At 39.0% G+C, this 142,081-nt stretch overlaps 1 protein-coding gene across 5 annotated transcripts; it reads right to left on the reverse strand.

Moving 5' to 3' along the window:
• Positions 1-28,414: 28,414 nt before the first annotated feature.
• gabra1 (gamma-aminobutyric acid type A receptor subunit alpha1) lies at positions 28,415-70,299 on the reverse strand. 5 transcript variants are annotated; one of them, XM_008113121.3, is made up of 10 exons: positions 70,246-70,299; positions 67,351-67,439; positions 62,943-63,055; positions 52,878-52,945; positions 48,856-49,076; positions 46,340-46,422; positions 41,913-42,056; positions 38,579-38,731; positions 34,814-35,016; positions 28,415-30,795 (listed from the first exon to the last, which is right to left on the reverse strand). In XM_008113121.3, the coding sequence occupies exons 2-10, from the start codon at positions 67,422-67,424 to the stop codon at positions 30,481-30,483; spliced, it is 1,374 nt and encodes a 457-aa protein (XP_008111328.1). In that variant the 5' UTR covers positions 67,425-67,439; positions 70,246-70,299; the 3' UTR covers positions 28,415-30,480. The 5 variants fall into 5 exon arrangements, with proteins under 5 accessions (XP_008111328.1, XP_008111311.1, XP_003215172.1 ...); XM_008113104.3 differs by lacking the exon at positions 70,246-70,299 and adding an exon at positions 69,811-69,998; XM_003215124.4 differs by lacking the exon at positions 70,246-70,299 and adding an exon at positions 69,569-69,726.
• Positions 70,300-142,081: the final 71,782 nt, after the last annotated feature.

Raw genomic sequence — 142,081 nt, forward strand, 5'->3', positions numbered from 1 at the left:
CTTTATGTATTTAAAATAAAATCAGTCCAATTAACAGGTGACATCCTTTGTTCAAAATGTGCAGCACCAAAATAATGTGACACTCTTCTATCAGATAAACAGTTAATTGTGATATAAAAGTTATCAGTAGATATAAGGTTAACCTCTGTCTTGCAATTCTCAGGAGAAAAAAATAAAGCACTATTAAAAACATACTCTTTTACATAAACACGGGAAATATTTCTTAATTAGTCATTTCTTTGACCTACAGTGCAAGAAACCTGCCCATGAGTCACGGCAAACTTCTCAACAGATAATCAGCTTGGGGAATAATTGTAAAGTTATGAATTTTGCAGTTTAAACCCACAGATCCCTCACATGCACGTACTAAAATGTCAGAGACGCAGGATTAATCTCTTTTAGGTCACTGGCTGTATAATGATCCATCTGTTTGGTTGCATAATGCCATCCAACATGTAGTGAGGATATTTTGCTTTATTAGGATTTCTAGTTAATCAGTTGTAATCGTTGTTTGTGTCCTGATGTTTCTTTCTTTATGCATTTTCATGTTGGAGGTGGCTTCTCAAGCTAATGAGTGTCAAAATATGGGAACAATGACCCTTCTATTTTTCCAAAGGCCACACACATTTGACTAGCTATGTAAAACATAACAGATCTATCACACATTATTTCCTTCTTAATCCTGACCTTTTTGTTTCTGTCATGGCTAGAGGGCAAAGTCTCCCACAGCCAGCATGCAGGTCTATCCTTTCAGAGCTCAATGGATGATAAATTTAGAAAACTGAGACTCTCCTAACCCCACACTCACCATTTCCCTGCCTCATATGGATTTTTTGAAAGATTATAGTGCAATGGTAAGATGCTTAGTGGAGGATACAGCCTTGTCTTGGGCACATTTTTAATGAAACAGAAAACTCTGCAGGTATAAAAAGCTTAGAAAAATTACAGTTCCAGTCCTCAAGCAGTATAACCAGAGAGCATATTATCTGGGGGTTCTGGGAACTACTTTCCTCAATAGTATGCTTTGGAAATGAGTCAAAACATTTCGTGAAAAACATTTCCTGAACAAAGACAAAAAATCGGGATAAACCTTCTTTGATTCCAAGATAAATAAGGCAATAGTTTTGGAGTGTAGTTATTATAAAGAACATGTGTGGATTCAATATTTGACTATGGACTGCATAGGGGTGGGGTGAGCAGGTAGAGTCATCTTCTTATTGTTTCTCTTCACTTTACAGGCAGAGTCCCACAGAGTCGATTAAATGATGTAGAATTGCTTCCAGTGAATTTCATCTTTAAAGTGAAGAGAAAAAGAGCCATATGAAACTGGGGAACAAGTGACCTCACTGCTTTCACTTTGGGCTGAAAACAAGTATCCAAAGGTGGGATGGGAACTGTTGCTTTTTAATGTGGGATGGAACTGCTGTATTTTAAGGTGGGGTGGGAACTATGGATAAATTATCTGTTTCCTTTGGAAACGGAAGATCACTGAATGCCACACTTAGGACCTCATCACATTAACTTCTTGCTCTGTCCTAGGATACTTCCAGGATGGAGCCAGGACAGAGCCGGACAGAGCCCTTCATACAATGCAGGGCTACTTCCAGTGGGCTCCATCCTGGAAGCATCAGAGGATGGAGCCCAGAGAACATGAAGGCTTCCCATGGAGGAGGAAGTGGTAGGGGATTGAGGAGGAAGAATATCTACATTTGTTGTAATTATTACATCTATATCTTCAACTCAAGTACTATACACATCATCTAAAGTTTCAAAAGTTCCAAATGTCCTTTATAACAAAGCAGAACATCCTCTTGTCATCCAATGTCAAGACTAGTAGTCATAACTCTTGAAGTTTCCCATGAGTAAAGAAATAGCCAGGTGTTGATGTAAAAACAGAGGTAACAAATGTCTTTCTGATTAAATGAAATATGTCAAACAGGATAGAATTATACATCTATCTACACAAACACAAATAAGCACACACACAAGCTCACACAGAAACACGAAGAAATACACACATACGCACACGCACACACAACTCCTACTTTGTTCAAGGGTGGTGTTTCCCCAGGCAGCCTTTCTTCCACTTTCTTAAAAGATGTATAAATGATACTAATAAAAAGGGACCCTATACATTATGGGTTGTCTTAGTTATAGCAACCCAATTGTGGAAACCCTCCCCTTGGAAGCCCAACTGAGACTGACTTTATTTTTACAATGTGACGCCCATATCTGCACAACCAGTATACATCATTTCACTTATTCCCATAGAGTCTCCTGTACAAGCTACAGTTTTTCTCAGAACCTCTGGCATTCATCTCATTAAAAATAACAAGGTTCACATACCCACATAAAGTCTACAAATTCATACTGTATTTCCTAAATTAAAAATCTAACTGTTCATCCAATCAAGAGATCCTCAAACTTTTTAAACAGAGGGTCAGTTCACAGTCACTCAGACAGTTCAGGGCCAGACTATTGTTTGAAACAAACATTAACAAATTCCTATACACATTGCACATATCTTATTTGTAGTGCAAAAAAAAAGATGAAGAACAATTTTAACAAACTTAAACTTACCAGTATTTCAATGGGAAGTTGAGATAGTCAAGTCAATTAAGGTTGTTATTCTGTGCCTTCATGCCATTTCAGACTTAGGGTGACCCTAAGTCTAAAGTTTAGGATAGGTAAGTGACCTTGGGGGGGGGGGGTTGTGGACCCCGAATCTAATCATTCAGCACCTAAGAAGATTAGCTTTGTTTCTAGTGCTACAGTTTGCTAGCTTTTATATTGTTTGAACAATTACATTACTTTGAAATATTTAGAGGTTTTAAAAGTGTTGAAATACTTTTGAATTGTTTTAATTTCTTTAAGTTGATTTATCAGGTTTTTCCAGCCCTACAAACTATTGAGATATTACAGTTAATACATTGATAAAATAAATAATGAATCTTATACAAGGGATTCAAATGACTCCCATCTACAGAGCTGTCCAGTGGGTTGAGCCATGCCTGCCATCCACATGCTCAGTATGTACATTGATCTCATTCTATAATATCATGAGGCATTTTAAATGGAGCCTATAGTTGTATTCATGAAGACTCTCCATAAAAATCAAAATCCTCATTGTGTAAGGTAGAGAACTATGCCAATAATATTGTACCTGTAAAACCTCTTGATTCAACCACCAGCAGAACATACTAGAGATAACATATGGACTGTTAGGGAAATGTCTTCCTTCTCCATCATTTCAAGTTTAGAACCTCTCTCTTTAAGTCCATAAGCTGGCATTAGCGTCTACAATGTGCTTCCAAGTATAGAAATGTAATTCCATTTGTCCTGTTCAAGCTCTAGATGTGTGCACAGAGGGAGCCATTTTCATGCCTTAGGACTAAACTAATGAATCTTCTGAAAAGAAAGGATGTAAAATGAAAATGAGGGCAAGGAAAATGTATTTTCAAAATACTCAAAAACCAACCACAGCAAAGTGAGTGTTCCTTGACTCTACTAAGTATATTCAAAAACGGTTTCAAATCATTTCTAGAAGAATCATTGATAAAGTGTGTCCTGCCAATTCATGACATGTTCCTCATCAGGGCTGGAGCACTTGTGTTGTCATAGGATCATTTACATTACAGCCATCTCAAGCCTGAGCTCACTTTTTTGAAATGGCTGCTTCTCCCAAATCCCAAATGGGGTCATTTCAAACATGGCATCACCTAAGGAGCTTTTCAGCATATACGGCTTGATGAATAGAAAAAAACAGTGTGGTGGAAAGAGATGCAAGAAACTGCAGTAAACCATTTACTCTGACAATCTGCTGGGTGGGATAAGTACACAGTTATGTGATTCACTGGCAACCCACTGGTATAGATGTATTTTTTGCATGGATAACATAAGATTTAAGCCTGAACATAAAACGTAAGATTCCAGGCCAAAAATAAAGCCAATTTAAACAACTCAACCATTTTTAAAAAAGAAACTACATCATTTTAATGATGATCACAATTTCCCTCATGCTGAAATAATTAAGTGCCTGGATGGCATTTGCTATCCATAAACCTATTTCCCCCACTTTAGGATTCGGAATAGAAAACTGGGTCATGTGGGCAATGAGCGAAAATATAGTCAACTGAAAGTAGATAATATAACCCATTTTTCTTAGAACTGTAAGCTAGGTTTTAATTATGGAAAATAAATGCCTTATTTACTAATCCTCCCAGTCTCCTCTAATTTGTTACTTTATCACTCTAAGAATAATTAAGTTCTGTCAAAACATCCGATCAGTTAATCCTTCAACAAACTGAATTCATCAAATATATATGTGCTAGAAATATATGCCTTTTTGTGTTCCGGGAACTTGCTTCTGCTAAAATAAGCAGAACTCTGTTTGTGTTAGCTGTACAGAAACATTTCCACTTTCTTTTCCCAAAGACATTTTGAGTATTGATGCAATGATTAATAAAACTATGAATCATCCAAGAGAATCAAGCATTGCCCTTTTACAAGAATGTGCCATATCTCTGACCTAGTTCTCCCTGCTGTGGTGGTGAAATTGGCTCCCTTCCTTACCATCTCAGATGCATGGATTTGGGTTGGTCACACAACTGACTACTCCTCCAAACATGAAGGTCACCCTCTCAGACAGGAAAATGCCAGAGGATATGTCACCACTACAGAGGAACATTGCAGGGGAGAACTGTATGGTCATCAGCCCCGCATCAATTGGCGTGTGAAAACAGACAAGGCTGAAACCATAAATTTGGAGCTATCCAAGGTACTAAATATTATCAGCAAAATAGGTCTACAGCATGTATAGTTATCTAAAACTCAAAATGGACATTGTCCCACTCAAGTGTCCTACACTGTGGAGAACAACCCTGGCTTTGCAAGCTATCCTGCTGCCCTTTGTTAACTTCTCAGTGTCTTGTCATGCCAAGGTCATTTGATTCAAATGAATACTAAATGCCACTATTGTCTCCCCTTAATGTATATTTAAGATAGCAATATTCCTTCATCTTATAATGTAACTAGTTGCTTTTTCTATTCAGAACTTACTGGAAAATCGATGGGAATAGCAGGGAAAGACAGAACAGGAGAGAGAGAAAAAGTCACAATGGTAAATATTAGCACATCCCAGAACTCTTAGTATCCTACATTCAGAACTTTAAAAAATGTTACTGAAAGACTCCAACTCATAAAATACCCCAGCAGCATGACTACGTTGACTGAGGGATTCTGAGAGCTGTAGACGTCAAAAATACAGTACATTTTCCATGGTCTACTTTACCTCTCAGAAAAATATTCATTTTTTCAATTAAAAGTTACTGAATTTCTAATAAAACTATATTTAACTATTTTTTCTTCCATCTGGGAAATAACGAATATTATATAATGTGCCTGTTTCATCCTTTTCTTCTCCACCTGCTACATAACAGGTACTTTATCTTTTGGCTAGATAGCCACATCACATAGCAATTCCAAAATACTCCTTAGGGCATCTCTGCTTTTTATTTTATATAAAAATGTAATCATGGCTGACATTTTAGAAGTTAACAATATACTTGATGGCAAAGCTCTGCTTCCTGAGGCATTTTTTCAAGAACTGGCTCTGTTAAAGGATTGATAGTTTAAGGCCAAATGGCCATTTAATGACTTGTATATACTTTTTTAGAAAAGTATAAAAATGGGTGCCACTAGGTGGCACTGTGAAAGATCAGTGGAGATGAGAGAAATATGCTGTTCATATAAGTCAGATCTAGTTCCCGGTTTGAGTATAATTTTTTTTGAATGTTTATGATGATAAAGATTATTACATGACTATTGTATGCAGTTATGGCCTATTTCTCTAAACCCATTTACTGGCCTCAAAAAGTAGCTGGAGTAGGTGATGATTTTTCATACATGCAGAGCTAATAAAAACAGTACCGTAAGTTACATTATATGAAAGAACAAAGCTATAATTTTTGATCAAGGGATTCACACATACAAAGAGGCTAAAATTGTCTTTTATAAAAGTTCTGAAATGAGTCCTGGAAAGAATCCAAGGGGGGGGGGAGGAAACAGTAGTGAATCATGCTGCTAACTCTATAGTCACTATGCTTTGTGAATGTTCCCATAAATCTCAAGTAAATCAGATTCTGAAATGGGGTATTTATTCTTGTTGATTATAGTCTTGATAAATCTTGATGCACTACCCACACAGTACCGTTCCCATGCACATACCCATGGGGAATTACAGAGCAGCACATTCTCCCATAAACTTGATTGCAATTGACACAGTAGTTTAACTCGATTTCTGTAGGATATGTCTGACATGGTTCTATGCTACCTTCAAGGTGACAAGAGGAAAGGGAAAAGAAGATAATTTATGATTCAAGGATACCTGTTTGCCTAAGCAGGATGGGGAAAGCATAAGAGATTTAAAGATAGCTTCTAAGGCCATCCCTGAGTCCCTGCAATGCCTCAGGGAAGATATTCATAGGGAAGAGCAAATAAACAATTTTGGATTAACATCTTTTAAAAAAATAAATCTGACAAAACCTCTGACATTTGATCTTGAAGACACAATGGGGACAGGGAGAGACTGAACAATTTACAGGATTATTTATCAGTCCCTTGCAATGGGAGACCATGAATGTAGGGAAAGATAAATAGCTTCCAGAAATAGAAATAAGAAGTAAAATCTCATCTGGATATAACTTCAATTTATTATCACTTAAGTGTTACAATTGTGGTTTAATGTTTGCTGGCTAAGGTTGGAACAATAGCAAAGCTTTGTGGACCCTTTCATTAATCTCGTCATCATGAAAAGTTTATCTGCTAGAGCAAAGCAACAAGTGTGTGTGGATCACTTCAATCTATTTATAGAAAGCACTCAAGCATTTTCATTATCGAGGGATTCAGGTTGCACATAAGGCACATTTTAAAACATGAAAAGTCTTTATAGAGAAAGATTGATTTTACAGTTTTGGGGGAGAGGGGGGGACCATTCTGTCTTTGCAAACTGTTCAAAAAGTCTAAGAACTTCTCCAGCCATATATGTAACTCCCTAAAGAGCAGTACATAGCTTGCCCTGAGTGAAGCACATTATCACCATGATTGTCACTTTCAGTGTGCCTCATGCCTTTTCCTGTTATGAAACTCAAATGGCATTAAATGTAAAAACTTGCAAGAACTTTAAGCTTCTTACACACTTTATCACATGAGGCCAGCAAACTGTTATTGCAACTGGACTATCATGATGCCATGTACATCCTGGTACCATTTGCCTTCCTCTCCCTGTGATTCAGTCCCTAGCTATTGCCAGGTAGAATCTGTCAATAGCTTCCCATCCTGCCTTTATTCACCGGTGAGGGTGAAGTGATTCAAGCTATGTTTCCATCCATCAAAGGTCAGTTGATAAAGAATGGCAACAACCACAGTGATAAAAAGCGAGTTACACAGTTGTAAGTAAGACAGCAACTTTGTAAGCCACCAACCTGCCCATGTTTTATGAGCTATGGGAAGAAGTACTTTCTTTCATCTGTTCCAAATCTCCTGCCATTCAGCTTTGTTGGAAGAACCTTGCATTTAGTATGAGAGATGGAAATTACTTTTCCTGGTCTATCTGTTGCTGTTTCAGAGCTGTTGGCTTTCACTAATTTGCTGACTGGGTGTTGCCAAGCTTGCATTTAAGTAGGTGCATCAAAAGGTTTTGGTAGGCATCTCTAGATTTATTTTTTGGTCTATCCATTAGAAAATGAGATCCTATTATTCTCTGTCTAACATATTCATAAATGGTAGCTGTCAGTATGGCTGGGGTGTTGAGGAAAGGAAATATTCAATTACCCAAGAAGGAACAATATGCCATTTAATTATGATTCATAATGCACATACTATTCTAAATTACTCTCTTGTGAGTAAAAAGCATTTGCTATCTAATGCTGATTATGTTATTTTCTCGATTACTTGTCCCAAGCCAAATCTTACTGAGACAGTTTTCTTTCATTATGTTTTACTTCGATCTTCAGGTTGCTATAGAAGCAATACTTCATTTACTTTCTAATTCTCTATATGTCTTTTTTCAAAAAAAGTAAAAATTAAAAGAGCAGTTCCTTTGGTAGTATTACTGCAATACCGAACAGGTAATTGAGGGTGAAATTAAAGGGAAAAATCCTTTACCTAGCGCATCATCAAAGATTGCTCTTGTTTCATTGCTTGCTATTTCTTCTCTCACCTCTCTGTGTTTCAGCTCTATCATTTTAGAACATGGCATACAAGTGCAGTACAATGGTTTAAATCATATATCCTATTCTACCCATCCAAAGACAATCTCCTCAGTTCATTTGTATGTATGGTGTTTGCAGTGATTTCAGATGCTTTTTACTGTAAGTGAAATTCTCCCTATCAAATCAGTTTATTATCCCTTGACCCAAAGCACAGTTGCTGGGGATGAGGGAGAGGGCTTTCTCGGTGGTGCCCCCATAGCTCTGGAACTCCCTCCCCAGAGAGATTAGATTAGCACCCATCCTGTCAACATTCCGTAAAATCCTGAAAACTTGGTTGCTCCAATGTGCCTTTGATTAATCAGTTCAACAACTGACTTGGTCCTTCTTGCCCTAACCAAATATCTGGCTCTTGCAACTTACCTCCAGTCCCGCCCTTGCAGTATATTTCACAAGCCCTTGCCCCGCCCCCTCAGTTCTGAACATGCCCACTGTGCTCAGCTACTGGCTGTTGTTGTTGATGGTTTATGTTTTTATGTTTTATACATTTTTTAAAATTATTGTAATGCAATGTATTTTATGGTGTTATTTTTTAATTTCGTTTTACTGGGTTTGGTCTCCATGTAAGCCACCCGAGCCCTTTCGGGGAGATGGGGTGGGATATAAGAATAAAGTTGTTGTTGTTGTTGACACAAAGACAGAGTATGACACAGCAAATGAGATATATATGCTGGATTTCGTATCACAAAATCACAAGCTGAACACTTCCCAAGCATTTAGGACTGTGTGATTTAGGACTGTATTTTTTGATGATGTGTGCAAATCCCAGTAAGGTGTCCTTTTGCAGTTGACAGATCATAATTTTGTCAATGTTTATTGTTTTTAAATGCCTACGGAGATCTTTTGGCAAAAAGACATCTTTTGATAAAATTGGCCAATTACCACTGGGGCCACCTGTACAGGTTTATGCCAGAGCCTTTGCAGTTCGATTTTGAGGTCTTGATAACAGTTGAATTTTTCTTGTTTTTTTATGTCAATTCGACTGTCACCTGATATGGCAACATCAATAATCCAAACCTTTTTCTTTTCCACAACCTTGAGGTCTAGTGTATTGTGTTCCAGAACTTTGTCAGTCTGGATTCGAAAGTCCCACCGTATTTTTGCATGTTCAGTATCCACTACCTTTGCAGGTTTGTGATCCCACCATTTCTTTACTACTGGCAGATGGTACTGTGACATAAAAATAAATTTTGTCAAGGAACTGTCCATGCAATGCTTTGTTGTGCCATCTGTCAGCTCTAGTTTGTAGTGCAGTCTTCTTGTACTGGTTCTTTGTCTGCTGTGCTTTGAGAAGTTTCTGATTTTTGACCTCAATCAAAGCAGGTTCTTCCTTTTCCTTTACATATTCTGCCAGTGCATGTTTTTCTTCTTTGACTTCTTGTTTTACTTGTAAAAGTCCTCTGCCACCAGACCTTCTAGGCCGATAAAGACCGTCAACATCACTGCGAGGATGCAGTGAATAATGAATGGTCATGAGTTTTCTTGTTTTTCTATCCAAATTGTCCAGTTCCACCTGCATCCAGTTTATGATGTCAGCAGTATATCTTATGACAGATAAGGCCCAGGTGTTTATGTCCTTGATGGTATTGCCTCCATTGAGTTTGTTTTTGAGAATTTTTCTGACCCTTTGAGTGCTGATGACAGATTTTAAATGTTCATGTTTGATGTTGTCCAGCTGTGGTATGCCTAGATATTTATAGCCTTCTGGCTGGTGACACTTTATTGCTTGGCCATTAGACATATTTATGTCCTCACTTTCAAAGATTTTTCCTTCTTCAGTGCCACTGTCGAATATTTGTTCAAACCAATCTCCATGCTGATATCAGCACTACAAATTCAGACAGTGTTAGTCAGAGACTGGATTTCAGTTTCAGGCAGGATATAAGAATAAAGTTCTTGTTATTGTTGTATTATTATTATTTTATTGTATGACACAGCAAACAAGATAGATATGCTGGATTTCGTATCACAAAATCACAAGTCGAACACTTCCCAAGTGTCTAGGACTGTGTGATGTATTTTCGGATGATGCGTGCAGATCCCAGCAGGGTAGCCTTTTGCAGTTGGCAGATCATGATTTTGTCAATGTCTATTGTTTCCAAATGCCAGCTGAGATCTTTTGGCACAGCACCCAGTGTGCCCATCACCACCGGGACCACCTGCACTGGTTTCTGCCATAGTCTTTGAAGTTCAATCTTGAGGTCCTGATAGCGGCTGAGTTTTTCCTGTTGTTTTTCATCAATGCGACTGTCACCTGGGATGGCGACATCAATGATCCAAACCTTTTTCTTTTCCACAATTGTGATGTCTGGTGTGTTGTGTTCCAGAACTTTGTCAGTCTGGATTCAGAAGTCCCACAGTATCTTTGCGTGCTCATTTTCCAATACTTTTGCAGGTTTGTGATCCCACCAGTTCTTTACTGCTGGGAGGTGGTACTTGAGGCATAAGTTCCAATGAATCATTTGGGCCACATAGTTGTGCCTCTGTTTGTAGTCTGTCTGTGTGATTTTCTTACAGCAGCTGAGGATATGATCAATGGTTTCGTCAGTTTCCTTGCACAGTCTGCATTTTGGGTCATCAGCTGATTTTTCAATCTTGGCCTTAATTGCATTTGTTCTGATGGCTTGCTCCTGGGCTGCAAGGATCAGGCCTTCTGTCTTATTATTATTATTATTATTATTATTATTATTATTATTATTATTATTATTCCATAGGTGACTAAGGGTGCATCTATACTGCAGCTTTAATGCACTTTAAATTTGATGGCTTGATGCTATGTCATTATGGGAATTGTAGTTTCACAAGGTGTTTACCCTTCTTTATCAAGAGTGTTGGTTCCTCACCAAATTACAAATCCCAAGATTTTATAACATTGAACAGTAAAAGTGGAGTCAAACATCATTATTTCTACAGTGTAAATACACCTTGAGACTTTACAGTTTCACAGAGATTTTCCATCAGTACAAAAAAGAATGGATGGTTTAAAGACACAAGATAAAGTTAGTTTGTGCAATTTCAGATCTGGAAAATGTCTGGATGAAAAACTGTCTGCAGTCTCTATTACCTGGATAAGTCACATTTTTGAATGACAGCTCCGTGAATCTCTCAGTCAGTGGTTAAACTGGATGGGGGAATTGAGGGGCTTCTAGCACAAAGGAGCAACTTTTTAGATGCTTGTGCCATGGTCTATTACTTTCTATCACTCTATGTCTTTTTCAGATTGAGTTTTTCTAACTAAGAGCATCTTTGGGTGAGGAATGGAACAAAAATGGAATCAATCAAGTATTGCACAAATAAATAAGTACAATCTTATTTAATATTAACTGGAACACAACTTTATTTTACAAGCAAACAATAATGGGGTGATTGCTAAACCTGGCAACTCGGTTTTGCCTTTCCATCCCTTTCCACGTAATATGCTATTAAGAAATCCCAATGCATAATGTGCCATCATTGTGTTGAACATCACTCCCACGCTCTAATCCATTTCGCAGCAGCAAGTCATACAAACATGCAGCACGTTCTTTTCATAGAGCACATATTTTTTGTTATGAAGGACAGGTTTTCAGTGTACTTGCATTCAGTATTTGTTAGAGAAGGTGGGTGAGAGTACCAACCAGTCCCACACCACCACCACTCATACACATAGTAGGGAATAAAAGTAGGCTTAGGAAACAACTACACTGACTAGTTGGAGCTAGCTTGAAAATACAGTGCCGAAATCTTTATGGACTTTAAACTAACACAAGCAAAGTTGGGGAATAGTTCAAAATAGATCCATTAATTCTCATCATCACAATCATCACAATTGTATTGGCTCTACAGAATACAAATTGCTGAGAGACACCCACAGTGATTTAAAATGATCTAGCTGTGGATATTGGAACCAGTTTGAATTCTAGGATTTCCAGTCCTATCATCCACTCACCCCTTTCTTCTATGCCAGTTTGAAATTGACCTAAGTGGTCAGTATAGATGTGCCCTTAGTTTTCTTTGGTAAAAAGTTGGTAGCATAAGCTCTCATAGACTTGAGTCTACTTCATACCTATAATACTGATAGACTGAATGAGGTAGCTTCAGGTATTAGTAATTCAAGATCACTCACTGAATTTCAAAATCCAGTGTGGACTTGAACCTGGATTCCAGATCAAGTCCCAGTCAAATGCCCTGAACTACTACCCTAATCTCATTATATCTTAAAATAATCTAATGGTGATAAATAACTTGCAGCAGAACATTACATTGTCTGAGGATTTACAAAAATGAAGCAGCTGAACATCTTTTTATTTGGTTTAGCTTTTATTTTATTTTGCTTTTTGTGTGTGTGATTAATATTTTGTGAAAGCCACAGTAACAGAGAGTGGAGGAAAACAGCTGTCTGAGGGTAAAGCGACAGACGAGATTTGTCTATTTATTTTCATGCTTCTCATCAGTTCTTTTTTATAGATCAGCTGTGGCCAAATATTTGTTGGCATTTAGGTCTACACAGTCTTTACAAGCCAAAGCTCTTGGGCACAGCTGTCCCAGGACTGTGGCTTCCTCCTCCTGACACAAGATGCCTCAGGCCAGTCGCTCTTTGCCCAAACCCATTGCAGTTTTCGGTCTTCCAGTTCCTTATGTCACAAAACAATCTGTCATTTCAGCTTTGTCCCTTGCCTCTCTCCTGACTAGCAAAAATACTAGTATTTATGCCATTGTGACATAATGCAGAGAGATGCAGATGCACAATATTCAGAAATATCTTGGGAAAGAGGAGATGGATTATAGGATGGTGTTGTCCTTTCTTCACCTATTCCTCTTATGCTTCCATCCCAAGGCCAAATCCTCAAGCAATGATGTCATTGGAGCTGCATTCCAATGGTGAAAAGGGTCAGAAACAAACATTAACAATGTTGCACCCCAGACAGAGTTCACATTGTCCCTAGCACCAACCAGGAATCCAAAAGTAGCAGTAAAATAGTTTGTTGAAGAAAGTACATATAAAAAGGGAAAAATCACCAAAAGGAATAAGAAAGGCAAAATTCAACAGGTAATCAGAAAGTGTTGTCAATATATAAAACCCCGAACAGGCTGGTAAAGGGTGAAAACACTTCAAAGGCAATAATCCAAATAATCCAAATAGTACAGGAATCATAACATGAACATAATATAAGGAAAACAAGAATCAAAACATGAACATGAATACAGAAAAACCAAGGCTCTAAGAATGTCTTAAACATGAATCAAAACTCCCAGGAAGTAAAACATGAACTGAATATCCTTACAATTCAGCAGTATTGCCTGGTCTAAAATCTCAATGAGACTCTCTGATTTAAGGGCTGCAAAACATGAAAGCATTTCTTTGACCTTGAGGTCCCTCTTTCTGCGCTTGTTTCTCACGAATTTGATTGGATTTCCTGCATCCAATATTTTCATCCCTCAGATGTAATTTGGTATCCCTGTCTAACCCAGCTGTTCCCTCAGATGAACTATCTTGGTCTGTCGGGTCTTTATCAGGTGTTGCTAAACTCCTTGTGGCTGAAAGGTCCGCTCCCTGTCTGCTGGACTCCAAAACAGTTCCACTTTCAAACTTCGCCTCACAGATGGAATTTGCTCTGAAATTTCCTTCTTTTCCTCATCTAAAGAATCATCTATCGCTCTCCCAGGCTCTGAAACCCCAATCCTTTCATCTTCATCTGGCCAAACCACAACAAACAACATTGTTTAGTATGAAGCTTTTTCTTTCATTAAGACTGAGGAGAGGCATTTTAACCATTTTAAATGTCTGATCTTATGATGCCTTTTAGAAGCATGGTGGGGGGGGGGGGAGAGAACCCAAAAACCTAAATGTTTTTTTTAAAAAAAAATGGAAGATGTATGGTGTGAAATTAACCTCTTTTTAATTTTTTTAAAATTCTATTAACGTTTATATTATTTATTGCAGTTTAAAAGCAAGAAAAGTTATTGATAGTTTGATAGCTAAATACTAGACTAAATCCAGTCATTTCATTATTGGAACTTCATTTTTTTAAAAAGAATTTTTATTAGTTTACAAGCCAAAAGAAGTGATAGAAAAATTTATTAAGTTAAAAAAGTGAGAAAAGGAAAAGGCAAAAAAAATCCCCAAATATTTAAAGAGTTAAAAGGTTGAATGAGATGGGGAAAAGTTTGGAAGGTCTATTGGGGTATCTAAAAATACGTAACTATAACTGCATAGGATCGATTTAGGATATGAAGAAAAGTAAAGAGAAAAGAGAAAAAGAAAAAAAATGACTTCCAATCTTGTTCTCTGGAGCATAAATTATTCAAACATAATTCCTTATTATTCTGCTGTCCCCTCCTTCTGCTCGAAGTACATTTATTCTTTTTGTCTTCACTTTGGTTGTATTATCAATTCCATTTTTTCTTGTATCTTATATTCTTTCACCAGTGTCCAGACAGTTGTTACTATATTTCCGGATGTACGTTGGGATAGTAGTTGGTTTAATTTCTCCATATTCATTATATCAATTATTTTTGACATCCAGTGTTCTATGATTGATATTTCTTTCGTTCTCCTTTTTTGCATAATTTATTCTAGCTGCAGTCACTAAATAGTTGAATAACCTGTCTTTATTTTTTCATAATTCAAAATCAGTAATTCCTAATAAGAAATATTCTGGTTTCAATTGTATGTTTATGGCTAATATTTTCTGAACTTTCACTTCAATTTTTTTCCAGTATTTTTTCTCTAATTTACAAGTCCACCACATGTGGAAAAAGGTTATTTTGCTAAATTTTGCAGTGTTAAATACCATTGGTACATCATTTTATACCAATTTTCTTTCAGGCCATACAAATAAGTATATTTTAATTTCTGCTCCATATTTTTCCCCAATCTTCTAATCTAATTGTATGAACTATATTTGTGGCCCATTTAACTATACAGTCCTTTACTTCTTCAGTTTCTGTTGTCAAGTCTAGTAATTTTTGATATATTTTCATTTTTAGCTTCTTCGTCATCATGATTTTGTCCCAGAAGGATCTTTTTCCATAAAACCTATAATTCTATCTTTATTAAAACTTTCTCTCATTTGTCTATACTGGAACCAGGAAATGTTTTTTAATAATATTTTTTATTACTTTTCAAGTGTTCTTTTATAGCTAAAGCGAGGAAAACAATTCCGTGGGGGATGAGGTTGGGTAAGGTGGGGAAAAGAGATGTAGGAAAAAAGGAGAGAAAAAGAGACCAAAACCAAAAAAAAAAAAAAAAGGGGGGCGGAAGGAAGGAAGACTTCCTTTTGTCCTCCTGAGGAGTTATATTTTCGTGATTTCCAACGTCTGTTTCAATGTCCAGTTGAACTTTTCATAGTTGTTATCTTTCATACCTCAGATAAGTCAATTGCAAATATGTTTCCATTCTTATGTATACAGTCTTTGAAGCTTGACCAATCTGTTTTTATCTTTGCATCTCTTAACTTCTGTGTTAAAATGTCCATTTGTATCAAATCTAGTAATTTCAAAATCCAATCATTTATGGGGGGTATTTTATTTTGTTTCCATACTTTAACAAGGACTATCCTAGCAGTAGTGCCCATTAGGAAAAACATTTTATCCTGATTTTTGTTCATTTCTCCGATTGTAATGCCTAATAAATACGTTTCGGGCTTTAATTCAAGGAGTTTTAATGGGAATTTTATTTGTAATATTTTTTGGGTCGTGTCTTGTATCTTGTTCCAATATTTTTAAACTTTTTTGCACTTCCACCATTGATAGAAAAAGGTCCCTATTTCTTTATCACATTTCCAACATTTGTTGGAAGCCTGTTTACAAAATTTAGCTATTTTATCTGGCGTTTAATACCACCTAAATAGCATTTTATACCAATTCTCTCTTATTTCAGAGGCTGTGGTAAATTTCAATTTTTTACATCTTATATCTTCCCACTGACTTAGGTTTATACTATGTCCTAAATCTCTGGCCAACTTCAATTGGCAGTTCTTAACCTGCTCTTCCTCCATTGCCCATTGCAGCAGTATTTGGTATAATGTCTTAATAACTTTTCCCCCCTTTGCATAATTAACCTACAGTTTGATCAAAACCTACTTTGGCATCTTCTTTATAGCACTGTAGTATTTGGTAGTATTGGAACCACGATGTCTTTGGGTGTTCCTGATTAATTTCTTCTTGTGTCTTTATAGTCATTTCATTTTGATCTGGCTTTTTTTGTTTTTTTTGAGAATTTGTTGATAGGTAAGCCAATTTTCCGTTCCCAATTCTCTTTTGTGCTTCGCTTCAATTGGTGATATCTAAAGTGGGGTTTTCTCAAAAAATCTATGTTTATGTTTTTCCCAGATCCTAATTAATGCTGCCCTAATGAAGTGGTTGCCGAAATTCTTTTCTGACTTTCTTTTATTATACCAGAGGTAATCGTGCCACCAGACTGTAAATCGAGTCCTTCTAATGTTAACAATTTAATATTTTTCAGAGTGGCCCACTACTTTACCCATGCCAAATTATATGCTTCATAATAAGCTTTGATATTTGGGAGCCCCAGTCCTCCTCTCTTCTTATCGTCCATTAATATTCTTAACTTTATCATTAATAGTGCAGGAGAGATGGGAACAAAAAAATGAATCAACTGATATTATCGATTTCAATTAATGTAGATTGATGTCAATTTCCCTATAGTGTTCCAAGTATTATTTCATTAGATTAAATTAAATTAAGTTGGTTTAAATCAATTAATTCTGATTGACTCTCCTCTGGTCCCCCCAATAATTTTGTAACTTGATTATCTGAGTTGCTTAATTAGTTTGAGCACAGTTTATATCTAAAGTCCCGATGAGTGGATCTAAACTCTTCACCACTCTCCTTGTTACCATGCCACTTATTCTTGTATTATACTTGGCCCTGTTTACCTCCTTTACTTTCTTTTATGTGACTCTGGAGCCTTTCCCTTTCCGTACCTCTATGGCTCCACAGTGACATCTTTACAGCATTCCATTTCCGCTTGTGTTCCTTTTTCCGTTCCTTTTTTTTTTTCCTTTTATGGGGGTCCGTTCTTTCTATCCGTTCCGTTCCTTCTTTCTTCACCACCACCGCCTTTCCTCCACTTGTCCTCTCCATTGCTCTCACCTAGTCTCCCTTTCGACCTCTCCCTGCTTCTCCTTCTTCTCCACCTCTCCCTTTATTTTCTACACTCTTGTTTCATTCCTCCAGCCCTCCACTCTCCATCACTTCCTGTCCTTGCTTGCCTCCACTCTCGCTGATATTTTTGTTTATGAAGAAGAAGGCTCGTAGACAAAACAAGAGAGCCTTCAAGGTCGCTATAATGGCAGTCCTATCTTATTTGCCGATTGTCAGCTTTACGAATGGCAGTCGGGCTCCTGAGTTTCAGGCTTTCTACATCTGCTGGCCTCCCTTCCTCTCCCTCACTTCCCCGCCTGCCTCTCCTTCCTTTCATCCATTTCTAAACCTCAAAGGGCCTCAATCTGAAGTATGTTTGTGTGGTTCTCACCATTCAGTTTGTTATCCAGCTTCTTCTCCTCTGAGGTACAATATTTTCTCTATTATATGTCTTCGTTCTGGTTGATTGCTCTCAAAAATAAAAATTGGTGGCAGATGGACTTTAGGGGAGCTTTCGCTGGAGCTGCCCCTCTGTGCACGCTGCTGCCTGGCGTCTTGGGGATGTCTCCTTGAGGGAGGCACCCGGGCTGACACCATTGGCTGGTCATGCTGTGAGGCTTGCACACCCACCCCCCGGCCTCGATCTGCCTCAGGGGGAGGAGGTCATCACCACCCTTACCTCAAAAACCTGGCTGTTCCTTCGGAGCCTCAAGGAGACATGTTGTCCACCATGCAGCCACCAACCAGTCATCAGAACCAGGAAATGTTTTTATCTATTTGACTGATCTCTTCTTATGCCTTTAATGTTATCTTTCCAATTTGCTTTTTTATTGTGTCCTTATAAGTGAGCCATTTCTCCTGCCCTGATTCTCTTCTATGAAGAGCTTCTACTGGGGAAATCCAGAGTGGTGTCTTTGGATAAATTCTTTTTAATATTTTCCCCATATTTTTATCAATGCATTTTCATTAAAGAGTACTTTAGAAATTTCACCATGTTTAAAATCTCACTATCAACATACAAAACCATGAAAAACATGGTTCCAAAGTTAAAGAATTGGATGGACGTTTTTCTGAGAATTTTGATCTGGTTGCACATTAATTTATTCTTTCTTAATCAATGTGGGAACTGGAATACAGTCATCTTTTTTATTTGTATTTCTATTTCTTTTTGGCTTGAACCAAAAAAAAAGTGTTCCTCAGCAAAAGAGATGTGCAAAAAGATTGCATTTACTTTGCTTTTTTATGGGGGAGGAGGGGAATTCACTGATATTTTTTAGCATGATGACAGAGATTATTTTCTGATTAACTATGAAATGGGTCCGGTAATAAATATTTGTATCATGACTGAACCAAAATTCTATTTTTTCAAGTGGAAGAATACTGTCAAAGTTTCTTGTGGCCTGCATAGATATTTATGTTTAAATACTCTGTTGCTTTGACCTAAATGTCTGTTCATTGAATAATATGCACTGCCCAGCACCAATTATGTTTTGAAACTAAATGAAAGATCATTTCTCATTTGGGTTGTGTCTGCCCTTCAAAGATAATAAATTCACTTTATCTAGCAAGCAAACTTTCTGGGCTGATAGAACAATGACAACAGTAAAATAAAGTAATAGTTGATAACAGCCTGTATGAGTTTGGAATACATAGGGATAATAGCTTCTCTGACATTCTTTAGAGCCAATATTTACCTTTATCACTACTTATGGTCTCCTGAGATCCATCTGTTGTATAATTTCCATTAAGAGTGGGTAGTAAAACAGTCTGTTGTCTTCCTAATTTTGCCATTAGGAACACTATAATAAATTAGTGGGTTTATGTGATGCAGAAATATTGCAGGGATCTTTTCACAGAGGGTCCTCAAGTCCACCTTTATATAGAAAACATTTGTATTGTTTTTAAAATGTATTTGTAATTTGTCCTTTTTGCCTCCTCCCCCCTTGCTGTTTTCTCCTTTTCTACTATATCACGTATCAGTGGGATCATTTCTGAATTTATGTGGCTTTTTCAAAATTGAAATGCACTCAAATAATTACACATAATTAGATTGAACAAAAGTACAAAATGTTAATAAACTACAATTTAGATTGTTTAGTGTTGTCGTTATTTTCTGTCTGGATTGAACCCCAAAGCTGCTTAGGTATGACACGGGGCAAAGTCCTTGGGTGACATGACTGCTGATTCTCTGTCTACAGCTGTAATTCTGGGGCAATGTGAGGACTATGGAATTCATCTCCACAAAATGTAGTGATGCCTTCCAACATGCATTTATGGCCGGCTGGTGGGCTTTCAGATTGGCATTTCTTTGAAGAGAAATGTAACTAAAGAAGTCTTTAATCAGACCTAGCATGCTCCTTTTAATGTCTGGCATGTAGTATTGCAGTTCAGGATTCATAACTCAGAGTTATAGGTCCATAACTGCTCTGTACTGTGAAACTATGGACCTCATCACATTGAGACTGGGTTTTGCCACACATCATGGTGAATCTGGCAAGGCCCAGCAGAGGGAAACCGTTACCTTGCACGCCGAATCTCGCCGATGGGAGAAGCGTTTGCCACCTGGCTTTCCCCCGTTGTTGTCTATGCAACATGGGAAGCTTCCTGTGTTGCCGCCATGGTAGCTTACAATGCTCCCTCTTCATTTGCATCATGGAGCTCTGCCGGAAGCAGATCTATGTCCTGGGATGGGAGCTGGCAGGCTCTGAGTCACACGTGAACAGTGGGTGTCATACGATAGGCAGTTTTCCCCATCTGATGAGGTAGTAAGTACCTTCCAGCCCAACTTAGTCAATGAAGGTCCATTGAGGTGACAATCGGAACAGAAGGAGGATAACATTTCTAGTCCCCCTCCCACTAGCAATGAGGCTGCAATAAGGATTTGCAACAGGTCCTATTTTTGATTTCTCCTGCCTCCTTCAAAGGTGTGAAGCAGTCTTCTTTTTTGTGCCCTGATTACCAGCTGAACAAAACCCTTCCTCCAGTTTAGCTGCTGGCTGTTAGGGTGGACTGAGTGGAGTGGCTCAATAGATATAATTATGTTATACATACAGCTAACATAGAATATCGGTTAATTTTCCTATGCCCAGAGAGAGGGAGAATTCTGAGCTTTTCTCTGTACAGAGAAAGGGAAAATGCCACCTGGGAAGAAGATCGTTCTGGATGATATTAGGCAAGGAAGATTTCATCCTTATGGTGTCATCCAGCATACTGGTTTAGTCCAGGGAAGGTGGTGTGGTCAGTAAAGCAAAGCCAAACATATTGATCTTTCCCTCTTACAAGGATCCTCTCTTTCAAGAAGCAGACCACTACAACCCTTACAGAAACTGCCAAATGCTTACATCACTTACCAAAACAACAAGAGCAGTGATAAATGTAACTATAATCAGGAGTATTGCTATGAGGAACACAAATATCCGTACTTAAACACCTCCACATATAAACACACATTGCCTAAGAATAGAGGAGCCTAAATTCCTTCCCAGCCTGTTCAACTGGAAAGCAACTTCCTAAATGCATTATTATCTAAGAGCAATTAGGTCAGACAAACTCCCACAATGTAGCCTTTCTTAATTTCGTTTGTAAGTATAGACAATCTTTATGTGTTTTTACGGCACTATTATGTGCTGTTCTATAAACCGCCCTGAGTCTTTTTTGGGAAATGGTGGCAGGATATAAATAAAGTTATCATTATTTGCATGCCTACAATTACTAATTACTAGTTTGCATGTTGTTTTCTTGAAGTTTAGGACAGTTTATTTATTTTCTCATCCATACTCTTTCTTTTCCAGAGTCATATAACTATGAGGTGCTGAAATTGATTTGAGTGGTATTCTCCCCAAGGGCTACACTTTCCCCATCCCAGTAGAAAAGCTGGCAGTGTAAAGATTTAGAGTTGCTCCCATCATGCAAAAGACATGCACAATGAACAGTTGGCAACAGTCATACTGCACCTATGCGAACTTCATAACTGCATTAGAACATAAACCTAGGACTCTCTGGATTAGTTTTGACCCTCAAGGAATTATACATTGCTGCTTTGTTACTTTGCTTTTGACATTTGTGTTTTCTTGAATTGACTGTGAAAGGTGTTGTTTTCATTGTAACACTTGCAAATGTATACAGTGGCCAATCATTTCCCCAATCCACATATCCTCATATGCAGTAATAGTTTGTGAATGCATTACTAGATCAGAGAAGGCTGATATGCTACACTCAATATGTTCAGAATAGAAATTGTTGATAATCCACAGAACTGTTAAGATTTTCTTTGTCAAGTCATTGGAGGAGCATTTTTGAATTGCTGTCACACTTTTTCCCCAGTATAAGGCATTTCAAAGTGTGCTGCTGTCATCACTTTCTTCCTTCACTTTCAGTTAAAAAGTTCAATCTCTTTATCTTAGATGTATTCTGCTCTGGACTTGCTATATGCTATATCTTTTATGAAAAACCACAAAATACTGGGGAAAAACCATCAACCAAATTAATTTCATTATTCAACTATAATAGTTACAACATTGACTTATATATTATGTAGAAGATCTGAGCTCCTGAACTTGACAAGCTTTTGCAAATAATGGAACAGAGGTCACAAAACTCCTCAGTCCATTGTCTTTTTTCTCTTAGGAGCAAAGTAAGCATGGGATGCCCTCCACCCTCACCAAGTATGTCCCATGCAGATGCATTGGCTCAGAAAACTTTTAGGTCCCTCTCCAGAGTAGCCAATCCCCAGAGGACCATAATGTCTGAGACAGGTTGTACAGGAGAAGGTGATAATGTAGTCAACCTGGACCCAATCTGTGTATGGTTTTAGAGGCAAAACCAACACTTAGTACTGTGCCCGGAAATTAATTGTCAACCAGTGGAGTGACTTTAGTATAGGGGTGATATGCTCACTCCTAGATGTTCTTGTAACTAGTCTAGCTGCCATTTTTTGAACTAATTGAAGTTTCCTAACTTGGTACAGAATTAGCCCAATGTAAAGCACATTACAGAAGTCCAACCTTGAGGTTATCCGTGTGTGTACTACCATCTTTAGGTTCTCTCATTCTAAGAAGGGGTGCAGCTGCCACTTCAGCCCAAACTGGTAGTAAGCACTCCTAACACTAGGACAGAGGGATCTAGGAGCACTCGCAAGTTATGAACCCAGTATTTCAGGGAGAATATATCCACATCCAGAACTGGTTGATACAACTCTAACACTAGGTTAGGACCCTTAATGGCAATCACTTCTGTTTTGTTTGTATTCAGTTTCAATTTGTTTTTCCTCATCCAGCCTAGACACACATTCACAGGAGACATGCTAAACTGCCTTTGAAGACATGGGGAAATATATTTGGCTGTAATTGGTATACTGATAACATCTTGCCCCATGCACCACCACTTGGAACTTGTCTGAGAGGTACAACCGGAACCATTGCAACACAGTGCCTCTAATTCCCAAACTCCACAGGCAATCCAGAAAGATACCATGGTTGATGGTATCAAAAGCCACTGGAAATTAAAGAAGCACCAACAGTGTCAGACACATCTTGTTAATGTTAAGACTGAGATCATCAACTAAAGCCAGTTCCACCAAAGCCTTTAATCTATGCCCAATCGGCTTTAAGAAACCTGATTGGCTGCAGATTAGAGTCCATACACCTCCCAACAAAACCCATGCTTTTTGGTAGGGGGAGTTCTAGATACCCTGCTGGACCTTCCAGACACAAAACAAAACCAAAAAGGACTAAAAAGTAAAAATTAATTACCCAGCCACCATTAAAGTGGTGTTGGAGGTCTCCTGGCTCATAGAAATGACACACCAGGAGATGGGGGTAGAATTAATGCACCCTCAGGCAATTGCTTCTTTCTGCTTAATAGTAGTGTCAATGTTGTGGTCTATTTACACTCTAACTACAAGGGTGGTTAGGATAAAAGTAACATAGACACATGCACACGTGCACGCGCGCGCGCACACACACACTGAGCTCTTGGATGAAAGAGAAAATAGAAAATCTGTTCAATACAGTTTAGTTGTAGTTCTGCTTGCATGATGTAGGTTCTGTTCTAAGCAGCAAATGAATGTTTGGAGGTTATGGACTAATTGTATTGGTCCCTACTCACAGAATCAATTGCTAAATGGTAAGCTAAAACAGCACATTGGTAAACATATTGATTCAATTGGTCTAGGCTTTCAGATTTATCCACTAAACGGAGTTTCAAATTTCTGTCTCCAGGTGCACAATACAAACAGGGATATAATGAGTGGGAGGGGATAGTGCTGCATAATCACATATTATCTTTTCTTTATGAAATAGGCAAAAGATTGTAGACTAAATCATGTTTTAGATTCTGTTGGAATTAATAGTAGTATTAGGGACCTCATCAGACATGAGCCTGGGAAGGATCCGAGGACACTTTGCTGCCAGTCCAACAATGGATGAGTATGCTGCGGAGGCCCTGTCCATAACTGGAGTGGAAGCATCATATGACTCGTCTCTCTCAACACGGGAGCCTGCCTGTGTTGTGCTGGCTCAGTGATGCTTCCCACATGTGATGAGGGAAATGTCACATTGAGGGAGTGGCAATGAATTTGCACTACAGTCCATTTCTTCGGTGAAGCCAGGCAAAGTAGGATGCTTCACCTGGCTCATGTGATAAGGTCATGGGATCATATAAATGTTTGTGCTTTGTGCTCTCAGCTCATGTCAGATATATTAAGCAATATTTTCAGTGAATTCACTTTAAAATTTGAAATTTAGATAGTAAAACTAAGGTAGGCCAGTTAAATTGTTCATTGCTATATAGTTCTTGGTTACTAACACATAACCTTAAGTTATGGAGCATTTGGCAAAAGAAACAAACTGCCACTGAGATTTGCAAGGTTTAGGATTAAAAATCCCCTTGACTTCAAATCATAAATCATACTCTGTTTTAATAGTATACAGTTAATATCACCTTTTTTGCTATTACTGAATAATTCTTTTTAAAGGGGGAGGGTGCAGCTGTTTCTTGAAATGTATACAAGACAGCTACATTTTGAGTGCAAAGTGTATACAGAACATTGAAATGCCCCCACCCTCACAGTTCAAGCAAATGGGTTTATCAGCATCAATGAAGCCACCCTGTCTTCTTTGATAGGCCTCTAGTGAGACAAAAAAGAAAAGAAAGGAAGAAAAACCTAAGTCTCTGCAAACTTGGCATTTAGAAGCTTTTACTTTTCCTGCTCCAACATCATCTGTAATCAGATGTAATGTGACAGCAACAGCTTGACAGGGTGATAATACACTTTGCTTGCATAACTCCCGTGTTGCCACTCAGCTGAGATGCATTTGTATTTAAGCCCTGCCATCTTGATATACAACAGGGGAATGTGTCTTTCCCCAGCAAATCTGCTACACAAAAATCTGAGGCAATCTTAAAAAGTATTTGCTGTTATTTCATCAGTTTGATGCTTTCCTACGAGAAATGTATAATTTTCCCCAATTCTACTCATATAGGCATGCAGTTGTTCTGATGCATGAGACAAGACAAAATGAAGACTCCTCCACTGGAATATCAGATTCCTAATGCAAATTAAGTCCGTTCTATTCAGAAAACCACATGTTTTAAGCAGAGCTCTGAAAATATTATTTGTAACAACTGCACATCCTACAATTTCCCATCCAGCATAGTCATTGGCCATGTTAGCTGGGGGTTTGTGTGTGTGTGGGAGGGGTGGGGGTGTGTGGTTGGATCTTGTAGTGTAAAAAAATATCTTTCCTTTCTTTGATTTGAAGTAAAGTTTTTTTGTTTTTGTTTTTGTCATAGCAACAATAATGAGGAGATCACGCAGTCCCTCTGTCATAGTGACTTTCAGGAATTAATGGCATCTGAAGGCCTGGAAGAAAAGAAAATAAGTCTCTCGAAGAAGGAGACAGATCTGTTATCCTTAGAACCTGGAATTACTGGTGGTAAAAGCTTGCAGCTTCTTTCAAAACTCTTTGAAACGCTGTATTGTAGTGTTCCTTTGAGGGATTTCCAATTTATGGAAACCCTAACACAAAGCTATTGTGGGATTATTATTTTTTTCAAAAGGGTTTGCCATTGCCTTTCTTTGGACTGAGCGGGGTCACCTTGTTGATTTCCATAGGTGAGCAGAGATGTGAAATCAGGTTTCAAAGGTCCTTTCTACACTGCCACATAATTCAGAATATCAAGGCAGATAATCCACATTATCTGCTTTGAACTGGATTATCTGTGTCTACACTGCCATATACTCCAGTTGAAAACAGATAAAATGGATTTTATACAGCTGTATAGAGGGGCCTCAGAGTCCTAGAAAAACATTGCACCATGGTTGCTCTCTTGTGTTTTAAAGTACCTATTTAATTTATATCTTCTGCATATAGTTTTTGCTAGTTAACTGACACATGCTGCTTCATTTAGATCAGGGGTGCCAAACTCATTTTCACCAAGAACCACATCTGCCTTCTAGTTGCCTTCAAAGGGCAGATCGTAAGACTGTATAAATGTAACTGTGTTGCCCTGACGTACCACTTCATAACACTGGAGCATATTGCCCCTTTGAAGCACTTTGGAAAAAGGGCACATTTACCTTCCAAGTATGGAAAGGTGAGTTTTGGGTAGCTCCAATGAGCTACCTGCATTTTTGCGCCCTTTCTGCCTTGTCCTGTTGTCCCCATCTGATGGGGAAAGGATGGAGTACTAGCGGGGCGCAACGAGACACCCTGCACAACTGCCAGCAAAATGGCCCCAGGGAACATGAGAAGAGGTCCATTGAAAACCTCATGGGCCAGATAAAATGACATTGTGCCTTACCTTGCATTTGACACATGTAATTTAGATAGTATTTAACTCTTCCTTCACCACTGCTTGGCACTGAATTACTGTCCCAGCAAGGTGTCTGGTCTTCCTTCCAAATATTACTGAAGGAAAAAATACTTAACATTTTTCCAATGGAAGTGATTATGCAAGCAACACTACAATTCCATGTTAGAAATATCTAACTGGCAACCAATATTATCCACAAAGACTACTGTAGTTCTAATGGACCTTGGCTGAAAATTGCTAAAATAAAAAAAACAATGGTTGCCTTAAGAGAAGTCCACAATTCAGTTTTCTCCAAATTAAGTGTTTTTGATATCATGGTGATATTATCTCGGCAGTGAACCTATTCAGGGGGATAGTCTAAGAGCAAATCAAGTTTGCAGACTGTTTAGAAGGGAGTGTGACTAAACCGAGGCTATCATACTTTGGAGACATCAATAGCCATTAGAAAATATTATAATGAATAGCAAAGTGGAAGACAGTAGAAAAAGATGAGGACAGCATTAATGGGTGCATTGACCCAATCAAAGAAGCCATAGCTTTGTTTATAACTAAGTTTTCTTGAGGTCTCTCATTCATAAGATTCCCATGAGTCAAAGCTGATTTGATGGTAAATAACAACACAACAAAACAAGTGGATATTCCAAATGGTACAAAACATGGGTCACCCTAAAACCATTTTCAAGAGGAAAAGAGGGTTTATTTTAGTATAATTATAATTTAAATATTAAAGATGTGAGCAATCCATGATAAATTATGAAATCATCCAAGTACAGTATCTATCCTTGTTTCCAATACATTTTTTCCACTCAGATGGGAAATAGGGAAAGCTTTTAGATCCCCCACCCCCCACCAAAAAAAAATTCCTTGTGTCTCAGGATGGGTATAGTAGGCTCTCTCTTGGGACATCTACTGTCTTCTGAGGTCACTATCCACCCTCCACTTCTTCTTTTCCCCACATAAGATTCACAGGGAATGCATACAAGTATGTGCAGAACAGAATTTATAAAACCTATAGAAGAAAAGGAAACCTGAAAGAACATTTTAAAACAAACAAATACCATTTAGGACTGCTGTGTCAGAGCATTTATCAGTCTCCTTGATCTAACAAAACAAATTGAATCATATCAGCAAATGTATTCCCAACAGTATCTGTTAATCTTTTGGTTTCAGACATCAATGAATTATGAACTCAATCCATTTCCAGAACTGTATTCATTCAGCCATTATTCAGAATAGTTTGCATTTGTAATAATATTCATTACACCTTTATCAGAATTATCCGGTATCTAATATAATATATGTTTCTTCAGTATTTTATTATTAAACTTTTGTATTGCTTTGCCTAATACTTAGGATTAAGTGTCAATGGGGAAGTTTCAATTAATTCATGGAATGCTGTATATTTTCATTGGGGATAATATTTTATTGGTTTTGCTCAGCATTTGATGGCTGTCTCAAAAGTCATAAGTCCGACTGTGTGAGCTGAAAATAAAAAGAAATACTGTATATAAAACAAGGGCATGTTTAAACATTAAATAATACTATACATTAAGAACCTCCTTCTACATATTTTGCCTTATCCCACTAATTTCTGTAACATGGCAAAAGGGTCTTTGGTCTGCTTTGTCATTTATCAAACAAGTCTTAAAATGAAGCCATGTTTAAAAAACCCAAAATCAACCAAGTAAAACATTCACTGGCATTATTCATATTTTTTTTACTTTATTTGTATAATAGAGTTACAGTTTGACATAAAATAATGAGCTTTTGCTAAACTCTGTAAAGCATTACATGCGTCTGCCATAAACAACCTCTATTATAGATTTAGGTCTTTATTGCCACATCACTGCACGAAGGTGCAATAAACATTCAATGTCATCTTTTTAAAAAATTATCCCAGGAGTAAACAGAAAATGTCCTCTATAAGAGTGTATCATTATTTTCAAGGAAGACTTACTATTATTACATGGTTTAGCAAAGCACTGTAAAAAAGCTACATAGAGAATACCTTGTTTTCAATAAACTGTGCAATCGGATTTATACAGTATACTATTCACATAGACTAACAAACTAAGAAGTGATATAATGCAATCATTGCATAGCAAAAAAAAAAGCAGACTAGTAATATTCACATCTAATGTGCAAAGTGCAGACCAAATGGTAGCAGAATGGATAATTAGGAAGGTAAAATGCCCTTAAGGAACATACTAGAGTAAACGCCAAAAATAACAAGATAAACAAATACCGAAGTTAAAGAGTCGTATTTTATTTTATTTTTCTATACATATATCTACACATAATACCAGAAGATAACACATCCTCTTTTAGTAAGCTCCAGTCAGATTAGCTCATCAAGTTTAGACAGGACTAAATGGTAGACAATGAAGCATTAGGTTTATTTAATAAATAAAAAAAAGAAAAGAAAAGATTTATTTTCTAAAGAAAAAAATTAACTATTTCATTTTGTAGATACTAGGTGAGCAGCAATCTTTTGATTTATTGAGAAAGAGTATATAAAACATTGCCTGTAACATGTATAGATATCAAACTGACTATCTTATTAGCTAATTCAATTGAAGGTCCATGTAGCATTTGTTTTCTTTTTTATATATATATTTATATGCATTCACTACCATGTGTTATGGATTCTGAACCACTGTTTTAATGCTTCCAAAAACCATCAGTGCCTCAAACTTGTTTTCTAATAACCATCTCTAAAATTTGTGGGTTTTTTCCCTTAAAATAAATTCTTGGCAGAAATGAGACTGGCTAGAATTATTTTGAAAGGAAAACTAATAACTTGCAAAATGGACATCTTGTATTTAAAGCCCTTACATATTGTTCCTACAAATATATTGCTACAGTAAAAATGAAATGTAATAAGTTTTAATCAATAAAATGTATTTTCCTGTACATTCTTTTGTGTATGTTGTTTTTTTCTGTATTTAATGCTACATATATTACATCACTTATCATTAACAGTTATGTATCAGCAAATATAGCAATAATATACAGATGACATTTGTCTTAAATATTTTACCATTTTCCTACCAAATATAATTCCATATTTTAGTATTCACGCATTACCTGAGCATACCAGTCATTAGCCTAATAGTACACTGGATGACAGTTTCAAACTGCAAGCTACTGTACAAATAGCCACTTTACAAATGGAATATATTCCCAGCTCTCTTCTTTTGTCTAATTTCCCCTTCAAATGCCACTGACTTTTTTTTTACTGCAGGCTCTAAATATGTATCTTTTTAAAATATAACATATTAAGAGCTTAGAGAGGTGACCCCTACACAATATATTAAGAACATAAAAAAGTAAAAAAATGTACAATCTCATGCTGTATATTTACATATATTATTGAAATAATAGATTTTTGTCTTTCTCTTAGCCATATGCTTTTTTCAGACTAAAGCTTTATAATGTACTGTTTTATAAAATAATACATTCAACGTATCTAGAGCTTGCAATACAATTATCGTTGCTTTTTTCTTCTTCCTAAAACAAACAAAGAAACCTAACAAAAATAACTCTAGTAAATTCTCCAAGTATTGTTTACCGAACAAGTCAAAAGGAATTAGGACTCTTCACTTAGTGTGATACAGGGTTGGTATTATAAAGTCAAGTGACATTCTAATGTGTAAAATAAGACTGCAGTGAGAGAGCGTATTAAAGCATTCATTATCATTAATCAAATGTGCTATTCTGTGATAACCTCTACCATTAGTAAGTAGGCTTTCGTTTATGTAAATAACAGTATATACTTTAAAACTGGTGGTTGGGTGTTTAGGCAAAAAAGAAATCTAGGAAAAATATCTTTATTTTCTGGAATCCACCACTTTGGAAAGGTGTATATTCTATAAAAGAACTGAAAATAAGCAGCACTCCAAAAATGGAAAATACAATACTGTATGTGCAACATGAACATATATAAAGACTGTTTTACCTTCTTTCATTTTGCATAAAAATATTTCTGTTCTGACATGTACAGCATCTCTTATGGGGACATTCAGCAATAGTTTATCTACAAGTGGTTTGGATTTCTTACATTTCCCTCTCTCATTCAGAGACATGGTTCAGAATAGGGTGTCTACATCACATTGTTACAGCCCTAGAATACAGAGTTAATATCTTTTTTCTATTATATATATGTATATATATAATATACTTTTACTTTATAAAATAAGATCTCATTTTCTTTAAGACAGAGGCAATGAAGCAAATGGGAACTGCTGTGTATTTAGAACCAAAAAGCAATCCCCGGTGCAAAAGAGACGGAACAAACTATGTGGTTAATGGGTTAGTGAGGAGGGGATTGGTCTTTCAGCCGGGGCTCTCTATTTAAATAAGTAGCCCAATACACTAAATTAAAAATCCCAAAAAGCAATGGGAATGCTATTCTTGATAGTCGATCAATTTTGCTGACACTGTTAAATGTTTTCTTGGGTTCTGGAGGCTTTGTTTCAGGTTTCCCTTCTTTGGGCTCTATCGTTGCACTTTTAGCAATAGTAGCTAGTCCAGGGTCCCTTGCGATATTAGGAGTGAAGCTGGTTGCCGTTGCTGGTGCTGTGAATGAGTTGTTTTTCATAATGAGAGGATCCTTGACTTTCTTTGGCTAGGAATTTAAAAGAAACAGGTTTTAATGCAATATTTCTTTTCCATAGACCACCCTTTCAAAAATATCCTAGTACTGGAATATTGGTAAATGGAAATATTAACTTAGAAATACTCATGTATGTATTAACATTTCTACATTCCCTTAACCAGCATATTTCCAGTGTCAAAAAGTGGCATTATGTTTTCAGGATGGCATGATTATGTACAAAAGCAAGGCTATTCATTTTGATCACAGAGAAGTGGGATTTCATAGTTTGTATGACAGTTTTGGTGATGCTAATGAACATGGATACTGATGCAGTGCCAGATTTAGGACAAATGAGGCCCTGTGCTAGTGAAATGATGAGGCCCTTTCCTTGGGCCCTGAAGGAGGTAGGCCTGGCAGGCCGACACTTCCTGCTTTGTGGAACGCTCCCATAGACTATCAACTCTATCATTATGAAACAGAATGCTGTCAAATTTGGAATTGAACCACATAAGCAAAATCCATCATAAAAAATTGGGCAGGAAGATTCTTCCCCCCCCCCCCCAGCCAATGGGGCCCTGAGCTTAAGCGCACCTTCAGCACAATGGTAAATATGGCACTGAAAGTATGGATATACATTGTTGAGTATATATACATGTGGCCATATGCAGATATAGGAATATACAATTCTTATTTAAAGGATTGATTGTGAGAAAGGTAGAGTAGTGGGGGAAAGAGCTAAAAGAAGCATTGTTTCTCATTTAAAACTGCAAAGGGACTGATTGGCCTAGATTCAAATGTTTAGGCCCAGCATATATAAATCCCAGTTGATTCAGTGGCTACTCAACTTGAGAGTTGCACTTTAACTCAAGCCCTTGTTCAGCTAGTGTACGTCCTCAGTCCTGAGCATATTGGCTCAGGTTGCATGTATGCAGAAGGAGTTCCCTGATGTTGAAGTGAATAGGAATTGGGTTACAGGTAAAGCGTCCAATGGAGGTACACAAAATGTGTAACCACCTATCATGGATGAAACTTGAGCAGTGGGCAACATTGACAGGATGCAAAATACTGAATTCTGTTAAAATAAACAGTTATGTTAAAAGCCAAATAAAAGTGAGGTTACTTGAGTATATACCCAGTACAGTGCCATCACTGCACTTCTGTCTGGTTGTCAGCCTGCAGGAAAGTACATTTTGTCATTACTGGTGGGAGATGAAAACAGATATGCAATGTGACAGCAGTTTACAGATTTTTGCCTCTGAGTAGGAGGAAGCAGTCTGTGAAGTGAGAAGTTTAGATTTCACAACCAATTTCACAGAAAGGTATATAACCATTCTTAAATTGCCCAGTGCTGTTATGGCATTGTGCCATATGTTTCACCAAATCTGACAAAGTGTCGATAGAGATATGATTGGAAATGCTTTTAGTTTAGACACAAATGGAGACCTAAGCAAGTGAGTGTCATTTGTGCCATTTATGTCACAAATCCTAGAGAATGAGTCTCAAATAAAAAAATCAATTTGTTTCTTATTAGGTTCTTATGGTAAGAATTCAAACATTCCTGGAGCAACTCAGATAAGTCATAAAAATGTTACAGGGAACTGAGGAAGAACTAAAGCATTTAAGATGAGATATGTTGTTGTATAGCAGCAGCATTAGTAGTTGCTTCTCAATATCTTGAAGGAAGTCTCCAATTATTACAAAGTTTTTATGTCCCCACCCAGAACCCTGTAACCACCATAGAGTATAGGGAAGAAGGCAAGTTCTCATGAGGCATCCTTGCTTTAGAAAACAGATCAGTGTGAGACATTTAGCTGCCCATCATTTGTCTTTCATTGCCCCTTGGTCATCTGCTCATCTTCTCCCTGGGTCACTTTTCCATCCAACACCACTACAAATGTGCAACTGTCATCCCTACCAGATGCACCCCATAGTATTCAAACATGCCATGCTGTTTGGTCTGAGGAAAGGGTCCTTTCTTATTGTGGGGCAGTGTGGCCTCAGGTACCTGTACCACCTCCATACTACATGTGATAACAGCAAATGCTATTGAAAGATATTTTATCTACTTGCAAGCTAAAGTACCTTTAAAATAGGACTTGTTCCAAATTCCCACTGTGAAAGAGATAGTCCCAGGGGCCACATCAGCCATGATACTTTGTTCTGAGGGAATGACCTCTTCCTCAGAGCAATGCATTGAGTCAAGTGATACCCCAGAAAGCCAATTCTTTCACCATTAATGGGACTGCAAATCAACTAAAAAGGAAAATGGGAGCAGGTGCACCATGTAATGCCATTTCTTGTTCTAGCCTTGCAAGATACTAAAGTTATAACATGTTGATGTCACTTACTTAGTTTTGCTTGAGTAATTCCCACTCCCTTTTTTCAGGTTTGATTTGTTGTTAATTGTATGCAAAATCAGATCAGTTTCCTATTTTAATTATGCCCAGAAGCTGAGTGACTACTCTGCAGCTACTGAAAATTTTCCGAATAATCTTTCTGATATAATCTATTTGGGTTTATACACAATCTTTATTCTTCAAATATTAGAAATGGGTGACTCAAAAATGTACACATATAATCATCACATTGATATTTTTAAGAGCTGTGAAAAATGCATGGAGAAACTAAATCCTTTAGAAGCCTCTTGGCATAAAAGCTGCTGACTATTTCCATCTAATAGACAGAATAAACCCAGTTAATCCATCTTCAGAGTATGATCCAAAAATCATTCAAGATTGAGAGTGCTTTGGCTTGCTGTTTATGAGCTGTGCTAGTTTCCAATGTCCCAACAACTTTAATCTAATGTTATTGTTTTCATTTCTTAACATTTCTATAATAATATTTTGCAGGACGGAGATAACCTTGTTGGCCCAATCACCTAGATATCATAAATAAATGGCTCTGCTTCAAAGAAGAGCCTTTTGTTGAAATAGTAGTAATGAGGCCAGTGAATTCTGCTACAACAGAGCTCAGTTTCTATAGCATGTTTGCCTGGGCCCTACTGGTGGACAAAATCTTTCTCTTCCTCCTGTTTTATTAACTATATCCTGTTTTTCTCTCTTAAACAAAACTCCTCAGTTCCACCATTTACAGCATCTGAAACATCAGATGTGGTTCAGCCAGATCTCTTCACACAAGGATAGAGGCATTTTCTAAATCACACAGTTCACACTGGATGATAAGAATGAGAATGATTTTTCAAGGCATAATTTGCATGTTCTTTACTATTTTCATTTTTTCATGAAAAAAGCACTTCATTCTGGCTGAGAAGCTCTCTTGCTCTTGACACATGATCTCTTGTATACATGGGCTCTCCCTAACAGTTTGTTTTAAATTCACATCTCATATTTTGATCACTCAAAATAACTTCATGCTGAATGCCAGCATTATATCCACTGAAGCCTTCTTCTCAAGTGATAGTAAGTGGTATAGAACTTATTTATAGTCTCAGTATCCCTTATGCTTGGGATAAGGCACCAGAAGTGCTTTGGATTTTGAGGAATTTAGGAAACCACGTATTTGCAAATATATGTATAACGAGACATCTTGGAGATGGGACCCAGATCTAAACATGTTTCATGTACACCATACATACACACACACACACACACACACACACCTATACCTGAAGGTAAGTTTATATAATACTTTTAATAATTTTGTGCATGAAACACTGAACTATCAGAAAGCAAAAATGTCGCTATTTCAGCCACAAACTATTTTGAATCTGGAGTATTTTGAATTTTGGAATTCTAGATAAAAGATGCTCAAACTGCATTATTTTGGTGAAAGTATGTAGTGAATGATGAATATTCACATGAACGTTTTTGAGACTTTTATAACATAAGGCACCAGTGCTTATGTTCAGACCCTTAACTCAACATTCTTAAGTATAAGAGAATAGATGCAAATAGGTAGATACAATTCAGGAGACCTTCTTTTAGACAAATACATTTAGAATCAGATTTCAAGTTCAAATGGTTTTCATTAGTGTGTTCATATTGTCCATGTTATATATAAAGAATCAGGTGAACATCTAAATTATTACCTTTTCTGGAACAACGCTCTTGCCATCCCATGCATAACCTCTCTTTGTAAAGTAGTTCACTGTTGCAAATTCAATCAGTGCCGAAAAAACAAATGCATAACACACAGCTATGAACCAGTCCATAGCAGTAGCATAGGCCACCTTTGGAAGAGAATTCCGTGCACTGATACTTAAGGTGGTCATTGTTAGCACAGTTGTCACTCCTGTAAAGCAAAAGAACATTTCAGAACCCATTCGATCTTATTGCTGTTTTCTTTTCATTGTTGTTGTTGAATGTTAACTTAAAGCAACCCTAAAGAGAACCTATCATGGAATTTTCAGGGGTGAAGAGTGTGTGATTCATTCAAGATCACCTAATGAGTTTCCATAGCAGAGAATAGATCCCTTGTCTTCATAGTCATAGCCCAAAACTCAAACTACAGCATCACACTGGTTCTTGTTTTCATTATTTTCATTACATAAATATATTTTTTCTTCTTCTCAAGGCCACTGCAATTAGCTATTGTATGTACATACATAGTTGGGATGAGGGAGAACACATCATTCTATTAGGGTGCCTAGTTATAAACAAGTATCCAGTGTTGTGCACTGGAGATGGATACTCTGAAACTCCCTTTAGCATTTGAAAGTAGTTTTGAATACTGCAGAGCACTGAGAAAACCATTATTTAGCAGGCATTTAATAGTAAACACATGTGAGTCAGCTTTCACTGGCTCTATTTTATGCACTTGCAATACAATTCTTTAAATATGTTCCAGTGAATTCAGGGGTGCTTCTTTTTCACAAAAAGTTACATAGAACCGAAGCCTTAGATCTCACAGTAGTATCTCTTGATACCTGGTGGCCCTTCCACATAATATTTTAAATCTTCTGATAGGTAAAGGAAAATCCTGCAGCTAAAGGAAGCTAGGACTGGGAAACAAGTGAAATTAAGGATGGTCTGAGGTAGTTCACCTGAGATGAGAATCTACGTGGCATCATTTAACTTGCAAATTGGCAACTGGGTACATTTTTTACCATGGGGGGAGGACTAGGTTGTTTTTCTGCCCCCAGCACCAAAATGCCTTGAGTGGGTCACCTTTGATTGAAACACAATCATCTTGTTACTTGAAGTATATTATAGTTGCAGTTTATAGTTCTACTTGTTGCTGAATCCCAAACCACCACTTTCAAGCTGTTCTTGTAAGTTGAAAGGCTAGTTACTAATGCTGATTAAATAAGGGAGAAAGAAAAGATGTCACTGCAGTAATGTGCTTGCATCCCGAGTAGCAGTGTTCTTCACCTGCTGCCAAACAATTTTATTTTAAGTAGCCACTGAGCTTTCACTGTGAGTATAAGGTCTGTATCTCTGTTCCATTTCTTACGGTTGCATTGAATCACATACTCACCAGTTACCTTGACAACTGCAGGCATCTCATGTATTAAATCTCTGCTACAGTCTCTTTCCACTGTGTCAAGCATTAGCCAAAACACATGGCAACCAGAAATATTCTGTGCTATCCATATTCAAATGTTTTATTTATTGCTTTGGAAAGAAATTAGACTTTTCAATTATCAATCATCTCTATTCTGAGTTGGCTCTGTTTGCATAACAATTTGGGTATTAAAAATTGACATAAAGACTGCAAGTCTGAGGTAGATTGTTCAATTAGTCTGAATTAATGGAATTTTAGCACTCCAACAATGCATAGGATTGCATTTTAATTTATCTAACTCAGCTTTCCATCTATTTCCATAAATTTGATTGTTGTTGTGCATCTTCAAGTCATTTTCAATTTATAGCAATTCTAAGGCAATCATATCATGAGGTTTTCTAATCTGGAGGCTTTCTTTTCATGGGCTTCCTAAAGCCAAAGAGTTTATCCAACTACACCTATACATACACAAAAAGAAATAAATACCATTTTTAGCAGGGTAGATGTTGATATCATCAACCACCTCAATCAAAGAAAATAAAACCATTTATTGTTGTGAACTTTCCCTGTTGTATTGCAATGTACTTTGTGTGGCTTGGTCTAGAATAGACAATTAGCTTTACAAAAAATAGAAATGAAGCATTTTGGGAGCTGGTAAGGATCAATGAATCCACATTCATTTCTAGACTTTCTTTGGGAGCATCTCTATGGGAACTGCAGTTGAAATTTTACCACTAGGTTACTGCATATAACATCTTAAGAGACTAGTGCAGAAGCAAGATTGCAACTAAACATTACTGAACAGCTATGCTAAGAGAACATCAGATCCTGCTGATGGGCTCTAGCACACTTATAGCATAACAGCATGCCTTAGGCACACACCTCCTGCTAAGCTTGGTGCAATGACATTGCCCCCAACAAATAGTGTGAATTTCATTTGTTTTTGTTTTTTGCTTGCTTGCTTTCCAAAAGCACATTATTCCTTTGTGTTTGCATGATTTTGTTTGTGTGAATTGTGCTTCAATCGCATTCCTGTAATCCTGTACTGTACTTCCTGCAACTGTGGTTTACATCGGTCCATGAGGACAAGTGCCATTTCTCCAAAATCAGCTCCATTACAGAAATAAATAGCTTGACAAAACTTTGAAACCAGTGTGGTTTGTGCCTCAAAAAGTGTGAGCTGCAGTTTTAATGTTTAGAGCTGCAGACTGCAGGATAAATTACTTTGACTTTACAGTATTGCCATATGCCTTTAAATAAAGAAAAAAATTAAAGAAGGAAAACATTGCTGGAAATACATCAGTTTAACATCAGATAAAATGAACCTAGTATGGTGTAGTGGTTTGAGTGTTGGAAAAGGACAATGTTGGATAGTTTCATTTCCTACTTAGCCATGAAAAATCACCAGGTGACCTTGGACAAGTCACACTCATTCATCCTCAGAGGAAGGCAAGGGCAATCTCCTGCCACTGATTAACTTTTTTTTTTGAAGAAAACACTGTGATATTCACCTGAAGGTAACCATAAATCAGAAATCATTTAAAGGTAAACAGCAACTTCAAAACTGGGGAAGTCTCCTCAGTAACACTACTTAGAAGCAATCGAATTTTGGTCTTTTGACTGTACCTTTGTCGAAAGGCCGAGATGCAATCAGTTCTAAGTGGCCCTACAGTGAAGGCTTTCATATTTTTACATGGTAATACATGTAGTATCTGTGTAGGATATGCTCTTTTCAGTGATTTCTTCAAGAATGTCATCACCAAAAACCATTAGCATGTTGGCCATCAGTCTGCAATTTATTTAGAAACCCTACTGTTGCAGACAACTTATTGCCTGTGGAGGGTATATCAATCCTACTTTTAGAAAATGATGATTCACACACATTCCTACACACATTACAAAGCTATTAATGAGATGCCATGGCGCAGAAAAAATGGATTTGGGAAAATAAATAGTTTTGCCAGTTTGTCAATGGATACTATGGGGACTCTAGAAAAAAACATGATCAGAAATAAAGTCTCCATAAGTTAAAATCAGAGGCGGTTAGAAGCAACAATTCACGTATGTAATTAGGTCAAAGACAAACTGGGACTCAGCCTATAAATCCTGTTCTGCTGATCCTACTAACCCTTTCACTCCCCACATATTGGACCTTAGCGGTAGAGTAAGAGTCTGCTTTTGTGAACTCTGCCTTACTACTGGCTCACTAGCAATGTTTCTACAGAAGCTTAAAAGTAAGAGCACTTAAAGCTCTGCTTTATTGAATTAGCTTCCTTTCCTGCAGCCACTGTGTCATGTAACTGAATATTTATCAATACCCTCAATTAATTTCTAAATAAAGGACACTCACCAAATACAGTTCTTGCTGGAACAGATTCTCTGTTAAGCCAAAAGGAGACCTGGGAAAGAATCACTGTCATAATACAAGGCAGGTATGTTTGAATGACAAAGTAACCAATTTTTCTCTTCAGGTGAAAATGAGTTGTCATCACAACATATTCTCCTGAATAAGAGGACAAAAAATACAAGTCAGTTGAATTCCGTTGCAAAGTACCTGGCATAAATACAACAAATCATCACATCAGAAATAATACAGAAACATTTATTCATTTTTTAAAAGAATTGTAACCCTTAAGAAATTACATAATACAAAACTAAAATATAGAATGCTAATCTCAGAATTTTTCACAGTAGCAACATGGCATTTAGAAAAGGTGGAGTTTACTAGTTATGCAGAATTTCTTCTCCTTCCCCTGAATTTCAAATTGGAAGGGATCTTGGAGGGAAAATTTGCAAAGCCCTTCTCTTATCATATCATGGCTAGGTTTGCACAAACCACACAATTATTATCTGTTTATATCTAAGTTGAAGGCTGCTCACCAACCATGTATGGTGACTAACTAGTGGCATAATATAACCTTATTTCTATTTTTATTTTTGGCTGCTGAGGAGTGAAGAAATTGCAGCTGGCATGGTCATAATATCAGGCCAACAAGTTACAGTCAGCTTGGGAGTCACAAACTGCAAGGTACGAGATGGATGGATCTGTGAATAAAGTCAGAGAACTGGCCTTCTTTAAAGAGAAAGATTTTGCCCAAATGTCTTTTTGATCTTTTCTTGATCTATGAATTATAAATCAGTTAGGTGGCTTTCATCTTCTTCTTTTTTTAAAAAAAGGAAAGTGCTCTGTTAAGATTATCTGTAGTGCCTGCTCACTGTTTAATGGCTTTTGTGAAATGGTATTTTTCAGAAATTAAGCAGGCATCTCATTTTTAGTCTGATCATTTGTGACTATTAGTTGAAAAATTAATATCTTGAAAAGGTCAAATTCCTTTGGGGCCTGATAATGCAGCGTCACGTTCTGCACTGACAGAAATGAAACAAAATAACTGTCAGAAGAGAAAAGAAATGAGCAGGTCCAATAATCAAATGGAACCTCTGCCAAAATTAGAAGCGGCATAAATGGTGTCAGGCTTTAAAAAATGAATGACTGAATCTAATTAGGGAGTGTCACTTTCCAGAATCTCTGACCATTACCATACTGGCTGGAGATTCTGGGAGCTGAAGTCGAGCAATTTCTAAGGATTGAAGATCGAGAGGCACTCGTTTCATGCAGCTTTTGTCTGAGTGTTATCTACTATATCTGGGTAGATAGGAGGAAGAAAGAGTCAAAGAGTGTTATATTTAGATAGTAGGTAGTAAACACATAGATGGGTACGATTTATTTTCTCCTTTCTCTCCTGTTCTTTCAAACCTTATTTGCATATTCTTAGCAATAATTTAAACAAAATCCAGGTGACAACCCCTTTATCCTTTCAAAGAAGTGGGTCTCTGTTGCAAACTGTTTGAGACGTATGGTTGCAATTTCATCTTTGAAATTTAATATTTGATATTGTTCATTCCTTAATATAACTACTTTTCCAGTTTGTTTTGCTTCTGCATTCCTATTTTTGTTGTTTTTTATTAGTCTGTGCAAACATCTTGTGCAGAACTTGGCACTAATCATAAATAACAGTGATTAATGTCTTTTAAGCCATTATGTTAATTTTGTTCTTGATGCCTTTGCAAATTGGGATTTCTTCTTTTTTCTGCCTGAACTGCCTCATTTCTGACAGCATTGACAAAATGCTATGAACAGTGACTTGAATGCTAACTATGTTCCTTTCATTAAGATGACATTTTGGATTGGAAAGCAAACTGTAGGACCTGTAAACGATCCCTCACATCCCACTTCTTGGAAATAATGACTTGTTTGCATACTTCAGAATAGGGTGCATTTTTCATATGGCCAGAACAGTCTTAGAAGTATATTTACTTCATCAAGAACATGGAAAGCCTATCTGTGGCAAAGAAATATATAGAATCTTAGGTCACAGATTAAACTCCTTAAATGGAAATACCTGTTCATTTTGAAAGAGTGTTTTGGTTTGGTTTATTGAGTATTCAGTTCCAAATAGTAGTGAGAGCTCATACTGATCTCAGTTTTCAAAGCTGGCTTTGCTTTTTTCAGAATCAGGCAAAATGAGCAAATTTGTTTGCTTTGGTATCTTAGTATTTGACCCATGGTAAACATTTTCAAAATGTGGTGCAGAATGGCTTATGGCTGTCTGAGTTTCTATCCCTGATCTTTGTTTTTCTGCAAAACCAATCAATAGGAATTCCAATATTATAATCAGCCATCATACAACCAGGCAGTTGAAAAGACAGAATTTTAAAGAAATGTTTAAACTTTCCTAAGTTTCCCTAATGCAGTTTTATTTATTTACATGTTTAATATATTCTAGGATTAAAGCCAATATTAATCCCAACTATAAGAGACCCACTAGTTGAATTAAATATACATTGAATTGAATGTGTTTCAATAGACCGGCTCTAGTTGGGACAATTAATTGTTTTTAGGTTACATTTCCCCATCCTGTCATAATTCGGTCAACAATTGTTGATTTGATATAAAGAATCTTCTGAGAGCTTGGTCCAAGTGAAGAATACAATTAATTATTTAGATATGCAACACACTAATTTGAGTAACATCAATGTAATGGAAGAACTTAAGGGAGCACTTTTTATTTTCCATAATAGGAGAAAGCTCAGGTACTAGTATCTGCATATGAAATAATAATGTTCTGAACATGCGAGGAATAATATATCAGAAAAAGCTTCCTGACAATGAGATTTCATCCCCTTCAAAATCTAACAGACCTGAGCCCAATTGTTTGACAATTTCTTGTTAATTTTATTTTGAATTTTCATAGCCTGCTCCAGACACATACACGCCCAAGATAGCTTCAAAGTGTCTTATCCTTAGAATTATGGGAGTGCTTGAGGATTCAGAATGAGAGCAAGGTTATGCTCAAATTTTTGCCATCACTCTGAACTGGCTCTGTTTTCCCTTATCAAATTTGTTGAAAACCTTGGAACGCCGTGATTACCTGGAGAAAGAAGCTGGATTTGATTAGTGATTTTCAAACAAACACCTAACTCCACCCCATTTTGTGAGCTAACCTTTTTATTTTTAAAAAAGGGTGTGTGTGTGTGTGTGTGTATATATATATATATATATATATATATATATGTGTGTGTTTTAAAAATCCATCTCATGGAACGGTTATACATTTCACTCCATACCTACATCATTTCACACTGGTTTGGCTTTTTTGAGACAAGCCATAGTAGTTATTACTCACCTGTACTGGACTGCACTATTCCAGAATCTACAGTTTGTCCCATGAGATCATATTGGTTCAGACGAGAGCCATCCTCTGCTACTACAACAGACAGTGCAGGTTCCTTTGTCCATTCATATACTACTTCCGATTTTGTGTAAGCATCTAATTGAGGGGAAAATAAGTCATTTCCAAAGGTGTGTCTTTTTATTTACTTACCTGCCCATCATTCCAAATAGATTATAATGTGTTGCATTTTTCTTTCTTTTAAAGTAACAATATGATAGATTCAATGGCAGTTCACTATATGCTAATGCTAATATTTCTGCCCACTCCCCAGTGAACCAACTACACACCACAGGATAGCAGAAACATTGATACTTGATTGTCCTTCAGATGTCTTCTGAGAATGCCGGCTAAAATCCAATAAGGTGGTTCTGCTGACATAAGTGTGTCTGTCAGTAGAACTCTTCCTACACTGCCTGTGTATCTGCTCTAAAGGGCTGAACAGCCTTCTGAAGGAAATTTTCAAGTTACACAAAGAGTTTGTGGGCAAGAACCACAGAGAGCCCTGTTGTGTTAGTCATTAGCACTTGCATTACATTGAATTTTAGCCCACTGAAATCACAGCATTCCCCAAATATATTCCCAAGTTTATCAATCCAACTATAAGTGTAAATAGGAATTCCTCTATGACACCAACTCATTTAACCATATTCAGTAATGGCTCAAAGTATGCTCACCAGAAGGATGTATGCCATATCAAGCATGGCTGTGCTTGCAAACAGTTCAGATTTTTAACCCTGATGCTACTTGACTGATAAAGTGATTTAGATTGAAAGTCCTTGGCACACACCCCAGAGCCTTTGTGCTTTAAAAAGTTTAAATTAATTAGAGTAGCAAGGATAGAGTAGCTCAAAGCCTGAACCTCATCTACCACTCCTGCCTCTCTACATGGCAACGGTAATGTTTTTTTCATTCACAGTGACTCACTTTAAAACCCTATAAAATGAAACAATGAAATTGGTGTGATGAGTCCTAAAATAGCACTGAATATTGTAATTGACTAGATCATATGCATTTTTAAAAAATTATCTGAACTGTAGTGCTCAAACTCCAATAAACTAACATGCTCATAGGAAGTAGGTACATCTGTACTTTAAAAGCTTATCAAAATCTCTTCTCAAATGCTAGTATTTTAAAAAAGAAGATTATTGGAGGTGTAATAACTTCCTAACATTTTACAGATGAGTTAATATCCATGGGTAAATCAGAGGGTTTTTTTCAACCTGAAACATTGGGGGGGGGGGTTAACCCTTAACTCCCCCCTCCTCTGGCTACGGCTCTGTCAACCACCCTTTTTCTGTTTTCATGTTTAGTGAGTAGGCACAAGGTAGTCTTCTAGTGGGGAGGTCCAGCCAAACTGCACAGAAGATGTAGAAAAATACATTTTATTCCAATGGGACATGTAGAGAAATTTCTATATTTACTCCAGTCTGATGCATCATCAAATCTAATGCGCACCTCAATTTCAAAACCCTGAAACCAAAAAGAAAATTGCTGATGAATGTAATGCGCATCAGCAAAATGTGCACTCTTTGTAATATGGCCATTAGAGTTGCTGCCTGTTTAGATTTCCTTCTTTAAAAACAAAAGTGTTAGAGCTCCAAAGCTTCTAGCTATGGAAAAGAAAATATCTATGCTGTATAATAAATCCACTTTAACTGCCTTGGTTCAATGCTATGGAATCATGAGGGCTGTAGTTTTACAAGGTCTTGAGCCTTCACTCTCAAAGAATGCTGGTGCTTCACCAAACTACAAATCCCAGGATTGCATAGCATTGAGCTCTGGCTATTAAATTATAGATGACAGCCCTCAAATTGGAGCTCCAGGTATTCCTGAAGCAGCTTCTTCTTTTACTTTGGCTCAGCGCAAAGATTACCAAATTAAGCAAATCTAATGTGCTCCCTAACTTTAGCAAGGTGATTTTGCAAAATAAAGTGAGCATTAGATTCGAGTAAATACACTATGTCCCAATGGCTTGTAAACTAGTGTTTTATTTTTTTTGACAAAGTCTTAAGACTGGTTTCATCTAGTCTTTTAAAACATCACTAGCTGTGCCCGGCCACGTGTTGCTGTGGTGAAGTATGGTGGTATGAGAAATAAAGTATTGAGGAATTGGTGGTAGTTAAGGTAAAGGGTAAAGGTTTTCCCCTGACATTAAGTCCAGTCGTGTCTGACTCTGGGGGTTGGTGCTCATCTCCATTTCTAAGCTGAAGAGCTGGTGTTGTCCGTAGACTCCTCCAAGGTCATGTGGCCAGCATGACTGCATGGAGCACTGTTACCTTCCTGCCAAAGCAGTACCTATTCATCTACTCTCATTTGCATGTTTTTGAACTTTAGGGTTGGCAGAAGCTGGGGCTAACAGTGGGGGCTCTCTCTGCTCCCCCAATTCAAACCTGTGACCTTTTGGTCCAGAAGTTCAGCAGCTCAGTGATTTAACATGCTGCACCATCAGGGGATATTATTTCCTAAAGCTTGTGAATATACAATATTTGTGATTTTTTTTGTCTGTTCGAGGCAAGTATGAATGCTGTAATCAGGCAAAATGATCAGCATGTAATGGCCTTGCAGCTTTAAAGCCTGGCTGCTTCCTGCCTGAGTGAATTTTTTGTTGGGAGGTGTTAGCTGGCCCTGATTGTTTCCTGTCTGGAATTCCCTTGTTTTCAGAGTGGTGTTCTTTGAGATATTTTATGTGCTTCTACTGTCTGTAACCTTCAGAAACAGAGGATTTGCCAGACTTTGATGATGGGAATACTTTGTTGGGGGCAGAGTGTTGTTCTTTATTTAGTTTTCTGATTTTAGAGATTGTATTGTTCTGTTTTATTATTCCACAGTAATGTTTATATATTCTGATTTTAGTGTTTTTGAATACTTGGAGCCAGATTGTATTCATTTTCGTGGTTCACAGCAACACAACAACAATAATAATAATAGTAATAATAATGACTTTGGTAATACACACTGCTTCACTCCCTTTTCTGGAAGAATCCTTTCTTGGGAGGTGTTAGCTAGCCCTGATTGTTTCCTTTGTGGAATTCCCAATTTTCCTGCTTTCAGAGTGTTGCTCTTTATTTACTGTCCTGGTTTTAGAGATTATATTGTTCTGTATTATTCTACCACAGTAATTATTTCATAATACAGTAGAATCTCACTTATCCAATATTCGCTTATCATATGTTCTGGATTATCCAACGCAGTCTGCCTTTTAGTAGTCAATGTTTTTGTAGTCAGTGTTTTAAATTCATTGTGATATTTTGGTGGTAAATTTGCAAATACAGTAATTACTACATAGCATTACTGTGCATGGAACTAATTTTTCTGTCAAATTTGTTTTATAACATGATGTTTTGGTGCTTAATTTGTATAATGATGACCTAATTTGATGTTTAATCGGCTTTTCCTGAATCCCTTCTTATTATCCAACATATTCACTTATCCAATGTTCTGCCAGCCTGTTTATGTTGGATAAGTGAGACTGTACTGTATATTTATAATCTTATATTATATGCTTATAACTAGGTTATATGAGGGCCCTTCTACACAGCTGGATAAAATGCACACTGAAGTGGATTATATGGCAGTGTGGAGAAGATAATCCAGTTCAAAGCAGATAATATAAGAATATAAATGGGTTATATAGCTGTGTGGAAGGGCCTTGAGTCTACATTGCCATATAATCTAGTTAAAATCTGATAATCTGTATTTTATAGGCAGTGTGGAAGAAGCCTAAGTGATGCCTAACAATGCCTGTCCCCTGGGCTGAGTGGGTTGCTAGGAGACCAAGTGGGTGGAGCTTAGCCTTCTAACTGGCAGCAATTGGATAAAAACAATTATTCCTCTCCCTCTAATTAGGACTTTATTTTTCTTTGCTTTTTGTTGTATGAACATAGAGGCGTGGATGAGGGGTTGTGCTGTCAATTTTCAAGATTGTGGGGTGTTTAGTTTTGTTGTTTTGTCTGTTGCTGGGATTCCATCCCTCATATAAGATAGTGATCCTTAAATGTTTTTAATTGGATAGAAAATGAATAAAATAATGGCTTCTTCAAAAATGCTTGGGGACAAACTCCTGCATTCCTGTAGGTCTTACTGAAATTGCTCTTTCTCGATAAAATATATCTGCATTACAAATGGAAAGTCTCTTGCTCTATACATGCTGTCTTCTCACAGTACTTTTGCTCCCCAGGTCTGCAGAGGAGCCATTTTCTCTCTTTGGCTATTGTCTGTGCCAGCTATTGGATTATGTTTATTCGTGTAGAAAATCCTCATTTTTTTTTTAAAAAAAAAAACAGACTGGAAAATATATTCACATGCATACAGTCCCAGGCTTTTTGACAGCCTGGCTTGTGGAAAGAAAGTGAAAAAAAATATTTTTAAAGTCAACTTACAGCTTCCAAATTTTAATGGGCAAGCATGTGCATCCATGGGAAAATCTTCTAAATGCATTGGACATTCTGCTCTCACTGTGAGCCTGTCAGGAGTGGTGGGTTGGAAATAGGCAACATAATAGTTTTAGATCAAACAGTTCTAAATAAAACAAAAGCACGTATTCATTTGCAGCATTGTTAACATACTATGTCAAACAATCATTTGCACATACTGAAATATCCTTGGTCACTTGGATCTTTTGGTTTTTCACTCCCCAACTAAATCACTTGTAGAATTATTTAGCAATGGAATGAATATCTTGTGCCACAGTTCTTGACATTTATAACATTGTTATATATGCTGTAATGGGGCATTCAGCCTTTGTACTGCATTGGCAGTATGAAAATACCCAATAAAACCAGAAACCAGGGGTTATTTTTGTCATAAAGGCCAGTCTCCAACACATTTATTCCAGGGCTCATTTCAGTTGGTCCACTCAGGAACAAGGAGTTGCCAATTGTAATTGAAGAAGACATTAATACAGTTAGATTTCTACTGTAACTTGGTGCATGCCCCCTCAGCCCAAAACTCATTACCCTTAGTGATATCTTGCTACTCCGAGTGACCTCTGATCTTTCATTTCAAAGCAGAAAATGGCTGAATACACAGAATAAAAAATATTGTTTATTGCTTACGTTTATATCTTATCCTGTTTCTAGGGACTCATCACATTGACCACTTAGATGTCTAGTTGGATCAGACCTGCAGTGGCTAATTGCTGCATGGTGCTGATCCAGCTTAACCCAAAACAACCCAATGAAAACTCGCCTCAGGTTAAGCTAATTTGGGGAAAATCCCAAATCCTTCCCCCAAGATCGCAGGGAGTAAAGACAATTGAGCCATTTCCTAACTGGAACCAAGTTCAACTACCTTCACTGCCATCATTGCTATCCTATGCTCCCTAGGAAGAACAGGGAAATGGGATGGCAGTACCTGTGCATGCTTAGTGGGATGGAGAGGGAAGGGGGCATTTCTCCTCTCCCTGCTTTCTTAGTGGGATGGTGCTTTGACTGACTTCAGTCGGAGCATCCAAGACCAGTTATGTGAGGCCTCGCCACTGAGGACAACTGAAACACAGCTGGGGAGGAAGCTCACTGAAGCCTCTGAGGCATTTCAGGAATCTCTATCTTGTATCCATGTGGCCTTAATCCAGAGTCCCAGACATCAGATCGGGTTTGGATTGGTGGTGAGTATAGAAGGGCCCTTGTTCAGTGGTCTTAACCTTGGTTCTTCAAATGTTATTGACTTCAGATCCCAGAATTCCTGACATTGGGCTGGGGTTTCAGGAAGTTGAAGTCTCTAGGAGGACTAAGTTATTGCTCTAAGTAATTTACATGGATATCCATTCAATTTCTGATTATGTCTTCATAATAACCTTGAAGTGTGGATTAGATAGACACAAAATGATCAGCCCGAAGTCACCTAGCAATCTTCATGGGGTGGAGATATTAGATTAGGTAACAAGAACACAGTGAGGTACTTTATACAAACAATTGATCCATCTAATGCAGTGGTTACCAACCTTTGGGCCTCCAGGTGTTTTGGACTTCAGCTCCCAGAAATTCCAGCCAGCTTACCATCTGTTAGGAACTGTGGGAGCTGAAGTTCAAAACACCTGGAGGCCCAAAGGTTGGGAGCCACTGATCTAGCACAATAAAGTCGGCACTCCACCTGCTCTTCCTGGATGGGAAAAAGAACAATATTATTCTATTACTTATATATCCAAGCTTCTCCCCAAAACTGGGACAGATTATCAGCAACCTTCCAGGAATTCAAGTAGGAGCCCTTCCTACCTGAATTCCCTTCAAAGAATCCTAGCGGTTTTCTGTCTGGGTAATAAGTAAACCTGTCCATACTTAGCTTTTGAAATCAGATTAAATCAAATGCAGTCAAGGTGGTGTTCATTTTCCCAGAAGAGCACTCTTAACTACTGTACTGCTGCAGAAAAAATCCTGGCCATTTTGTCTTTTAAACTTCCCTCTTTGTATCTTTCAGGGATAAAGGCAAGAGGTATCCATCTTTTTCAAACTACAAAACACGGATCTTTATTGAGATTGGCCAAGCAGATCAGAAATGTATATCCAATGAAATTAATTGCACTGGATCTTATAAAGGAAGCATTTCATTCTCCCCCTTCTCTCTCCTCATCTCCAATATGTGTTTTGGGGTTTCCAAATGAGATAAAACCCTGCTTGTCATGGTGCTACTTTGTGTCAGTGTTCAAATTACATACTTCATTCATAAGGCTGTAATCCCCAAACCTGTTCAGTGAAACATGAAGCCTTTTGTACATCCCGGAGAATTCAGTGGAGCTAAATAAGCTTAAAGGTCAGAAAGTGAGAAGAAGAAAAAGCAAGAACAAATAGGATGGAAAACCAGCTGTATTCAATTTATCCTTTAGGGGATGTGCCCATCATTTTAGTATGTAAAATTCTACTTTTTCATAAATGAGATAATGTTGTCTTGCAATGCTCACCTCATTGTATAGAGCAGAGTTCCATCTTCTGTAATCCTCAGGAGTTTGTTAGGCATAGTCATGTTGTGTGCTACTGATTTTTTTCCATTGTGGAAAAATGTATCAGGTGTCCATATTTTGCTGGCCATTAGGTTATTAAGCCTGAGGACTTGCATGGGTCCTTTGAACTTCAGTCTTTCATCCCTCCAGCTTTGCCGGAAAAATACGTCTATTGTGTATTCCTAAAATAAGACAATAGGGAGCATTGAAAATAATTCATTTGGCAATGGGAGTATTGAAGAGAGATTCCTTTAAACACAGTGTTTAAAGGAATCACAGGTGTGTATTTATCCTGTCTGTCATTTATTTCTGAAGGTGAAAAAGCAGAGGATAAATAGAAGAAATATTAAGATACACCCTATCTTACATAAAACGAGGGCCCTTGAATCTACAAATATGATAAAACCCTTGTATCAATGGAGGATACACTCCAAGACTTACCATCGATACTTGAAAGAATAGATAGTAATGAATCGTATATTTTGACCCCAGCTGGTAACATATCAGAGAAGGAAGTTTGCATGAAGTGCTGAGAGCTTCCTGAGCCCTGTCCAGGAAGGACAACTGTTTATGGTTGCCTAACCTCCATTTCCAGTACAGCCCCCTTGTCCACAAATTTGATATATACTCCTTCACATACTCATGCTCCAAAAAATATGTTCTATCTGGGAAGTTTTTCTGGTTTTCTCAGCAGCTGTCAGATTCCAAGAGAGCTCACTTTTTAGCAGAAGAAAGGATGGAAGGCAATTCAGATGTTGAAGACACAGATGTTCTAAACTCCCAGGGAAAGAAAAGAAGGGGCCATTCCATCTGTAAGAATAACCTTTTTTTTACCTCTCTAAGCTGAAAGAAGCCATGTCTTCATCATCTGAATTGCCTCCCATTTTCCCCCTTCATAATAGTAAGCAGCACCAGAGTACCAGCTAGCTAGTATATGATCTCAGCCATTGCATCATGTTCTACAGAGGATTTCACTTTATTTGAAGGGCTATCCAGTCCAAGCTGAGTTTTAATATAAAGAGAAGAGAGCGGAATTCTTCACTTTACTGATCTTGAGTTAGGACTATGGAAATAAGGGTAAGTGGGTATACAAAAATATCAGGTTTTAGGCAAAGATGTTCCTCTTTTATCCTCGTCTTTGGGAATGCTTACGTGTCCAATCCAAGTGGTGATGAGAAATTGCACATATCATGGCAATTGTTGTACGTCCCAGGGAAACATTTCAGTAAGATTTTTTTCAGGAAACAACTGGAATAGATTTATAGTTTGTGTGTGTACATGCATATCAAAGATATACTGTATTTCTTTGATTCAAAGATGCACTTTTTCTCTATATAAACATCTCTAAAAATGGGGTGCTTCTTAGAATCGTGTGTACACTATGCACACACACATAAACATATATAGCATTTTTTTTCTGTTGGTGGTAATGAAATTAGTATGCATCTTACAATAGATGGGTTCTTAAAACCAAAGAATATGGTATGTCTAGCTCTGTGCCATGCAGACGAGTCTATGAAACTGAGAAGCATTACTCATCAAGTTTTCTGCATCTTGGCCTTTAAATGAGGACAGTCTATACAGACATGAAAGACAAAAGAGATGGTGTATTTCTTCATAAACATCTATCATCATCTAATTGCCAATATCTGCCATACCAGTGAATTTTTAAGAAGAAACAATAGCCTAGAGAGTATGCTATGGGTTTTCCAATCTACAATCATAGCACCATTTTGGAATGTTTCTCCATCCCATGGCATCCTGGGGTTTGTTCCAAGGCATTTAGAATTCTTACATAGAAAGTTCAAGTGCCTCACCAAAATTACGAATTCCAGGATTTCCCAAGATGCAGCCCTAGCTGTCAAAGTGGTATCAACTGCATGATGTGAAAGATACTAAATTTGCTGTCATAGATAATCGACCTCCACAAACCACATTCAATGAATGGCAGAGTTGCAACCTAGATACATAAACCTCACATTTATTCTGCCTCTCTATGATAAATGTTATCATTGTCAAAAAGTGATGCCAAACAGCCTACTTCAGAGATATAAGTATCTTGTATTCATCTCCTGTGAATCAGAACATTCCTCCAAATCTGAGCAGTGAATGCAGGAATCCCAGGTGGCTTCTTGTTCAATGTGTCTTACAAGCTCAACTTACAAGGCATAATTCCTATTAAAAACAATTATCATCCACCTTTCTATTATTATTTCAGATTATTTCTTGGATTCAAACATCCTCCAGAAGAGGCACAACGATAAATGAAAGAAGTTGTTTAGGGAGTTCACAATGTTTCACTGGAGTTCGTCAAGGCTCTTACCAGCTACGAAGCAATAATTACATTGAAACAATTATTGTGTATACTTTAGGATATACCAGTTTTCAACTGCACTGACATAAATTCAGCATTTCGTCCTAACAAGGGTGAGATGCTAGATATAAAACAGATGCTAGGATACTCTTCCCATCTCCAGAAATGATTACAATTACTTGATAATAATGAGGGAGATTAATAAAATAAATGTCAGCTGCAATGAATGAAACACTAAACTATAGTTACCAATGGATATAATTAACTATAATGGAAGATCTATAAAGAACTGTTTGTTTTAAAGGGTACTTATGGCCGATACGCACCTAACCAAATCTGCAGCACTGTCCTCTCAGAGTATCAGAGGTTAAAAAGGTTATGACACTTGCATTGGCTCCTATGTCCATAGACCTCAACATTTCTAGGCTAGAACCAAATTACATATATTCCACAAAATTTTATGCATCACACAATTCCACTGAAAGAACTTAAAATGAGATTTATATAGCTCCAGATGAATGTACCAAAGGCAGCAGCTATAGACACACTCCTCACACAACATCAACAATAGCTAAGCTTAACAGAGCAAAAAATAGAGGCAGGGAACCTATTGGTTTATAAAGGATAGCATTGAAAAACAGGCTGAGTAGAATCATTAACAGAACAGTGTCCCAAAATATTGCAACAGTATTTGTGTTCAATATATTTCAGGATTCCTAAACGAGTAATCAGATTTAATTTTGCAGCAGTATTTGCAGTTCCCGAAAGGAAATTGCTTTGAAACAAGTATATCTTATCCAAGATAAACATCCATTTCATTCACATAACTGCATTCACCTGAAAATGCAGAGCAGTGGAATTTCAAGTATAAAGAATCAGTATTACAAATTTAATATGCCTTCTTAAATCCTTTATTTAGCATTGAACAGTTATGCTGACTTCACCATGTCAGTCATGATCACCCTTGTTACAAGTAACTTCCCAGCCTCTGAGGCAGATGATGATGAAACATCTAGAGTCTTAAATAGATTTCTGAACATTACAAAACACTTGCTAGGAGTATTTTGGAGTGAAGGAGAATGAATGGAAAGTTCACCTCCAAATGGAGCATGTGATAAAATGATATGGCACCAGTTCTATGTTTCATCAGTGACCGTTTTCAACCATAGACTAAACAAATAGGCATTTCCTACTATTATTTCTATTTCTCTCAACTGATCTACTGAATGTCTCTGATGAAAATACTGGGGAGCAAGCCAGAAAGATATACTTTCCGTCATGTGATGGGAAAGTGGGTGATACAGGCGATGCAGTGCACTGGGTGACAAATTCACCCCACTGCCCCACAATTTGCCCACTACCCTATGGATTCCCTGCATCATGGACTTCCATGTGATGAGGTCTCTAGTGATGAACTTCTTATGAGCAAATCTTTCCTTCCATTTCCTATTCCTTGGAAGAATTTTAAGTGTTATCTAACTTTCAGGTTGGGGAAAACATTCAAGATGAAAGTTTATGAATCCTTGTATACAGTCGTGAAAGGCTACAAATAATGATACAGATGACAAAAAAGGGGTAGGACAACATAATAAGCCTGTTCAGATCATAACACTCTTTCTGAAGGCTAAAAAAAATTCTAGAAGTTGAAAGTAAATAGGACATCACTTACCATATCGTGGTCTGAAACTGGTCCAAAGCTGGTGACAAAGATGTCAGTCTTCACTGCAGTTACACGTTCTGATGAAGCAGGAAATTGGGATAGTGAGTAGCTTTTAATACATTTGACATCAAAAGGCCTCTAGTGACCAAAGCATCTATGTGCGTATTTTAATTGCATGTGTTTTAGCCTTTTGCTTTATAAAATATACACATGAAATGCATGGTTCACATTTTATTTCTGTGAAATGAAGTACAAGATTTATAAATACAAGGCAAAGGGCACTTCATTGTTTAGACAGTGCAAATGGATACTTTCGCTGAAAAATTATAGATCCTGCAAAATTCTTTTCCACTTCTTTCTGAAATACAGTAGAGTCTCACTTATCCAAGCCTCGCTTATCCAAGCCTCTGGATAATCCAAGCCATTTTTGTAGTCCATGTTTTCAATATATCGTGATATTTTGGTGCTAAATTTCTAAATACAGTAATTACAACATAACATTACTGCGTATTGAACTACTTTTCTGTCAAATTTGTTGTATAACATGAAGTTTTGGTGCTTAATTTGAAAAATCATTACCTAATTTGATGTTTAATAGGCTTTTCCTTAATCCCTCCTTATTATCCAAGATATTCGCTTATCCAAGCTTCTGCCAGCCTGTTTAGCTTGGACAAGTGAGACTCTACTGTAATAGTGTTTTTCCATTCCCTAAAATGGCTTCCTCTATCTAATCGATGTTGTTTTACTGACTTCTATCCTTTTTTTAAAAAATCATATCATAGTTCATTATACTCATCTAGAAGAAGAATCTGCTTTGCAAAAAAAACATAATATGGGTGGTGCAGGAGAGGGGCCTCGACCACTTCTCCATCTCTGAAACAAAAATAGAATTTTTGCTCGGGGGAGGGAGGGATATGAGGAACAGATAGGAATTCTACACCTCAGATGTAATCTTCCTTCCAAATTTTTACCACTGTAGAAAGTTAGGACTTCATTCTACATGTCTTCATAACCAACCCAAGAGGCTTGCAACACAGTTGATCCATGGATCCCCACACCACCCATCACACAACACACACAAATTTCCAGCAGGGCTCCGTTGATCATCTGTGATGCAAACATCCTAGGACGCTCTGCCCAGAACACAGGAGGCTTCCTGTAGTTTGTTGGGGACAATGGGGCCAGTGCAAGGGGAAGCCGTGCTGCGACAGTTTCCCACTTCTAGCCTGAGCTGTTAGTATACTATCTTGTGGATTTTGGTGATAGCATCTACTGAATTCAATTGTACAAGATTGGCTATAATCCCTGCATTTTAATATGATTAGTAGTAGGATATCACTTCAACAGTGCCTTTGAATGATGGTATATCTCAGGTCCAGGAGTCATGTGACATCCAGAAGTTGTTGCACTACAACTCCTTGGTTATGTTGGCTAAGGCTGCTGGGACTTGCAATCTGATAATACTTGGAAATTGTATCCCTGGTTCAAATCTTCTTTTAAAAAAAGCTAATGTATAACATTCAGCACAGACAAAAATATAGTATGATTCTTAAACTAACCCACAGCACTATACACTTTATAAAAACAATCCCTAATCAAAAATTCCTTCACTGGAGTAATGTTCTGTGACATGCTATTTATTTTTACCCTAATTAACTAGCCAATGTTCAATGGTAATGATTGGTTTTTAATTCATTTCTAGGCACGAAAGACGTGGCCTTTCTCAAACTTGGGGTTCTCGAGTACAAAAAGCAGAGTGAAAAAGCCCACTCTTGTTTATCATTTTTACAGTTAGATGATTCAGCTGTGCTTTGTTGGGTGTTCCAAAATAGTGAGTCATTCTTACACAGGACATAGCTTCACAGGGACTGACTCAGAACGGATATCAACTCATATTGAAAGGCAGCCATCTTCGCTTATCATATTGAAAGTGTAAGATCAAGATGGGATTGTATTCTATTGGATCACAAATTCTGATGCCTTTGGATTGGATGAGGGTAGAATTCTACGTTTGACTAGATCCACCACATAACTAACAGGAAGGCATTGATTTGAATAGGTCATATTTAAGTCAGAAGTCAACCCATTATTTCCATGCTACATATTAATTAAACAATTAATACAAATTATAAATATTATGTTTAAAATCCTCCATAGCTTAGAGAAGAATTTTCCTAACAATTTTATTTATCATATAGGAATCCCACATTTTCAAGAAGTGGGCTTCTTGGGGAAGTTTACTAGTTATATCCTCACATTAGTGCTTTTGTGTGTGTGTGTGTGTGTCAGGAGCAACCAGAGTTGCTTCTGGAGTGAGAGAATTAGCCGTCTGCAAGGACGTTGCCCAGGGGACGCCCGGATATTTTGATGTTACCATCCTTGAGGGAGGCTTCTCTCATGTCCCCACATGGAGCTGGAGCTGATAGAGGGAGCTCATCCGTGCTCTCCCCGGGTGGGATTCGAACCTGGAAGCCTTCAGGTCAGCAACCCAACCTTCAAGTCACAAGGCTTTTATCCCCTAGGCCACCGAAGGCTCCATCTCACATTAGCTAATAAGGTACTTGGATTGAGGCAGACTGATTAGTCCAATGTCATCCAGTAGGATCTTAAGGGAATTTGAGCCATATCTCTTTGATTAATGTTTCTCTCCATTACAAGAAAAAAGCCCCCACACTAAATGAGTGAGTAGTTCAGGAATTCATAGATGATGACTGCTGTTTCAGCAGAGCAGTGGATTTTAAAAGGATTTCTCTAATGTACTGAAACCTATCCCCAAAAAAGACTTGGATGGCTCCTTTAAATTTAAGACTGAGAAGGGGTTCTCTTCTCTACTAGTGACCAGTAGAACCTGAAACCTCAGGTATAGAGCCATCATCCCATCTTGTTATGAAAACCTATCCATTTGTTTGTTTCATTCAGTTTCTTAGTATTGCACCATCATTCTTGTTCCACTGATACCAAAGGCAATGGGACTAGTTCCAGAATCCGGTTTTTCTTCTCACACGGACATTGGTATACACTTTGGAACACACTTTTCCTGCTGTGTATTTATTTATGCTCCCTCCTCCCTCCCATGTACATAACTAAACCATTTTAAATACAACAATTTTAATCACCAACTAAACCATTTTAAACACAACTATTTTTAATGAGAAAAGGAGCACAACTTTGTATCAAACCAGGGATTTTCTCATATGTTTATCTTCATTTTGATTCTTTTTTACATTTTTATTTAAACATCTGTCTTCATAAACTATTAAGGAATGTCAAACCATGCCTTATTACTGGTTATATTTCACCTACACTTAGAAGTTGTGTAGGTGAAATGTAGGTGAGTGTTGGAGTAGGATTCTGGAAGAATGGGGTGCAAATCCCCTCTATGCCATGGAAACCTATTGGGTGACCTTTGGCTAAAAGACTGGCAAAATCGCCTTTGAATAAACCATGCAGAAAAAAACCTTCTGAAAAGGTCACCATAAGTTGGAGTGAACTTGAAGGCATATAACTACAACAAATACAGAGATATATTATCCATGACTTTGTTAACATCACTTCTGAAAAGCAACATGGGAATGTCCAGATACGTGGCTCCAACTCCCTTTTAGCAGGACTACAAAATCCAAGACTTTCCAAAGAATGAATTCATTTTTCAGATGGTTCCCCCCCCCCCCCACATACATACACCACCACCACCACCATAGTGAACGACAATGCTTGCTTTACTTAGTAATACTCCCCAGGGACACCCCCACTCAATACATACACACTAAACTAACTAAGAGCTTAGAGCCAAAACTAGAAGTAAAGTGACTTTCTGATGCTTATTGGGGGAGGTCCACCACAGGTCTAAACTGCCAAAATCTGGACCTCATGTCTGCACCGTTGCCTACCACTGCCCTAAAGAGTAAATATGATGAAATGTATCTCATCCCAGAGTGCGGGGGAAGTACTTATTGCTGCAAAATGCTACATTTCTTCTCTATTTATATTCTAGAATCTAGAGCATGTTTACTTAAAACTATTGTAAGTTTTACTGTTGTGAACACAGTAAAATTCAGAGCCCTATTATGTGCATGAAACATTTTTTAGAAATATATATTATATATCTTTTTATTCCTAGGGCAACCTGACTGAACACGTTCCAAGTCATCTCCCAGAAATTTCTGAAGAAATAATGTTCCAGTACATGGGAGAAAGAGTCAAGACAGGATAGCCAGGAGAAGCCAACTGAAACTGTAAGGTGTAAAGTTTACTTCTTCATGCATTATTAAACAATACAGGAATTATTTTTCTCCATACATGTATACATGTATTATCATAGGAATAAATTGGGAATTTATTCCCAGTTGCTTCCACTTTTTGTCTCACAAGTTCCCAATATGAAAGACAGATATAAGATGCAAAAAATACATTGCATTTCATGCCTGGTGTTGCAATTAATTCAGTCCATGCAAGAGCTCTCAAAAGTTACCATTTCTAATCTATCTTCACATAGGAAAGCTATACTTACAGAGAAACTATAGGCAAGGAATACACCACAGTCTCTTTAGGAGAAGGCTAAATGTGTAGAGTATTTAATGGCACTTTTGATGTTTGTTAAAGTGTGAAAGAAACAATATAGATTATTGTAGCTTAAAAATTGAGATTTCAGCTTGTTTAGAATCAGTGATGGATTTAGGGCAGATGAGGCCCTGTGCTAGTGAAGTTATGAGGCCTCTTCCTTCCTTGGGCACTGGAGGAGGTAGGTTAGGTAGGCTTGTGCTGCCTGCTTTATGGCACACTCCCATAGAATATCAACTATCGATATGTATGGAATAGCTCAGAAACAGAACGCCTTCAAATTTAAAAGTGCACCACATAAGAAAAATTAATAGTAAAAAAATGGGCAGGAAGATGGGGCCCCTGGCCAACGGGGCCCTGTGCTTAAGGGCACCTAAGCACAATGCTAAATCTGGCATTTTTTAAGAATTATGTCACTTGCATAAAATGAACATGCACATTCAATTTCATTGTTTATTGAATAAAGTAAATTTTGCACCTACATATTTGTATGTGTATGTGCATTTATGACACTATCATGATGTCTTAGTAACATAACAAGGATGAACAGGAATCAAGAATGAAAATTCTTCATGTAAAGCTAGTGGAAAACTATCCAGCTCAAATTCTAATGTGGGCAAACTAGAATTCAGCAGTGATAAATGACTGAGTATATACGGTTCTCTATAAAATATGTGGCATGCATACTGGTATAACCATTTTAAAATAAGTACTAACATTTAATGTGCTTTGCAGACTCCTTCACTCAATATTAAAATGTCCATTTATAATTTTTACAAAAAAAGTTTCCAAATAATGTCATGTAGGTAGGAGAAACCATAGCAGAGATTTTATATAAGTCAGTTTAATGTATGAGTGCATATGACATTCACTCTGAACCATAGCGAAGAAAAAGAAGAGAAAAATCAGTTTTTGTAAAAATAAAATTGTCTGGTCTGTTAGAACTCAATATGTGTACCACCATTATCTAGTGATATACAAGGAAACAACCATAAATTGGTCTGTATAACTCTAAATGGTAGAAACATTGAACTATGTCAGCATAGCTGTGTCGGACCGAAGACCAACCTTTTTTTGATGTTCTAGACTATTGCCTGATATGAAAATGCATTATATACTGTAATCTTATTTGGATTAGGTTATACAAAGTCATTGCAATAGTGTGTCATAAAATGAGATGGCAAGACTATTTACAAGAATATTGCAAACACTGTTTAGCTGAGCAATATACCCTATACAATACACATTATTTAGCTGAATATACGTTAGCTTTTTCCAACACATGAGTAAGTTCAGACTTCCAGAGAAAGAGTTGTAATTTCCACCAGAATGTCCTGAAACTATAGGTCTTTCTCTGGTAGGCTGAATATACCCATGTGTTGGAAGAAGAAATGCTTTAATTACATTATTGTACCAATACAAATTAGCAGGTTCCTTGATATACATCCTACTTCTATTAAACATCTACCTTAGGTAAATGTCCTTACTATGTTTAATTTATGCACAACTAATTATTCTAAGTGAGATGATTTTTGTTATATGACTAATTTGAATTACGGGAAATAATCCTTTTTTATAATGAAAGAGGTATAGAGCACTATAGCTAGTCTTAGCAAAATAATAATCTTATTTCTCTCTCCTTTGTGTTTTCATGAACAGTCTTAAGTTTTCTGTTTCAAGGGGATTGCTTAAAAAGATATAGTAATGCAGAGATAGGAGTCCATTTCAATCTATGAACACCTTCTGTCTTAAACAGAGACCAGCCTAGAATTATTACAAAACAGTTGGTTGCCTAACAGATAATTCTTGCATCTAACTACTGGGTAAGTGACCTCCACCAGCTGCTGTATTCTACTTCAAGAAAAATATATAGCTTAGAGCCAACTCAATGTGAAAATGGTAAACAGAATTTGAAATAGAATAGAGGTCAAGAGAAATCCACTAAGTATATTGTTCTCACAAGCAATTAGAACCATACAATCAAAACTCTACAGAGGCTTTTCTCAGCTACTTTATACATGCGGACAAATTCAGAAGTTAATCCATCTCCCCGTTTTAGCTTGCTAAATGATAGGGAAAATATATGATACTACAATATTGAGATGCTTGGAAAGGGGCAAATATGTTTACTCATTTTGCATATCTTCCTGAAAAAGTTTGCAGTAACTTTCTGATTTTAAGGAAGCTAAGGGATAAAGATGTCCCAAAAATCTCTGAATTTTTAACCTCAAATTTAAGAAGTTCAGCTTTCCTATCCTTTCCATTACACATTAACATCCTTTTTAGACAAGCCCTCTCTCCCCAATGTTTAAAATCTAATTAGTCCCAGTTTGGGCCTTAAAAGATTCCAGGTTGTGGTTATTTGATAAAGACACGTATATGGGGACTAAACTTATAAGCAATTCAGTAGTCATGTTCAATTATTTTTTATTATTTGAGAATCAGATGTGAGGTAATTGATTTCTAACATTTGAAACATACAGTATTGAGCAATGAATCACCATTATGTAGGCAATACATGCGGACATATATTCTCATTGTTATACTTAATGCCCTGAGCAAGCGACCAGAAAAAACATCTTAGTGGTTGTGTTCCTAAAGAAAAGCAAAGATCGGGATCGATCTGAAGCCATTCCTATTTATTACTCTTGAAATGCTACCCGCATGCCTATTTCTTCAGAAATAAACTCTGCTGAGTCCACACTGAGATAAGTATACACAGGATTGCAGCCATAATATTTCGGAGAACAAAAGAAATACTGAGTCTGTATGCTTCATGACACCTTTATTGTGTTAAAATGCAAGCAAAATGCTATCTTTAGTCTCTTTGAGATTAGAACTTCAATCAGATGTTCTACAATCCACTCTTGGAATATTTTAATTGAATTGCAGCAGTTTTCACGTCACCCTTCATTATGGACTGTAGGCAGTGAATATGATGGTACTAGTAAGGTGATCACAGAGACATTGGAAATGTCATCTGTGCCAGACAATTCCTGCTTTTCACTTCTAAGCTTGAGAATGTTTGCACTAATATGCTACCTTAAATGGCCACCAATAAAATATACCCTCTTTCTCAAAGTCACACACTTTAGCAAAATGGTGTTTGGGGACAGGGTCAGACTGCTTCTTGTACCAGGTATGTCATCAAATGTAGCAAATAGGTGTAGTCATTTGCATTAAATCTGGACTATGTGTGAAACTGAGCACTTTTCTTTCTAATTAACTGTCTTCTGGCATCTTGGCTAACTTCATGACCTAAACTTTATGCATCGGCTGAAGAAGAAAGGGGTCATTTCATCAATGCAGCAGACCATGTCAGCTGCAGTCAAAGGGAAGGGAGGCATTAGATTTTTTTGACTGCATGCTGAGGCTGACGTTCACAGATAACCTACTAGCACCCATGTGTAGCCTTCCATTTTGTAAGGCATGGATGTTTCCCCATATCCTGCATTTGGGGCTGGGATACACCCACACACGCATTAGCTAGAATATCCCTGAATCATTTTTCATTATGCATTAAAAATACCCTTTTTTCAAATCAGACATAACACTAATTCATGCCTCCATCCTAACCAAGGTGTATCCAAATTATTAGTTCAACATATTAAATGTGATATATTCATGCTTGCCATTAAGGCCAAGTGAAATCTATAGTTTGTATTAATAAAGGATGAAAAAAAATTATTTGGGAGCTAATCCCAGATTTTGCATGAAGGTAGAGGAAATATTATCACAGTACGTGGACAAAATAATTACTTGCTTGGTTACATTACTTTCAAAATTACATTCAAAATCCTCTGCACAAAAGAATCCATTATTTTCATGAGTTCCCTTTATCAAAATAATCTACGAATAATACTTAACAAAGCAAGTTTAAACATAATCACCATCAGATTCAATACTATTAAATTGAAATCGAGTGGAGAGATGGATGGAATTAACAGATAAAAGGCAATGGTGGCACTGAATGAGTCATTTGATTAGAGCTTTCAGTTTTTGCTTTTTGATGCTTCTTTGAAGACAGTTAAAATGTGACAATTGGCCAACCCTTCCATTTTCCCACTAAACAAACCTACCTGATAGTAAAAGTTCTTTCATCTGTTTGTGTTTAGTAGATGATTTAGGATTTTGTCAAAGGAGATGAACACAGTTGGTGACTTCCATGTCGGGGTGGTGGGGAGGAATGAAGGTACTCTGGGTTTCGGTTTGAACTTTAAAGGAGCTCTCCAATGTGCTTAATCTTATTCACACCTTCGGCAACTCCTTTAAAGTTTAGATTAAATCACAGGAGTGGTTTAGCATACACAACATGAGCACCAACAACTGCCACTGTTTTTACAGAGAAGCAATGAGGACATGCAAAACGGGTTTTCTTGGTGCAATGGCTGGAAAAAAACCCAGGGTACTTTGGGTTCAAAGAAGAATACTGGGTTGAATTCAGAATGTCCTTTCCATAAACAGATTGGCACTTCCTGTTCACAGGGTAGAAAATATTAGATTCTCTTGAATTTCATATTTTTGAAGGTTGTACGAAGTAACAGATCAAAAATCTGAAAGAACCCCAGGTCAAAACAACTTGCAATAACATTTAGCCTGCCATTTGCTGTGTGATTACCCCGAAAATAAGTGAAAGCCCTTTGATGCAGCGTGGCCTATTTCTGAGCAAACCTGTGTAGACTGTGCTGATAGGATAATATATCTTTGGCACATCAGACAGTGCCCATCTGAATATCTTATTCCCCCTTTACATCCAAAAGGCCTTACACATGTGCGCACGTGTTCTCCCAAAGCTGTTTCTGAATGACAGGTGACCCTGAGGCACAATCTTTCCTGCAGTGTGAGGAACTACAGTCAGAAGCAGAAATCAGGACAGCTGCTGACATAAATTGGAGCAGATTCAGTTCTCCGCTCTGACACAGTTTTATGTGAATGCATGCTCTCTTGATACCACTGTAAAATTCAACAGCATACTTTTTAAAACAAAGGAAGCGCCTTCTGTTCTATGAGGTTGGAATGGGGTGGAATTATCATGAACACTGAAGAGCTCCACTTTGGGGGGCCCGTTTTGGATCTCAAGTAGGCCAGCACACAGATCAATTAAACTTACCCGATAGCATTTAACATAATTTATGGTAAAGAATGTCTTGTTGATCTTAGTGGGAAGTTACATTCACATTGGCATGTTTTGTCTGGGTTGAAATGTTGATGTGAATTAACTGGAAATGATAGTCCTCAAAGGTTTTATGCAATATCAGTAACAAAAGACCCAAATTTTCACCGATGTGCATTGTTCAGAATTCACAATTATGCTCTAAATTATGAAGAACCCAGGTAATTTCACGATTTATTCAGAAGTATTTATCTTACAGCAAGTGAGAATTTGGCATACCTATTTCTTTATTTGGTCTATTTATTTTATTCATCTTTAAGAAATATAAAAATGCAGGAAAAATAGTGGTTGTGGACTTTTTTTGTTCTTAAGATCAATTTAGAAATGACATTAACACATACCTCCCAACCCTGGTCTCAGGCGATTATCATAGCCATCAAGTAAACGGTCTAGAATCCGAGTGAATATTGTTGTGTTGTCCTTAATTTCATCTTGTAAGGAAGTTTGTCCGGAGCTGGAAAAAAAACAGCACTGTTAACATTATAAATATTAATCCAGCAACAAACCTACAGAATCATAATTCTCAAATCTGCTTAATCTTGCTTATACTGATTTATAGATGCAAAATCTCTTCCATCAAGCAAGATTATGGCAGCATTATAGGATCCTTTCTCCTACACAATTTGTTTTTAAAATATACATATTCACTGAAAAGCTTTTAGCAAGCCACACCGAACCTTAGAAACCAATAGCATTAGATTTGAGGCATTTAATGTTTACCATTTTGTACATTGGCAAACTAGGCATTTTCAAGTGACAGTGAGTGTGGGTTGTGTGGGGTTGTTTGCTTGCTTGTTTTACAAATCAACTTCTAAATAATTTGTTGTAAAAAGAAACCAAAAACAAGTCATTGGGGTATCTAAATAATATGCTAAAAGTAGGAAATAGTAGGCAACACAGTGGCAAATGTATTATTTGAAAGTAAGTAGCACTAATTTAAGGAAACTACAATTAGAAATACAATATGATACCATTCTCCAAACTGCACAACTTTCTGAACAACTCTGTCATATAGTGGTTTACACAGAGATATACACACACACACACACACACACACACACACACACCCAGTTAAATATTCTATGTATTATTGACTGTTGAGTTTCTCATATACTTTGGAGAAAACCAAACAGGATGCACACTTGAGTTATTTCCTACTGAGGCAGGAATTATTTTGTGAGTTTATAGGGCTATTTTCACATCTGTCTTCCAAACCACATTCCTAGCAACTAAATGATAAATATTTAAACATTGCACCCTGCATTGCCGACTACAGTGCTACCATTGAACCCTGGCAATACCAGCGCTTGGATATGGTTATGTGATTGATACAACATGTTTGCAGCTGGTAAATCTTGGTTTCAGGTTGTGGCAATTAAATCAAGACAGCACAAATGTCAACTGGAAGCCAATGAATCTGAATAGTAGTCCAACCAATTTCAATCTGAATACAACAAGCAAACTTCGATGAAGTTCTTGTCATTAAGAAAGTGGCTCTCTTTTTGCACTTTCAAGTACAAGTCATACTGTTTTCTCCTAATCATCTATCATGGTTGTGTTAAGAGCCAAATCTTGGAGTCCTTCTTCTGTCCTTTAACTGGGAGAGATCCTATTTGCAAATTGGGACATTTGCCAGTGTAAACTCAGCAGGACTTAGCCCTTGAACCCCAAGTTCCTTTCTTCTTGATCACTTTGTCACCTACATTATTACTGAATCAGCCTTCTTTGGGTATCTGGTCCAACGTGATTAACAAAAGCTTTCCTCCAAAAACTCTTCCATTTGGAAACTCCTCATGAATGTTACCAATGAAGACAAATATTTTACAAGCCCTATTTATCTCATATAAAAGCTACCACATTTATAAACTAATCAATGCATATTAAAATAGCATTTAAATATGTCTACATTTATAGAGTAAATGTTCACAAAATTAATATACATAAATATAGGTGTAAAAACCAATTATATAAACTGTTTTATGGTTTTTAAAAATACAGCTGCAGCTGTTTCAAATACAATTTCTATATCAAAATATATCTCATATTAACACATTCAGAATTTTGATCACAATTTACACTTGTGCAACTATAATTCAAAATGTATATAAATAGTACATACAGGGCATGTGTAATAATTACAGTTCTGTGTTGCATATTTAGCTCATTTGTAGAAAAGTAACAATTTATGTTAATTTATGATAGATAAACTACATTTCTATTTAAACATCATGGGATAAATCCTTTGTATTTCTTGTAAATGCTGTTTATATGGGACAAGATTGCCCTAGCCTATATAATTTGCAAATTAATATTTCATATCTTCCAGAAAATAGGGTTCTTACATTGCCATAATATATTAATTGCATCTTTTCTATAATATTTGAAGATTATTTGCATTTCACACAACGCAAGCTGTGATTGGCAAAGAAAACATGATATGTGTTACCATGTATTTTCATTCATGTATGAATCTTTTGGATGTTTTTTTGCTAAAATTCAGTAAAATCTCTTGTTTGAAATACAGTGGTCCAAGTTTTCTTGAATGCATCAGATAGACCAAGGAACAGTTACCAATATTTTTGCTCAGTAATGACTTTAGCTTTACTTTGAGAATATATAATTCAAAAACAGTGTTTTGCCTATGCAAATTCTATTAATTTGACTTCTAACACAGGAATTTGAAGAGCAAAATGATTCTTACTAACCAATCTGTGAATAAACCCATAACTCACTATTAAGATGAGTTGTAACAATAGTCAGAAAGTAATATATTTCATCATGTCACGCTGAAACCAAGAGGGCATTTTGTGAACAATTTAGGCCTTATATAATATTGATCTCAATCGGATCAGGGTTGGTATGTTTCACTGTCTCTAAAGTTTTGCCCAGTACCTCTGTAAATGTAGGCATATCTCACTCAGTGAAAGAAATGGATCAAAGTAATGTATGAGGTAGCGAAAATGTCATTAATTACACCTATATGAACTTATAATTTTGCCTTTTACAATACTCTGCTGCTCTATGAATAGGCCCGACAAAAACATTGCATCCCCCCATATATATATATATATATATATATATATATATATATATACATACACACACACACACACACACACACACACACACACACACACACACACATCACTTTTGCATTGTCATTTATCTTTGGCACAATCAATCAGACCAAAAAAAAAACCCTGAAAACCTTTCACGGGCTTTATGAGCAAAAGAGTCAAGCCAGGAACAGGCGACCCTTCCTTCCCCTCAATGCAGACACATGTGCCACGTCACTTGATTTGTCAGACAGGGCCACAGACCAAAGGAAAAGGAGGATAAACATTTTAGCTATGAAATTGGTTTTTTCAAGGTGTCATCTGAACATCTTGAGGGAAAATGTCAGTTACCGTGTTTGTGGTTTCACACTAAACAACTGTATAATAATAATAATAAAAACGACTGTGCACTAACTCCATCTACAGGTCATTATAATAGTGACACCTCATATAATTTTTCAATAACAGGCAAATGTGTCTTGATTCTCACTTCTAAATCTACAGTCCCAGCAAAACATATACAGCAGCACACAGTAGGGAGGGGTGATGAAACAGAAGACATGATCCAAGGGTCAATCCTCTCTTATTTTTATTTATCTCCTTTTCTTTCAGAAATCCACTTTATACACCTCACTCATCAACTATGCTATATAAAATGACATGCTAGCCTCTTTTATTTGTATGCCTGTGTTGCTGTTGGGTTTTAAAAAAAAACCTTATCCTTGTAAGAAAAAAGCTGAAATTGGATTATCCATCGCCACCTCAGTCCCTTATGTAAAACACACATTTCTGTTTGTTCACGGAACCAATTTAAAAAGTGATGCTGAATTAAGGGAAATAAGTCAGAATGACAGATGCAGAAATGTTTGTCACCATTTGCAACTCAGCACAAAAATATGCATCCGTCAATATATTCATGTCTTTGTTACACTGTTGATACAAATATAGTCAAATCCCAGATACATTTCGTAATTGGAGAAGCTTCCCCTTTCAGTGCAATAATGTCAATGGCATTTTCACTACTGATCCTGATGGGTCCGGATTGCATCCTTCTCATGCCATGCTGCCATCTGATCCAAAAATTTCAATCCTTACAGGAAATAGCTGGCCTTCATGATTCGATTTCTCAGAGCCAGTTTGCTTGAGCAGCTTAGTCTTACAAAGAAATTCTGATTTACTGATCAAACATTTAACAGTAAAAGCCAGCCCTAAAGTCTGTAGGCCACTCACTCATTTCAGTGAAAATTGAAGAAATTGATATGTGAATGGCTAATATGAGGCCCTGTGCTGATTTCTTTCCCCTGTTTTTCTATGCAGAATAAATTCTGGCAAAATATATCTACCACTCTTTTTGTGTGTGACTGTATTTAAATCATTAATCTAACTTTAGTGTGGGTGAAGGAGTCACTGTTGAACTCTTCCTGAACAGTAATTGCACTTCACATGTTATGCAAACAAACCGTCATTTTCTTTCAATCTTCTCGTATTTTGACTTAGCTGGGATTTGAACAGGATTAACTTCCCCTAAATACAATTAGTAGTAGCCTAGCCCATGTGTAGCCAGTTTCTTATTCTCTTTCCATTACGAGAGCAAAGATGTTCCATGCTGATGTTTGTGTAATATTATTTTTTAAAAGAGAGAAAGACCGTCAGAAAGAGAGAGTAAGAGAGAGAGAGAGAGAGCTTTCCCCACCTTCTTCCAGTTAGTGTGCTTATAAGGAGAACCCAGGCCCAAAGGCGGTCACAGAGAAGATGCGTCATCTTCATGGTAGATTATGGAAGCTGAAAACAAAATTTTAAAAAGAAACAGAAGTAAGCAATCCCCTTGTTTTGAAAGACCACTGCAAAATACAACAGGTCCTCGAGAACTTTAGATGGCTTTCCTAGACGTCAAACAGTGATAATCACACCATGGTGTCTCATTCAAAGGAAGAAAAAAAAGAAGATGGCCCCATCTGCTTCACACGTTTCATCATGCCCATTTCTAGAGACTGGGTGCTTCAATGCACTTCACAGAGAATTTTTTTAAAAAAATCTTTCACTTATGCTTTAAAAGCCCAAGTACTCAAAGAAGCCTTCTCAGTAACTTCTGCCCTCCCCCAAAGAGCTGCCACTTTCAAGTACAAGCTTTGCAATTCCTTCCTATGAGCAATATTAAAGACTCGAAGAGCCTTTAAACAGCGCCTTTGCTTTAATAAATAAGATTTCTTTAGGGTATCTCATGAAGTCTTGAAAACCCACAGGAGGTCCCAAGTTGGAGAGGACTTCCTTCCAGAGAGATCGCCTTACCTCTTACCTTGGCCACCAAGCTATTTAGAAGCAGCATAACATTCATGAACATCATCTTGTTTCAACCAAATCATAGTCAGGCTTGCATAGCTGTTCAGGACGCATCCCTTCTCCAAAGTACATACATGAAGATAATTTTTGAGCCACTTCATACATACTGCTTCTTAGCCCGTCTTTCTCTCCCCCACTGCATATCAGGAGGGGACACTCCTGGGACCAAAGACCATCTCTTGCCTCCCTTTGTGCCTGACACCAGTTTCTTGAAAAACGCAAAACCCAAAGCCACCCGCTCCCCCTCTGAGACCTCGGTGGTCTTCCTGGAAGCCAGCGTTACCATTCCGAGGGCTGTGCTCAGGCCCGGCTGCCGCTCCTCGCCCCCTGCTCTGGCTCTGCTGCCGGAATCCACTTGGCTGGCATTGTTTTATCCAAGATGGGCTCGCTTGCCTCCCCCTCCTGCGCTCACACTCGCACACACACTCCTGGCATGGGCTGGCTAGACTCTTTGGAAGCAATTGCAACACAGAAGCACCATTTCAAGCCACACCAGAAACCCAACAGAATGAAGAAAGAAGAGGGAGAGAAGGAGGAGAGAGTAGCTGGAAGGAGGTGGCTGGAGTAGAAGGGAGCTCAAAGCCAACCATCCACAACCGGTGTCCAAGGCGAGAGTAAAGCTCCTCATGGGAGCAGACAGAGTTTTCACTACCTTCTCTGTAAAAATGCGTGCTGCCCCTCTCTTTCTCTAGACGGGGGAAGGGAAAGGAAAGGAAAGGAAAGGTGGGGGGAACCGAGAAAGCCAAAGCACCGCCTGGCTTGGTGTGCTAACTTCTGCCCTGTTAAAGAGCCAAGCGTTGTAGATGCCCCCCCCCCCGCCCCCCATCAACCTGCCCTCCTAAATTCACAAGAAAGGCAAGAAGGAATCAAAGCCCCCGAATTGCCTGTGGAAGAGGAAGAAAAGGAGAAGGGGGAGAAAAAGCAGCGGGGAGGCACCACCAAGCGCCCAAATCCCTGCTCCTCTTCCAGCCCCCTCCCTCACTCCCTCCCTCCCTTCCCCCTACCCGCCACTATGGCCCCCGACCAAAACAGCCCAGACCAAAACAGAACAGAGCAGGGATTGTGCCCAGATAGATACCCACACACCGCCACCAGGTCTTCCATGTTTGGCACACTCGTCCAAAAGAGAGCGATGGAAAGGGACGCTTCGGGGAGGACTTGGGGAAGCCATGGCTGTGCCTGCCTTCTGCTCAGGGGGAGACTCAGCTGGCTCTGGGTGAGGGGCTGGCCTGCCCTCCCTCCCCTCCCCAGATCCTCCCTAGATTTGTGGCCAGCAGCAGAGCAACTTTGTCTCCCCCCGGAGTGGCCCTCCTCTCCTCCCCACCTCGCCGCCTCCCTCCCGCCCCAAACGCAGGGAAGAAAGAGGATGCCGGAGAGGACGGGAGGAGGATGGCTTCCGCTCGGGCGCCCCAGCCCCCGGCCCTCCCCGGCCCTCCCCTCCCCTCCCGGCCGCCCATCGATCGCTGCGGATGTGGGTCCTGCCAGGGGGGTCTCGGGTGGGCCCGGGGGTGGGGGAGGGGGCTGCAGGGGAGGGGGCTGCGAGGGGGAGAAGCCATGCCGCCTCGGCGTACCTGCTCGGCGCGAGGAGAGAGCCCACACCGGTCCTTCCCATCCATAAAGACGCTCTTCCCGGGGAAAGGGGGGAAAGGAGTGAAGGAGGAGAGAAAGAGAGAGGGAAAGAGAGGAAGGAGGGAGGCAGGGAGGGGGGAAGAGGGAAGGAAGGAGAGAGGGAGGGAGGGAGAGAGGGAAGGAAGGAGGGGGAGCTGGGAGAGGCTGGATGCTGGAGCAAGGCGAGAAAGCAAGCGCCGGTTACCTCGAGACTCTCCGCCGGAGCAAACGGAAGGATCGCGCCCTGAAAATCGCCCAAGGAAGGAGCGGCAGGAGGGAAAGGGGGCCGAGGAGGAGGAGGAGGAGGAGAGGCGGCAGCGGTGGCGGCGGAGGTGGAAACTCGCCTCTCTCTGCCTCTCCCTCCCTCTCCCTTTCCTCTCTCTCTCTCTCTCTCTCTCTCTCTCTCTCTCTCTCTCTCTCCCTCTCTCTCAGGGGCGCTCAGCCATCATGGATGCCGCCGCTGTTGCTGCCGCCGCCGCCGCCCGACTCTCCTCCTCCTCCTCCTCCGCCTTCCCAGCCGCCCGCTTCCCTCCTCCTCGCCTCCGGATCGCAGCTCGGCAACCCCACCACAAACACCCCCCTCCACAAAAAGAAAAAAAACCCAAACCCCACGCACACCACCCACCCTTTCGCTTTTTACCGAGACAGGAGTAGTACGTCCCGGGGTAAACCGGATGTGAACGAGGCTGTGACTTCATGCCAGGAGAGATTTGATTTTAGAAAGGAAGGTGGTACCAGCCAAGCTGGCAGCCAGGAGACCAATCCGCCCATTTTTAAAAATTTTTATTATTATTATTTTGTCAATATGCAATACAATTTGGCTCGCACTAATCCCCTCAGTTCTCGGCGCAGCCCTTCCCAAGGCCAATTCTGGTCGGATTATAGCTGATGGACACAGAGGGAGGGAGGAGCAGGGGGCAAGAGGAAGGGAGTAGAGTAGAGTGAGAGAGTAGAGATATATGGACTGGCGGGAGGGGCGGGGGGGGGGCTCTCTTGACAAGTGTGAAGCGTCTTCGGACAGATGCGGGGAAGCCTGCTGCGACCCAGCCCAGCCCAAGCCAAGCGTGTACCCCGCTTCATCATGCCCGCTTCCTTCCCCGCCAAAGACTGCCGGGCCCTCCCCGCTCTCCAGTTTCCTCGATCCAACATCCACTCGTTTCTTCGGTATGAATGAAAAGAAAATAACACATGCTAAGGGATGCTTCGCCCCTGCTGGGTTTGGTGGCTCTTCTGTATTCTGGAGTTGCAGCCAAAGATGTATTGTCGGGTTAACCGAAGAGGAAAAGAGAAATCCATCTCTGGGGCAGATTCCCTTCCAGCCTGTTTCTGGGACACCAGGAATGGGGAGAGTAGCCTTGTCTTCAAGCCCGAAGGGTTAAGGAAAGTAGGAACTGGGTTTGGGGGGATGGATGAGTGGCTGGGTAGGTATGAGATCTGTGCAGTTCAGAGGGCGCCGGTGTGTCGGCATGTCTCTCTCTGCTTTGCCTTCCCTTCTCCTCCTGAATGAACGATAGGCTTCCCTCTGTCAAACGGTGCGGGAAAGCGCTTCGATCTTGCCGCCTTGCCTCAGAGTCCCCCTCCTGCCAAGCACCCTTTCAGTGTCACTGCCTGTCCGAGGAGGCATCTGTCACTGCTCTCGAATAACAGCATCAGGTGGCCGCCAAGAAGGCACCCGAATGCCCTAGGAAAAGCCGGGCTTTCGCTGGGCGCACGCACGCCTTCCCACCGGCATCGCCTTCCCGTCCTTCCCCCCCACTGCTCCCCCCCCCCACACACACACACACCAGCTGTGGGGCTCAGCTTTAGATTTCTTCAATGGGACGTGTTTCCCGAGAAGCAAGGGCGGACAGGTTGGCAACGCAGGATGCCTTCCCTGGAAGGGGCTTGAAAGCTCCCGGGAGCTCTCCATGGTGCTGGAAGACCGTCGTCTTGGTCAGAATAGGAAACAGAGAAGCGAAGTCCTCGGGTTTGGATTCTTGAAAATGCTGCTTTGTTCATTTTCACCTAGCAATCCAATCCATTGCGAGAAATGGTCGATGGGGATTACTAATGAGACAACATGCCTCTTTGGGTCTTGCTATCTTTGTGGGATTCTGGTTTAACATGAAGTTGGTGGGGGTTTTTTTATACACTTCACGTGGGACATCAAGGTGCCCTGAAAGAAAAGATAATACCCAACCAATGGGAAAACTGAAACATATGTGACTCAAACAATAAAGACATTGATGGCCTCAGAAAACATAGGCCTTATCTGAAACTGAGAAATTCCTGCACATAATATTTATTTGAAACTCTGAACACAAACTACAGGATAGCTAAAGGCTCATCCTCTCTCTCTCTCTCTCTCTCTCTCTCTCTCTCTCTCTCTCTCTCTCTCTCTCTATTGTGCACTTATCTATATCCTCAGATGGAGCTGAAATTATGTTTTCCTTCAGTCATTTCTGAAGGGCACATGGGTTTATAAAATCTAGAAAGAAACCATTGAGAAACCGTTACCACTTTCACACATAAGGAATGATGGCTGGGAAGGGATATTTTGCTGGCATAAAGGACACATGGACAGGCTCCTCAGTGGTTTGGGAACAAGTGAGCTCCACGTATTCAGCACATTCCTGATTATGAAAGGACACTGACTCTGAAGAAGATATAGATTCTTTGAAGCCTGCTGGTTTCTGAGGCTGAAAGCATTGTGGACAGTCATGTACATTTGGAATTCTTAATTGTTTCTCCTTGAATTCTCCTTGCTTCTCTTTGGGCTGCTCTTCCTTTAATGTCATCAAAATGTCAAAGAGGCAATAGGTTACTTGCTGCTGGCAGGACAGGAAATGTATACAGAAGAGGGCAAGGCCAATGCAAAATAATAATAATAATAATAATAATAATAATAAGAAGAAGAAGAAGAAGAAGAAGAAGAAGAAGAAGAAGGTTTGGATCATTGATGTCACCATCCCAGGTGACAGTCGCATTGACGAAAAACAACAGGAAAAACTCAGCCGCTATCAGGACCTCAAGATTAAACTTCAAAGACTCTGGCAGAAACCAGTACAGGTGGTCCCGGTGGTGATCGGCACATTGGGTGCCATGACAAAAGATCTCAGCTGGCATTTGGAAACAATAGACATTGACAAAATTACGATCCACCAACTGCAAAAGTCCACCCTACTGGGATCTGCGCACATCATCCAAAAATACACCACACAGTCCTAAACACTTGGGAAGTGTTCGACTTGTGATTTTGTGATATGAAATCCAGCATATCTGTCTTGTTTGCTGTGTCATACAACACTGTTGTGTCAATAATAATAATAATAATAATAATAATAATAATAATAATAAATCATATGTCACACAATCTGGTGACTTATTCAGAAATATGAACCCCAGTTCCCAACTCTGTTTTGTTTTATTGGGTCCCAGAACCAAACTGGATGAAGACTCAATGGGTTCTTGTGATCAAGGGTGGGGAGTCCAGGCTTCAATCTCACTACTATGAGGCGAGAAGATTTCAAGCTAAATTTTTGGTTGGGGTGGGGATCTTATAGTCCTCCAGCTGTTGGTTATGACTGGTGGAAAGTGGTGTTGAAAAAGGTCTGGAGCAATACACATTGCTCATCTTATTCTAAATCATCTTTCAGGATACTTATGGAAACCTTTTTGCTAATACAGAGCCATTTGGAAACATACCTCCGTGGTGCTGGAAGACTGTCAACAATAAAAAATGCCTGTAATATAGGCTACAACATGAAATAGCTATTCGTGGTCTTTCCGTCCAAGTGCTAACCAGAACTGACCATGTTTAGCTTTAAAAATCAACAAAGAGAATGTGTTTGTGTGGTTAAATTCATTTGGGAAGCAGAGGCATCTATGCCTCCATAGTATCTGTTGGTGATCGTGAAATGCTGTGACATGCTATGAACTTAAGATGATATACAAGCTTCTCTTCCCTAAGTATTTATTCAAGAACATTGGTAGACCATCTTTAATTTAAAATAAAAATTCCAAAGTCCTTCACAGTGAAAACAAATTGCAATAAAACTAGTGGCTAAATGTTATGAAATGATAAACAATTATAGAAAATGATTCACGTGAAATCAGGAGTAACTGTCAACCATAAAAGCTGGCCAAATAATAATGAAAACATCTGAGTAAATCTTTAAAAATGTGAATGATGGAAACAGCCCACATTCTAGCTCAGTGAAGAGAGCATTCCATATGGAGGGCCTCACAATAGAGAAAGCTCCGCTCCATATCTCAACCGAGCAAAACATACTAGGCCACAGTGTGGTAAACAAAGTCTCCTTCCTATTCAGGAATACAGATTGGGATGGTTTATACCAGGGGTCCCCAAACTAAGGCCTGGGGCCCAGATGCGTCCCTCAAAGGTTATTTACCTGGCCCCCGCCCTCAGTTTTATAATGTAATATTTTTATATCATTTTAAATAATATAATATATTGTATATACATATAATATTGATAATAATATTATAATGTTATACAATATACTAATAATAATACCATATAATAATATTAATTATATGATATATATTACATATAATATTACAGTATAGTGGTATAGTTCAATATAGTGCTAATATTGTGCTATGCTAATAATATAATATATTGTATGTACATACAGCTGCTCTGAGTCCCCTTTGGGGTGAGAAGGGCGGGATATAAATGTAGTAAATAAATGTAGTAAATAAATAAATAAATAAATAATTTTAGACTTAGGCTCGCCCAAACTCTGAAATGACTTGAAGGCACACAACAACAACAATCCTAATTAACTTGACTATCTCATTGGCCAGAAGCAGGCCCACACTTCCCATTGAAATCCTGATAGATTTATGTTGGTTACAATTGTTTTCATTGTTGTTGCTGTTTTGCACTACAAATAAGACATGTGCAGTGTGCATAGGAATTTGTTCATTTTTTCCCCTCCAAATGATAATTCGGCCCCTCCACAGTCTGAAGGATTGTGAACCGGCCCTCTGCTTTAAAAGTTTGAGGACCCTTGGTTTATACTGACCGAGTGGGTCTCTCAGATAAACTGGTCCTGCGCTATTTCAAGCCTAAGAAATCAAAAGTAACACCTCAAATCTGGCTTGGTAGTTAAATAGCAGCCAGTGGAGATATTTCAGCATAAAACAGGAGAGCCACTCTCAAAAGACATTATAATTGGCTCAGGATGATCCAGTGCATTTCCTGTTTATGCCCATGCAAGTAGAGAGAATGGCTGAAACGGGGGGGGGGGGGGGGAGGCTCCAACATCATACTTATGAAGATATTATTGCTCTTTGTTTGTTGAACCATGTGTACATTCATCATCAGAAGACTAAGGATGAAGAAAATGTGGCCTTTCTTTCTTATCTCCCTTTTGCCAATGAAGCTAGAAGCATCTTGGACTGTAGTTTGTAGGCATACCCAAGCTGCATGGCTGCCCCATAGATCTTAGGTCACTGCAGCACAAGTATCATTTCCTCATTTTTTTTTTTATTCTAAAAGCATTCACATTAAATCTCCAAACTGCTTCTCAAACTAGAGCTGGAAAATTAAATGCAGGTGGAAGATTCCATGGGCCAATGACAGGAAATAAAATTCTGAGAAAAAATTGAGGTGTGCATTCTTCCTATAAGATGTAGCACCATGTACATAAAAATAACTATCCTTCTTGCTTAGCTCTTCCACTCTGTCTTAGTGATCTTCAGTTGATGGCCTTTTGATTGTGCTTGTTTTTGGTTCCAGTAAAGTGCCAATGGTTTGAGTGCTTGACTAGTCTCCAATGAGCCATGAAATGCACTTGATGATCGTAGGCCAGTCATCCTTTCTTAGCCTGATGAAAAAGAGAAAAGAAAGCAAGCCCGTAAGTTGTTGTGAGGATATGGTGGGGAGGAGAAGAGCCATATACTTGATGTTCTGTGAGAAAAGGGGGTGGGGCACTATCAGCAAATAATAAATAAGTCATAATAAATACCAATACATAGCCAGCATGGTGTAGCGTTTTAAACGTGGAACTAGATCCCAGGGGACTAGAGTTTAAACCCCTGCTCAGCCACAGAAATCCCCTCTAAACAAATCTGGCCAAGAAATTCCCATCCTACAATTGCACAAAGATAAATGTCAGTCAGAAATGGCAATCTTGTATCCATTTTTTTCACAGCAATATCTGGGCATAAGAATTCCATTCTTATATATATTATAGTCTGTTTTGCTATGTTTTCTCTGAATAGCATAGGAGCTGCGGTGGCGCAATTGGTTAAACCCTTCTGCCGGCTGAACTGCTGACCTGAAAGTCAATGGTTTAAATCCATGAGACAGGGTGAGCTCCCGTTTGTCAGCCCCAGCTTCCCATGCAGGGACATGAAAGAAGCCTCCCATAGGATGGTAACACATCTGGGCATCCCTTGGGCAATGCTTTTGTAGACAGCCGAATCTCTCACACCAGAAGTATGTTCTCAATTCGCTTCTGACATGATAAAAAAGGGCTGAGGTTATGAAGGAAGGACCTGGAACAATGTTTTCCAGTGAATTCAGTATGGCATGGCTTTCTTTGTTTCTAGCTATGTTTTTTTCAGTCAGCTTCACTCTGAATCAAAGCTAACAATGATGAGTAAAGCTTTGGAAAATGAAAGGTCACTGCACTAAGGGATAGCAAGTTTGAGGGCTTATCGTTGTTGGGTGCCTTCAAGTCAGTTCTGACTTATGGCAACCTTAAGGTGAACCTATCACCAGAGGGATGTGGGTTTTCCTAGCAACATTTGTTGAGACCAGGGTTGCTTTTGCACTCCTCTGAGGCTGAGACAGTGTGACTTATCCATGGTCACCCAGTTGGTTGCAATCCCAATATATCATGACTACCTGCAAATAATGGTTAAATAATAGCCTCACACTTCAAGAAGCAATAATATGAACTAATATGAATTTGATCCATCAAAACACAGTTTCTAGAAAGTATTAATTCCAGATCTTGCCATTCCCCCCTCTTTTCTGCCCTCTTCATCAAACTCTATCATCAGCTGTCTTTCTCTCACATACAGACAGCTATCTGATATTGCATCAAGGCTTTCAATTTAAACAAATTCTAAGGGGTGCTTTGGTCTGAATAATATTAAAACACATATTTCATTGCTGTTTTGGTTTTAGCAATCTTTAAGCTGTCTTTGGTCCCAATATCAGGAATAAGCAGGATACAAATAAAATTATGGTGATGTTGACTGGCCTCCTATTTAGTTAGTTATAATGTTGTGAGTTAGGCTCACAACCATGCAATTGCTTCTTATTCACATTTACAGTTGTAGTATCCTTGTTGTGACCATGAATACTTGCAAAACCCACCTGAACAGACATCTTGAGCAACGGCATTTTGCAGCACTGGTGATCAGGATGCTTTCAGATGGTGAAAACAACTCTGTATTGCCAGTAAGAAAGTGCCCTGGTCTCAAGATTCAGAATTCAAAGGTCTCCAGTGCCAAACAGCCCAAGGTCAAGAAACTGTAATCAGAACAGAGTCCAAGTAGAGAAGTGAGGAAGCAGTCTAAGGGCCCTTCTACACAGCCATATAACCCAGAATATCAAGGCAGAAAATCCCACAATATCTGCTTTGAGCTGGGTTATCTGAGTCCACACTGCCATGTATTCCAGTTCAAAGCAGATAATGTGGGATTTTATTCAACTTTGTGGAAGGGGTCATAAATCCAAGATGTACAACAGTAGAGTCAGATCATCAGGCTGCCAAGAGGTGAACTGAAAGTTTGCTTCTAGTAGTTTGACAGGGGACAGCTTACCTGCGTTTAACAACACCCAGCAGATTGTATACCACACATGAAATAGTATTTAGAGAGTATGTCTCACAGCTGTAGGCATATAACCTTTTCTGCATTGGATCATTTGAATCAAATGCCAAAGTTATCTTCTCTTGAAAGTCTCTCCTCCAGCATCCTTTCTTGTTGAAGTGGAGAAAGACTTGTCTGTTTATTAGGCTGAACTACTGGAGGAAGACTCAAGTGCTGTAAGTCTTCATCATCTTCTGAGGAAGACAAATTCTCCAAGAAGAGAACATGACACAATGGCATGTGGAGCAGAAACAAGATCCTTGTTAGTCCTGTTGCAAGTTTTCTCCACAGCCCCACTGCTAGCAGGAGGGGACTGTCTACATCATCCAGCAACGTCAAACTTATCAAAGCCACAATTTCATTGCTCAAGACAGTTGCCTGGCTTTCAAGATGGGCTTGAGGGGTCAGATCAAGAAATGGAGGCATAGCGTAGGTATGTCATATATATACCTCTGATGCAAGATTATGGGCTGTAATAACAAAAAGATTTACTCATTCATATAAAACAAGGGAGCATGAGGAGAGAAGCATTCACAGTATAAAATGTGCTGTAGTTCATTGGCAGAGTATATGTTTTAAATGTAGAACATTGACAGGCTCAGTCCTTAATGCCCCCAGGTAAGTCTGAGAAAGACACCTGCCTCAAACTCTGCAAAATAAGTGCCAGTCAAATAATATTGAGCTGGATGGATCAATGATCTGTCCCAGTGTACAGCTGTGCCATGTCTCCTATGAAAATTAACTGGAGTAGTAAATGAATGAACATCTTTAAGTATGAAATATTTGCAAAATAAAAGAATGAATGGTAGTGTTTTATTGCTTTATTCTTCCCCTCAGTCAAATAATCACCCTAATAAATTTCAATCAAATGGAGGTAACATAAAGTTACAATTCAGCACAGGGTGAATAGCACAACTGCCAAAAGTTTAAATTTAGAGGGTGCATTCACAATCTGCTGGTCATAATCAGGGGATATGGCTCCGTTTGATTTGGGGGATCCCAAAGTTCATTTTCATCACCAGGACCCTGGAGGGCCCATGAGCAGCTTTTTCAGGGGACTTGGAAAAGATGCCATGAGAAAAGAAAAGCAGGAAGAGAACTAACCACACAATAAAGTGGTTCTTTTGTTCCTTCCTCCCACCTTTCTCAACATCTCCTCTGAAACTGAAAACTGGTCATTCTGTCCTTACTCTTGGCCTGTTTTCAATTTTTCCCTGTCTCACTTCCTCAGCACTCTATATCTTTGAGCAGGAGGACCATCTGAACAGCATTATAGCCCCCCCTCCCCCTGGGAAAAGCAGTGCACTGGATCCCACCTACACAACTGGAATAAAAATGTAAATTTCTGATAAAATAAATTTATATTTGTTACCTCCAAAAAAAAAACAGTTTTTGACATTTAAAACATGCTGTACATCAAAAATTAATCAATACAAACATTTGGATCATATAACATGAGCCTTGAACTTGAAAAACAAATATTTCAACATAAAATTATATCATTTTCTCATGAAATTTTGGTGTGCCTTGGTAGATGGACCGATGTACAATTTACAATTTTCTCCTACTTCTGAGTTAGTGGGAGATTTTAATGTTGAGGTAGAGGATTGTAAAATTAGTGTTAAATTTTAGGCTGTGGATAGATCAACACAGGGCCCCTGGGCAACTGGCCAGTGTGCCTGCTTATGCTTCAAAATGGCACTGTCTTTGAGCCTTTGATTTTTGTTTATTTTGGCATTTTCTACCCTTTCTGTCTCCCTCCCCCGTTCTTCAGGTGAATTTTCATGCTTTTGTAAGCCAGGCAGTTATCCTCAGTCGACTGATATCCTTCTCTTACAGGTACATTTGAGGTGATAACAGAGAGAAGGGGAAGAGAGCATGAGATACATAGAGACAGAGACATTCCATACACTTAGATATACAGATATTTGTGAAAATAGACAAGTGGGATTTGCAGCACAATGTTATAATGTGGGGTGATCCTGTTTGCTGCTCCAGTCAGTCAAACAAAATACTTCTGATTTGTTTGGGGTTTTTTTAACTCTCTAGGTCTGCATTCCAAGGCTGCTAACATCTTTTTCCAAATACCTTTATTTGTAATTCTGCAAACCTTGGGTTTCTTTCCAGGGAGACAACATGAGAAGCATAACCCATAAATAAGCATTCTTCCTTCCAAATGAAATGTTCTTTCAGACCCCAATTCTTAGCACTCCAGTCATTTAAAACTTCAATTAAGCATTTGTGGGATTAAATATAATTTAGGCATCCACAGGAAAGCATAGTCAAAGTCATCAAGGGAATGTGAATAGGTCACACATAAGAGCTCTAGATATGAAAAGTTTCCAATGTCTCACTTTCTCCAGAGCTAAAAATGTTCAGACTGAATTACAATTTCATTGCAGGGGTAGAATTCTTATTTGAGTGGCAGTTCCCTTATTACACTCCCTCCATAGCTACAACCTTCGTGCTCCCAAGCTTTTACTTTGCAGAAGTGGTAAAAATTAGACTACATAAACACTGGAATTCACAACCTGGCCATCAGAAATAAGCGCGTGCACGTGTGTGTGTGCATGAGTAAAAAATGGAATAAATAGATTGTTTGCCAGTGGAAGCACTATGACAGATATGAGCAGCCAACCATCTGAATAAAGTAATAGAAACTTGGAGGTTTCCAAGAATCACCATAAGCTGGGAATGACTTGAAGACTCAAAACAATTCTCAAATGCAAATATATTTTAGCTACGAGAATGGGAAAGGTTTGTGGGAGTAGTTGTTGATATCAAATACATGCCAAAACATACATATATAGATGTATATTCCATGGTATATGTGATTTCCCAGCCTGTCTTGCATCTAGGACAAGCCATTCCTGCTCTTCTTCAGTAAGGTTACTTCATCAGGTACATTCAGGTCATGCCTTGGGATCCATCACGTAGCAGTTTCAGCTGAATGAGTGGACTGAAATCTATTATCCCAGCAGTGACAGCTACACTTTTAGGGTCTCCCCTCCCTTACCGCACACTCTTCTTTCACATGTTTTCCCCCACTTATCTCATTTGCTATGTATTACAATACACCAGGTACATTCTCAGATCCCTGTCTAATTGATGGCTATAGATTCATAGCACAAAGTATCTGAAAAGTGCAAAGTTGTAGAAGGCCCAACTTAAAGCACCTGTGCAATAGAGTGTTGTCACTAATCTTCAGCAAAGCTCCTCTTCTCCCCACTTCCACTCACCTCCAATAACATGTGTAGATTGTTTAACAGGCAATGGAATAAACTCAAGAAAAAAATCCTCTAGAATTTTTAAAAACGTTCTTCAAAAATAACTTTAAAAAAATTCCTACCATAGTTTTATTCATTAACATGCAATCTATTGCCACTCATTGGCCTAAATCCCATTCTTGCTCCTCACTATTCAATAGTTGGTCAAGGGAGTCTATACTAGTTGGAAGTATCCAAACAACAACAGTCATTATGTTACTCTTGAGTCCCCTTCATTGTCACCTCCATAGCCCATAGCTTCCATAGCTCTTCCACCAGTAGCTCTGTTTCTTAAATTCCATTTTTCCTATATCTGGTTTAGATAGGATCTGTATAAGACTTCAATCAGCTGGAATCAAATTCATTATCAGGAGCATTTGACCTCAAAGGTGATACATCTACTCTGGGTTTTATTTCAGTCTTTGAAGTGACAGTAAATTTATTTTGGAGGCTTATTTTCCACACCCAGGAATCTACTTCAGGGTGAAGCATAAAACCAGGATTAGATTCAATTGCTTGCCTAACATGGGAGCTACATCTTCTAAGGTTCATGTTAAATGGGCATAAAGTTTTAATTCATGCATATGTTTTCAGTGGCTTGGTCAATTTACCTATAGGGTCAATGTCTATCAAAAGGCACCATTAAAAGGCATTTTCTTTGGTTTTCTCATATAAAGGCATCTTCTAGACTCTTTTTCTTTCTTGACCTCTTCCAACCCTCTTTCAGCCACCAGGTGAAGACTTTTGTTTAATTTAAGCAGGCATTTGATTATTAAGTGGTGACTAAGCAGTTACCACTTAGTAGTGGGCAGGATTGCTGCACTTTTATTACTATAGGCCAATTTTAAAATGATTTTATACTGTTTTAAAATATTGATATCTTAATATGGCAATTTATTTGAATTTTTAGGTTCTGAATCATCTAATTTATTCATGGGCTCCATTGGGTCCCATTCATGAGAAAGGCATAATATCAATAAGTTATTGTGTGCATGTATGCTGGTCTTAGAGAAAATGTGAGCAAAGTCAAACCTTGTATACATTGTTTGTAAGTTATCTGAAGAGTGGATTTGCTAGGATTCATAACATAGCATCATTTTCGTTCTCTCACTCCTCCCAGCAATGAAGAAGAGTGTGAACAAAGACAAGGATCTTATTCGCCTGCTTCTCAAAATGGACACAAAATATTTCAAGCACAAACCAATTCAAGCCCAAGAAAATTGGATGCATCTAGGATTGCCTGCTTCTTTAGTTCATCATATTATGTTCTGTAGACATTTCTTAAAATCATTAGCCATATTCCGGTTTAATGTGAGGTGTATGTGCTTTCTGCTTGGATAGATATGTCCGTGCACCTAGCCCAATGTGTGCTTTATGAATACTGAAGCAGTTAGCTGTAGATCAAGCACTCAAATGGTGAAATAAATCCCAGAGCAATCCTGCACACTCTGTTCATGGCTGTCATAGCTGTTGATACGCCTGGAGTTTTAAATGCTGCTAATCATGGCACACAGTCTATGTTTACATTATATCATGGGAGCCTTCAGATTGCACTTTTCCAACTTTCAAAGTCACCTTTCTCCTGAAATAATCCCTGTAGCATTCTACAGGGCAAATGAAAAGTTGCTTACAAAGTTTCCTGTTGTTACATTTTATTATGTGTTTTTACACTTTATTATTTCCTTTCACAACATAATTGACTAGCATCTGTAGGCAAAGCAGAAAAAGATGGGGATGATACTTTAGATTTTTTAAAGTGATTCACATAGGGTATAGCTTTCCATGGTACAACCTTCTTGCACCTGTCCTTTGCTTTGTGAGAGTCAAGCGGAAGCCAGGCAAATATCAAGGAGGCCATAGCCTTCCACAATCCCCCCTTGGTTCCTCCATCCCATGTGACATTAAAAGAAGAGCCAAGCAAGAATTAGAAGACTACAGCCATCCACAATCCTTTCTTCCCTATCAACCTACCCTGTCCTCATTTGACACAAAGTGGGAATGTGAGCCTTCCATGACAGACTTGGATTCTATTCCTTTTCCCATATTACTAGAAAGCATTAAATCAGATGAGATGGATTATCCTTACCACCTATGTTTATTGAACACAAGCAATAATGATCTTCCTTGCTGGTACCTGCCCCAACTTTCCACCTTGGGGATACCGTAAAAAGGTGGGTATGGGCTATAGGCAGGGCTGTAGCCAAAGGGTGGGTTTAGGGGTTCGAACCCCCTACTCAAAATTGTTCAGGTTTTTTTTTAAAAAAACCTGGTTTACTCATGAAGTTTGACTGGTTAACCTAATCCCCATGAGTATCCACTGAAGCTTATCGAGGGAGCCTGATTTCTAAATTATTTTGCATTATGGAACCACTCTTCATGATTCGCTTAAAAAAGTTCTGGCTGTAGGGGGGTGGGGTTAGTTTTTAAATTTATTCAAGACTCGGGGAGTGGAAAGAAAGGGCTTTGAGGTGCATTCTCCTTGTCCAGTTTTTAGCCAGTCAAATAGAACCATTTCTGAGTGTTGAAATATTCTTTCCATCTCTTATTCACATTGGATGCTTCTACCTGTCTTTACTCCAGCAAAAACCTTTACTATACTTAAAACCTGGGAAGTGTATAATCACCATTGAATACTGTTTATCTTTCTCATTCTTGCAGGCATCACTGAGGAAGGCAGAAGCCAAACCCTATAATGCTTTTTATGAATACATATTTTCAATACCTTTATTAGGTTTTATTAAATGAGTTCCAATTTCATAGTATCCTTCTGTGATCTATCTGAAAATAGCATTGTTAGTTGCTATTTTGATTTTCAACAGTTTTTTCCTTCAGAGGATGAATTGTATTACAAATGCCTTCATGTTTATTTTGTTCAACACTTAGGTCTTCCCAACAAATAAATAAATAAATGCAAACCACAGGACATAAATGTAGTAATATATCACAACTTTAAGAACCCTTTTATTGGTAGGGACAGCGATGTAATTTATTGTTAGTTTCCATGAAAGCTGTTTATAGATTTACAGGTTATAATCCTATGCAATGTTATCTATCATAAATCTAATATAAATAAACAAGATTTGCTCATGTATTGTGAACTGCAGGAATTCACTCTTAATGTTTATTTTGGAGCAAATGAATCTTGTTGGTAATGCTAATTTGAGCAGACCGGTTGAATTAATTGTGGAATTATTACTTTAATAAATCCCATGTATTTAATTGGTCTGCTCTAGTTGGGACTAACAGCAGGATTCAGGCCACATTGTCCTTCTTGAGAATGAAACTTCTTGAAATTATGAGCTGATACGGAGGAGATGTTTGGCAAAGTATTTTCCATGACTTGTTTGAATGGGGGTGTTCAATGTGTTCTAGGTGCAGCCACAGTTATTATAAAGGATTAAGATCACGCTTGAGGGTGGGTATTTTTCCAACATTTTTATTAAAGGCTCAAGTGTTGTCTTTAGCCTAATGGTGGTACCTATGTTTTCTTAGGTCTCCCAAGTCACCCTGCAACAAGTAGTATTGTCAGAGTCAAGCAACAAACCTTTTTCACAAGCATCTTAGGGCTTCATTACATCAGTCAGTTAAATTGCAATGGATAATAGCACCTGCAATTGGGGTTTATCAGGTGATACTGTCCCCCTTTTATTCTTTTCCTCTTCTTTCCCATTTGGAAAGCATTTCTTTTATTAACACAAAACCTATGTTAATGACATGCTTTTTCACTTACGTTGTGCTATGTTTTCCTTCCCGGAAGTTGAGTTGTACTTTTATACTGATTTTGGGTGATCAGTGGACGTGTTTTGGGTGGGAAAATGGCAGTTCACTTACTCTGAGAGGAGCGAGGAGAGGAGGTAGACATTTCAATGTGATTTCCTTTTGATAATGTAATTGGAATAACCTTTTATACTTCTATTCTATATTTTTTAAAAAAACATTGCCCCTTCTCTGACAACTAGGGTTTGTCAGAGAAATCAGAACTGCTCACTGCCCGCCCACCTCCTTTTCCTGCCCTGTTCCAGAGTTTCTCTCTGGCTGCAGTGCTATGATGCCAATGATGTATTAATGGCCCCATTCTCTCACTCATTCACATCCATATGCCTGGAAATGAAAGCAAAAAAGCCAAAAGAGCCTTAAAAGTTTTTAAAAGCATTTATTATTGTATCAACCCTCTGTCTCTTTCTTGCTGGTTCTTCTTTCAGACATACTAATCACTAGCATGGGGACAGATCAGACAGATAGATCAGTTGCTGCTGCTTTTCTTCTACCAATGATTAGTTAGTTATGCCTGAGGTATCCCAATCAGGAAGATATTCCACACAAGAAAGAAAAGGCATTAAAAGTAAGACTGTTTTTCTGTAAATTGGGGGGAACCTGTGTATGTATGCATGCCAAACTAGGAAAAGAGGCAGGGATCATGTCTTGGAGATAATATAATCCCAGAATGGTTCTGAAGGCACGTAAAGAAAGAACAATCTCAAATGAATTACTTTTCCTTTTAGAAACAATGCTTTTGTAGCAAAACAAAAAGAGCCTAACATGATAAGGCCCTTAATTACCTATGGTTAAATGTATTTACTTCCTTAACCTGGTGGCGCAGCAGGTTAAACTGCTGAGCTGTTGAACCTGCTGGTCACTATATCTTGGCCCATTGATGGAGTAGTTTGTTGCTAGTTTTTAATACTGTAGGGTTTTATTATTATTATTATTATTATTATTATTATTATTATTATTATTAATTTTCTGACCAAAAGGTCAGTAGTTCGAATCCAGGGAGCATGGTGAGCTCCCACTGTTAGCCCCAACTTCTGCCAACCTAGCAGTTCGAAAACATGCAAATGTAAGTAGATCAGTAAGTACCACTCCAGTGGGAAGGTAACAGTGCACCATGCAGTCATGCCGGCCACATGACCTTGGAGGTGTCTATGGACAATGCCGCTCTGAGGCTTAGAAATGGAAATGAGCACCAACCCCCAGAGTCGGATACGACTAGACTTAATGTCAGGGGAAAACCTTTGCGTATATTTCACTGTGTTTATATTTATTTAGTACTAATAAACAAAATGTTGCATGAGTTTATATTTTAAAATAAGAATTTACCAAAATTAATAAATGTGTTCATATTCAGTATGGAATGCACATATGATTTTAAGCTCTAGATGAGGGAGAAACCAAAACTAGCAATCATTATCTGTCCAGAGATTTCAGGGATTAATTTCATTCACTGTTGGTACCTCCCCCCCCCCCCCCCCGAGTGGCTGCTCAGTTTTAAGATTAATTTGGTAGACAGCATGGTCTCTTTACTGTGGGAAGAAGTGCACTTTTAAAATCTGGGAGTGCAAATGGGCTAAGTTCATTTTAGAAATTATAGAATTCTCATTTAAATGAAATCTCAGGAATTTCATTTAAGAAATTGAGAAATGTCTTTCCATTTATTCATGAAAGAAATAATTTTTAAGTGCGTGCACACACACAACACATATATGTACAGGACAATATGAAATAGACAGATTTCCCATTCTAGGGATACAATGTAACATCAACTTAACATCAAACAGCACAGTGAGTTTGAAACTGCTAGATTGTTTGGGTGTTTAAACACTAAAATAGTGTGTGTCATTTGATCCCATCAGGGAAGAACAAGGCGGTCACATCTCACATCTATTGAAATATATACCACTGGATGTTGGTTATAAACTATATCCCTTCCTGTCTGTGGAAACCATCTTAGTAGTTATACTATTTTTTTGAGAGTATGAGTACATGTGTTTTAAAAAGCCTATATACAGTTAGTTATAATAGGGCTGGCTTTTTTTAATTTCCAACGGAGAAGGAAAGGATCTCTTTGTAATGTGTAAATATTCATGAAAAACATACAACCATCTTTATATTGGACTGTTTAAAATATGTAAACTTCTTTGGGAAAAGGCAATAAACTCAACCACAGTTTCCTACTGGACAAATCGCATGCATGTATACATAAATCATTCTGATTCAGGAATCTATTATGGGGAGTAGCCTGCTAATGGAAACCTACTTGTTCTGCCACTTTTTAATTATGCAATTAACATCATTCTTAATCTCAGTGGATGTAAACTATAGGAGGACTAGACATTATTACATAAATGTTTGCTTTTCTTTCATTTTTCCAGTCCTGTTACATTCCAGTTCATACCCCAAAGTATAGCCTTTGTTTTGTTATTTCAGCAATAATTGACCAACTTATGCAGAATGTCATACTGTGGTTTACTGAACTGGACAAAAGTATATACACATCATTAAGTAGGGTTGAACTTATTAATTGTATACTCTTATTGGAGACAAAATTGGGCAGGCTTTGTTAAATATTATATGGAACAGTGGCATCACTAGGGAGGTGAGGTGGGTATGGACCTCACTATGTGATACAATCAGAGGGAGTGACACCAAAATGACCCCAACTTTTCATTGCGAAGGAATGTGCAAATGCCCCTCTGCTAGAAAGATGTGTACTTGCTTTCTGCGAAGTGGACTCACTGGCCCAGTGGGAAGGAGAGAACAGCAGGAAGGGTCTGGAGTGCATGCACAAAGCCCTGCCATGGATCATCTCTAGTAGGCAGGCCTGCCTTATCATTCTTTCCACTGCCTGCTTGGCAGGTTGTGTCTTGATGGACAGAGCTTCAAGAGGCAGCTGCAAGATTAGACTTTGCCAGGTTGGGCACTTCAGTAGTGTGAGGAAGCAAATGTGGTAGTGGCGCCAGTCTCTTTTACCCTGTCCCTCCTCCTAAAGACTTCATCTCTGAGGCAATGTATGCTCACTTCTCTGGCCCGTCTTCCTACTGCAAGGCATGTGATATGAGAAACCGCTACCACCTCTACAGTGTTCTCCTTGCCACTTTGGAAATACTGTGAGTGGTGTTAGGGAAGGTGGGAAGGAAGAAGGAACAGGATAGATTGGTGTATTTAGGGGGTGTCCCTCCCCTGAGCAGATGTTTCTCAATTTTGCCCCAGTGCCACCTGCTCATTTATGAGGGGTGACACCATAAGGTAATGCATTTGGTGACACCAACCCTCATGATTCCACTGATATGGAACTCATGGAAACATTATGCAAGATGGTGGAGAACCGCAATACTCGGCAGGCAGGCCTCAACCACCAGGGAGCACCAGATAAGATGTAAGAAGCTAGGAGAGTGAGGTAGAAGCAGAAAAAGGAATGGTGAGGTGCTGGAGAGAACTATGTGGGTCTCTTGGCCCACAGTGTACACCATAGGCTGGCCTGCTGGGAAGACTGCTGCCTCATTTAAAGCATTAAAGGAAAATTCAGTTCCTAGGCAAGATGACCTAATGTGTGGAATGAGAGGAGCACCGTCTCATCTGTTATTTTAGGATACAAATAATAAAAAAGCGTTGGTCAATCCTGGATGCACAGTCTCCATACTAGTCATGTGCTTATTTCCATGGTTGCTTGGATGCCTTTTATTTCCCTGGTTCTGAAGGTTTGATTTTGCATCATATTAGGAAACAGACTCAAATCCCCATAGGATTACAGTGAAGATAAGAAGGCCAGGGCACCACCTATTTCACCATGAATTCCTCAAAAGACAGATGTCATATCAATAGCACTTTTTAAAAAATTACATAAAACTCTAAAAAGAAAATATGCTGTTCATTTTTCCCCTTTCCTAAACATAAACCCACAGGCTTGCTCTTGGTAGTAGGCTGCTAACATGGATTTTGGTAATTTCACTCACAGGTATAAATTTCTTTGGAATTTAGATGATGCCAATAAATATTCATGAAGTTCTCTTGGTTTAAAATAGTGGGTTGATCATTTTCAGGAGTAAAAAGGTCTTGGCTCCACATTCTGGTTTCGGATAACAGATTTGCTTTGGATCATTCACAGAAACTGATTATTACTGCTCTAATAGTACATCTGTCTGAAATGGCACTAAATTGGGAGTTTTGCAGTTGTCAATCAAAGATTTTGTAAGATTGCTTTCATCATCTGTTAGAAGGAGGTGGGATGGGAAAACTGAATATGGACTCAGTTCCAAGCTATTGTAATTTTGGCATCAATTCCTATCATTGCACACATCCTTTTCTGAACATTTGAAATGTGATTCAGTTCATCCTTTCAAAGATCATTATAATTAAGCAGAAATACGTTGTTTGAGTGTGCTACCAGATCAGCATTCTGGCCCCAAATGCACTGGAGTTATGAAAGGTTTTAATGCCCTCATTGCATTTTATATAAGGGACACCATGTTACTGCACCACTGTATGTAATGGGACTTGAGCATTCAGGAGGCCCGGGATAGTTAGGGCCCAGGTAGAGTCCTCGAAAAAGAGTCCGCGAAAAAGACTTTGGAGTCCTCGTGGACAACAAGTTAAACATGAGCCAACAATGTGATGCGGCTGCTAAAAAAGCCAATGGGATTCTGGCCTGCATAAATAGGGGTATAGCGTCTAGATCCAGGGAAGTCATGCTCCCCCTCTACTCTGCCTTGGTCAGACCACACCTGGAATACTGTGTCCAATTTTGGGCACCGCAGATGAAGGGAGATGTTGACAAGCTGGAAAGCGTCCAGAGGAGGGCGACTAAAATGATTAAGTGTCTGGAGAACAAGCCCTATGAGGAGCGGCTTAAAGAGCTGGGCATGTTTAGCCTGCAGAAGAGAAGGCTGAGAGGAGACATGATAGCCATGTACAAATACGTGAAGGGAAGTCATAGGGAGGAGGGAGCAAGCTTGTTTTCTGGTGCCCTGCAGACTAGGACACGGAACAATGGCTTCAAACTACAGGAAAGGAGATTCCACCTGAACATCAGGAAGAACTTCCTCACTGTGAGGGCTGTTCGACAGTGGAACTCTCTCCCCCAGGCTGTGGTGGCCTTCGTTGGAGGCTTTTAAGCAGAGGCTGGATGGCCATCTGTCGGGGGTGCTTTGAATGCGATTTCCTGCTTCTTAGCGGGGGGTTGGACTGGATGGCCCATGAGGTCTCTTCCAACTCTACTATTCTATGATTCTATGAGTGATTCTTAGAAGGCTAAGTAGAGGCATTTATATGTGGGGAAATAATGGGATATTAATAATCTAACCAGAGTGACAAATCTGAGCTTAAATTGTAATTTTATGTGAGGCATTCAAATTACTGTCCCTGTGCAGCAGCGCATAACTTGCATTATCAAAGTCCAGAACTGGGGTGCATCTCCACTGTAGAATGCATGCAATTTGATACCACTTTGACCGTCATGGCTCAATGCTATGGAATCACGGGAGTTGTAATTTGGTGAGGCACCCACACTTTGGCAGAGAAGGCTAAGGACTTTGTAAAAACTTTAACAGCAGTTACAGTGCAACGGTGTCATATTCTTCAAATAGAAAGATACCTGTGTCTTGAACAACAGATTGCCAAGAAGAATCAGTCTGTAAAAAATCTTTGATATTTAAAGACACACATGTTCTTTAAAATTATACCTCTGAGACATAAAATTTATTACTGTGGTTGTGTTCATGCTGTTGCCAATCACTTGTACTCCAAGGCTAAGAAGATAAATATTAATCTGTTGCTCCTTAGTTAGAAGATGTTTTAGTTATTTATGAACATGTATTACATAGATGCCCAATTGTAGAAAATGTGGTTTTAGTAAATATAATTGGCCTATATTAATATGCTTAGCCTACTCTCATCTCCTACATGCTCCCTTCCTCTCCCTTTTTCTTTATTTTCCCTTTCTTTGAAATAATAGTTCTTTTAAAAATCCAATTAAAAAACTGAGGCATCATAGCCAATGTCTTACACCAAGCATGCAACAGTGTTGGATTTTACTTTGGCTCCCATGATCGGCAGTATCCTATTAGGAGACCTTCACTCAAAAAATAGGCCCACCACTAGAAGAGGAACTAGATGGAGTGAGAGTCAAAAATAAATGAAATGACCCTCTTTCCAGTGTATCAAAGCCTTCTGAAGAAGGAAAGAGCCCATCTGGACCTAAGGCAAAGTCCCTGTCCCAATCTTTCATGACTCTTGCTGTTGATGGATCAGGCTGCACCTGTTGATGTTTTAACTTTGTCACATGGCTATGAAAGACAGCGAATTCATATCTAGTTGAGTCCCTTTTTAATATGTTCCCATTATAAGCTATAATAAAATATAATTATATCACTACAGAGTATTGGATGAAATTATTTTAGGGTCAAGTTGAAGCCTATAGTTTTACAAGAATGAAGAAGTCTGTGCATTCCTACTTAAAGTTGGATGAGGAATGTCAGGTGAGGCAGCCTATTTGGAATTAATCCAACTTGCATTATTAAACCTATTTAGACTATCTTCATATTACTGTTGTTACTGTCAGTAATTGTCACAATTGCTGAAGTCACTTTTATAGTCAAACCTGTCATGGATATTTTGATTACAACTATGGTGATCTACACATACTAATAGTGAGCTATTGGTCCCATTGACTAAACTTATCTTATTTGAATTTTACTGAGCTATGTGTATTTTCAAATTAGGTATGATGAGAGTAGCTTTCACTAAAGAAGATTCCAGTAAATTTACACATGAAATCAACAAATTCCAGCTAATATAATGCTCAGAACATGTGAATCACATTATCTGCTAAATGTACAAGCAAAGGATGGGAAATGTATTTATTACAACAGGGTACTCTTCTGGCTGGAGAATTCTGGGAGCTGTAGTCTTTAAAAATAACTTTTCTAAATGCTGTGATATTGTTTAGACTTTAAATGGCATTAAAGCAAGCCATCATAACAAATGGTCAGGTATAATGGGAGATGAAGATCAACTCTCACAAGTTCTCCTCTCCAGTCCTGTTCTATAGAAAGAAATATGTCTGCAGATACAATTGCCTACCTTCCAAATTCTATAGTCAACCCCTCACAGAAAACAGCTTCTCTGGATATTTGAATTAGACTCTGTGGCTCAAGCTAAGCTACCAGAGAATCTATTTAGGAGACCTTTTATTGCCATTCTTTTGCATATCATTACTATATTTATTGGCTTTGTTGCATTAGTATGAGGAGGACACATTATAGAAGTTTAAATTCGAGAAGCCTGTTTAAAGACTTCACAAGCATGTGATCCATGGTGTTGAGCCTGAAGATATTCAAATGGCACAAAGTCAAAAGTCATTGCAGCTAATCAGGATTGGGTTTGTTATACTGATAAGATAAACACATTCGCCTCTCCTTTTTATCAGATACTAAAAAGAAATGGGACATGAGAGAGATTCCATGACAGCCAGTAAGCATCTTTTGTGCCTTCAGCAAACCCAAACCCATCTTAATACTTTTCATTACAAATCCACCATAAATTATAACACAAATTTGCCATTACTCAAGGCTGTTCTTTCCCACTAGTCTTAGTTACCACGTTTAATTACAAGTGAGTAGAGCCTTACCTTTGATTTCTGCCTGATTAGGGCTGGAGTTATGGGACTAGTCAACACTAGATTCTGTGCATGGCACAATGAGATCATGTATTTCTAATGAACAGGTGAATTTGTGGAAAACATCCAGAGATTTAGGAGTTGTTGTTTTGTTTTGTTTTTTAATTTTAGCTTTCACTGCTACTTTCTTGCTTTTGAAAGAGAAATGATGAAATCATTTTTGACATTATTGTAATTTTGGGCTAAGAAACACACTTGAGTTATTTACATGGCATTAGTAGCTGCATAGAGCAAATTTAGAATGCTAATTAAAAAAAATCTATGGGTGAGAAACAACATTCAGATTTGGGGTTCAATGTCACCAAAATAGTGACAATAACCAATTCTGTTTCTTTCTACCAAATTCTAAGGAAATTGGTTCTAAACCAATATCTAGAAACAATGATAGATTGGGTGAAGCTGAACAAAGTGAATCTCGGTCCAGAAAAAGATGGAAATGCTCTTGGAGTAGTAAAGGGCAGATCAAGGGATAGAGATTAATCCTATGTTGGAGAGCATTGAAGACAAAGGCTCACTTCTGGATGCCCAGGTATTTATGATAGCAAGGTGTAAACAGATGTGTCCACAGTGACATATATCTTCATTCCATCCCATCTGGATTATTCTGATACATTTTTTACAACTGACTAAAGGAGTCTGGTAATTTGCAGCTCAAACAAAATAACTTTCCCAAGCTCTGAATAAACTAGATATCTTAAAGCAACAAAGAATGGTGATGTTCTAAGAACTTACTTGGCATACATTGCCATGCAATTCCTCATACCAAAAATGTTGTTAGTCCTTAATGTTCTGAAGATGCTGCATTGTTTCTGTTAATAAAAATTGTTGCATGAATGAAATCATCTGTGCTAGTTAGACCAGAGCCGGAATATGCATTTTTGAGTTTTTCATCCATCTATACATACATACAGCTATAGATGCAGACACATACATGCAGACAATTATATGAAATGGGACTCATAATTTGGCGATTTTTTTTTCAAATACCTCATTTGAAGGAGGCAAACCTAGCAAAAGCATAGCTCAGGGAATTCTGTGTAGGATGGGAAAAACAGGAGCTTGTCTCAATGAGAGGCCAGATAGGATTCTGATTTTGAGAGATCAAATTTATAAAAGGTATGAAAAAGCTGGCAGAAGGATGGAGGACAGATGGAATAGAGATGGGAAAGAGTTGGCTATAGTTTTATGGACAGAGGTAGTTCAACCACCAGGCCAACTAAGCAGTTGTTTGTGGCGCCATCTTGTTGGGGGCGCCATCAAGTCTCCTGCGACCTGCTGTCTCCTGCGACCTGCTGCCGCAAGGTATTGAACTGCTTTTTTCTGTTGATTTGTTGTAAAACATTGTGTTTTAGTGCTTAATTTGTAAAATCTTAATGTAATTTGATGTTTAATAGGCTTTTCCTTAATCCCTCCTTATGATCAAACATTTTTGCTTATCCAACGCTTTTATTTTTCAGTGATTGGTTTGGGGGGGGGTGCCAAAATTCTGTTCGCCTACACTTGAAAAATACCTAGGGCCAGCTCTGTTTATGGATAGTGATTTAGTAGTTCAAGTATTGATATATTATCTAGCAATGTCTTAATAAAAATTAGTTTGTTTCTTTGTTTTGAAACTGTCTCTGTCTGTCTCTTTCAAGTCCTGATAAAGAATCAGGCCATGTTTACAGCAGTGAGCCTACAAACTAATACATCTCCAGATCCACAAAGGGAGTTTACCTTGAGGCCTCCCAAAAAATAATCCAGGGAAGAAAAAAAAGGGGGGGGAGTGGGGGAGAGAGGGAGAGGGAGAGGGAGAGGGAGAGGGAGAGGGAGATGGGCATGGTAAGTGACAAGAGCCTAAGAACTAGAAATAGGGGATCAACCTGGAAATAAAATATGTTGCATTTCCCATAAGAAAAAAATGAATGCAAAATTAATTGAAAGGGGATGGGTGTAGTGGCGAAAGGAAACACAGTCCTGTTTGCCAAGGCAGCTAAGCCAATGCTTCTTTGCACCAAGATCCACACTGAAACATGGAAGATGCAGTGGTGGCAGGGATGACATCTGCATGCGGGTGCTCTAGTGAATGCAAATATTGCTTCCCTGCATTTCATTTCAATAGAGTGGAGAAGGAAAATTCATTTTGTGGAAGGTGAAAACCTTCATTGAATCAATTCATTCTCCTTGTCCCACCCACACCTCTATTTCAATAGCAATGTATGAACGATTAGAACCTAGGCTTTTATTCAGGAACATTTTGGCAAAACCCATCCTCAAAATAGATGCAACTCTAGTCAAGCCTGATTAGTGCTGATAGAGATGAATAGCAAGGAGAAACAGAGTTCCAGCATTCTGAGAGGAATATGAAGCAGAGAAGAGCAATAAATTGAGCAAGCAGATCGTCAAGCACTTTACTGAGAGTTCTGTCCTGTAGTACATGCAGTATTTCCAGGAGACATACTCTCTAAATCCCAGATTGGCTTCTGCCCCTCCAGAGGAACAGTGGATATTATCTTCACTGCATGGCAGCTCCAAGAAAAGTGCAGGGAACAAAATCAACCTCTGTACATAGCATTCACAGACCTAGTAAAGACCTTTGACACCATAAATCATACTGCTCTCTGGACCATCCTCTTGAAAATCTGATCCTCTGATAAATTTGTAAACATTCTGCGACTCCTCCATGTTGACGTGTTGGCAACAATCTTGGACAGAAACAGTTCCCAAAGTGACCCATTTAAGGTGGGAACAGATGTGAAACAGGGATATGTTATTGCCCTTACCTTATTTTCAGTCTTCATAGTTATGATTCTACACCTTGTTGATGAGAAGCTTCCCAGTGTGAAAATCATAGATCAGACAGACGGCAAGCTCTTTAACCTCAGGAGGCTGAAAGCCAAAAGTAAAGTCACAATAACTTCTATTATAGGTAAAGGTTTCCCCTGACGTTAAGTCCAGTCGTGTCTGACTCTGCGGGTTGGTGCTCATCTCCATTTCTAAGCCGAAGAGCCGGTGTTGTCCGGAGACACCTCCAAGGTCATGTAGCCAGCATGACTGCATGGAGCACTGTTACCTTCCTGCCAGAGCAGTACCTATTGATCTACTCACAATTGCATGTTTTCGAACTGCTAGGCTGGCAGATTCTTGAGCTAACAGCGGCCGCTCACTCTGCTCCCCGGTCTGCAAGTTCAGCAGCTCAGCGCTTTAACACACTGTGCCACAGGGGGCTCAGTTCTATACCTTCTGTTATAAAACTCCAGTATGTTGATGATAATGCAGTCCATGCTTAAGGAAGACCTACAAGCCATTTTAAAAACCTTTGCAAAAGCATATGAACAACTTGACTTCTCACTGAACATCAAGAAATCAAAGTGCTCTTTCAGCAGGTACCAACCAATCCCTCTGCAATGCCAGAAAAAAAGCTTAATGGTTTAACACTAGAAAATGTTGACCATTTCCGCTACCTTGGCAGCCACCTTTACACAAAAGTTGACATAGACACTGAAATACAGCACCATCTGAGCTCTGTGAGTGCAGCATTTTTTTTTCAAATGAAGCAGAGTGAGGATCAGGGCAGTCATAGGGATACCAAGATGCTTGTTTATAAAGCTGTTGTCCTTCCAACTCTGTCATATGCCTGCAAAACATGGACTGTCTACAAACGCCATTCTCAACTTCTGGAAAGACTCCATCAGCGTTGCTTCTGAAATTTTTTGCAAATCTTTTGGGAAGACAAGCAAACAAGTGTCAGTGTTCTGGAAAAAGCAACAATGAAGTGATTTATTTAGTTATTATTTATTATATTTATTTATACCCTGCTTTATCTCTTCCAAAGGAGACTCAAAGTGGCTTAACATTAGCATACAATTTAAAATATTCAAATGTGCAAACATTAAAACAGAATTAAATATAAACAGTATTTTAAAAAATCACAGTTGAAAATCATTGAAACATATTCAAAGTTAAAAACCAAAGCATTTCCTGAATTGATCTTTAAAACCATCTTCCTTAAAAGCCTGTCTGAATAAAAAGGTTTTAGCCTGATGCCAGAAGGATAGCAGGGAGGGGCGCATTCTGGCTCCCTTGGGCAGGGAGTTCCAGAGCTGAGCAATGATCCTCAACCATCCACTTTGCTGGACTGGCCACATTATCCTAATGCTGATCACTCTCTCCCAAAGCAGTTATTTTATGCTCAGCTCAATAATGGAAAATGAAATGTCAGTGGACAACAAAAGAGATTTAAAGATGGGCTTAAACTCATCTACAAAAATGTGGCATATACACAGAGAACTAGAAAACCATGGCCTTCAAGTGCTTTAACTAGAGTCATCTGTTGCCAACAATGCTATGAATCTTGAAAAGGCACAAATAGAGGGTGAAAGGCAGAAACATACCAAAAAGAAGGCAGGTCAAGCTAACCCTTGTCATGAGGGAAATCTATTCCCTCATTGTGAAAGACCATGTGGATTCAGAATAGATCTCTAAAATCACTTATGGACCTATCACCAATAACTCTACACTTGGAAGACACTCATGTTCGGCCATGAGTAATCACCTATAAGTAGCAGCATTGTCAGCATGTTTTCCTACATCTGTAAACATAAATACTGATGATAATAGGAAGCAAATAAGGATGGTTCATTTTTATGGCCAACTTTGTGTTACCCAACTAAAACGGAACAAACATTTCTAAGCAGACACTCCAGGGCAAATATTGGAATGTTGGCCAAGATCCTAGGTTCTAAGTATGAATGCATTATTATTCATTTTCCCCTGACCCCCGAGTATACCTTAACAGTCAGCAGCTGCACCAAGTGATGGAGGTCTGTTCTCCTGAGGACCAGGACACAGCAGGATGCCATTTCCAACCCCTTTCCACCAGCAATCTTTGCAGTGAGGAGTATGATTATGTTGGCAGGAAAAGCTGGAAATGTTATCCTGCTGCACCCTAATAGTCAGCAGAACACACCTCTGTTGCTCATAAATGTGTAAGCTAGACTTATGGCTGCTATGTTTAAAAGGAACTGTCTGCCTATTATATTAGAAGAACTTGGAAAATTTGGTTGTCTGGACCATAATTTAGCCAGCATAGCCAAAGACTAGTTTTACAAGGCCATCAAGCTGTAATCCAAAGAATCTGTAAAGATGGTGTAGCATCAATGTTTAAAAGGCCACACTATGCATCAAGAAATCTGCTCTCTGCATGATAAAATGGGCAAGGGATATAGGTAGACAGTCCCGTTAGACGATTGGGAATTAATCTGAAAAAGGAAATTAAATTACACAAATGCCCACGAACTGAAAGAAAATTGGATAAAAGTGTTTTACCAATGGCACCTGACCCCAAAAAAGATAACAAAACTTACCAAAGGCCAGAAGATCAAATGCTGAAAATGTGGAAAAGGAGAAGGATCATATCTGCATATATGGTGATCCTGTGAGAAGGTGAAACCGTATCGGAGAGAAATTCACGATAATTGTAAAAAAATCCTAAAAAAACAAATACCATTACTACCAGAACACTTCTTATTGGGTATGACCAACATCCAATGGGGTAAAAATGAAGACAAATTATTTATGTACCTAAAAACAGCCGCCAGATTAGTTCTGGCCAGACTATGGAAGCAGAAACTAATACCAAGAGTGGAAGACTGGATAAAGAAAGTATGTGATATAATGAACATGGACCATTTAACTTTCCTGCTTTCAACAACACATGACAAACCAAAGAGAATGACAGACTGGTCACTGGTTAAAGATTGGATGAAAAAAGGAATAGTTAAGATGTTAATATAAGGTCTACAAACAGAAGGAGACATGCTTAGTGTCAAAGACAAAAGGAAAAAAAAGTGAGGATAATCAACAATGGAATCATATAAATAGATATGATAACCTTTTAGAGAAGAGTGGAAGTCAAGAAACAACCCTGATTCCCCCTCCTTTCCCCCTTCCCTTCAAACCCCTTCCCTCTAGCTTTCCTACCGCATCCTCACCCCCTAACCTACCCCCTTTTACCCTCACTCCCCTTCTCCCTCGATCCCCCCCCCCCCCAAGTGGTTTTACTATTCTTTTGGAAAATTTAATAAATATATTTTAACAAGAAATCTGCTCTCTGCCATACTCTCACTGTTATATATATGATTTATTATCTACCTCAGTATTCACTCTGGGTAGTCATAGATAAACTACACTTAGCCTTGCTCTGGAAACAATATAGTGGACCTCCAGTCCATGCATTTCAATTACAGATCATTACAGCCCATGCCTAAAATGGTGGTGACATGTATGTAAATGTGCCTACACAGACATGCACATGTCATCACCATTTAATAATGTGGAGTGTGACCATCCACCTTTTTGCCATCTATGGGAGGGTCCTATGGATCTGGACCCTGGAATCTGTAGGGCCCGCTATAATTCAAGGTAAAGAGAGGGAAAGAATTCTGAAACATCAAGACTTACAAATTGAGATTCAGTGGCACAATGGTGTTAATGGCGCATAGAAACTGTGGGATCAATTCAAAATGTACTAACAAAACATCTGGATGAAATTGCCAAAGGCAAGATCAATAGCACAATTATGAAAAGTGTGGATTGCTTGGAATATGCTCCATTATCTGATGATAGATCACCGATTCCTCGATTTTTGATACAATGGTCCAAAATGCCAATCAGTAACACTTCGTAGTCTGTGAAACCAAGATAATAACAATACAAATAGACAAATGGATGATAGGCCCCATCTACACTGCCATATAATGAAGTTTAGACTGCATTAGATGGTCGGTGTAGGCTCATATAATGCACATTGAATGGCATTGATTTGGATTATATGAGGCTACACTGCCATATAATCCAGTTCAATCTGTATTATAATGGCAGTGCAGATGGGACCATAGATTGATAGATACATGTATGGATGCAAAATAGATATTTGTGTCAGAAATGTTCAAGGTTTGGAGCAGGAGTCTGATATAAATAATTTAGATATATAGAGGTAATATATCCGCCTTTCGGTGTATTAATTAAACTTAATGTTTCAGTTGCCAGTGATATTTACAGAAGAATTTACAGGGAGCTTCCAGGAAGACATTGTAGCTTGTTGTGTGGTGATGCACATTTTACATGTAAATAAAAACCTTATAGTCCAGTCTAAATTCACAGACCACTAACACTGGTGATGCAAAGGAACTGTTTTTTTCACAGTGCCGGCAGCATATTTAAATTTACTTGACAGTCTGAACACATGAGTTTGTATTTGAGAATGGTTAACTGCTGAAGGTGATATGGTTATTTTTCAACAAACCATAAATCTGCTGGCTATTAAAACACCTGGGCAGTTAAACAAAAGGCAGATTTGGTGGGCATGGTCTACTGGAAAGGGTAAAATATAGTTTCTGTCGCACCCCAAGGCTGCATAGGCACCTTGAAAACCATACTGAAGCCCAGAATATAAACAATCAAGCTGTTTATTGTAGAATATAAGTAGGCACAAACAAATAGAGTTCAAAGTCAATAAAGTGGATGAAAGTATAGTTCAAAGTCAATAGAGTGGACGAACCACCCAGCAATATACTTAACTGTCCTTAAACAGAAGTCCAAGAAAGACTATCGTGGATGTAATCCAAGCTGGAACTGTGCTTAGTCCCACAAGAAGTATCAAAGGTAGTCCACACAGAGTTCCCTTTCCAAGCAGGAAACAGCAGAAAGCCACAAGGAGCAAGAACCAACCTCAAGGACTCCAAGAAACTATAATCCACAGGGCAAGGAATCAGGAAGGTGCAACTGGAAACAAGATTGACAAGGCAGGAGATACTTGAAATCCACAAGGCAGGATCTTGGCTTGAAATTCAGAATGCAAGAGCACAAAGAGAGATCTTTCTTACTTGAATTGCAAAGTTGACACCTCTGCAGTGCAAAGGAAGCAAGGAATATTTAAGGAGATTTCAAGGCTATGGGACCTAGGGAGTGCTGTTTGTCTCATGAGAAAGTTGCTTTTTGACGTGTCTGTGAACCAAAGGCTGGATTCATCTCCAAACCTCCCTTTTGCTTCGCCCTTGCGTAAATATCCCCCTTCTGGCAAAACCATCCATCATCTCCTCCGGGCTAACATCTGGCTAAACTGGCCTTGGCTGTTCATCGGAATGTTCATCCCTGGTTTCAGAGTCCTCTGTAGAAACTAATTCAGGTGCCTGTAGCTGAATTGCAGGCCTATAATCACAGTCTTGGATGGGACCAAAGTCTGATTCTGATTCCAGCTCAGGCTGAGCTACAACTGTTTTTTTTTTTTGTTTTAAATGAAACATATTAAATGAATATGGCTGGCACTGCTTTGTCAATGTAGGCTGAGTAAAAGATCATGTTTACTGCAGTCTTTCTCTCTCTCTGCTGACTCTGCTAAATATTCCCCTTCCCACTCATAATAGGTAGGTTCATATACATACACACAACTTTTTCAACTTTGGAGTATGAATGCAATGTAGATGTTTTGGATTTTTTTTAAAAAAATAACATGGAAGAACATTAAATAGCTTGGACAATAAAATATGTATCTGATGTTTTTCATATTTATTATGAGAATGGATTTAGTACAGATATCCTCAGGGTTTTTTCCTCCTAGTAGAGTAAATTATACTGATATTGCATATACTCAAATGATGTTTCTGCTGAAATGTATAGAAATCAAAAGATGTATGTGTGTGCATACATCTCTGTGTTTCTCTGTGTGTAATGGGTTGCAGAACTCCTCTGGCAATTTTGAGTCACTGACAAGGATGTCTTGGAATTAACTTTTAATGCCTGGTTACTTGCAACATGGGGAAAAAGTTGTGAGTAAAGAACGCACAAGAAATTCTGATTTTTTTTTTCTAGCCCATGGAAACCCCACCCGTTCAGTTAATTAGAGTTTATTTTTGCCAGCATCTAAGCCAGTTTGAACCAGTTCTTATTATCAGTCTCTTTTCAGGCTATGCCTTGATTTATCAGCTCTTTTCCCATGCTGGCCTCCAGATGTCTACATTCTTTTCTCTGGTCACAATCATGGTATGGAGATGGTCTGGAGTCCCATCAAACACCAAGCTGTTCCATAACATACTTCCCCTCATAAAAAAGAAAGAGAGAAGAAGAGAGTGAGAAGAGAGGGGAAAAAACCCCAACAACACAAGGGCACACTACAAAGTTCAGTAGAGAAACAACAAGCACAACAGCCCAACCAATCAGACAACTAATGTAGTTTCAAAGAATACAGCAGATTGAATTTTTGACCATCTGTGATTTTTGAACATCTGTCTGGATCACCCATTTGGGGTTGGAAAAGTGCTTCTAGTGCACCAAATACTGTAATTTTCCATAATGGTTTAGTGAGAAGGCTAAAGACCTTGTAAAACAACAATTCCCATGATTCCGTAGCATTGAGCCATGACAATTAAAGTAGTATCAAACTGCATTAATTCTGCAGTGCACCCTAGTTAGAGGGATACAATAATCTGTTTAGTTATTTTATTTTGGAGGACTCGTTTCCAAATAATATAGTATTAGAGCAGCAGTCTCTGAATCTTCTAGATTCAAGGAACATTTTCTACATTGGCTTCACTGTCACATGATTTTAAATTGTCACAGAGGTGTTTGGGACATGTTCTTGGGTAACGTTCAGTGAATACAATAAAACATTGATCAAGCCATCTTGGCCTTGAGACCTGTCAATTTTGTGGGTGGGCGGGGTAATGCTCTTGAATGTAATGGGAAGATAAACTGCAAGGGCAAAGCGGTGTTTCAAGAAACTCTGATCAATCATTCTTACAGGTGAGGCTATATCGGAAAGTTTCTAGAAATGTATGTTTCCTTAGAAGCTAATTTTGAAAATTGCTATATGATTTGTTATTCAAATGGGATTTTCATGAATGAAAATGCAACCAAATTCTATACATCCAAGAACTTGAATTTAACATACTTAAGGCCCAGAAAATTATCAGGTTCAACATGATGAGCTCTCTGCTAATGGGTTCTCCCATTATTTGGGCAAAGCAACTGAGGAATATAGCCTCGATGGTTTTAGGTTACATTTATTAGGAATCTGAACAGAGATCAAGAGGCAACTGCCCAATGAGCATGAACCATAAAATCATTATGCTGGAAGACACCCTAAGGACAATCCAGTCAACTCCCTGCCATGGAAGAATACACAAAACACTCCTGACAGATGGCCATCCACCCTCTGTTTAAAAACCTCCATGGAAAGACTCCACCAGTTTGAGAGAAAGCGTTGAAGCTTCCATATTCTTCCAAGTTAGAGGTATATAAGGATGCTGCATGGAACAGGACAGATCGACTGAGAGACTTTGGGACAGAGAGGGCATTTTGCTTGCCACACTGTCCCTAGGGAAGATTGGTCGTAGGTTGGAAAGAGGAGTCGAGATGGCTAGTTTTCCAAGAACACCCAAAGACCACAGTATCCTTTGTCTCATGAGTGGAAGAGGAATGTTCAGATAGTTACATTGGGGCTTATTTTTTTTCTAACCTTGTTATGGGTGGGAAGGGGAATTTCAAAGTTAGTTTTAGCATAAAAATGAGAAGAGAAAGGGGAAAATGAAACCTACGACTTCCTTAAGACTAACTGATTTTGTTTAAGCATAAGCTTTTGTGGATATAAAGTCAGGATTAACAACTAAACCCAGGCTGGATCTTCACTGCCCTATATCCCAGGATCTGATCTCAGATTATCTGCTTTGAACTGGATTATATGAATCTACACTGCCAGATAATCTGGGATAAAAAGATAATCTGGGATCAGATCCCGGGATATAGGGCAGTGTCGACCCAGCCCCAGATAGCACCATGTATATGACATTTTCAGTTAATTCCAGGCTCAGTTGCAGGGTAAGAGAAACAAGTTTTTCAGGCTTGCTTGAAACCTGCAATTATAGTCTTTGGCAGATATCTAAACATAGTCCACAAGTGGTCAGATTGAGCTAATTGCCTGCTAGACAAATTGCTCTTACAGCTGGGCACATAAGTAAGGATGATACTGGGCAGGTGTGGTATGAGTCAGAGTAGGAGCAGTTTGGCATGAGTCAGAGCTTCAACAAGTTTTTATTTTACTATAACATGTCCAATAGCCAGAATGAAAGTCATAATTCTTTCCAGAAACTTTGTCAAGTTGGCATTTCTTCAACTAACCTGGAGCCAAATTACTCAGGTCTTTTAAGGTTGATATCACTGCTTTAAATGTAGTCTATGAATATACTGGTAACCCTTAAGGTAAAGGTAAAGGTTTTCCCCTGACATTAAGTCCAGTTGTGTCCAATTCTGGGGGTTGGTGCTCATCTCCATTTCTAAGCTGAAGAGCCGGCGTTGTCCGTAGACACCTGCAAGGTCATGCAGCCAGCTTGACTGCATGGAGTGTTGTTACCTTCCCACCAGAGCAGTACCTATCCATCTACTCACATTTGCATGTTTTCGAACTGCTAGGTTGGCAGATGCTGGGGCTAATAGCAGGAGCTCACCCCGCTCTCCAGATTCAAATCCGGCAACCTTTCTGTCAGCAATTTCAGCAGCTCAGCGCTTTAACCTGCTGCACCACTGGGAGCTCCACTGGTCACCCATACAATAGAGCTATCATGTAATCTTTAACATTTTCAAATTTTCACTTTGTTTTTGTTCTTTCTTTTTAAGAATGCATTTCAATAACAAAGTAATCCTTCTCCAGTCTAGTCTATCCATCCATGCATACTTGTTTGTGTTTCTTCCTCTTAAGATCAGAAACACCGTGGCAGTGGTCAGTGTGGATGGAGCTCTGACTGATATTTCAGGCATTCATATTAGAACACTCAAAGGGACCTGATTTATTCTGAGGGCAAGGGCAAGTTTGTCTGCCTTTTCATATTCATGGAGACCTGCACTTACTAGCTTACTCACCTATTCTGTAGACTGTCTTGTCTTTTTTAATGTTTATAAGCCTGATCTATTACTTTCACAAGAGGCCTTGATGTTCTTTCTCTACAAATCCACTTACATTTTGAGCACCCTGCACTCCTGGCTGCTCAGCCTACTGGCATCTAAATAAGTTAATTGAATAATAGGCACTAGTGCATACTGGACAGTCACTCTTTTGCTATGAGAAAAGAATATTAATGGATAGGACCTATTCTCTAAACTCTTTACTGTCCAGAAAAGCTTTCAAATAAAGATTTTAAAACAAAACAGTTTTTGTGCCAATAGGCTATTACTCATTTTGCAACAACTCTGAAAGTTCCTACCACAACTGAGTTTTTTCATTAATCTAGGATTGTATTTGACAAAAACATACCAAAGGAAAAAAAAACAGAAGCAGTTTCCCAACTTTCCTATCTGTGGCTCTCCAGATGTCTAGGAGTCCCAAGCAACATGCAGAATCCCATGCTAAACACTTGGAAAAATACCTTTGCCCATACTTGGTTTCAAGAGGAAAGCATTTATTTTGAAATGTAGTGGCAGAAACACAGAATATTTTCTCTAATCTTTTTATCAGTAAGTTTTTTTTCATGTCAGGAGCAACTTGAGTTGCTTCTGGAGTGAGAGAATTGGCCGTCTGCATGGATGTTGCCCAGGGGACACCCAGGTGTTTTAATGTTTTTACCATCCTTGTGGGAGGCTTCTCTCATGTCCCCGCATGGAGCTGGAGCTGATAGAGGGAGCTCATCCGCGCTCTCCCCGGGTGGGATTTGAACCTGGCAGCCTTCAGGTCAGCAACCCAATCTTCAAGTCACGAGGCTTTAACCCACAACTCCACCAGTAAGTCATCACAGTAGATTGATTCCACTAAAACTGCCATGAGTTTATCCTATGAGATCCTATGATGCCTATTTTTATGAAATATCTAGAATTGTCTGCCAGAGAATTCTAGTGCCTCAGCAAACTATGCATCCCAAGATTCCATGTGATGCAGCCATGGCAGCTACAATTGTAACAGATAATTATGACTATTAGGCCTGTGCGATAATTAAAAAATGTTTTCAGTACTCATTACTAAATTACGAAGGCATGAAGAATTGATTCTAAAGTGTTTCTGAAATATCGTTTGGGGTCTGTATAACTATAATGATATAATGAATTCTTTGTTACTTTTTGTTAAATTATTGCGCAAGGGGGGAGGCATCCAATTCCCTTCTGACAAGTAGGAAAAGCACAGTCAAACCACCACCAACAGATGTCCGTCCAGACTTTGAAATAATAACAACAACAGCAACAGCAACAGCAGCAACAGGAAACCTACTAGGTAAACTTTGAAGTTACTGCCTCTCAACTTTGCCTACCCTACAGGATTGATTCAACTCCCAACAATCCCCTTCTTTTATATCAAAATCCTTTTAGAGAACGAATGCGCAGAAAGAGGAGGAGGAGGCACAAGGCGGTAAGCAGAGTTTTGGGAAATGAAGTTTGGGAAGGTGAGGACTCCTGTTCCAGAGAATTCAATAGGCCCCACTCTAAACTACAAATCCCAGAATTCTGCTCACTTCCCGCAGTAAAGCACTTGGGTTTTCCCTCTCCAAGTTGGAGAAGTTACTTCTAAAATGAAGGTGCTGCATTGCCTCCAGAGCAGCAGGGCTTGGATTTTCCCTCTCCAAGTTGGAGAAGTTACTTTTAAAATGCAGGTGCTTCATTGCCTCCAGGTCAGCACCAGAGAATTCAAAATGCCCTGCTCCAAAGTGCATTGCCCAGAATTCTGCTTGATTCCCATGTTAAAGCCTCATTGTGAATGTGGTCTCTCCCTCTCTCTGGGCCAGCCATGTGCAGAGGGGCTTCTTCCTTGCCTGGCCATCCATCCAGGCATCCCTCCCTGGCCCCCCTCATTGCCTCCTTTGAGGAAGATGCCATCCTTCTCAGGACCCTTTGGGGGAACCAAACTCAGCCCTATTGGGGGCCATGATAGAGATTCACGAGCATTAAATAACTTATCCGAAAGTCATAGGTCAGCATTTTGAATCTTTAAGTTTTTTGTGTGACCACTCCTTGTGTTTCTTAATATTGCTTCATATGTACAAATCTAATGAATTAGATCTGAAAAACAAATTTAAAATGAAGTTTTGCACACCCCTAATAATTATATATAATACAATCATTCTGTGTTTCAAGGAAAAGCCAAGGAAGGTCCAGTGCATTCCATTTCTTGGTTTTAGGAAAAAAGTGAAGACTTGGCTTTGTGAGCAAGCGTTTGATGAGTGAATTCTGTTAGCTTCGACTCGGTCTGGATTAAGGTTCATGCACAAGGTCTTGTGGATGAATGGTTCAAGTATTTTATATTGTATTGTTTTAAAACTATTTATTGTACTTTGTTAAATTATCTAATTGTTTTAATTGCTTATGTTTTATCTTCTTGTATTGTATATTGGCATTGAATTTTGCCAGACTGTGTGCTGCCCTGAGTCCCTTCGGGTGAGAAGGGCAGGATAGAAATGATGGAAATAAATAAATAAATAAATAAATTTCTAAAAAAGGATCTAGAAAAATGAATTGAAATGCACTGATTTGCCTCTGTCTGCTTGTTGATGTCATTGTGGGCTGAGAAAAGATTAGACTGAGTTTAGTTTCTCTTAGAGGTGCATAAAAAGAAAAGCTAATAACTCCAGACTGTAACTCCAGGGCTACTGAGGCAATCAACGCTGGCTCACTTGACTGGTTCACTTGCAGACATGAAAACAAAGATAATTACAAATATGTCTTTAATTTTAATGGGGTCCACATGGCTAACCTCTAGCCTCTCAAATCACCCTTACCATGTCAGTGAAACACCAGGATCCCAAATGGAACCCCGAAATCCAAGGTCACAATGAAATGTGCAATGACCTTTTCCCCAGTTTTCGTTGATCTCTCGGTGAACTTGTCATAAGTTCAGCAAGCATCACAAACACACATCCTGCACCTCAGGGCATGGTTAGGAATAACCCTAATGCTTTCACAATGCCCCGGGAGACATATAATGGGTTTAGCTACAGGGTTATTTCCAGATTTTATCTCAATATTTTCCTGGGAACATTTCTTCATCCCAGTTGCCAAATAGGACCCTCTCCCTGGAGATCCCATTCAAAGTGTGCCAACACCCTCAGCACCTATCGTATGGACAGTCAAAATGCAGTGTCCTCATCCAGGCAGGCAGAAACAGGGCCATTAAATCCCATTACATCTGACTCAGCCACATTTTTTTCCTCTAACACCTCTTTCCTGGACAGATTAAGAACTAGACTTCAAATTTAGAAAATTACAATTTATGAAATCTCTTGCCATGATTGGAGACAATCAACAGCAATGACAGGCGGCACTCTTGAACCTATCAGAGAGCATATCCTGGCTGGAACCAACTTAGACCATTCAACCTGATACCAGCCCTCTGACTTGATATACTATTTTATGCTTTTTAATGTATTGTGTTTTAATTGGTATGAATTCTTGAGTTATACTATGTTTATTTAATTTAATCCTTGGTTAATTTCAGTTAAGTTCTATAAGTTATATTTAGTTAATTTTATTTCATGTTTATGTCTTGATTGCTGTTTGTTTTAGGCATTGAATGTTTACAATTTTTGTTATTCTTTGGAAACCACCCTGAGTCCCTTCGGGAAGAGAGGGTGGGTTATACATAAAGTGTTGTTGTTGTTGCTGCTGCTGTTGTTGTTGTTGTCATCGTTGTTATTATTATTATTATTATTATTATTATTATTATTATTATTATTATTATTATATTGTATGATACTGAAAACAAGATAGATATGCTCGATTTTGTATCAGAAAATCACAAGTCGAACACTTCCCAAGTGTCTAGGGCTGTGTGATGTATTTTCAGATGATGCGTGCTGTTCCCAGTAGGGTGGCCTTTTGAAGTTGGCAGATCGTAATTTTGTCAATGTCTATTGTTTCCAAATGCCGGCTGAGATCTTTTGGCACAGCACCCAATGTGCCCATCACCACAAGGAACCACCTGCACTGGTTTCTGCCAGAGTCTTTGAAGTTCAATCTTGAGGTCCTGATAGCGGCTGAGTTTTTCCTGTTGTTTTTCGTCAATGTGACTGTCACCGGGGATGGCAACATCAATGATCCAAACCTTGTTCTTTTCCACAACTGTGATGTCTGGTGTGTTGTGTTCCAGAACTTTGTCCCACAGTATCTTTGCGTGCTCATTTTCCAATACTTTTGCAGGTTTGTGATCCCACCAGTTCTTTACTGCTGGCAGGTGGTACTTGAGGCATAAGTTCCAATGAATCATTTGGGCCACATAGTTGTGCCTCTGTTTGTAGTCTGTCTGTGCGATTTTCTTACAGTACCTGAGGATATAATCAATGGTTTTGTCGGTTTCCTTGCACAGTCTGCATTTTGGGTCATCAGATGATTTTTCGATCTTGGCCTTAATTGCATTTGTTTTGATGGCTTGTTCCTGGGCTGCAAGGATCAGGCCTTCTGTCTCCTTCTTCAGTGTCCCATTCATGAGCCATAGCCAGGTCTTTTATTATTATTATTATTATTATTATTATTATTATTATTATTATTATTAGAATTAATAATAATAATAATAATAATAATAATAATAATATAATAACAGCTGGCACAGAAAACTATTATTGTTTTGAATAGATGTCAAAGCAGTATAACTAAATCATGATGTTTGCAATTGTGCTTACATCAGTCTTTGGAGCACATACTCTGCTCATATCCTCTTTTGGTCAATGGAGAATAAAGCCTCTGTTCTTTGCTTTCATCCTGTCTGTGTCTTATTCAATCCTTTGGGGAGCTTGAAATGCCGGGTTTCCAAACCCGTAGTTCTTGGGGAACTGAAATCAATCAACCACTAGACAGCAGTCAGACCCCACAGGACTAATGCTTTAAGGGAGGAAGGAATGAAGAAACTGTGTAGTGTGATATCTTCTAGTGTCCCCTACAATTTGAAAGAGAAAGAGAGGAACAACAATGTGGACATTACTCCTCCAAACCTTAGTACATAGCTAAAGGACAGAAGTAATTGCAACTGCCCTATCACATTCTTCTATAGCCATAAATGACCAGAGCAGAATCACACTTCACTTGGCTTCAGGAAGACCTATATGTAGGATTGTAATCAGTAGCGGACTGACAAGGTGCTGGATGCAAGTAGGCCCTCTAAAATATTAAACAATGTTAAAAATGTTAATGATCTTTGTAGCTTGAAAATATAATTGTAGTTCTAATACTTTTGCTGTATGCAACTAAAATGTATTCTGTGTTTCTATTTTAATTTTAAAATCATTTTCAATACTTTATATTTAAAAATATAATAAACAACACTGAAAAAATAATTGATTTGGGTTATGAGAGGCCAACACGTATGTTATATAAGCTAGGATCTTTTGTGGGTGGGGCCCGTTTGTCTCCTGGCAACCAATATTTTTAGATCCAATTCGCCACTGATTGTAACCTAAGATAAATAATTAAAAAGGTCATTGGGATGAATGGATATCTTTATGATAGACATATTTTATCCATATACCTTTTAATTTTTTCTTATTCTATGTATCTCCTGGAGCTCAAAGTGTCGTAGATTTTTTTCCTAGACCTTATCTAATCTTTATCTTGAAAGCAACTCTAAGAAGAAGGTTGGTCTTGGAAGTTATAACTGACTCAAGATAGCAACATGAATCTTATGGGAAAGCTGGAACCAGATATGTAACATGAATTGGGCAGAATGGGGTGAGTGTCAACACAGAGTTCCTACAGTAACCATGAATCTGAGAGAAAGCTGTAGTGTTGAGTAGGATCGAATGAAGATACTGCGATTTTACAATAATGTAGTGTATAGTATTATATTTATTGGTAATCACAAACACATGCATTGAACTATATTTATTGCTTTTTATTTTTTCTTTGTTCAGGCTTTCTTAAATTCATTGCACACATCCTCAGGTTTCTGTGCTTAAAACAGTAGTTTTATGTGTCTCTCTTCATTAACATCTTTTATTCTTCTGTTACTCAGCCTTACTTTTGATCACATTCTGTTGATGCTAGGCCACACATGTCACAGATTTTATTTCAAATGCCAAAGAGTATGGGATTGTTTAATACAAAAGACTGCTTTTTGTCTGCCTACATTTAAAATAACATAAATTATATATTTTAAGAGCCACAAGCAAAATGGTAAGTAATGTTTAGAAGAATAGTTTCTCAGACAATAGATTATGTTGAACTGAGATGCCGGAATAACATGGCAATACAAACTAAAATTCTCTGTACTTTAGCCTTTGATGTTCCGAAACCAATTTGAATTTCAGATAGGAAAATATATTGGGAAAAATGCCCACTTCATATTATAGGTATGAGCTCCTCTATGCCGAGTAAAACAGATTTTGAAATGTACAAAAACTAGTTCAGAAATGCAACTGGACTGCATTATGTGAATCCAAAGCTTCACTTGTTAATTGGCAAGAATTCACTAGAACTTAGATCATACACTGGTTTACAATAATCAACCCTAATAACATACATCTTATTTTGTGTCACCTCTCAGTCTTTACTGAAATTTATTCTTACATGTTGCCTTTGCTGTCACAAAGCATGGTATTCAGACTGCGTTTTACATTGTGACCCAGAGGCGAACCTTTGAGGCAAATGCCACTCAATTCATAATACAGCTGTGAGCTGTGAGCTGGACAATTTTCTGTTCTAAACCAGGTAATTACAGTCTTCGGCAACATCACTAATGAGAGGCCAGAGAGGCCAATACACAATTAAGGCCTTTGAAATCAATGGATGAACAACCTTGTGTTGGATTGCAGCCAGGATGTAAGCACATAGTAAGGATTAGGAAGAAATGTTTTCAAAAAGGATGCTTCTAGAGAGACTTGAGTCTGAAGAATAAACCTCTGTGGACACAGCACCACAAACAATCAGATCTCCATATTGGGCGACACTTCATACAGTAGAGTCTCACTTATTCAACATAAATGGGCCAGCAGAATGTTGGATAAGTGAGGGATTAAGGAAAAGCCTTTTAAACATCAAATTACGTTATGATTTTACAAATTAAGCACCAAAACATCATGTCTTACAACTAATTGACAGAAAAAGCAGTTCAATACATGTTAACATTATGTATTCATTACTGTATTTACTAATTTAGCACCAAAACATTGCAATGTATTGAAAACATTGACTACAAAAACAATGACTACTAAAAGTCAGACTGCTTTGGATAATACAGAATGTTGTATAAGTGGAGGTTGGATAAGTGAAACTCTACTCTATATCTGATTCTTTTCCACACTTCTGTATTATTGTGGAGCCAAGAAATTCACTAGCATCCAGATTCTGTTTCCCTTCATCTGAGTGAGAAAAGAAATATATTTCTATTTCCAGCTGTCAATTCCTGAATCAGTTCATAAAGATTTGGAGTGGCTACCAGGATTAAACTTGGCACACTTGTAGGCAGCATTTACGAATTTAAACCTGCCAGAGTTTCAGAATGTTTTGGGCCCAAGGCGGCTTACAGCCAATAAAACATACAATATAGATGTTAAAACTACAAGAGGTATTCCCTCAAATTGTGGCACAGTGAGACAACATGAACAAGCCTGCCTAGTTTCACAACAATCAGTCTATCCACGGAGTTTTAAGAATTTTTCAATGTAAGACATTTATGATTAATATTAATATTAATATTAATATTACGGCTGTCATCAGCCACAACACACCTCATACTGCACACCGGCTGACTTCAGTCAGAGCACTGTCCCATAAAGTGAGCTGGAAGAGGGATGAGAGAAGGCCCCTTCCCTCCTCCATTGGTGTGAGGATGCTCCGGCTGATGCCAGCCAGAATACCCAGGAGAAGATAGCTGGCATGTCACAGTTAGGTACAGCTGCAACATGAGGAAGATGACAGGGGACCGCCATCCCATATCCATGGGCCACCTGAGCACAGGGAATGTGACATAGCAGTCAAGAAAATTGTAGCTGGTTCCATTTAGGAACTGACCCAGCTATCTTAACAGCTCTAAGGTCAGGGGAAAACCTGAATCCTGGATCAAGGCGGCTGTTCCTGAGGTATGCCAGATCAGTCCCATGCTATTTATCAGTCATCCTAAGACATGGGGCTGATCCAAGTACACATCAATTTTAATAGATTTAAAGTTTTTAAATAGTGTATACAGTGATAGAGTGAAAACATAAAATTTAAAAGAGAAAAAAGACAGGAAAAAATAGAAAGAAAGAGAAGGAATAACAATAGGAAACTAAAAAATAAAAAATACAAAGAAAATAATATTAAAATATTATTTGGACTTCTGTTCTTCTTTTCCTTGGGTACATATTAAGTCTCTTGAATATAATCCATCTTTCCCTTTTAGCAAATTTGGTATTTTTAGTTCTAAACTTAATAGGACTCTTTAATGTACTTCTCAAATTGTGACTAATCAGTCATTTTCAGATCTTTAGCATTGTTCTTTTTTAACAGATAAGTTAACTTATCAATGTCCTTAATTTCTATGACTTTATTTACACATCAAGTACACATCAATTTAAGTGGTAATGTAGATGAACCTAATAGAGCCTGAAATGTTACTTTTAGTTAATTACTGCTGCGGTTCCAAGGCCTAATACAGATTTAGCAGTTGTAATAGTTGTCATTTTAAAATAACTGTATGCTTACCTGTTTTAGAAACCTAACTGACATAGTAATCCTTTTATGTACTTAAAGCAGATGCACACATCTAAGTAGTTCAAACTGTTGTAATGGAAAACATGCTTTTCACCCTTCTGTCTCAGCACCAGTTTGACTTTCACAACAGCACAAAAGCCATGACTTGAATCACATCATAGTCCTCGTCTAGCATTTTGTGATGGCACAATCTTGCCTCTGCAAAAGTAATTAAAATGTTTCCATTATGACAAAAAAGAATGGCATATCAGAATCATAATCTGATTTATTTATATCTTTATCATTTGAAAAAGTAAATGGTTGCAAGTAATTGTTTTAAGAAGTTGCTTCCAAACTGTGTTCACTGCAAAAGACTGATCGCTACATTAGATGTTTTAATGCAGTGTTAGGAAAGTCACTGAAACTATTTACCACATATATCACCCTTTAGACAAGACAGACTAATTTATCATCCAATTGTATTCACATGTACTTAGCGCAGGGTGAAGAGATCAAGTGCTTGGGCAAAAAGTTCCTTGAGAAGTGGAAGAAAATTGCTGCCCAAGGCAGTTTTGTTTCATCATTTTTCTCTTTTGGTTCACTTCAGTGAATTGGTTTGCTCCTAATGCCTCCATGTTTAACAAGTATTAATCCCAATAAACATGTGTGATTGGTTTTCAAATGATGAATGTGATGCATTTTGGCATACTACATTAAACAAAAGCCTTTTCCATCAAATTACAGTTACGATTCTCTCAACCAACAGAATTCCATTTACAGCTACAACAGAAAGTTGAAAATCTTATTTAACAGAAAAAATCTTGCCTATTATAAAAATGAAATTTTGAAGATATCAAGAAGGCAATGATAGACATAGAAATGTAGCTGCTGTGTTTCTTTTTTGAACTTGAAACTGACTATCAGTTCATTGCTTACTTGCCGAATATTGGGAAATTAAATTGTTTTTACTAACACCAGAAACTAAATTTGTTGAATTAACATTAATTAACCAATCACTTAATGCATTACCTTTCAGAATAAAACATGGAATTTATAGAGAATAGCATAAAGGTTGTTAATGTAGATTACAAAGTTTACATTTTATTGTCTCCGCCAAAGGATCTCTTTCCTTTGTTTGAAAATTACTTTTCACTAACTGGGAACTTTCACCAGCCATAATATGTTTCCTAGAGATGGTGGGAGTGCAACACATTTCAAAACTGTCAAGTTGGAAACAGTTATCCTAAAGCATGCCGTTTCATTTTGCAATTCGTTCAGTTAACTTTTGTCACTGAGCTGCATCTTTTTTCTTTCCACCTACGCCAATCCTGCCAACGTATACACATCACTCAACCTTAAAATGCTTTTATTGCTAATGGTTACTAAACACGTTGAGTAAAATTAATAGTGGTTTATTTTCTAATAAGGACCACTGATCCACTGTGAGTACAGTAGGTTATGGTGGAGTACAACTGGTAAATCATGGTTGGAGAATTTTAATTAGAACTGTTTCAAGTGCCTATGAATATATGTCAAATATTCTTCCAGCAAAAATATTACATCCACTTGGCCTCTCCACTCCCAATCAAGAAATGAGCAAAGAGCACATATTTCACACACAAGAACTAAGGATGTCAAGATCCCGCCATGGCCATCTTGCCAGTTTGAAATATCAGTATCTAACAAGCCATTATTCCACTATTATAGCTTTATATTTTGGCTCTATGTATGCCCCTGGTGGTAGTGTGTTAAAGTGCTGAGCTGCTGAACTTGTGGACCAAAAGGTCCCAGGTTCAAATCCCTGGAGCGAATGAGTGCCCACTGTTAGCCCCAGCTCCTGCAAACCTAGCAGTTTGAAAACATGCAAATGTGAGTAGATCAATAGGTACCGCTCCGGCGGGAAGGTAACGGCACTCCATGCAGTCATGCCAGCCACATGACCTTGGAGGTGTCTACAGACAACGCCAGCTCTTCGGCTTAGAAATGGAAATGAGCACCAGCCCCCAGAGTCGGTCACAACTGGACTTAACATTAGGGGAAACATTTACCTTTTTACCACCTTTACCAAACAATTCAAATGACTAAAGAAGGAAATGGGTGAAAAGCAGAAGGACAGAGATGTGGAAAGGTGAGAAGAAACCCGGGGGGGGGGGGGAGGAAATGTAGATTTGAGAGGAAAACGTTTGACTTAATTACCCAAGTATCCAGAATCATGTGAGCAATAATAAAAAGGAATCAATAAAAATGGAATCAAAAAGAAGACACCAATTTGCAGATCTAAATGACCTGACATCCTGAAACAGGTATGGATACTCAAGACCCTCTTGTTGAGCAAATAATTCCATAGCACCTTCCACTGGAGTAAAGGTCTTGCCATTTTCTTGCATCATTAGAACAAGTTATTAGGTAGAGGCCCTTTAATGCAATTTCGCTAACATGAATGCTTCTTATCCTGAAACATTTCCACAGATCTGAGCAAAAAAGGAAAATAAAGTACCGAGTTCACTTGAAACTGGCTACTGGTTGCTTTTCGTCCCATATCTTTCAAAAAGCCTACCAAGGTCTCTGGTGTGGGATGGTTTCATGATATGATTAAATACTTTTAAATGCTCTGTTTCAGAGGGTTGCACAAGGCTGCGGCAAAATGCTGTTCCCTCTCTCCCTGTGGTCATATGAAAAGTCCTAAATTAATGAAAAGAGACCACAGCATGATCCTACTCAGCCAGAATTAAAAAACAGTTTAAATGTACAACATTTTGATCATCTGATGTTCTAAATCTGTATCAAGCATCAAATACAATAAGCCATTTCTGAATATTTTTGCATAGCAACTGTTGCTAAGAAAGAACTGCAAGCCTAAACCAAAAATCAGAAGAACTCGGATCCCATCAGCATTTCAAGCAGCTGGAGGAGACTAAATATATATAGTTAAATGACTGGCTTCTTTCTGCATTGTTATTTTTAGATGTTTCAAGAGGTATGTGTGTGTGTGGGGGGGTGGGGGGGCTGATACAGAGAAATATTTATTCAGTACTACCAGGAAAAAATTGTGAGATAGCTAGATTCAACAGCTATTACACTGAGCCTTTAGGAATATTAACTTGAGTTGATTTGTATTCACTTCAGATCCCTAACTACAGCTCTTAATTGTCTGCCTCTGCACAAGAGATGTGTGGAAATCTACTCATGCCATCACATGTGTTTGTTTAAAACAGAGGTGGGCAATATTGGGAGGCCAAGGGCCCAATTTTCTGTCTCATGATCTTCAAGGGACCATAGCAATTGCTCGGCATTACAAAAAAAAAGGCAGAAGAGAGAAACTCAGAAGTGACCAGAAGTCCATTTCTAGATTTGAAATTTTTGGTATATTTCTGATGTTAAATAGGTCAGTGAGGACTTGTGACCAATTTAAAAGGTGAATTGTTGCTTCTGCTTCCAGAAAGGGCAACACATTCCTTTGCACTGGCAAATAAAGGAAATAATTACCAAAATAAATAAAAGAAAATGACGCCCAGAGAATGTAAAGAGGTCAATAACTACAAAAACTAAAGAGAGGGTCATATGATTGCTCTGTTCCCACCTTTGTCTTAAAATGTTTTTCTATCACCAAAAGAAGAAAAGCCTTCCCCAGTGGATTCACCAGATAAGGAATTAAAACAACAAAATGCAAAAATTGTTAATTAAAATAGAATTCATCAAGAATATTCACAACAGATTTTTAAAGTAGTTAAAAACAAGCCAGAATAACTCAAGCTTTAGACCCAGGACACATTTACCCTGACCGAGTAATGCAGGACGAAAGCAACAGGAAGGAAGCAAAGCCAACATAGAGATAATCACATATCAAATGCAGGAACCTGGTCAAGGCCAGAGCAGTGCTTATTTACACCAGGGAGTTGATCTCCAACCTGGTTCCAGAATTTGCAGTATCTGCAGCTTTATAGGTGTGGGGGGTTCAGGTTTTTTTTTTCAATGCACATCTGTGTCAAAAGGCACTTCAAGGCAGAGCCAAAATGTGCATTTTAAATCTGGGGCAAAAAATCCCGGGACCTGACATCAGGTCCACACACAGACTTGTCAGTCTCAGGAAATGGTCCCCCACCATCCTCATATCTTCCTTTGAAGCAAATCGAGATGGAGGGTGAATGGAGGTCATGCAGTTGAAGTTTTTTTTAATCACTCCCTTATGTGCTGGACCTCATATGCTCACATGCAAATATCTTAAAGTAAACATAAGCAGATTTCACCCAAGAAGCAGAGAGCTTCACCCAATTGTTAATTCAAGCTCTGTTTAATATTATAAAGTTTAAAAGAAAGTTTCAGAGAGTTCTAATTGCTTTCCACTTGTGCTTCCCTTAAGCCACCTGAATGTCTGCGGCTCCATGTTTTGACAGCCCAATCAGCTGATCAGTTCTTTCAGGCTATTAAAAAGTGTATGCACACTGGAGCAGTTCACACAGGGGGAAAGGAAGGAAAACACATGTTTGTATGATTGCAGGAATAGACAGTCATGCAAAGATGCACATTTTCCGGGTGGAATCGGGTTTTAAGCACACATTTTTAAACACATGCCTTTTAGCTGTTAACCCAATTCAGCCTGCACTTTGGCTAAACTTTGTTTAGTCAGGCACCCCTTTTAACCGGTTTACTTCTGAGTTTTTAGCCATGTGTAGAAGGGCCCTTAATGAGTTTCACCATACTGATGCGTGTTATGGGTCCTATTTTAAAGTATCCCACAGTTTTGCTTATTCCAATTTAAGACCTCTAATGTGCATTACTGTGTGTTTGTGCCATACCTCATTTTCAATATGTCCTCAATCCATATTAAGTGGTCTATGTAAATGAGCCCCCAATTAAAGTCAGGGAGCCACGCTTGTATCCAGGGATTTGCATTCTGTAAAGATCAAAATATCTGTATCAGTTTGTTCTGGCTTCTATAAACATCAAATTCCCTCACTGAGGATCAGACCCACATTCATTTTGATTGTAGCTTTGTGTGATCCTCCAACCATCTTTTTCAGTAGCCACTCCATGACAGCCTTTTCCAGGTTTTATCTTCAACAATTGTAGTGTGACTGACTTGTCATCTACTGACAAATGAAGCTTCCAGATCAAAATCAGGTTTCATAAGGTTGGGTCTTTTATGCTGAACAGTTATCGAACTATTATTCCAATTTAGCTCCAATTCCTTATGAAAATTTGGGATTTAGGGAGGAGTACTTCGAATTATCTGCAAGAACTTTAGTGTCTTACCAAATGACCCTTTACAGTGAAGGGGAAAAACAGGGGCTCTTTCATATGAAACAATTAAGACATTGTGATTCCACTTTATTGGCTATGACTGCTTCTAAGATACCTTTGGATTTATTTTTTGATGATGCACTAAAGCCCACTGGAAGATATTCTAAATACTCCTCTCCAAACTTCTGATCCTAGGATTCCCTATGATGCTGACATGATAATGAAACAGGGATCATATCATTATAATGATATAGTATAAAAGGATTCCATCTCTCCACTTATGATACCTTTTCATTATTTTTGCGAAACCTCAGACGTTGAGTTTGCAGCTAGAGAACAGGGAGCAAAGAAAGGCCTAGAGGTTTACTACATGGTACTAAGCATGAATAAGAAACAAATCTCATTGATTAAGTTTGATTGAGTTTAGTGTGCATAGGATTGTAGCCTCAGGACCAAGGCATTTATTAGCAACAGCTGCTATAATAATCAAAGATTTATTCAGATGACTTACTCTCCCTGCCTAACAACTCCAGAGAGTTCTCAGCGGTGCTGGATTTATGAACATGCTAAGTAAGCTCATAGCTTAGGGGCTCAGTATGTGAGGGGACTGTATTATTTTGTTGTTTAAATGGGGGGGGGGGGACAATGTACATCTTAATGCTATAGGGATTGACATAGTTTAAGACCTGGGCATCTGTCTCTGCCTGTCAGGATGATGGGCAAAATATCGCATTTTACAAAAAAAAACAAAAAAAACTCCAAAGTTATTGTAAAAAACAAAAACTTCAAAAGGTGGATTTTCAAGGGACATGTGAATTAACACTAAAGATTCAACTAGGTTGACTAATAGAGGTTTGAAGAAATAGTGTTTGGATTTGGGATTTGGATTTTTTTACAGAGTATATCAGGATTCAAATAAGATGGAAATTGAGTATTTTAGAGTTTGCATAGCAATAAAGCAAATAGAAAAAAATTCTCAAGAGACAGATACATTTTTCACATTACAGAATTATAATGCTGCAATTCCACATTAACTGCTACGGCAAGATTGCATTTAATGAGAACTTTATCAGAGGAATTGGTGGTCACTCATTTCTCCCTAAACTACAAATCCTTTTCTATAGTATGGAAACATGGCAGTTAAATCATAGCACCATAACTATGTCGTGTGAAGGGCATCCCAGAAGTTCAGACTGGCATGGCAGCTTGGTTGGGACCCAGGAGTACTAACGGAGAGGTTTGTGGACAGCTATGCAACTATCATATCTTAACATATATTCCGCTTGCTTCATTTTAACACGAACAAGCAAACTCTTTCCTATCTTCCTATTGCCTTGGAAAGAGAACAGGAAATGCCTGTCTATTCTTTCCTCTCTTGCTAAAGGTTTGGAAAAAGAACCAGGACAGAGGAAGAAAACATGATCTGTCTTCTGTCTGTCCCTCAGTCTACATTTTGCACTGTAGTAAGATACTTTGCCAAAAAGAGTAAACCTGCTATTAAGCAGAATCAGATAGCAGGTGTGTCAAAAAGAGGCAACATTGGAGTACTTAATTTTTGGGGCTGCCTGTAGATTTATCAGCTTTAGGTATTCTCATAAATCCCATGGCCTTAGGTCCTAGGTACTTCAATTTGTGGAGACTCCATTCATTACTTTTGGATTGATCCTACATGCTAGTCCAACTCCGTAGCAGGTCTGGAGGAGATCAGAGAAAGGGTAACAATTCTGAGAGACATTTCAGGGATATGAATGATTCTAAAAACATTGCATCTGTTTTCAGAGCATGTGCCACTGAATTTGGGGAGAGGAGGATATTTTCTGTACTGCAACATGAGAAGACTATGGCAAAAAACAGCATGGGTTAGGAGAACTGGAATTATTGCAAAATAGAATTGGCACTCCAAATTTGTGGGTTTAACTTTTACATAGCTGATTATTCATGGATTTGATCAATAAGTTCTCTCTAGAAATCTGTAGTCCTCCAGACTGACCCTATAGTCAACTTCCAACAGAGAAGCTAGAGATTCCTAGAAATAACACTTCTCTACAAATCTGAGTCCCTCAGCATGATTTGATGGAGAACCTTGATATTCCTGGAGAGGTGTTCTCACAGCTAATATAATGGGGCAATATGATGGGATTTTTTATTCATTTCCCCCCACTTTTGTAGGGATCCTGCACCCACAGCTTCCATGAAAGTGGAGGGCCTACTTTATATGTTTCTCTCTTTTGTGAAAATAAAAAAAACCCTAGAAAACATTGAATTGGTCAGACTCCAAATAGTAAGCATTTTGGGGCAAACACTCCACCTGAAAACAAAATAGATTCATTTATCAGTTTTCCAAAGGGGGGGGGGGGTTCTCTAGGTGTATTTGAACTACTTTAAGGCAGAATGTTAGATTTAATGACAATTGTGTACCAGAACAGAAATTTTATCCCACAGTGCTGTAATGGGATCATCATTTTGCTGCCACACAGAGTCAGATCATTTAATTCATAAAATCCTTGGACTTTGTCTAGAATATAAGATATCATTTAGTCGCCCTTTTTTAAGATCAGCTATAAAAGGGCCTGTACTTGGCTACTTGCCCTTCCAGCAATGTTATTCCGATCTTTATTTCCACTCAGTGTTTGAGGGTTGTGCTTGCATGCTGCTAATAGCAGCATCTGCACAGGAATAATAAAAACGGAAAGCTGTTTATGTGCCATGAAGGAGTTCTATCTCCAAAGCATGGGGCATTGGGGGGGGGGGGGGGGTGTTGGACTCCTTCCAAGAAGAAAGTGAAGAAATCTGTCTTTTCAAAGTAGGAAATGTCCAGATGAACTGGAGGAAATAAAAGCACATAATGACTAGAAATCTCCTCTCATAAAGCCTTAAGACATCTTTGCTGATGAGGGTCTACATCTGATGAAGTGCTACCTCTCCTCCACTATCAGTGAAAGGCAGCAGCTATCACTGGTCAGTATATGCCTTCAGGTTGCCTGTTGACTTATGGCAACCACATTAATTTCATAGGTTTTTCTTAGGCAAAGAATACACAGAAGTGCTTTTGCCAGTTGTTTGCTTTGAGTACAGACAAGATATGGTGCTTTTGGAGTATTTTGGCCCTGCTATTATTGTAAATCACATACAATCTGAAGATGAGATATTTTGAAACGTTTACTGTCCATATTACAAAAGTTTATTTTTGTGTCTCACTATTATTTGTGGTATAAACAAGTGTTTTGCTAGTGCTTCAAAGTAAGCAAAACCTGACCATCTAGACAAGAACACAGAACTCCCCTTCCCCAACCCAAACTACACAGTGGACAGTGTATCACTATATTATGCCAGCTCAGACCTCTGAGATTCTAATATATATTCATAGGCTAGGACGGCTTATATGAACACTGCTGCTCTGTCGGATAATGAACGGGATGTTATTCTAATTTCTCTGTGGAAAGTTACTTAGCAAAGCTAATTCATTATACAACTTGTTATGAAGGAGCTCCCCAGAGCATTGTCCCCATTATTACAACACACACATACACACACATACTTGTTATTTTTTTCTTTCTTCTTAGATCCCTTATCTTAAAAAACCAAATGTATTCAAGAAATAGGCAAACTTTTAAAAAATGTTAGTTAGCAACTTTTACATGCCTATACTCACTAAGTTTGCATGGTAGCAAACTTCCTATTTGTTTGCTTTTCCTTACCTCTTCTCTTTCTGAATTACTTTAACCTACAGCCATTTTGACATTCTGTATTTCTTCTCCCCCGGGGCTGCCTGGTGAATGTTATATAAAATGCAGAAATAAACACGCACAATAGACAAAAAGCACAGAAATGTGCCTGAATTTTAAAAATCATAACAGGATAGTAAGAAAATGTAAGTGAGAATAAAAGATTTACAGAAAAATCAACTCTGGGAAATTGCTCATATCTTAATTTTTGAATGAAACATAGCCTTGTGAACTTCTCAAAGATGAATCGCTCTTTGCTGTATTGCATTTCAAAGCTCTGTATAAGTTTTTAAAAGAAATGTTAAATGTTCAAATACTGTATATTAATTTAACTTTTGTGATAATGTGCGTGGAAGATGGAGGAGGCAAGAGTGTAATCATGCTTAATAAATTTTATACATTAAAATGTAAATCACTTAATGCTTAAACCAATACTTTGAAAGAGGAGTCTGCATCAATAGGGGAATAGCGTCTAGATCCAGGGAAGTTATGCTCCCCCTCTATTCTGCCTTGGTCAGACCACACCTGGAATACTGTGTCCAATTTTGGGCACCACAGTTGAAGGGAGATGTTGACAAGCTGGAAAGCGTCCAGAGGAGGGCAACTAAAATGATTAAGGGTCTGGAGAACAAGCCCTATGAGGAGCGGCTTAAAGAGCTGGGCATGTTTAGCCTGCAGAAGAGAAGGCTGAGAGGAGACATGATAGCCATGTACAAATACGTGAAGGGAAGTCATAGGGAAGAGGGAGCAAGCTTGTTTTCTGCTGCCCTGCAGACTAGGACACGGAACAATGGCTTCAAACTACAGGAAAGGAGATTCCACCTGAACATCAGGAAGAACTTCCTCACTGTGAGAGCTGTTCGACAGTGGAACTCTCTCCCCGGGGCCGTGGTGGAGGCTCCTTCCTTGGAGGCTTTTAAGCAGAGGCTGGATGGCCATCTGTCGGGGGTGCTTTGAATGCGATTTCCTGCTTCTTAGCAGGGGGTTGGACTAGATGGCCCATGTGGTCTCTTCCAACTCTACTATTCTATGATTCTATGATTCTATGAGTCCCAAGGGAAATGCAGGAGGTCAAGATTTCCCATGATCCTATGCAGCATATGTTTGCCCATGTGCAACAGCATAGAGTTTTTCTAGATCTAATTTCTGTCTGTATATGCAAAATACATTAATTTTGGTTTCCAATTAAGAAAATGAGATTCATAGCAGGGGAAATATAACATTGGCCAGGGAGGATGGTCAGAGAGATTGCATGCTTCCTTTGAAGCAACCAGCCTTCATTGCTGGCAGAGGCATAGTGGACTCTCGGTTTAATGCTTAATGGTATTTTTTTAATTGTTATGGGAGTGCTGTTAATGGTGAATGCACATTTTGGCACTGTAATGCTCCATTTTGTAATGTGGACAGCAATTACAACCAGATGATTACTTTGTTAAATAACTTCTATAAGTGCTAATTTGTGCTAATTTCCAAATAGAAAATGGGCTAGAAGCAGAGATTGTATCATTATTAATCATATATTTCCCCCTCTGCCCACTGCTAAGGCTAGCAGATTGCCATCCTTCTCTTTCCAGGCTGGAAAAGCAGATGTTTCTCCCAAGTTGTCTCAAATTCCTTGCTTCAGCCAAATGGCAGTGAAGGCTTCTGACTCCATCCCTTCTTAGACAACAAATGCTTCTTATACTACTGTGGCAAACAAGCTGTGAGAAACTTGGCATCAAGTTTACATGCAAAGAGAGTCAATGTGGTGTAGTGATTTGGATACTGGCTTAGGACTATGGGAGACCAAAGTTCAAATCCCCACTGGCCATCAAAACCTCCTGGGTGACCTTGGGCAAGTCATACTCTTTCATCTTTAAAGGGATATAATGGCAAATCTTCTCTGAAGATATCTTGCCAAGAAGAGGGAAAGGAGAGGGTCACCATAACCATAACATTAAATTAATATATGATGATATACCAAATTAATATATTAATCCACTAGCTGTGCCCGGCCACGCGTTGCTGTGGCGAAGTCTGGTGGTATGGGAAATAAAGTATTGAGGAATTGGTAGTAGTTAAGCTAAGGGGTAAAGGTTTTCCCCGGACATTAAGTCCAGTTGTGTCTGGGGGTTGGTGCTCATCTCCATTTCTAAGCCGAAGAGCCGGCGTTGTCCGTAGACTCCTCCAAGGTCACGTGGCCAGTATGACTGCATGGAGCGCAGTTACCTTCCCGCCAGAGCAGTACCTATTCATCTACTCTCATTTGCATGTTTTCGAACTTCTGGGTTGGCAGAAGCTGGGGCTTTAGATAATTTGTGGAAGAGGCCTAAGTGAAGCCTAACTCTGCCTGTCCCCTGGGCTGAGTCGGTTGCTAGGAGACCAAGTGGGCGGAGCATAGACTTCTAACTGGCAGCAATTGGATAAAAACAATTATTCCTCTCCCTCTAATTAGGACTTTGTTTTTCTTTTCTTTTTGTTGTATCAACCTAGAGCCGTGAATGATGGGTTGTGTTGTCAAATTTCAAGGTTGGGGGGCCTGTAGTTTTGTTGTTTTGTCCGCTGCCCTGATGCCATCACTCTTTTATATATATAGATATTGTATTTTGTTACATTTATACACATAGTCTGAATGCACTGTGTTCCTAAAACCAATAAAATGTACAAAATATGCTGTTAATATATATTTTTGGGAAATAAATAAATTGTAATTCCAGCAGTTCTTTCGGGGTATGACATGCTTCTAAAAGCACCAGATCCTATCTGAACTTGGAAAATAAACAGGGTCAACCCTAGCGGGTACTTGAATGGAAAATAACCAATTGATACCAAGTGTTATAGACTATTTTTCACAGGAAATAACAGCAAAGTACCTCTGAGAGACCCTGGTTTAAGAAAAGCCTATCAAATTCATGCAGTCATCTTGAAGGCACACGCACACACACACACACACACACACAAACTCATTCATCATCAGGAAAGTTTTATTCATATTGTGTATTGTTGTGGTTGTTTTGTGAATGATTATTGGAACTTATGCCTCAAGTACCACCTGCCAGCAGTAAAGAACTGGTGGGATCACAAACCTGCAAAAGTATTGAAAAATGAACACGCAAAGATACTGTGGGACTTCCGAATCCAGACTGAAAAAGTTCTGAAACACAACACACCAGACATCACAGTTGTGGGGGAAAAAAAGATTTGGATCATTGATGTTGCCATCCCAGATGACAGTTGCATTGACGAAAAACAACAGGAAAAACTCAGCCGCTATCAGGACCTCAAGATTGAACTTCAAAGACTCTGGCAGAAACCAGTGCAGGTGGTCCCGGTGGTAATGGGCATATTAGGTGCCGTGCCAAAAGATCTCAGCCGGCATTTGGAAACAATAGGCATTGACAAAATGACGATCTGCCAACTGCAAAAGGCCACCCTACTGGGATCTGTGCGCATCATCCGAAAATACATCACACAGTCCTAGACGCTTGGGAAGTGTTCAACTTGTGATTTTGTGATACGAAATCGAGCATATCTATCTTGTTTGCTATGTCATAAAATAAAGTAATAACAATAATAATATTTAAAGTGTTCAGAGCCTCATATGTGTTTTAATCGTCCACAAAACAATGTTGATTATTATATGAATGTTGATTTCTTTTCCATAAAAGAAAAAGGGTTAATAATAATAATAATAAAAAAACTTTATTTATACCCTGCCACCATCTCCCTGTGGGGACTCGGGGCGGCTTACATGGGGCAAAGGCCCGAACAACATTGACAAAATAAACAACAATATAAATACAATTCACAGTATAAAAGATAATAACAGTAATACAATGTTAAACAAGTTCGATCATCTACTTAGGTGGAAAAACTGGAGCAGCAATTATTACTATTGTTATTATTATGTTTATTTATACCCCTCTTTTACTCACCACAAGTACAGAACTGGGTGCATTAAAAATTTAATGTTATTTTTGCAACACTGGAGCCAGATATGGGTGTACACGTCCAAAAAGATGCTCCTTTTGATACTCTGTCCCTTCCTCTTAATCCACAATGGACAAAAAAGGCTGCCATATCTGAAAAACACAAGTCCCTTGTGGCAGATCCATTGAAGCACATGAGGGGAAAACAGGCTTTGAAGCTTGTTGTTTTTCTGAGGGGGAAAAAATCCTCTCCCTATGCAACATTTTCATTAAAGGAACCAAGGGACCATTCAAACAACTGATGTGCAGGTGGCTTAGTGAAAGTCGATTATAGCAATTATGCTTTTGCTCACAGAAACAGAGAAGAATAGATTAAATCTATATCTGTATGTTAGTTTAGTATTAAAACCAAAAAAGTCAAATGTTTGCATGTATTAAACACAGCATTTATTAGAGAAAATAAATTAAGTTAAAGTTTGATATAGCCACTATTAAGAAACACAGACACTAGAAGTCTGAAAAAGCTGTTTTCTGGTGACATCGAATATCTTGCTTTATGAAAGGAAGTTATTTGCTTGAATCTTCCTTTGTAAACCAGTGATTAATTTTTCCAGAGAATTGCCATATGCTATAGCAAAAACAACAGAAACGTGTGGAGCCAACTACCAATTCTCTGCTTCAAAGACTGATGCATTTTGGCACAACCAATTGCTTCACCCAGAACTTCTTAAACTGTTGGTCCCAATGTTAGCTCAATATTGGGGTCACAAAATCCACACCCCCCCCCCTCTGAATAGGAGCTGCAATATGATAGCATCACATTAGCTTTCTAATGAGTAGATAAAGTGTTTGCACCCACTTTCAATCCTGTGGCTGCCTCCTGCAGCATTCTTGGGTTTGTAGTTTAGAGAGGAGCCTTTAAACTGCTTTTCTGGCTGAGCATTAAATGCTAATATGATGAGGCCAAAAGGAGGGGGAACTCAAGCAGCCAAGGGAATGAAAATGGGCCCAAGAGGCAGCCAACCATATGGAGCAGAGAGCAAAAAAGTAGCCAGGCAGTGGATTTCGGAAGTCACTGTGGATCCTGGGAGCAAACCCCAGTAGATACTGGGGGCCACTGTATTTTACATAAGGGGTTTGATTTTTATGTACTTTGAAGTTAGGCATACCCTAATTGTCATTGCTGTGATATAATTGTTCCTTCATATCCACAGATTTAACCATCTGATATTAAAAAAAGGTTCGACTTCTATATACTTATATATCTGAAGTCACATAAAATTTCTTGGGCAAAAAGGGGTTGCAAGTTGAAAAGTTTAAGAAGCTCTGGTTTAGCCTTCATTATCTGGTGAAGTAAGTTTCACATACTACAATAATTTTCAGTTTTCTGTGCTGTGTTTTATATTTGAAATACATGAAGCTGTCTTTAGCCCTAGCTTGGGGAAAATGCACCCAATAAATAAACAAACAGTATAGAAGTTGAAATTACTGACGTCACAACTCCCTTCCTCCCAGACTCAATACATAATTGGCCTCTGTAAACCCAGCTATTCTCTCTAGTCCTATACAGAGAACTACTTCAGTTTATTCCAAACCTAATTGCAAGTCAAATTTAATCATTCCAACACATTCATCATCAGGGGTATGATGAGATTTACCATCAATGTTTAATCTTTTTCTAAACCTTCAGACCCACTGCCTCCTTCAATATTCATCACTTTCCAAACTTCCTTCCCACTTAACCAATCTATACATTCCATCTACCCTCCAAATTACAAAGGACTCATTCACATTATACAGTGATAGCACTATGATTACACTTTAAATGACATGGTTGTATTCTACATGATCCTCAGATTTTTTTTTTTTTATAATTGAGAAAGAAGGCTTCAGAATTCTCAGCCAGGGAGTTCTTCTGGTATCTCTGTTGTTGTTTATTCATTCAGTCACTTCAGACTCTTCGTGACCTCATGGACCAGCTTACACCAGAGCTCCCCTTTAGCCATCGCCACCCCCAGCTCCTTCAAGGTCAAGCCAGTCACTTCAAGGATACCATCCATCCATCTTGCCCTTGGTCGGCTCCTCTTCCTTTTTACTTCCATTTTCCATGGCTGGTGTCTCTGATTAAACTATAAATCCCAGGATAACACAAAACACAGCTTTGCTAGTTAAAATTGGGTCATAGTATAACTATAGCATGGTTGCTACTTTTCTGGGATCAGTCAGTATGGGATAGAGGACTAGTGGGGAGTCTCTTCCTCTTTTTTTCATGCCTGGAACATTTCTGTACTCAATGGCTTTTGGGAAACAGTGTGATCAAGCCTTCTCAGAGCATTGTTATATCTGTGGTCCAGGTGTGGGAAGAAAGACAGAAGAGGTCTTTTTCACTCCATCTTTTCATCTACTACCTCTGGCACATCAGCAACTGAGTGGAAAGTGAATGAGAAAATGATTTATGAAATCTTAGTTAGCAGGCATGTAGCCGGGGGGGGGGGGGGGGGGGGGGGTTGAGGGGCTTCATCCCACTCCCAAAATTCTCAGGGTGGTCCGTGAGAAGGCCTTACTGGTACGTGGCACAGTGGCATCCTTGTCCGCGCCTGGGCCCTCAGTACTTAAAGTGTTGGAACTGTGTAACAAAACCTACTATCAGTCACTAAATTTCCTTTTGACTGTGTTAGCAGTGTGGAAAGATCGTTTTCAACCATGAAGAGAGTGAAAAGTGGATCTAGAAGTTTAATGACAGACCAGAGACTTAGTGGACTAGCAATGATTTCCATCCATCGGGACATCACTATCAAACCAGAACAAGTAATTTACGAAATGGCCGGGGAGAAGAAATGAAGACTGTTGCTGTAAAGTAAAAAAAAAATAAGTCAAAAAGTATTCTAAATATTTTGTTAATGAAAGTAAATAAATAACATTTATTATTTAAACTTATGTTTATTTATATCATGATCTGATCACCATGCTCAATATATCCCATATGCATGGGGATATTGGGATAACGATTCAAAAGGTATGCTAGGGTAGATCCTCTCTCACTCAGACTCGCCCCCCCCCCCCCAAAAAAAAATCAAAATCCTGGCTATGGGCCTGGTAGTTAGTATTCCCAAGGCTTGTCTAAGACATCCCTCTCCTAGTGAAGGATTCTACCACTAAAGCATATTTGCCAAATGCAAGGCCCATGGGCCAAATCAGGCCCACCAAATCATTTTATGTAGTCCATGAGTCTTTCAATGCCAAAGCAACACAGTTACATTTATACAGTCTAACAATTACAAATGGCTCGTTGAAGGTAAGTGTAAGGCTGAAAATGAGTGAAAATGAGTTTGACACCCCTGCACTAAAGCATCCCTTGGCCAAACTTGACTTTAACACTTTCAGTGAAGATGCCTACCACCTTCTCAGGCATTGTCAAAGAGCTCTTTCCATCATAAAATTGTGCCTGATATTTCATGAATGGTGGATAGAAAGGAGTTTTGAAGGAACCATGGTTCTTTGTTGCTCAATATAATCTCCACACCAGATAATGCTCACACTCACTTGTAAGACAAGCATTATGGCCTCTAGAACATCCATTATTTATGGCATTACAAATCAGCCTTCTGTATTCATGAATTTTACCACCCATGACTTGAAAATATTGAAACACATAAAAAGGCATCCAATTTTACTGTGCCATTGTATACAATGGGACTTTAACATCTACAGAACTTGATATAAACAGTGGGTCCTGGAACCAAACCCCAGAAGATGATAAGGGCCTGCTGAAATTGTTTAATCTTATCTCATTATAATAACAGTGATCTGCAGAACAAAAAAGAAATGTTACCTCGGAGAGAGTAGAATTAGAGCAGCAGAAGAAAGAAGAAGAGGGTTTTTAGTGATGAATTTTAAACTTGTGTTTTATTTTTAATCTTTGTTTTGTGTATTTTAATATGTAGACCAAATAGAGGTGAAGGTTGTGGCACAAGGTTTTCTAAGAGCCCTCTGGTGTTGTGAGGATTCCCATTTTGACTGTCAAGTGTACTTGTGTCATCACCATGTATAATTAGCATTAATTATAGAGCTCAATTACATCCTTAGCATATTCTATAGGCTGCTTGCTTTTTCAGCACTTTCAAAAAAATGCAAGAATGAATTTAAAACATTTTATTATGTAAAATACCAAAACTTAGAGAAAAAACATTTCAAGTGTTCCCACTCAAAAGTAAGTTTCCTTTTGCTCAGTGGACTCATTCCTGCTCTCTGTTGGGTTTCTTTATCCACAGACATAGGGCCCATCCATACAAGCCCATATCCCGGGATCTGTCTTGGTTTTACCCAAAGCATTGTGATGACCCATGGGCCTTGTAGTCCTGCTCAGGACATTGTAATTCCTGATGAAGATGAAAACTTGGGTTTTTTACCTTCCCAGTCTGAACTGGATTCCTCTCAGCCAGATCTTTCCCAGGCAGATCTGGGAACCTTGCACCTGCAAGAAAGTTGTCTCCCAGAAGTATGTCAAACAAGCCCAGAGCCTACTTCTCCCGTGTTCTTGCGCCGGGAGTTTTGTAAACAACAGAGAAGTTTGGAATCAGCTTCGCGCAGGAGTGCGAGGATTGCAGCTAAGAATGTGGCCAATTAAGACTGCTTCTCGTGAGAATCTTTGGGGAGTCTCACATCTGGTCTCAGAGTTTAGCTTTCGGTTCTGATTCCCAGAGAACTGCTTCGGCGGGAAAGTTAGACTCTATTTAGGTGTTTTACCCGCGTAGTAACTTCGCGGAGTCAATTCGTCAGCCTACGGAGCGAGTTGTGTCTGGACAGCGCGCTCCGATCCAAGCCTCGCTCCTGCTCAAGCCTTGCCTTGCTATCCAGCCTTCGCCTTGCTTCCCAGCCTTTGTTTATCTACGGACTTTGCCTTGTTTCCCAGGATCAATCCTTGCCTTGTTCCACGGATTTTATCAAGTTATTCCACGGACCTTGTTCTTGTTCTTAGTTACCTTGTTCCACGTTCAAGCCTTGTTTCAAGTATCAAGTTATTTCCTAGCCTCGCTCAAGTTTCATGGACTAAAGGACCTTGTCATCTCCCCTCACTTTGCTTGGCAAAGTGAGTGTTTCGGTTATTGGATTACAACTTTGGACCTTAATATTTCTTATTGGACATTGCTTTTTTGGACTAATTCTGACCTTTCCTGAAAGGTCTAATTCTGGACTATTTTCTACACTTGTTTTTATTAACTTTATATATTCCTTCAATAAAGATATTAGATAGATTCTGGCCTCTGTGTATGGTTATTGGTGCTCTGCAGCCTGGGTCGTGACAGTTTGACTCCGCCACCCTAAGCACCAATTAACCTCGGCCAGAATGTCTACCGGAGTCGTACCTGGGCCGAGCGGCCAGCCGATTACCTACACCATCGACAAGGATGAGGTGGACCGAATCCGTGATAAGCTCAATGCACAGGATGGAGAAATAAGGGGTTTGAAGGAACGCGGAATTCGTCTTCCGGCCATGGCGTTGCCAACCAAGTTTACTGGAGAAGCTTCTAAGGTTCATGTCTTCCGTCGCCAATGTCAAGCTTATCTAGAGGCCCGTGCTGCCGAGTTTCCCCAAGAAGACATCAAAGTGGCATGGGTTTACAGTCTTCTAGACGGGCCAGCGGCCAGCTGGGCGACGGCACTGTACGACCAAGCCTCTCCACACCTAAGATCAGCGCAACACTTCTTGGACCACCTCAAGGAGACTTGGGGAATCGAGGACAATTTGGAGGCAGCCGGTCACAAACTCCGTCGCCTTTTCCAAGGAGACAGACCTATGTCTCAGTATATAGCCGAGTTCCGAGTACTGGCCCACAACACCGGCTGGAACGATGTAGCCCTCAGGGGACAATTCCGGGAGGGTCTCAACATTGAAATGCTGGAAGAAATCTCCAAGGTGGATCCTCCCCAGACCCTCGAGGCACTCATTGATCAATGTTTACGGGCTGAAGTCATGATTGCTAACAGGAAACAGTGGGTTCGAGGCCAGGGCAGTAGAGCCGGGGCAAAACCCCCCGCTCCCGCCAGCGTTCAGCCACGTCCGGTGTGGAGACCCCCACCGCCAACCCCATACCCCAGAGGAGGCGAGGAGGTGCCGATGCAGTTGGGCAATGTGCGTCCCAGACTAGATGCCGCCGAGAAGGCCCGTCGTCAACGCTTAAACCTCTGCTGGTACTGCGGGAACGGGGGCCACTTCGCCAGAGAGTGCCCAGCCAAAGGGAAGCCTGCCGCCCGTCTTGCGGCGGCGTCCTCCACGGAGACGAAGGCGTCTGAGCCGACTGGCACACAGCCGGCGGGGGAAGCCAACGACCGGGTGTAGAGAGGCTCGCCAACCCGGTCAAAAAATCCATCCAAGAGCCGCCAACCGGGGTCCTGTTCCTTCTCGTGGTCACATTATGGTCAGCAAAAAGGGGACCCGTCATGATCCACGCCATGATAGACTCTGGAGCTACCAACAATTTCATCGATAGAGAGTATGCCGACTCTCTGGGATTACAATATCATGATTTCAAGAATGCCCGTGTGGTGCAAGCCATAGACGGCCGCCCCCTCAAGACGGGCCCCGTAAGTCAGTGGTCGGAACCCACCAGGATGTGGATAAGGGAACATATGGAAGAGATTTCCTTCTTTGTTACCGAGGTCCCCCATTTCCCTGTGATTTTGGGAATTCCATGGCTGACTCTCCACGACCCTAACATCTCCTGGTCCAACAGAGAACTGCAGTTTGCTTCACCGTACTGCCAAAACCATTGCCTCGTAGCCAAGGTATGCCATGCCACAGACACCGAGCCCATCATCACCTTGCCAAAGAAGTACTCCGAGTATTGGGATGTATTCAATGAGAAAGAAGCCGAAAAATTACCCCCACATAGACCTTATGACTGTGCCATTGACTTGGTGGAGGGGGCCCCGATCCCGCGAGGGCATCTCTACTCCCTGACTGAACCAGAGCAAGAAGCTCTCAGGGAATTCCTAGAGACAAACCTTCGCAAGGGATTCATCAGACCCTCTCAATCCCCAGCCGCCTCCCCAGTGATGTTTGTGAAGAAGAAGTCAGGGGAACTACGCTTGGTGGTGGACTACAGAGCATTGAACAATATCACCAAGCGGAACAGCTATCCCCTGCCCTTAATCTCGGATCTACTGGATCGGCTTCGAGGAGCCAAGGTTTACACCAAGCTGGATCTTCGGGGGGCTTACAACTTAGTTCGCATCAGGGAAGGGGACGAGTGGAAGACCGCCTTCCAGACCAAATTCGGATTATTTGAGTCCCGAGTTATGAATTTCGGTTTATGCGGAGCCCCCGCAACGTTCCAGCATTTTGTCAATGACATTTTTCAGGACTATCTAGACAGGTTCTTGATAATCTACCTGGACGATTTTTTGGTGTTTTCTAGATCACAATCAGAACATGAGAACCACGTCAAAATGGTGTTACAACGATTGCGGGATCATGGACTTTATGCCAAGCTGGAAAAATGCGCCTTTGATCTACAAGAGGTAGATTTCCTTGGTTACCGCATCTCGCCTCTAGGGCTTTCCATGGATCCAGCCAAGGTTTCAGCAGTATTGGAATGGCGGGCGCCAACTAACAAGAAAGAGGTGCAGCGTTTCTTGGGGTTCGCGAACTATTACCGCAAGTTCATTCCAGATTTTGCCCGCTGGTCCGACCCCATCACTAGCTGCATCCGTGGAAAGCAGCCTTTCCGCTGGACTGATCAAGCAGAGAAAGGGTTCCAGCAACTAAAGAAACTATTCACCTCCCAGCCAATTCTACAGCACCCAAATCCTGGAACCCCTTTTGTGGTGCAAGCGGACGCCTCTGATGTGGCAATTGGGGCTGTACTCTTACAACCGGTGGGAGATCACCTCCATCCCTGTGCCTTTTATTCTCGTCAACTAACCACACCAGAGAGGAATTACACCATTTGGGAAAAAGAACTACTGGCCATAAAGGCAGCCTTTGAAACTTGGAGACATTGGCTAGAAGGGGCCAAATTTCCCATTGAAGTCCACACTGATCATCGTAATCTAGAACATCTAAGAACTGCCCGCAAACTAAATCAGAGGCAGCAACGTTGGGCTTTATTCTTTGAACGTTTCAACTTCCAGATCCATTATGTGACCCCAGCCCAAACCAAGCAAGCAGACGCCCTGTCACGTAAACCGGAATACGCTGCAGGACGCAAGGAGACCTTTGAATCCCAACTGCTACAACCCGAGAACTTTGCCACGCTCACGGTGGGGAACACCAAATCCATTCCCATTGGTTCAACTTCCCCTACTCCAGGACCCATCTGTGCTCAAGAAATCAGGGCTAGTCAGCAAGCAGATGCCTGGGCGCAGGACCAACTTCGCCAAGGTCTGCATTTTCCCTTTTCGCTTAAAGATGGGCTGCTCTGCTATAGAAATCATGTTTATATCCCACCCGGACCGGGCAGGGAAAAAGCGCTTCGTCTGTGTCATGACTGCAAACCAGCAGGACACTTCGGACTATTTAAAACTATGCATTTGATCCTAAGGGATTTTTGGTGGCCCAAGATCCGCAAGGATGTGGAAAAATATGTCAACACCTGCCCAGTATGCCAGCGCTCCAAGATACGAAGGGAGAAGCCCTCAGGGCTTTTACACCCCCTTCCTACCCCATCTCGCCCATGGGAAATAATTTCCGCGGATTTCATCACTGACCTACCACCTTCCTGTGGATTCACCACGATCTTAGTGGTGGTGGACCTTTTCACCAAGTTAGCCCATTTCATTCCCTGCGAAGGCCTCCCCACGGCCAAAGAAACTGCGGATCTATTTCTTCAACATGTTTTCAGACTACATGGATTGCCCAAGAGTTTAGTCACAGACCGTGGATCTCAATTCACCTCTCGTTTTTGGAAGGCACTACAAAAACTATTGGGCATAGACTCTCGCTTATCTTCAGCTCATCATCCCCAAACAGATGGGCAAACGGAGCGCACCAATGCCACTTTGGAGCAGTATCTTCGCTGTTATGTAAACTACCAACAGGACAATTGGGCTTCTCTGTTACCACTGTCTGAGTTTGCCTACAACAATGGAGTTCAAGCTTCTACAAAAGAAACGCCGTTCTTTGCAAACTACGGCTTCCATCCACGTTTCTTCCCCCCTGTCATTGAAACTTCAGAAGTTCCCGCAGCAGAGGATTGGCTGCAGGAACTCACAGCGGTGCAACAACTTTTGCTCCAGCAACTGGACCAAGCCAAGGAGGACTATAAACGCCACGCTGACAAACATCGCCAGCCGGGCCTCGAAATCAAGGTAGGAGATCGGGTTTTCCTGTCCACTCGCTTTCTGCCCTCCCACCGCCCTTGCCGGAAGTTAGATGCCCGTTTCATTGGCCCCTATCCAGTGGTGGCGCAATTAAACCCCGTGACTTTCAAACTCCAACTTCCGCGTTCAATGCGCATTCACCCAGTGTTTCACCGTTCCCTGCTCCTTCCGGCGGATGGTGTGCGACCTGATACAGACCAACCGGCCCCCCCTCCTGTTTTGATGAATGGGGAGGAGGAGTTCGAGGTTGAGGACATTTTGGATTCTCGCTTTCACCGCCGCCGCCTACAATATCTCATTGACTGGGTGGGTTTTGGCCCTGAGGAACGCTCTTGGGAAGACGCCTCCACAGTCCATGCTCCTGATCTAACCCGTCGCTTTCATCAGACCTATCCCACCAAACCGCGACCTCGCGCCTCGGGGAGAGGGCCCCAGTTTGGGAGGGGCCTTGAAGAGGGGGATAGTGTGATGACCCATGGGCCTTGTAGTCCTGCTCAGGACATTGTAATTCCTGATGAAGATGAAAACTTGGGTTTTTTACCTTCCCAGTCTGAACTGGATTCCTCTCAGCCAGATCTTTCCCAGGCAGATCTGGGAACCTTGCACCTGCAAGAAAGTTGTCTCCCAGAAGTATGTCAAACAAGCCCAGAGCCTACTTCTCCCGTGTTCTTGCGCCGGGAGTTTTGTAAACAACAGAGAAGTTTGGAATCAGCTTCGCGCAGGAGTGCGAGGATTGCAGCTAAGAATGTGGCCAATTAAGACTGCTTCTCGTGAGAATCTTTGGGGAGTCTCACATCTGGTCTCAGAGTTTAGCTTTCGGTTCTGATTCCCAGAGAACTGCTTCGGCGGGAAAGTTAGACTCTATTTAGGTGTTTTACCCGCGTAGTAACTTCGCGGAGTCAATTCGTCAGCCTACGGAGCGAGTTGTGTCTGGACAGCGCGCTCCGATCCAAGCCTCGCTCCTGCTCAAGCCTTGCCTTGCTATCCAGCCTTCGCCTTGCTTCCCAGCCTTTGTTTATCTACGGACTTTGCCTTGTTTCCCAGGATCAATCCTTGCCTTGTTCCACGGATTTTATCAAGTTATTCCACGGACCTTGTTCTTGTTCTTAGTTACCTTGTTCCACGTTCAAGCCTTGTTTCAAGTATCAAGTTATTTCCTAGCCTCGCTCAAGTTTCATGGACTAAAGGACCTTGTCATCTCCCCTCACTTTGCTTGGCAAAGTGAGTGTTTCGGTTATTGGATTACAACTTTGGACCTTAATATTTCTTATTGGACATTGCTTTTTTGGACTAATTCTGACCTTTCCTGAAAGGTCTAATTCTGGACTATTTTCTACACTTGTTTTTATTAACTTTATATATTCCTTCAATAAAGATATTAGATAGATTCTGGCCTCTGTGTATGGTTATTGGTGCTCTGCAGCCTGGGTCGTGACAAGCATCCAGATGAAGGTTTCCTTGGTTTGTTACAAATTAATTAAATACCTGGTAAGATCAGGATCTTAAGGTAAAATTCAGGTCTTATTAGGTGTGGGCCCTGTCGGGATTGGACCCAGGAACCACGTTATGTGATTGCCGGGACCAATCCACACAGCCATCTCAGTTTTTTGAGCTCCTGGAGCCTGGAAGACAGAGAAGATACTTACCACGCCCCCCCCCCCCCCCAAGCCCCAATTTTTCCCCTAAAAGTCTAGTAAAATTTACCTGATCAACATCATGGAGGATGCAAGGAGGGAGCTTATATTTTACTGAACCTTTAGGGGGAAATGTGGGCCACCCTCTCCTTGGAAAAGCCCGCATATTTGCGAGGGGGGAGGCAGTGGCGACTGAAATCAATTCCAAAGTAGTTTTTAAAAAACTGCTTTGGTTGTGGATTTTAGTCTTGTCTGGAAATATCCATCGTGATAGGAATTTCTTGCAATTTCATCCCAAACAGCAAAGCCCCAAACTAATTCAATCCACAAGGTGACATTAGTGGTTTCCCTGCAAATTGCAAAGGGATAGAAGAAGGAACAGTGATTTTGTACAGGTCCTCTACATCCATTTTATGAATTACTGGGCAAATTGAATGCTCAGGTGGGAAGCTGTTTACACAAATAAGGCATCTGTGGGAACAGCTGTGCTGGCTCAAGCGATGACTTTGGATTAGAAGTCAAATCAACAGCCAGTAGGTTTTTCATTCTGAAGTTATTTGTGTATAGTAATAATAACATTATGCTCTTCAGCTTGCAATGTAAAAATTTGTTATAAAATATTTATATATGTTACTTTTCATTATCACCTCATGTTAACAAGTCCAATTGATGAATCAGGGAAAATCAGAGCTGAAAGCCAGTGTTTCACTCATTCATCAGTTTAGCACTCACATTTTATCTTATTGTGTTGGTTATTTAATATTGAATGTTCCTTTTACTTAAGGGATATTTGTCTTTACTCTTCTAATGTAGCACAAATCCTATGAAAAATCATGCTACATATGTTGACATTAATATTGAAATCCGTATTTGCACGATTCTAATGCTCACCTTTTTTGACTAAATTGCCTTCCAAAAATTAGGCTGCACATTAGATTTGTTTAATATGGCAAAATTGAAGTGTGCATTAGATTTGATGGCACATTAGACTCGAGTAAATATGGTATATACAGAAAGTTTTTACAGTGTTTTTAAATAATAGGAGGGTTTTCCTTTCCTAGCTCTTTATTTGTACCATGGAACTAAAAAAATGTGCCATCCTCAGAAAAGCAACGAAGTCAAATCAAAAGAGCATTCCAAAATTATAAAAACAAATTGTTATTTTTTAAACCAATTTCCACAGATTTGGGGCTAGCCTGTGACATTGTGCTACATAAGGCTGAGCAGCAAAGAGCACCCCAAATCCAAGAAAGCCTGTCACATTATTTTGGCACTTCAAAAAGAACATCCATCAAGTACCTCTTTTCTTATCTGAAAGAGTGCAATAAAAACACATTAAATAAGGAATAATTTATTGATTTTCTTAACAGCTAAAATCTGTTGCTTGAAACAGCTGCCACCATCTGTATGAGGACAGGACTGGATCTGAAAAGCTTGAGCTGAGAAGACTGAAATAGAATATCCATAGCCTAAATATCTGCATGGATATATCTACTTATAGCACCATGCTAAGTCTCCTACAGCATCAACATAATCTCACAGCATTCCAGTTTTGGCATGAAACAAATAGCATACTCAGAATTAAAATTCTAAAGGTATTCCAATCAATAATATTAACTACTGTGTTCCCTCACCTATTGCGGGGGTTACGTTCCAGGACCACCCACAATAAATTCCTCGAAGTAAGGGCACTATATTTCATTATTTACACATTATATTAGTAGTTAGGTGGCCTTTTTCCCCTTTGCAAGCCTTCTTCCTGCACGTCTTCTTCTATGGCGCTTGCCAGTTTCCCGTTTGTGCATGGCCTCCCTCTCGTCAGCATCCAGAATGGCCCGGCTGGACACTGACACGAGGAGGGCACATGTGCAAAAGGGAAACTGGCACCTTTTGCGCATGTGCATTTCTCAGAAAAAAAATGTGAAGCAATGAGGGAGCGAAAAGCGAACCGCAAAGTAGGGAGGGAACACTGTATATCAAATTGATTATTCATATGCATAAAGGTGAATAATTTTAATACAAATAGTTTGTAGTTTTGAAAACTAAAATATTTTCAAAACTACAAAAAATAGGGCCTATTTCTCATTTGGAGCTGGTGTTTCGTCATTAATTCATTCAGAATTGCCCTTTCATTTCAGACTAAATAGTTGTCGATCTCTAATCTTGTGTGCCACCAAGAATCTTAAGGAACTCATAAGATCACATACTTTTGTTTCATTTACATTAGTCCTAATAAAAATATTACTCATCTGGGAGGCTAGAAACTATTTCCTTTCTCTAACATAAACTGAAATAGAAGTGTATTAAACAGCCCTGTTTTCTACTCTGGAAGTTCACTGTGAGAAATTCCAATATAATTTTTCACTTTTGCATTTGTTAGGTCTTGAAAAAATCTTACTGATTGCCAGGACTTAATAGTACACAAGTTGCCACAATGACATATAATTACTCATGCTTCACCAATTATATCTTCAGAGGATTTCCTCTGCACTGTCTATGCAAGTGCAAGTCAACAGATTCAGCATTAAAATTTATTTGTTGTCTTATATAGGAAGTTTGGAAAACTTCACACATTTTTAAGCAGCCAAACCAAATGAGAATGAATACACCAATCAGGAACAGATATCATTTGGATTATACATATTTTGTGATGCAACTCTCTTGTCAAAAATACATTTGTATTTTATAGGGAATTCATACCAAAAGATTATGTGGTCATGCCTATAATGTCTATAACCAGGAAGGGAATGCATGTTTGTACTTCTTTAAAGATGACATTTATCCACAACTTAAAACAATGTACTACGTGAAGATATGGGAGAAGGCTTTTTCAGTTGTGATGTCCTGGCTGTGAAACACTACTCCACTGAAGACTCAACTTGGCCTCATCTAAGAACTAAGCTGACTACCCAACCACTAAAAGCCATGTGCTTATGACATGGCACTAATTTATTTGTCTCTGGCTTTGAATTCTGGTTTATTTATTTCTACTCCATCTAAGTAGACCCTATGGCATGAAAGCAATGCGTTAGTGAACATTACCATGTATCTCATTTTTTAGAGTTTTATTTTATTACTAAATATTTTTATTTAATCTTATGAAAATAATACTGTACAAATGTCATATATCACCATCTATTCCCAGATCTATACCTCCACCATCTCTCCTATTACATACATAGCAATATTAAAATATAGCACTGTCAATTCTATTACTTCTACATTATTCTAATTTTATCCATTACATAAAATTATTGTAATGTACTCATAAATTACTCAACAACAATATTTCTTGAACATTTGGTAGTTTAAATTCTCAATTACTTTCACACATGAAACTAATAAATTTCCAAGTTTTATAAAATATAGCTTCCTTCAGTTCACATCTTGCTAATCTTTTTTAAAATAATTTTTATTATTTTTCTCAATAACATAAAAAGAAGGGTAAAAAAGGAGAGCCAAGATTTGTTTGTGGGATTTTTTTTATTGAAATCACACATGCAGAAAAAAAGGACAGCCATGTCAGTTCTTTCACTACATTCATCAAGAGATTCTGCAAAGATTGCTCCCAGGCTCCCATTTTTCTACTCTATATGAAACAATTACTGGTAAGTTTGAACTGTAATACTTCTCTGAGTTCTTTAATTCTTGAAATAATATAATGAGACTTGTGTCAGTAGGTCTTTTCCTAGAACACTTTTCAAAATATTGCTTCAGTAACTTCAGTGACAATCTATATGCCTTTCATTGCATGAACATTATGTTTTCCACTTATATGTATAGTTCGTATTTCTGTAATGACATCAGAACAGTCACAGAATCATCAAATTAGAAGGGGCTTCATGGACCATCTCTCTTCAATGCAGGATCTCCAGCAAAAACATTGCATTGTCTCTACTGAATTTCATTTTATTAGTTTCTGCCCAATTTTCTAGTTTATCTTTCAATGTGTTAGCCGCTCTCCTGATTTTGTGTTAACTGCAAACATATTCTCCAAGATTTCTCAAAATGATAGCAAGTAGGTCAACAAGTTCCTTCAGTACTTTGGTCTGCAGTTGGTCTGGCCCTGCAAATTTGAACTCATCTGGGTTACTTAGGTGATTTCTTGCAAACTAACTCCCTATCAATCCTAATTTGCATTTCAGATCCCTTGCCAATATCCCTTTTGCTACATGAAAGTACATAGCTTTCCTTTGGAGGAAAGATGAAGTAAAATAGATATTGAGTAGTTTTCCCTTTTCATTGCAATCTGTTAACATTTTATCATTCTTATTGAACAGAGACCCCACTGTCTCCTTGGTCATTTCCTTCCTTTGAATATACAGTATCTGAAAAAACCTTTTTATTTCTCCTTGCTTGCCTATCCAGTCTTAGCTCATTTTGAGCTTCAGCTCTCCTGATATTATTCCTAGGGCTACAAATCTGTACTCTTCCCTGGTGATTCGTTCTTCCTTCAATTCTGTCTTCATACTACTTTTTCTTCTTACTTCTTCCTTGAGTTTGCTATTCAGTCACATTGCCTTTTTCAATTGTTTCCTGTTTTTTCTTTCATGGGATTGTTTGTGATTGTGCTTTTTTGCAACTCCTTCATCAAGAAGTCCCACACTTGCTGGGTGTCTTTTTCTTTTAACATGTCTTGCCATGGGATTACACCTAGTAATTCCCCCAACTTGTTAAAATCTGCATTCACCATTCTAGCCAGGATACTACAAAAGAAGTAGATACTTGTATGTTTGAATGCAATGGAACTGGTATCCAGAAGGTTGGCTGAGAGGACATTGACCCCACAAACCCACACAGTTGACTGCCCAGGGTTTAAAATACTTTAAGAATTGTTCTAAGCACAATAATAACAGGTCTCATGTATCAGTCTCACTTCTCTCCCTAAATATAGCCACACAAATAAACTTTCTCCATGTATCTTTTCACAAGTTACCAAGATTCCATTTGTACACCTTCAGGTTTTTAATTGCATAATTTCTCAAGTTGTAAGCAATTTTCAGTCTCAGTCAAGAGAAAAATGATTAATCTTAACCATCATCACCGTCATCATCATCACTATCATCATCACCACCACCACCACCATCATCATTATCAGCAGCAGCTCGGAAAACACAACTACATAGTAATCTCACAATAAGCTGGCAGAAAACTCAGGACGTTTCTGACAAAGCACGGGTTAGTGCTGCTATTAAGGCCTACTCCACGGCTTTGCAGGCAGCCAGGAAGACCTTCATGACTGCTCGCATAGTGTCTGCAACTAATAGACCATTGGAGTTGTTCCGTGTCGTCGGGGAGCTACTCCACCCTCCCGAGGGTGGGGAGGCACCCAAAGACTCAGCAACGCGGTGCAGCGAGTTCGCACACCATTTTGCAGATAAAGTAGCTCAGATTCACCTTGAGTTGGACTCTAGCTTAGATGCAATGCCAAGTGAGATAACTGAGGCACCTGTCTGTCCTATTTTGTTGGATTTGTTTCAGCTTGTTCA

This window comes from Anolis carolinensis, chromosome 2 (assembly GCF_035594765.1).
Source record: "Anolis carolinensis isolate JA03-04 chromosome 2, rAnoCar3.1.pri, whole genome shotgun sequence".
Taxonomy (NCBI): domain Eukaryota; kingdom Metazoa; phylum Chordata; class Lepidosauria; order Squamata; family Dactyloidae; genus Anolis; species Anolis carolinensis.

Coding starts and splice junctions, on each gene's coding strand:
- gabra1 (XM_008113121.3), bottom strand. CDS start 67,424: ATGAAGATGACGCATCTTCTCTGTGACCGCCTTTGGGCCTGGGTTCTC. Junction 52,946..62,942: donor CCTGAGACCAGGGTTGGGAG/GTATGTGTTAAT, acceptor CTGCTTCATCAG/AACGTGTAACTGCAGTGAAG. Junction 49,077..52,877: donor CAGTTTCAGACCACGATATG/GTAAGTGATGTC, acceptor GTCTTATTTTAG/GAATACACAATAGACGTATT.